The sequence below is a fragment of the Loxodonta africana genome, chromosome 7, assembly GCF_030014295.1.
Source record: "Loxodonta africana isolate mLoxAfr1 chromosome 7, mLoxAfr1.hap2, whole genome shotgun sequence".
Lineage (NCBI taxonomy): Eukaryota > Metazoa > Chordata > Mammalia > Proboscidea > Elephantidae > Loxodonta > Loxodonta africana.
The window spans coordinates 108,629,468-108,773,646 of NC_087348.1; the positions used below are offsets into that span (position 1 = coordinate 108,629,468).

At 40.1% G+C, this 144,179-nt stretch overlaps 4 protein-coding genes and 3 pseudogenes across 4 annotated transcripts; 4 read left to right on the forward strand and 3 right to left on the reverse strand.

The window, feature by feature from the left end:
* Positions 1-6,247: 6,247 nt before the first annotated feature.
* On the reverse strand, positions 6,248-14,530 carry LOC135232196 (tripartite motif-containing protein 43-like). The gene is made up of 5 exons (XM_064289532.1): positions 14,132-14,530; positions 12,155-12,385; positions 11,280-11,302; positions 8,215-8,312; positions 6,248-6,921 (listed from the first exon to the last, which is right to left on the reverse strand). The coding sequence occupies exons 1-5, from the start codon at positions 14,528-14,530 to the stop codon at positions 6,410-6,412; spliced, it is 1,263 nt and encodes a 420-aa protein (XP_064145602.1). The 3' UTR covers positions 6,248-6,409.
* An 8,555-nt stretch (positions 14,531-23,085) lies between these two features.
* On the forward strand, positions 23,086-27,332 carry LOC135231748 (upstream-binding factor 1-like protein 1; annotated as a pseudogene).
* A 6,154-nt stretch (positions 27,333-33,486) lies between these two features.
* On the reverse strand, positions 33,487-61,681 carry LOC104847295 (G-patch domain and KOW motifs-containing protein-like; annotated as a pseudogene).
* Positions 38,048-45,925, forward strand: LOC135231770 (tripartite motif-containing protein 43B-like). The gene is made up of 5 exons (XM_064288927.1): positions 38,048-38,296; positions 38,955-39,050; positions 41,321-41,343; positions 41,893-41,990; positions 44,387-45,925. The coding sequence occupies exons 1-5, from the start codon at positions 38,048-38,050 to the stop codon at positions 44,887-44,889; spliced, it is 969 nt and encodes a 322-aa protein (XP_064144997.1). The 3' UTR covers positions 44,890-45,925.
* Positions 61,682-93,762: 32,081 nt separating the features above from the next.
* LOC100668425 (tripartite motif-containing protein 43-like) lies at positions 93,763-102,560 on the reverse strand. Its single transcript, XM_064289533.1, has 5 exons — positions 102,162-102,560; positions 97,486-97,716; positions 96,550-96,572; positions 95,917-96,014; positions 93,763-94,576 (listed from the first exon to the last, which is right to left on the reverse strand). The coding sequence occupies exons 1-5, from the start codon at positions 102,558-102,560 to the stop codon at positions 94,083-94,085; spliced, it is 1,245 nt and encodes a 414-aa protein (XP_064145603.1). The 3' UTR covers positions 93,763-94,082.
* A 20,566-nt stretch (positions 102,561-123,126) lies between these two features.
* LOC135232197 (E3 ubiquitin-protein ligase TRIM48-like) lies at positions 123,127-130,452 on the forward strand. The gene is made up of 5 exons (XM_064289534.1): positions 123,127-123,534; positions 124,196-124,291; positions 126,691-126,713; positions 127,263-127,360; positions 129,769-130,452. The coding sequence occupies exons 1-5, from the start codon at positions 123,127-123,129 to the stop codon at positions 130,260-130,262; spliced, it is 1,119 nt and encodes a 372-aa protein (XP_064145604.1). The 3' UTR covers positions 130,263-130,452.
* A 12,230-nt stretch (positions 130,453-142,682) lies between these two features.
* Positions 142,683-144,179, forward strand: part of LOC100669306 (nucleolar transcription factor 1-like) — a 5,473-nt pseudogene continuing 3,976 nt past the window's right edge.

Sequence of the window (144,179 nt, forward strand, 5' to 3'; positions counted from 1 at the left end):
CCACAGAGTCAAATGCCTTTGTATAGTCAATAAAACACAGTTAAACATCTTTCTGGTGTTCTACCTTTGGTTTATTTAATGTTCTCATTTCTCATCTGCATTTCTATAATGGGAGGCTAAATGGCCTTTCTTACCTTCAGAACAGACTCTTTCCAATATGATTTCTAGTTGAATATGTTTGAAATACAAAGCTGAACATTATTACCCAGTTACTGTGACTTTTCTCCATCACCGTAGAAATAAAACTCAAATTATTCAATGTGACGTAGAAGTCCCTTTAAGGAGGCATTGATTCTCATTCTAAATGGTGTTCAGTACACTCATTCCCTGTGATCCACTATTACCCAATTGCTTGTAGTTTACCACTTCATGTTTTCTCCGGCCTCATTATTGTACTTGTGAGCCTCTGTCTGGTAAGTCTACCCCTTCTGGGATAAATGTAGGTGTGCTTTAAAGCTGAGGAACAGCACTATCTCCACTGGGGCCCAAGGACGTGTCAACAGCCCTTTCTATCTTGGTTTCCTAGTCCCTGTGAGTTAGCTTTGGATGACTTTATTACAGTGTGAACTAGATGCTCCCTTAAATGGCTGTTATTGATACTACAGCAGTCATTTCAAAGAACCTATCTTGGTTATCTGTTGTCACTAGGTGTGCCTATCCAGGCTTGGAAATGACAAGCGCAGAGCTCTAGATGACAGTGATACCCAAACTTGTCTACACTTTGCAATCATATGGAGAATTTCAAAATGTGCAGATGTCTATGCCCCATTCCTAGGGATCGTACATTAATTGATTTAAGGCGTGGCACTGGCTCTGTAGTGTTTAAAACATTTCAGGGTAATTGCAACATGCAGACGTGGTTCCTGGAATCCTGGGCATTTGCTAGGGAGCCATGATTTTTAAGCTAGTTCTGAAAAAGTTCATTTGACACATAGTCATGATACTAAACTGTGGCCCTCTTTTTAGTTGATGAGTGAAAAATAAGGGTCTGAGAGTTGCAGATAAGAAGTAGGGAATTTGTGAGAGAACATTCAGCAGCATGGAAAAACAGGCAGCTGAACATCCATAACCCAGGAGCATCCCTGAGTTGTTTAACTCTATCTGCATATGATAGAATGATTGTCATCCTTCATGTAACAGAGCAGAGAGGCTTCCCCAGGATCACCTGTCTTACCATTTCTCCTTGTCTGGACTTACTAACAAACTACAACAACCCAATGCCAACAGTCTCACGTATGCTCTTCCCATGATGTCTGCTACTGCAGTTAAGACCTGAGCTCCCCAGCAATATAATCACAGAATCCCGGGGAACTGATATGACACATGGTTTTATGGCTCTTATAAACCTCGTATTTCTCAAAACCTCAGGTAATATTATGTAAATAAAGCCTCACTATTCACAGATTTGGTGTTGTGAATTCGCTTACTTGCTAAAATTTTCTTTTAACCCCCAAACTCACTGCTCCTTCTAGGTCATTCCCGGACAAGCTGTAAGAGCAAATACAAATTAGAAGTAGGAAAGAGAGAGAGGCTTAACTCACCCTGTTGAGAAAGGGAAAAGACTCCCCCCTCCCTTTTCTTAGAGCATTTACTTTAGAGAGCTTGTAATCAATCAGGATTTTTTTATTTGGAAACTCTGTGGGGCAGTTCTACTCTGTCCTATTGGGTCGCTACGAGTCAGAATCGACTAGACTGCACTGGGTTTGGCTTTGGTTTATTTGAAAAATAGGTAAAATCTTTTAAAGTCTAAGTAAGCCTCTTGCCAGTTTTACAATCCATGAAGTTCCTAGAGGATCTGGCAGCCATCTCTTGACTCTAGATGTAAAAGAACTTTTCCATATATTTCCAAAATCCATAGGAAAAAAAGTGTTAGCTCAGTCCAGACTGGAAATCTTGGTTCTCTAGGACCCCAAGCGTTGCCATCACTTTAAAAACAAATGAAATCTGTAGCTTTCAAAACTCTGAGGCAGTAGCAGCCACTTTACACTTCAGCTGCCACCATTAGATGTTCCTTTCCTGTCTGTGATGGACAGTGAGTCTCAGGGATCGTGGTCCTGTGTGTGTCTGGGAGGAGATGCTGTATTTGGAGCCCCTAAACCAGGACAGGAAGAGCTTTTTTTTTTAATAGGAAATGAGAAGGTGAAAAGTGGGAAGCTAATTCCTCCCGTCTCCCCACCACAGGTTCAGAGGTGGTGGTTAAGCGGCAGTAGAGCTGCCAGGAGCCAGAGCCCAAGTGCTGCTGGGCTACAGCACCCTTATATTGACTCAGCTCAAACTCCCAGCCTCCACTTCTGCTCAGCCAAGGAGGGAGACCGCTCTCCTCATGTCAACAGAGCCCAGGAGCAGAGAGGGAATATCAGAGTGCCTGGGCCTCTGCTACGGGTCTGTTTGGTTTATTATGGTTATATTCATTTACAATGTTGCTGAACATTATTAAATCATTAACATATAAAAAAATCTATGGGATGTGTAAATATGTAAACAGTGACAACTGTTCTGAAGTTTTTGTATCACACTATTGCTTACCTTTTAAATTTACCACCTATGTTTATAACCCTCAATAATACACAGTTTTGTAGATTTTGAGCTTTTTAGAAATAACTATTGTGTGTATTCTGCAATTTTCTTTTTTACCTTAGCATTGTGTTCCTGAGATGTATCCAGATTGTTCCATGTAGCTGTAGTTTACACATTTTCAGTATACTTGATACTCTTTCAGAGACCTTGGGTGCTGAGGAGGGTTAAGTACTCAAATACTAGCCGAAAGGTTGTCACTTCAAACCCACACGGAGGTGCCTTGGAAGACAAACTTGGGGATCTGCTTCTAAAATGTCACAGCCTTGAAAACCCTACGGAGTAGTTACACTCTGCACACATGTGGCCACCATGCGTGGAAATCAACTTCATAGCAGCTAACAATGACACGTACTCTTTCATAGCAATATACTTGAATATATTTATCTGTTCCACTACTTATGGAGTTGAGATTGATTTCAGGTGTTTCTTTATCATAATTATTTTCGTGATTGTAAACGGGGGGTTAAAGCCACTTTCGAACCTGACACACACAAGACTTGCTTTAATCTAGACTATTTACCCAGGAATTGCACACAACTTCAGCTTTACTAGAGATTGGTTTCCAAGAGTTGTACCACTTTATACTCCCGCAGCACGAGATAATACTTGAGGTTGCTCTATATCATCACCGAAACTTCATATTTTTTAAAAGTATCCATCTGATGGTAGTGATTATAACTTTCATTTTTATTTCTCTAATTACTAAATATTTTTTACATGTGTTTTTGTTCTTCTCTCCTATGAAGCAATTGTCCTGACTTTTCGTTCTTTGGATGGGTGGGAGGTTCAACAAATTTTTCTTGTATATTTGAAAACATTTGTTATATATTCTGGATGCTTATTCTTTGGTGGTTATATGTGTTACAGCATTTTACTCCCAGCTTTTCACTTCCATTATTTTGTCTTTTGCTGACTGAAATCCTTAATTTTTGTAATTAAATTGATCATTATTTCACGTATTTTTGCTTCTTGTTTCCTCTTTAAGAAATCACACCCTAACATATGTCTAAAAGTATTCATATATTCAACTTCTTTTAAACGATGAATTTGCCTGTCACATGGAATTTAAACCTTAATGTACTTGAAACTGATTTTTTTTAATATGAGGGAAATATCCCAGCATATGCATAGGGAAGTATATCTCTTTTACATCCATTTGAAATGCCTTTCTGCTCAGTCATAAAGCAGGTATCCACACAGCAAGTGAGTCTTAGAATTTCTCTTTGAATTTTGTGGTTTTATTCTCCATCCCTGCACCACTGGCTCATAGCTTAATGGCTACACTGTCTCTAGACCATTGGCTCTTCCACTAATATCTGGAATGTATATTTGATATTTTGACCCACAAAGGAAGCTCTATGGAGCAGTTCTACTCTGTCCTATAGGGTCGCTATGAGTCGGAATCGACTCGATGGCAGTGGGTTTGGTTTTGGTATTTGGGTGCTCTAATATTGCTTACATTACATTCCTATCGAGTAGAAAAATTTATATGTATAAAGCCACACCGTGGGATCTTGTCCTCATAGGATGGTATTCCCAGAGTTTTAAATACATCCAACAATAATATATCTGCAAAACTGATAGCAGTGTCCTTTCCTACTAATTCTCAAGAAAGCATGCTCATTAATTATTTGAGCTATGTACCTGTGGAAAGTTGTCTTGACTATTGTCTGTTCCCTGTATTTTGCAAGCTAAAGAAAAGATTTTTCTCTCTTGATGTAATTGAATGATTCCAGATTTATGAGTTGATGTAGCTTTCATAACAATAACCTATACTACAAAATTTTCTATTTGTTTTCTGAGTCCCTAATAGTCTGCTTAAGATCTTACTTTCCCTGTTATTTTTTGTTCACTAAAAGCAACATACTTAAACAACCATATTGAACAAATTGTTTCTAGCTCTTGTTTGGTTCCGAGATGTAGGAAATTTACTGAGCCTTTGTATCTATAAATCAGATTAATTCCATGTTTCTTATTTACAGCTTTCATCAGAATTGTTAATGCACAGATTACAGGCCCTTCCCCATTGCATAATTTCCTTTATGAGTAGGAATGGATTCGATGGCAATAAGTTTGGTAAGTTTTGGTTCTGACCCAAGAACTTGCCTTGCTAACAATGTTCAGCGATACTAATGTTGCTGGAAACTGCACCAGATAGAATCACTGGTCTGTGTCACTGTTTTATGCCATGTTGATCTCGGCGCTCCCTATCCCATTGGTTTAACCTATATTTTATGTTTTTTTTAATGGTCTATGGCATTTACTTTCATGAATACTCTCAATTATTAATCAGAAAACTTTGAAACCGTGTGTCGTAGAACAACCTTTCTATCAGAAATGAAATTCGGTGAAAATACTGCACAGTGTGAATCACCAGAGGAAAGATAGGGAGCAGCACCCACTGTCAACCCTATTGCAGACAAGGCAAGTATCTCATTCACTTATTGTTCATTCAGACATTTGTTAAGAGCCTGTTATGTCTTAGGCATTGTGTTACCTGTAGGAAATAGCAGTGAATACAAGAGACACTTCCTTTATCTCATAATTCATATGGTTAAAAGGGAAAGGACAAAATAAAGGACTTATTTATAAAGACAGGTCTGTCCTGGTCCTGAGGATCCAGGAATATTTCCCTGTAAAGAGTTTTTCCCTAAGGATGAATTGAGAAGGATTTTAAGAGATCAAGATGAGGGAGAAGAATATTCCAGACTGACACATATATTGTAGATAACTGGGTTTCTTTATGATACAAACACTCTGTGTTCCTCTATTACACCATTAAGATGGAATCACACTCATACAGTAAAATCTGTGAAAGCTGGAACCTGTATAAAGTGTAAAACCTGTCAGGAGGAAAAATCAAATATTTTTGCTGTGTGATTAATTATTTTTGTGTATGGCCTTTCTAGCCATGATCTGGGAACTCACACTCAGTTGATTGTGTGATAGGCTAATTGTGGCCTACCAACGGGATTGGTCAGTTATGCCTTAAGAGGGAGCCAGAGCAGAGAGGAACCCACCACCACCAAAGAAGGAGAGACAAACAGGGGAGACCCAGCAGCAGAGACCTAGCAGCAGGAGAGGGTACAGTAGCTTCCCAATCCACAGAAGACAAAGTTGAGTGCCTTTGGGCAGAGACTGAGGGCCAAGGAGAATCAAACTTGTGAGCATGGCTGGGAAGAGTCTATCCTGATGGAAGACTCTTATCTTGAATGTTCCAGGCCTGAATTGTAATTGTTACTTCCCTTATAAGAAACCCTATAATCCTGAGTATAGCCTGAGTTCTGTGTGGCCATTGCAAAGAATTATTGCATCCAGCAGAGAAGTAGAGAGTGCTGTGTGAGGGGTGGTTGGTTTCAGAATTAGTAAAGATGGTAGAGAGAAGAGACTTGTCTGGCCTCTGCCTCCTGGGAATCAACTTTGCGCTGTTGATCTTGGTTCCCCTATCCTCTTGTGGGGCTGGAGGAGGTCAGACACCACCCCCAAGAAGTTTTTAACAATTTTCCACTTAACAAAGATCAAAATACAAGGCAGTCCCCTCAAGTTCCAGCTTTCAAAGTTTTTGTTATATATGCTTCTAACTCTAGCAAGCTCATAAAACACTTGAATAATCACAGTATATATGCAATGTAATCTGCCAAAAGAGATGATTTTAACTAAAAAAAATTGAACTAGCGAAAGTTTTCATTTCCAACTTTTTTTCATAGTTAATAACAACAAAATGTTACTTTAAAGAAGAACAAAATAAAAGACAATAAAATATTATTGATCAGCTTCAACTGAGAAGGACTCCCTCAGATATGGAGTTTCCAGGTTCCTGAATTCACCACTATCATGTGTGGCCAGTACAAAAGAAAGGCCTGAGAGGGTAATTGAAGGAGCAGGCTGGGTATCTCCATATGAGGGAACTTTTGGCAACATTAACAAAACTCATACTTCTACTGTCAAAATCTATATACACACCAACTCGCCCCAGAGGTTTCTCTATATACTGAGGAAACACTGGGGAAGTGGTCAAGAGATTGTAACGATTAACATCCTTCACACATAAAAGAAGAAATACGTTCTCAGATTCAACCAGTGAGCCATTCTTCCTTAACCAGGTATCCTTACAGACTCCTACAGCCCAGTCCCAAGAGTCGTCCACATCTATCTCCCAGTAGTGTTTTCCAGAGGTGAAGGCCTGGTCCCCCCATGCAGCAAAGTACTGAGATCTTCTAGAAGGAAAAGGCACCTCTTGAAGGTCACGTCTTAGCCTCAGACTTCTCACGTCATCAAACACCATGATATTCTGACTGCTTATTTCATAACGGAAGGAAATTTCCACTGTGGAAAAAGAGAATATTTCAGTTCAAATCAGTTTTTCAATTTCTATGGGATGAGGGGGTCACTGGGTCTAGAGTATCACTGGAAAGACAGGCCACCACTACAAGGGAAGTTATGGATAGAAAATATCAGATTGAGGGCTATCAGCGGATGTGCAGAAGAAACGGATACCTAAATACACTGGAAAAAAACTCCTCAAATCCCAGGGAATGTAGAGGAGGGAAGTCATGTAAACTTCTGGTTCATTGCTTTTCACAGCACATTAAAAATCAGAAACCTGCACTGATACCAAGTCCACAGCAACATGACTTATCTCCATTGTCTCTTCTCAGGGCAAAAAATCCCAACCTGAATAAATGGTGATCACATTGCCAAGTATAAGATAAGCAAGTAGGCTTAAATTCAAGAATAAAATCCAGGTATGCCTTCTTAGAAGAGGACCTGGTGGGGCAGTGGTTAAAGCACTCAGCTGCTAACTTAAAGGTCAGTGGTGGGAAACCACCAGCTGCTCCTAGGGAGAAAGATGTGGCAGTCTGCTTCCATAAAGATTGAAAGCCTTGGAAACCCTATGAGGCCGTTCTACTCTGTCCTATAGGATAGCTGTGAGTTGAAATCCACTTGGCGGTAATGTCTTCAGTTTTGGGGCTTGACTTATATCTTCTTAGAAGGGGTCTCCTACTCAGAATGTCCTGGCTTTTAAACCTGGTTCCATCTCAGGCTTAGTCATTCTCTGCCTGCCAGGCTAACCCCGCTTGATTAGGTCGACCATGGAGCTCTGCGTACTGCCTCAACCACCCACTTGTTTTATTGTTGCTCATAAATTCTGCTTTTCTGTATATCACTTTTTTATGTTTATTTATGTATTTCTCAGAACGTATTAATTAAAATGCACATTATTACAAATTCAATTACTATGAGACTTTAAATGAAAAATATTTAAAAATAAAATACCAGGGACCCTACCACCATAAGCAACTGCACTTAATTTGAAATTGAAATGTTCTGAAATAATATGTCCTTCTGTATGACTCACTGAATGACTGACATTGTATCTGGGAATGGTTCTAGGTCTCAAGGAGCCATTTTCAGATCATTTTCTTTTTCTCATTAACTATTTAATACTGGCCAGAATAACATATCTCTTTTCCCACCATTTATGTAGATGTTTTTCATATTATCATAGGTCAAATATGACTATTCACAGGCTGCTCTCCTCCCAAAATCAAGAATCAATAAAGAGGGAATGATTGCCCATAGAAAACCATTATTGGAAGACATTGTATGCGGTCCCACCACTGGGCTGACACTCACCTCGGAACTGGCGGAACCTGTCTATCAGGCCAGTGATGGGCCTAGCACTGAGCGCTGGGTTCACAGGCTGGGGCATGTCCAGCTGCACGGACTCACTCCTGCAAGTCGGAGAATCAGTTAATCTTTCAGGTGCCAGAGGGGCCATCACAGTATGTAAAAAAGACGGCAACCAACTCATCAGACATGGAAGGGACTGGACAATGGGTTGGAGAGAGATGTTGACGAAGAGTGAGCTACTTGTATCAGGGGGACACTTGAGACTGTGTTGGCATCTCTGGTCTGGAGGGGAGGTAGGAGGGTAGAGAGGGTTAGAAACTGGCAAAATTGTCATGAAAGGAGAGACTGAAAGGAGGGAGGGGGTGACTCATTAGGGAGAGAGTAAGTGGGAGTATGGAGTAAGGTGTATACAAGCTTATATGTGACAGAGTAACTTGATTTGTAAACTTTCACTTAAAGCACAATAAAAATTATTAAAAAAAAAAAGAAGTCAGCATTAACTGAAAATGTTTCATCAGAACCCGTTACCAATATTGTGGTATATCTCCAGTATCCTGGGATGGAATTATGCAACTCTTAGGGAATCATTCTTTCTTCTCTGCCTGCTTCCTTCTCCTGCCCCTCAGAGGTACATGCCTCTCTCACCTACCACCTGGCACAAACGAGGCCATTCACTTCACTAAGTTTACGTGTTTGAAACCTAAACTCAAAGATAGCTGTCTTCTAGACACTTATGCACTGAGCCCTGCAAAACATACCTCCCTGATTCACAAGAAAGAAACAACGCTAATTTGTGAGTTGTGGAATGACATCAAGGACATCATACGTGAAGAAAGCAAGAGGTCATTAAAAGACAGGAGAGAAAGTAAACACCTAAATGGGTGTCAGAAGAGACTCTGAAACTTGCTCTTGAATGTTGAGTAGCTAAAGCAAAAGGAAAAAATGATGAAGTAAAAAAGAAGAACAGAAGATTTCAAAGGGTAGAAGACAAAGTAAAGTATTATGATGACATGTGCAAAGGCCAGCAGATAGAAAACAAAAAGGGAAGAACACTCTCAGCATTTCATAAGCTGAAAGAACTGAAGAAAAAAATTCAAGCCTTGAGTTGCAGTACTGAAGGATTCTATGGGGAAAATACTAAGCAACGCAGGAAGCATCAAAAGAAGATGGAAGGAATACACAGAGTCATTGTACCAAGAACTGGTTGATCTTCAGCCATTTCAGGAGGTAGAATATGATTAGGAACTCATGGTATTGAAGGAAGAGTTCTAGGCTGCGCTGAAGGCATTAGTGAAAAACAAGGCCACAGGAATTGATGGAATATCAATTGAGATGTTTCAACAATCGGAAGCAGCACTAGAATTGCTCACTCTTATGCCAAGAAATCTGGAAGACAGCTTCCTGTCTACCTGAGTGGAAGAGATCCATATTTATGCCTACTACCAAGAAAGGTGATCCAAGTGAATGCAGAACTTATCCAACAATATCCTTAATATCACGTGCAAGTAAAATTTTGCTGAAGATCATTCAAAAGCAGCTGTAGCAGTACATTGACAGGGGCCTGCCAGAAAGTCTGTCCAGGTTCAGAAGAAGATGTGGAACCAGGGATATTATAGCAGATGTCAAATGGATCCTGGCTGAAAGCAGAGAATACCAGAAAGATGTTTACCTGTGTTTTCATTCACTATACTAAGGCATTCGACTGTGTGGGTCACAACAAATTATGGACAGCACTGCAAAGAATGGGAATTCTGAAACACTTAATTGTGCTCATGAGGAACCTGTACATAGATCAAGAGACAGTCATTTGAACAGAACAAGGGGATACTGCATAGTTTAAAATCAGGAAAAGTGTGCATAAAGATTTTATCTTTTCACCATACCTATTGGATCTGTATGCTGAGCAAATAATCCGAGAAGCTGGACTATATGAACAAGAATGGGGCAACAGCATTGGAGGAAGACTCACTAACAATCTGTGTTATGCAGATGACACAACCTTGCTTGCTGAAAGTGAAGAGGACTTGAAGCACTTACTAATGAAGACCAAAGACCACAGCCTTCAGTATGGATTGCATCTTAACATAAAGAAAACAAAAATCCTCACAACTGGAAGACTCATTAACACCATGCATTCTGCAGCTGACACAACCTTGCTGGCTGAAAGTGCAGAGAACTTGAAGCATTTACTGATGAAGATCAAAGCCCACAGCCTTCAGTATGGATTATAATATACCTCAACATAAAAACCTCAGCATAAAGAAAGCAAAAATCCTCACAACTGGGCCAATAAGCAACATCACGACAAACGGAAAAAAGATTGAATTTGTCAAGGATTTCATTTGACTTGCATCCACAATCAACACCCATGGAAGCAGCAGTCAAGAAATCAAAGGATGCACTGGGCTGGGCAAAAAAACAAAGCTGTCACCTTGAGAACTAAGGTGAGCCTGACCCAAGCCATGGTGTTTTTAATCACCTCATATGCATGTGAAAGCTGGAGGATGAATAGGGAAGACCAAAGAAGAATTTACATCTTTTGAATTGTGGTGCTCACGAAGAATATCGAATGAACTGCCAAAAGAATGAGCAAATCTGTCTTGGAAAAAGTACAACCAGAATGCTGCTCAGAAGCAAAGATGGTGAGACTACGCCTCACATACTTTGGACATGTTATCTGCAGGAACCAGTCCCTGGACAAGGACATCATACTTGGTAAAGTAGAGGTTCAGTGAAAAAGAGGAAAACCCTCAATGAGATGGAGTGACACAGTGGCTTTGACAATGACCTCAAGCGTAGCAACAATTGTGAGGATGGCACAGGACCGGGCAGTGTTTTGTTTTGATGTGCATAGGGTCGCTGTGAGTCGGAACTGACTTGACAGCACCTAACAACAACAAAATTTGTGATAGAGGGAACAGGAAAACATATTCAGCAAAACATACACAGCATGCATACACAGAAAATATCTAGTATCTCCATAAGTTACGTTCGCACTTTGTTAGAAACACTGTGGTCTCTTTCACAGGCCGCATGGCGCTCCACTTTGCAGGGAAGGCCAAACTTACCTGGTCAATATGTCTCCCAAATCCTGTGAAGAGAGGAAAAAGTTTAGAATTCCAACGAATTGGTGAGTCTGCCCATTCAATCTTTAGGTTTGGGCATATTCGGAAAAGTACCAACCAACCAGCACCACACTTTTCTGGTAAATTCATTTTTTTTTTTTTAAGTAGGATCCCACTACAACATGTGAATAGAACCTGAATTCTCGATGAATTCAGAAACCTGAGGGTGAATGAATAAAGAGAAGGATGTGAGTATAGATGGTAGCCATGCAACCGTCAGCTGTCTGCAATGTGGTCTTTCCCATGGCTTGTCTCCGAAGGGTAGTGTGCCCCAGAACAGAGGCAACTCAAATCAGGGACTTTAAAACAGAAGGAGGAAGTAAAAGTTATCTCTTCCCAAATTTCTCCATATTGCCTGCCTGGAGACAAAAGTGGAATGCTCATGGGTAAGACGTTTCTTTCTTGATTTTAGAGAAGCAAGGTAGAGAAGAAGACTTTTAGAAGGGAGTACTGTATTTTCCGCAAATAATTTGTGCCTTCTATGTTGGTTTGCCATGTTGCTGTAAAAAAAATTAACTTTGCACATTTATGAAAATATCTGGGATGGGGGGAGGGCAGGACATGGTTGGCAAACAAAAGTAGAAGGCATTCATTTGTCAAAAAATACAGTATTCCCTGGGAAATCTACTCTCATATTTACATAAAGCTTTGTTGTTCATGGCTGAGATAGGAGTCACAGTTTATGTCTATTATTCTCAGTTAGGAAATGACCACCAAAGGAAAAAAGTTTGTGCCTTTGGTACCAAATATCTAATGGAGGTCCAGGATGTGAACTTTAGCTAATACAAATGATTTCCAGGCGCGTCCTCGGTTCTTACCTGGAGCAACTCCACATCTGATTTATGGCACATATTCCTCAGCTCCTCATACATTTCTCTCAGGTGCCTCCCCTTTTGAACCATTGTGGCTTCACTTTTCTTCAGTTGCTGAAATATCTTCTTGCCTTCATTTTTCAGTCCCTCTAAATGTTGTTTTTCTTCCTCAAGGAGATTCGGATGCAATTTCTGATACTCAGACCTGATAATCTCTGACAGTAGAAACACATAATACTGCAAAGACACGGATTTCTTAGATCATATATGCAATGCAAGTTAACCCCTTCCCCTTAAACCTCATCTGTTTCTCTCCGACTCACATCCTCTACCAATCAACTACACTCGACCTAAATCCACTTCTTCCTACTTGTCAGGAACCACAGAATGACCCTTCAGTTTCATTCCTTCATTTGTTTTCCATTCAAAAGTCAAACCCGTGCTCCCTTCAAAACACCTTCAATCACTTCAAAAGCTCCTGAAATGTCTGGAGAAGTAACACATGCTTATTTTCTGAGTTGCTGATATACCGGGGTTTACAAATCTGAACAAGTGTCATACAGCCTTACACTGAAAAGGCAGGTTATCTTTCCTTTTGATACACCACTCACAGAAGCTCACGGCCCACCATGATTTCAGCTCAAATTCTTCATGGACAAATCTCCAGCAAGTCTGTCACAAGCTGGTTCCAAAGAAAACAGCCTCATACTTACTACCCACAGCTTGATAATTAGGCTCTCCTCATTCAGATTTCTCCAATGTTTTGAATATTTTCCCATAAAGATCTCATTTGCTTTAGGAGCTTCTCCTACAAAGGAATCATGAATATGAGTACCAGAGAAACAAATCCTAGGCATTTCATACCAGAATAAATGGATATAGTCAAGAGACACTAGATCGATGTACTTTAGGGAGAGTGGAAGGATGATAATATTCCCTTGTTAACCTTCCATAATTACCAGTTCTGGGAAATTTCAGGCAGTAGAAACACAAAATTTAGTGTAATCTTTTGCCTAAAGAAACTGAGGAATGAGGATTTTATGTAACATTGCTAATTTTCAGATAAACAACTTGTTCCAGAATTCGGATGTATTGATACTGTTGTTATTGAGTTGATTTCAACTCATAGGCGCCCTACAAGACAGGGTCGGACTGCCCATAGGGTTTCCTAGGCTGTAATCTTAGCCGAGCAGATTGCCAGGTCTTGTCTCCTGTGGAGCCACTGGAGTGCTTGAACCACCTACCTTTTCCTTAGCAGTCTGGAGGTTAATCTTTAAGTTACCACGGCTCCGTTACTGATGTTAGGCCCTGCTATTTTCCAGCATGCTTGAAACTCTGGTGGCATAGTGGTTAAGAGTTCGGCTGCTAAGCAAAAGTTTGGCAGTTGAAATCCACCAGGCCTCCTAGGATACCATATTAAAAAAAAAAAAAAAAAAAAAAAAAACGCAAACCCATTGCCATCTAGTCAATCCGACTCGTAGTGACCCTGTAGGACAGAGTAAAGTTGCTCCATACCGTTTTCAAGGAGCATCTGGTGGATTTAAACTGCCAACCTTTTGCTTAGCAGCTGAACTCTTAACCACTATGCTATAAGTCGGAATCTACTCAGCAGCAACAGGCTTGGTTTTTGGTTATTTGACCTGTATTACTAAACATGCTTCCAATAGGAGAACCTCTTTGCTCATATGTTTTTGCTATCTGAAAATGAGGACTTCACAGCACCTTGAGCATTATATTGCATATTCAAAAGAATAATCCTTAACTTAATCATATCTCATCTCCTTGCTGGAATACAAACTGTGAAGGCAGATATGTTTATGTATTTTATTCACACTGTTCTCCTTCCTGCCTAGGACACAAGCTAGCACATACTAGAATCTCAGCGATGAGTGGATTACTCATCATCATGGTGCTCAACTTCCTTGTACTCTCTCAGCTCTACTATCCTGCAGCTTTCAAAGTGCTTTCAGATGTATCACTCACCCGGTATTCCTCAACAGCGCATTCTATGGAACAGTGTCTGTGAGCTTCGTGCTCCTGAGAGTTAGAGCAGAGCAAACAGAGCAGGTTCTTGCCCTCTTCACAGAACATCTTCTTTGTCTCTTTGTGAGTCCCACACATCTGTTCCTCAGAGCTCAGGAATTGCCAGAGCCTGGCTTGTCTGGCAAGGGACACCAGATTCTTCACAAGAATATTGGTTTTGAATGCTGTCTGCTCTGTTGTTTGCCTGCACAGTGGGCAACAGGCAGGCGTTTCAGCTTTTTCCCAGGAAAGGCAGAGACAGGGCCTACAGAAGTTGTGCCCACAGCCTATGGTGACAGGGTCTGTAAGGTAGTTCAAGCAGATGAAGCAGGTGAGTTCTTTCTGGAAGGCTGGATCCATTTTCCTGAAGGAAGAAAATCAGAAAAGTTTATTATTCTGCCCTGGACAGACAAAGCCCTAAGTAAAATTTTACCCTGATTGTGACCTAAAAATACACTCGTGTGAAATTCAAATTCCTAAAAAACGCAAGACTTACTAGACCAATAGAGACTAGAGAAACTCCCAAACTACTGCCCTAAGGTACCCTTGGAACTTGGAAATGAAGCCACTCTTGGAGGCCTTCTTTTAGCCCCATAATAGATTGACTTATAAAATAAACAATGTAACTCTTAATTAATGTAATCCCTTAAACAATCCACTATATGTGAGCAAAAGGTCAATATTTACCCAAAAGCAAAGATGAAAGGATGGGCAGGAAAGTTAGATCAATGTAAACAGAACAAACAGAATGGAAATAATGAGAATGCTGACACATTGTGAATATCGTAACCAATGTCTTGGAACAATTTGTATAAAAATTGTTCAATGGAAACTTAATGTGCTACGTAAGCTTTCACCTAAAACATAATAAAAAATTTTAAAAGCAACATAGAGAAGAATATTAATAATATAGAAAGATGTTTGATGTTCATTGTAAATATGGAGAATGTGAGAAAAAAAAAAAAAAAACCCGTTGCCATTGAGTTGATTTCAACTCATAGCGATCCTAAAGGACAGAGTAGAACTGCCCTATAGGGTTTCTAAGGAGTGCCTGGTGGATTTGAACCGCTGAAGTTTTGGCTAGCAGACGTAGCTCTTAACCACTATGCCTCACGTGAAGATGTTATCAGATGGCATGTACTTCGACCCCACTTTTTACCAAAAACAAAGACAGTATTTTACCAAAAAAAAAATGAGGTGTTTGAAAGCTTAGTGAGCAACTGATCAGTTTTGTCTTCCTAACCAAAAAAACCAAACCTGTTGCCGTAGAGTTGACTATGACTCATAGCAACTCTACAGGAAAAAGTAGAACTGCCCGATAGAGTTTCCAAGGAGTGCCTGGGAGATTCCAACTGCCAAACTTTTGGTTAGCAGACGTAACTCTTAACTTCTATACCACCAGGATTTCCCTTGTCTTCCTACTGGGCTTAAAATGAGCCATCCCAGAGGCAGAAGGCGGGGACCTCACTACCACCAAGAAAAAAGAGCTGGGAGGTGGAGCACGTCCCGTGGATCCAGGGTCCTCGTGCTGTTAACCTCCTAGACCAGGAGACAGACAGAGAGAGAGAGAGCTGTAACAGAGAAAAAATCAGCAGAACCAGGAGACCGATACAAGATGGTGCAGTGGGATTCACAGCCTGTGAAGCAACACAGCTACAGTTGGTTTGGTACAGTGGGTGTGCCACCCACAGTGCAAGAGAAATGAGAGCCTTGAGGCAGGAGGCTTCTCAAGGGACTGGGTTGCCACCAGGCCCTTGTCAAAGAAGCTAAGCTTGTGAACCATGGAGCAAGAGAGCTGAGGACCTTCAGGCCGAGGCTTCTGGTGGAGTGGGGTGCCTTTGGGCACTTACTTGAGGAGCTAAAGAACTTTGTGACACTTGCCTGAGCAGGGCAGAGGCTGCGTGGAGGGGCCAAGAGAGAGAGGCCTGCCTGCAGGACAGCCAAGAAGCTTTTGTGACTTAAGAACTATATCCTGAGTCGTTCCTGATCCTGAATTATAACCTATTACATCCCTAATAAACTCCATAATTGTAAGTAAGGTCTATGAGTTCTGTGTGGCGATTGCAATGAATTACTGAACACAGCAGAAAAGTAGAGAGTCCCATGGGAGGGATGGCTGGTGTCAGAATTGGCAAAACAATTTAAAAGAGGAGATATTTCTGACCACCACCTCACAGGCATCAGCTTTGGGCTGATGGTGATTCTCCCCTCTCGTGTAGTTAGATGAGAAGGTCAGACCGTGGAATGCTGCCACCTCATAAAAGGTTAATATAACAATATCTTTATAAGGGAGGTAATAAAGATTAAGAAAAATAAGTCATTGATTTAAGATGCAGAAATGTACAGAATGCCATCAGTCTGTACTTGTCTTCTATCCCTCACCCATGATCCAGAAAATGCCTCTCTGAACAGCCATGGATAAAAATGTATGAGAAACACTTACATACAAGATGTACCCACAAAACCAAATTTTCTATTTTATCTATTTTCTTTTATCTTAAACAAAATACACTACTCTAAAGAGCTTCTAGGAGCCCTCATGGCACAGTGTTTTAAGTGCTTGGTTGCTAATCAAAAGATTGGTGGTTTGAAACTACCGCAGAATCAAGATGTGACAGTCTTGGAAGCCCTATGGGGCAACTCTGCTCTGTCCTTGTCCTATAGGGTTGCTATGAGTAGGAATCGACTCGATGGCAATGTGTTCGGTTTTTGGTTAAAACAACTTCTAGATACATAAGGATTAACAAGGATTAATTTAATAATAAAATTGCATCAGACTTCATCCAGAATCTTCTTATGTGAATAAACTTGCTGCTGAATTTGCCCTATCTTTATAATTTATACCACGGTGTTCAAACAAGTTTAAAAGCAAAGATGTCACTTTGAGTACTAAAGTCAGCCTGGTCCAAGCCATGCTTTTTTCAGTTGCATCATATGCATGCGAAAGCTAGACAATGAGTAAGGAAGAACAAAGAATTGATGCCTTTGAATGATGGTTTTGGCAATGAATATTCAATATACCAGGGATTGCCCAAAGAACAAATATGTCTTGGAAGAAGTACAGCCAGAATGCTCCTTAGATGCAAGGATGACGAGACTTTGTACATGTTATCAGGAGGGACTAGTCCCTAGAGAAGGACATCATGCTTAGTCAATTAGAGGGCCAGCTAAAAAGAGGAAGATCCTCATGAGATGGATTGGCACAGTGGCTGCAAAAACGGGCTCAAAACGCAATTGTGAGGATGGTGCATCACCAAGCAATGTTTCATTCTGTTGTGCGTAGGGTCACTATGACTCAGAACCCACTCCAAGGCATCTAACCGCAACATTCAAACAAACAAGAAATAAAGAGAGGAGAATAGCAATATCTTCCAAATTCATTCACACTATTATAAAGTACCTCTTTACATTGTGAAAAAAATATAATTCTCATGCAAGAATGATCAGCACCAGAAAACAAATAATGCTTATAAAAATTGACTTTGCTAGCTCACAAGGTAATTATGAGCCCAAGAGACAGAAAGGGCTACATGAACTAGAGGCTACATCATCCTGAGACCAGATGAACTAGATGGTGCTGGGCCACAACCGATGACTGCCCTGACAGGGAACACAACAGAGAACCCCTGAGGGAGCAGGAGAACCATGGGATGCAGACCCCAAATTCTCATAAAAAGACCAGACTTAACGGTCTGACTGAGACTAGAAGGACCCCAGTGGTCAGGGTCCCCAAACCTTCTGTTCGCCCAGGACAGGAACCATTCCCAAAGCCAACTCATCAGACATGGATTGGGCTGGACAATGGGTTGGAGAGAGATGCTGATGAGGAGTGAACTACTTGGTTCAGTTGGACACTTGAGACACGGTCTGGAGGGGAGATGGGAGAGTAGAGGGGGTTAGAAACTGGCAAAATGGTCATGAAAGGAGAGACTGGAAGGAGGGAGCGGGCTAACTCGTTAGAGGGAGAGTAAATAGGAATATGTAGTAAGGTAAGTTTACATGTGAGAGGCTGACTTGATTGTAAACGTTCACTTAAAGAACAATAAAAACTATTTTAAAAAATTGACTTGGCTAAATAGTTCTCACTTCTGTACTCTCTGAGTGCAGATGACACTCTCATTTCTGTTATTTCGGCATGGTCATCAGTGTTACTTTTCTAGAGGCCCGATCATTTCTTGGCTTCTTTAAAATTTAAGTCAAAGTATTGTTATTTCTGAACAGACAACATTTACCACAGTCAAAAACAATATTTTCCCTAAATCATACAATGTATTACTTATATTTTATAGAACAATCTGTCTCTTATGTGTACATTTATATACCACTTGTAGAGTAATACACTTAGGCACGACATAAAAAAAATAACCAAACCCATTTTTGGCATCTACACCTGGGTTGGACACCAAGTACAAAATTACAAGATATCTGGCAGCTACATTCTGATTCCTTATAACACGTAAGAACCAAGAATCACTTAAATTAATAAAAATAACATTAATCATCAAATTAACCCCCAAAATATAAAGAAAAGATGATGTCAGTTTCCTAAGTAGGCAAACAATATAATTTCCAAGAAACCACCTCAGTTTGCCACTGAATCAAATAAAATTATGATTTTTTGTTTGTTTATGGTTTGGGGAAAGTAGCAGGAATTCCTCTTCTGTAAATTGTGTACTCACCTAAGAAATATGTGAAGGGTTTCCCCAATGCTTGCTGTACAAGTAGCGTTATGAAAGTTAGTTCAGGGATCAAGTCCCCACGGTGTGGTTACAGTAGCTTTCAGAAGACTCCGCAGGCAGGAGAGTTGCAAAGGCAGTCTCTCCAGAAGCCTCTTCTGGAGAAGAGGGAGTGAGCCTGGTTCGCTGGGTCCCTTTTATTGGACCACACCCATTTCTTCCCAGTGATTGCATTTCACAGGTCTTCAAATAGGAATGATTAGCCTATGTCAATGAGAAGATGGGGTTAAGTAACACCTTTGCTAATCTTCATAAACTAATCTCTGCAAACATCAACTCATCAAAATTGTTCTTGTGAAAATGAACCTACAAGGCTGACTTTCGCTGTAAATTAGTATTGAAGCAAGACTTTTATTTTTTAACTTATAAAAACTTAGAAAAGACAGGGAGCACAATAGAGAACCCCTGAGGGACTGGGAGATCAGTGGGATGCAGACCCCAAATTCTCATAAAAATACCGTACTTAATGGTCTGACTGTGACTAGAGGAATCCCGGCGGGCATGGTCCCCAAACCTTCTGTTGGCACAGGACAGGAACCATTCCCGAAGACAACTCATCAGACATGAAAGGGACTGGACAGTGGGTAGGAGAGAGATGCTGAAGAAGAGTGAGCTAATTATATCAGGTGGACACTTGAGACTGTGTTGGCATCTCCTGTCTGGAGGGGGATGGGAAGATAGAGAGAGTTGGAAGTGGGCAAAATTGTCACAAAAGGAGAGACTGGAAGGGCTGACTCATTAGGGGGAGAGCAAGTGGGAGTAAGGAGTAAGATGTATATAAACTTATATGTGAAAGACTGACTTGATTTGTAAACGTTCACCTGAAGCTCAATAAAAGTTAATTAAAAAAAAAAAAAACTTAGAAAAGAAAATGTCATTAGTTAATGATTTTAAGGTAGGTCTGGTGAGATTGGGCAGAAGGCCGGCTGGGACAAGAGGATAAGTGCGGATGTAGCATCTGAAAACTAAATGTAAATTTCAATTAAGAGGTTGGGCAAGTTTTTATTTATACTGTTAAGGTTAAACTAAATCACACAAGGAATATATTGCAAGTAAGATGTTTTTCTCATTCATTCCAGGAAGAGAGTAATTTTTCTTTTCTTTCTCTTCAGAATCATAGTATCACACACACTGTAGGACCTCAAGAAATAATTCACTCCCTGAATCTTGAGAGGGAAGAAGTTTGAGCTCCTGTTGAGGTTTCTGGACAGCTAGGGCCATAAATGTAGCCCAAAGACTTAAAAATGTCATTGCCTAAGGCCAAGACCACTGTGTAACCAGACTTCCAGGTTTGCTCAGCCAGGCTAGGAAGGCACACAGAGCAGATGAGAGCAAAAGAAGCAGCTTTATTTAGTTGGCCAAGTAAAGGAGTACATCAGGACCCCGGTTGCCAAGGTATCTCCCAGAACAATAGCCCAAGGAGTTTTTATGGGTAAAGTAAGTCGGGTCTGGGGTCCCCAGGAACACCCCAGGGTGGGGCAAGCTTACTGATTGATTTGACTGAGAGGGAGATCTTGGGGCGGTCCGGTCTTCAGCGCCCGTTTGTCTAGAGTTACGATTATTTCTTGATGAGATTATGTTTGTTGAGTCGCTTTGTGGAGATTACCACGGTGTTAAATCAATCATTTTTTTGAAGAAACCTAATCATTCTATTAACTCTAATCGGAAGCCACATGAAATATAATCAAAGGGAAAAATCAGGTGTGGTCTTCAGGGTTCAATAAAAGGCATCCAAGGAAACAAGCTCACTCTTCTCCAGAAGAGACAAGAGTGCCTGTGGAACTCTCCTGCCTGCGGAGTCTTCTGAAAACACTGGGAGGATCTGGATTCCCGAACTGACTCCGGTAACACTACTTCGAGGGCAAGCATTGGCGAAACGCTTCTCATATTCCTTAGGTGAGTTACGAGAGTACACAACTTACAGAAGAAGACTTCTTGCTACTTTCTGAAACCAAAACAAACTAAAAATAATTTTGGTTTATCAATCAGGAATTGGGATATTTTTCTACGAAATGATATCATTTGTTTATAAAAATTAGTCCTTTTCTGAACCTGTGTAGGAATTTGAAACCCTGGTGGCATAGTGGTTAAGAGCTGTAGCCGCTAACGAAAAGGTCGGCAGTTCCAAACCACCAGGCGCTCCTTGGAAACTCTTTGGGGCAGTTCTACTCCGGTCGTATATGAATTAATCTATTATGTCAATATTGCTATATATTGGAATTAATAGGGTGGTTAAATTTTGTCTTATTTTTATGTATGCCTTGGATTTTTTTTTTTTTTTGGATTGTTCATATGGATTATAAGGACTCAGAAAGTAGTTGCCAGATATCTTGTAATTTTGTACTTGGTATGGTTCCTAAAAAAATGAACAGAATTTTATGGTTCCTAAAAAATGAACAGAATTATCTTACTTTATACGAAGTTCATAAATGTACGACTCTAAAAGTAGTGCATGCTTGTATATGTAAGAGGAATATTCTACTATAAATATGTAATACAATGATTGGTTTTGGAGAAGAAAAAAGGTTTTAATCCTGGTAAATGTCTCCTTAAAAAATTCTGTTTACTGACTTTAAGAAGCCAGGAAATTCTTGGGCACAAAATTTTACTGCTGACCATGCAGGGATATTAGAAATGAGAAGGCTGTCTGTATTCATTTAATGGAAAAGTGAGGACCCAATTTTTTATCAAAATTCATTTTAAAAAGCACAGTTTATTGTTTGGTGCTGATTTTCACTGTTTCATGATACTTTCATCTTTCACAGTGTGCAAGGGTGCTTGCTAATAGAAAGGGCATGGAGAGTTTAGTCTCTAATTTTTGGTTTGTTTTAATGCCCAGTGTCAATAATAACATATTTTAAAAGCTTGTTGTTGGGAGCTGTTGAATTGATTCTGATTCATAGTAACTCAGCATAAGAGTGTAGAAGTGTCCCATTGGGTTTACTTGGCAAATTTCCTGGTCTTTCTCCTGAGGAGCGTCTGGGTGGATTGGAACCACCAACCTTTCTGTTACAGCTGGGTGCTTAACCCTTTTCACCACCGGGGCTCCTTCATATATGTTCATATATAAAAGTTCTGATTGAAATCTGATTCAGTTTTACAAAGCTTAGTTTAATTCTTATTAACACTTTTCTATTCAGACATTGAATTTTTTGTTGCATTCTGTCTGAATTAACAAAATTTCAAAAGGGAAAGTTTGGTATTGCGAATATGTTTTGCATGTACATATTTCTAATGCATTTTTTATGATAAGTTTCAAGAAGGACATTTTCTATATTATAGGAGAATGACAGAAGACAAATGTGCATAATTATTATTATACCAATTATTTTCCCTACGTAAATTGAAAATTATAGATGAGACAGGGGCTATACTGTGGTTATATTTCTTTTTCTTAGAATATCTTTGTTTTCCCTGCAGTTTATAAGTTTCAGTTCTCTGACTTTTTTTCGTCAGTTTGGCCAATGATTTATTGATTTTGTTGATCTTTTCTAGGAACCAGCTTTTGGTCTTGTTAAGTCTTTCAATTGTTTTTCTACTCTCTTTCATTTATTTTTGCTTGAATTTTTATTATTTCCTTTCTTCTGGTGCCCTTGGGCTTCTTTTGCTACCTGCTTTCTATTTGTTCGAGTTGTAGGGTTATTGTTTTGATTTTGGCCCTTTCTTCTTTTTGGATGTGTGCGTTTATTATTATAAATTGACCTTTGAACACTGTTTTTGCTGTGTCCCAAAAGTTCTGGTAGGATATGTTTCCAGTCTCTCTCTTTTTTTTTTTTTAATTTTTTATTGTGCATTAAGTAAAAGTTTACAAATCAAGTCAGGTTCTCATACAAAAATTTATATACACCTTGCTATGTACTTCTAGTTACTCTCCCCCTCGTGAGACAACACACTTCACTCTCTATTTTCCCGTCAATTGGGCCAGCTTCTGACCCCCTCTGCCCTCTCATCTCCCCTCCAGACAGGAGCTACCCACATAGCCTTATGTGTCTACTTGATCAAAGAAGCTCACTCTTCACCAGTATCATTTTCTATCCCATAGTCCAGTCCAATCCCTGTCTGAGGAGTTGGCTTTGGGAATGGTTACTGTCTTGGGCTAATCCATTCTCTTTTGATTCTGTGATTTTTTTATTCCATCCTTAATTTCTTCTACAACAGAGTAGTTTTTGAGCACAGTGTTGTTCAGTTTCCATGTATTCGATTTTTTCCCCTTGCTTTTTCTATTATTGATTTCTACTTCTATGGCTTTATGGTCAGAAAAGAGGCGTTGTAATAGTTCAATGTTTTGGATTCTTTTAAGGTTTGCTTTGTGGCCTAATATTTGGTCTATTCTGAAGAATGTTCCATGTGTGTTGGAAAAGAAAATGTACTTGGCTGCTGTTGGGTGGAGTGTTCTGTGTACATCTGTGAGATCAAGTTGGTTGATTGTAGCATTTAGATTTGTTCCTTTATTGAGCTTTCTGGATGTTCTGTCATTCAGAGAAAGTGGTGTGTTGAAGTTTCCTACTACTATTGTGGAGCTGTCTATTTCTCTTTTCAATCCTGTTACAGTTTGTTTTACATATTTTGGAGTCCTGTCATTGGGTGCATAAATATTTATTATGGTTATGTCCTCCTGGTGTACTGATACTTTTATCATTATATAGTGTCCTCCCTTTTCCCTTGTGGTAGATTTTGCTTTAAAGTCTATTTTGTCAGAGATTCATGTTGCCGCTCCTACTCTTTTTTGATTGTTGTTTGCTTGATATATTTTTTCCATCCTTTGAGTTTTAGTTTGTGTCTTTGAGTCTAACATGTGACTCTTGTAGGCAGCCTATAGACAGCTCTTGTTTTTTAATCCCTTCTGCCACCCTGTATCTCTTTATTGCTGCATTTAGTTCATTAACATTCAGCGTAATTATGGATAGGTATGAGTTTAGTGCTGTCATTTTGATGTATTTTTTTTTTTTTGTATGTGTTGTTGACAGTTTCTTTGTCCCACTTAATTTTCTGTGCTGAGTCATATTTCTTTATGTATTTTCTTTCATCTTTTTTCATTGTTGATGATTTGTATTTGCTAAGTCCTTATGTTTTTCTTGTTTTTTATCTTGATGTGTACGACAGTTAGTTTGCTTTGTGGTTACCTTAATATTTGCCACTATTTTTCTAAGTTTAAACCAATCTTTTATTTCTTGATACCACCTTGACTTCTTCTCCATATGAAAGTTCTATGAGTCCATTATTTAGTCCCTCTTTTTTGTTTTAATGTTGTCAGCATTTATATTTTAACGTCTCTGTTTCTCTATTTTCAGTGTTTAGCTTTGATTTCTTTTTGTGACTTCCCTATCTGGGTTGATATCTGGTTGTTCTGACCTGTGTTCCAGTCTTGAGTTGTTATCTGATGTTATTGATTTTCTAACACTAGGACCCCCTTTAGTATTTCTTATAATTTTGATTTGGTTTTACAAATTGCCTAAACTTCTATTTATCTGGAAATGCACTAATTTTGCCCTCGTATTTTATATGAGAGACAATTTTGCTGAAAATATAATTTTCAGCAGGCAATTTTTTTCCTTCAAGGCTTTATATATGACATCCCATTTCCTTATTGCCTGCATGGTTTCTGCTGAGTAGTCAGAGTTTAGTCTTATTGACTTTCCTTCATAGATCATTTTTCACTTTTCCCTAGCTGCTCTTAAAATTCTCTTTATTTTTGGTTTTGGCAAGTTTGATTATAGTATGGCTTGGTGACTTTCTTTTGGCATCTACCCTGTGTGCGGTTTCATGACCTTCTTGGATCTTATCATCTTTTACAATATCAGGGAAGTTTTCTGCCAACAAATCTTCAACAATTCTCTCTGTATTTTGTTATCCTCCCTGTTCTGGCACTCCAGTCACTCGTAGGCTCCTCCTCTTGATAGAGTCCCACATAATTCTTTGGGTTCTTTCATTTTTTTTTTTAATTCTTTTATCTGATTTTTCCTCAAATAAGTTCGTGTCAAGTGCTTTCTCTTCAATCTCAGTGATTCTGAGTAGTTCTCTGCCTTTCATTAAACCCTCACAAACTCATTCTCAAGCTCTGACCTGAAAGCCTTTTCTCGGGATTTAAAAGCACACTGGCTAATCCCTCAATTTCACCTGGAGTTGTTTTGCCACCTTCAGGTTTAAGGGTGGCATAGCTTCCTACTATTGCTAGATTTTGGAGGCTTCATCCCCTTATTGGTTCCCTTCACCTTTCATGCAACATTGTGAGGAGCCCCTTCATGAAATCCCCTGAAACCCTCTGTATTAGAGTGTGTTTCCTACTTTCCTGACTGATAACATCTACCTTTACAACCTTTTAATTGTTTTTCTACTATGTCAATTTTATTGTGGTAATTGGTTGGATGGATTGAAATGAGGAAAAATCAGATCTGATGTTTGTTTACTTTCCAGTAAGTGTCAGGTATTTTGAAGGGATTTTCTAAAGGTTGTAAAACTTTGAGGCTTCAAGATGAGTAACAACCAAATATTTTTAATGTTATATAATTCTCATTGAATCCTTTCTGTTTGAAAGAAAAATCAGTATGGTTCATCAGAAAGCATTCATTCTCAAGCAAGTGTGCAAAGAAACCCACAGATTAGTCATTTAATTCATGTTCAAGTTTTGATATGGAACTCTTGTAAAAAATTCCACAAGTATGCATTTTTTGTGAGAAGACGGAGGGCTACCTGACTCCATGGAGAAAGTGGCCACTCTCAGGCACTATGGAGTGAAAGTCATTTCTGTTTTAGTCATTTCTCTTTTTATTTTAACCCTTTTCCCTGGAACTTTCCCTCATCCCAAGCCTCTTGAGTTAGTGGCCGATCATTCTCCTTGACTTCTATTTAATCTAGGTCTGGTGAGAATGGGCGGAAGAGAAGCTGGGGCAAGAGAATATGTGCAAATGTATCATCTGAAAACGTAAGTGTCATTTAAACTCAGAGTTTGATGGAGTTTTTGTTTATATTATTAAATCACGGAAGGAATATATCTCAAGTATTGTATGTTTTTCTGATTCATTCCAGGAAGAGAGTAATTTTTCTTCTCCTTCTCTTTAGATCCGTCGTGTCACAAACACTACAGGATCTCAAGAAATACCTTATTTGCTGAATCTTGAGAGTGAAAAACTTTGAGCTCCTGTTGAAGTTTCTGGACAGCTAGGGCCATAAAAGTGGCTCAAAGACCTAAAAATGTCATTGCCTAAAGCTCAAGACCACTGGTCTGAAGAGGACATACTGATGTTACTGGAAAGCATGGAGAATAACCTCTCACCCAATGACAAGCGAAAGTTCAAAACAACCCCCAGTCACGTATGACCTGGGAAAAGGTAGCTTTTAGAGGTTTTACTGGAGAAATGTGCAAAAACAAATGGTTAGAGATTTCTTATACTTTGAGGAAATCTCGCACTTTGAAAGAATTAGTCCTGGAAGCTCAGGAACGTGTTAAAAAACTCTCCAAAAACAAAAAATTCAAGACACATCCAGACTTCCCCAAGAAGCCCTTGACTACTTATTTCCACGTCTTCAAGGAGAAGTGTTCCCAGTACTCCCAAATGCACCCTGAGCTGAGCAACCAGGAGCTGACCAAGGTTCTATCCAAGAAATATAAAGAGCTCCCAGAGAAGATGAAACTAAAATATATTCATGATTTCCAGAAGGAGAGACAGGAATTTGAAGAAAAACTAGCTCAATTCAAGAAAGACCACCCTGATCTCATCCAGAGCAGCAAGAGATCTGTTGTCCCCAAGAGGCACCGAACTGAAACCCAAAAGAGTTCTCTGGGAAATAGGAACAAAATGGGGTCTTCTCTGGAGAATGGTGACTTTTCCAAGCAGATGAAATTCCATGGAGAGCCCGAGAAGCCCCCCATGAATGGATACCACAAGTTCCACCAGGATATGTGGTTAAGTAGCGAGCTGCAATATGTGCCCATGAGAGAATGCAGGGTGGAGATTAGCAGACGCTGGCAGCACATCCCACAGAGCCTGAAGGACCATTATAAGAACCTGACTGAGGAGCTGCAGAAACAGTACAAGGTGGACCTGGATCTCTGGCTCAGGAGCCTGTCTCCTGAAGAATATGCAGCATGCAGAAATGCAACCTATTCTATGGGCAAGAATATGAGCAAACTCAGAGAGATGTCTCTGCAGTGCCCATTAGTGAAGTGTTTGCAAGAAGGGCCTAGAGAGGAGTGGGAGCTACAGGTTCCAGGCACAGATTCACCAGAAACTATTCAAGTCAGTCATCATCCTCCATGGGGGTCAGCACAAAATAAGAAGGAAGATGGGCAAGTGGTGGAAGGCAGTGACTCCTCAGACTCTAACAGTGAGGATGAGGATAGAGATGAGGGGTCTGAAGACAGCGACTCCAGCTCATCTTCCTCAGAAGATTCAGACTCCAACTGAGCCAGACCCTAATGAAAATGAATCTCTCATATTTCCCTCCTATTTTTCTTTCCTTTCCCTTCTTCCACCTCAGTACAAAGTAGGAAAAGTTGGCAGAAAGGGAACTTGAAGTTGGGGGTCGGGGGTATCCTTTTGGGAAAATGACTATAAGACTTAGCCAGTATTAGGCTCCATACATCTCGATATCATCCCTCTCCCAAGAAATTCCATGTCATTGGGGCTCTTGGAATACACAATGAGATGGCTAGGGAGTGGGCACTCTCTAGATTAGACAGTATTTCTGAAATGTGAAACTTTGTTCTCATCTTCTGCCTGCTAGAGTTGGTAAGAGGACACTCATAAATCTGTGCCCTCTACCTTCCCTGTTGATCTCTGAATTCCTGCACTGGAATTGGGTTGAGAAATATTTGATGGGAGGTAGGATAGGTGCCTTTAAGAAAATTGTCAAACTCCTGAGATCTCTCTCATCCACTGCCTGCGGGAAGGAGTTGGGCATTTCCAATACTACAGTTGGCAGAGTAATGTGGGCAGTAGTGATTATGTCTATATATTTAACTGGTAGCTGTCAATGTATTTTTATTTCTGAATTAAAAAAATAACATTAAAAATAAGAACTTAACTGTTTCATTTGAATGAGCGTCTCCATACAATCAGTGCCCTTTAATTTTTGGCACTAGTTTCCAGGAAACGTCTGTGTTTACCCTGGGCAGAAATCACATGTTTTCTGCTGCTACAGGTAGAAGTGAATCTCAACGTTAGCATTACATATATATATATATATATGAATTTCCCCTGCTAGTCTCCTATCAGGCTCCTGGTTCTGCTGCCTCTACTGCTAACATTTCCCTGCTGCTGCTTGCCATCTTGCCGCCTTCAGGGTTAGAGCTCTCTCTCTGTCTCCTGAGTCTGGGAGGTTCTCAGCACAGGGATCCCAGTTCCAAAGGACTTGCTCAATCCTGGCTATTCTTTCTTGGTTGTTTTGAGATCTATCTTCCACCTCTGGGATGGCTCACTTTAAGCCTAGCCGGATATCAAAATTGACCAATCCCCTTGGTGGACGCAGTTACCTTATTTACACAGTCCAACCCAATTACCTAGGTGGCAGTTACAGGACCATGGCAAGAAAGGCCATACAAAAGCAATCCATTGCACAGCAAACAACAACAACAAATAAATTGAGATTGACTAATTCTTGACAGTGAGTCTCAGAGAGGTATGGTAGGGTAGGATCAAGCCTCCTTGGCCCCCACAGCCTGAGGCTTAAGTTGCTCCAGTGGATATTTTGAAGAAAGGAGTCCTGACCTGGTGAAAACCCTTTAATATAAAAGAAAATAAGATAAATAATGTGGACATTGATAATGTTTAAAATAAGAAAAATACTGTCTTAATAAAGTTGTCAGAAATTGGGTGGATCCCCATCATAAAAGAACCATAAACAAGTTTTCTGTATTTTATAAGAATTTGAAAAAGTCTAAAGATAAGCACCCTCAATGAGACACTTGGCACAGCAGCTACAACAGTGGGTGCAAACATATCAATGATTGTGAGGATGGTGCAGACACTGTGTTGTTCAGTTGTGTATCATGTCGCTGTGAGTTGGAATCAACTCTATGGCACCTAACAGCAACAACAAAAGATACGGATCACAATGAGACATACCTGGTCACCCAAGAGCTCTGATAGAGATGTACAGGGAGATTAATACTGTTTTCATGCCTGCTAATACAACATCCATTCTTCAGTCCATGGATCAAGGTGTAATTTCAATTTTCAAGTCTCATTAAGAAACACATTTTGTAAGGTTGTAGCTGCCATAGATGGTGATTCTTCTGATGAATCTGGGCAAAGTAATTTGAAAACATTCTGAAAATGATTCACCATTCTAGATGCCATTATGAACATTTGTGATTTCTAGGGGGAGGTCAAAATATCAACATTAACAGGAGTTTGGAAGAAGTTGATTCCAGCTCTCATGGATGACTTGGAGGGGTCCAGAGTTTTAGTGGAGAAGGTAACTGCAGTTGTGGAAATAGCACGACAGTTAGAATCAGAAGCGGGGCCTGAAGATGCGCCTGGATTGCTGCAATCTCATGACAAAGTTTGAACGGACAAGGAGTTGTTTCTTATGGATGAGCAAAGAAAGTGGCTTTTTGAGATGGAGTCTGCTCCTGGTGAAGATGCTGTGAACACTGTTGAAAGAGCAACAAAGGATTTAGAATATTACGTAAACTTATTTGATAAAGCAGCTACAGGTTCGAGAGGATTGGCTCCAATTTTGAAAGAAGTTCTCCTGTGGGTAAAATGCTATTAAACAGCATCTCATGCTACAGAGAAATCTTTTGTGAAAGGAGGAGTCAACCGCTGCAGCAAACTTCCGTGTTGTTGTACCTTAAGAAATTGCCACAGACACCCAAACCTTCAGCAGCCACCACTTGGATCAATCAGCAGCCGTCAACATAGAGGCAAGACCCTCCACCAGCAAGAAGATTAAGACTCGCTGAAGGCTCAGATGATGGTTAACATTTGTTAGCAATAAACTATTTTTTAGTTAAGGTATGTACTTTTTTTTTAGACATAATGCTATTGCATACTTAATAGACTATAGTATAGGGTAGGCACAACTTTTATATGCACTGGGAAACAAAAATTCGTGTGCCTCTATTGTGATATTCACTTCATGGCAATGGTCTGGAACTGAAACCTCAGTATCTCTGAGGTAGGCCTGTGTATTCCTGGTGGAAATGTCTACACATACTCAGTAAAAGTCACGCAAAATGTTATCTTTTCATCACTCCTCAGAATAGCCCCAAATTGGAAACCAGTTTCAATCAACAGTAGTATGCTTGAGCCGTGCAACAATGGGCTCAAACAGCAACAATTGGGAGGATGGCACAGGATGGGGCAGTGTTTCATTCTGTTGTGAATGGAGTCACTATGAGTCACAACAATTCAAAAGCACCTAACAACAACAACACTTAAAAGCAGTTTCTGTTGGGAGACCAGAAAAAGTATGGAAGGAAGACTTAAGTGGGGAGCAGTCATTGAGCAAAACCTGGCTGGAGAACCATCCAACCCTAGAAGAATATAAAACATTTGGTGCACCTGAAGTGACTATCCCAAACCTATTGCCTATAGATTCCGACTCATAGTGACCCTATAGGACATAATAGGACTGGCCCATAGGGTTTCCAAGGCTGTAAATCGTTATGGAAGCAGACTGCCACATCTTTCTCGAGGGTTTGAACTGTCCAACTTTCGGTCATCAGCTGAGTGCTTTAACCACTGCACCAACAGGGATCCTTGAAAGTAACTAGAGGATCAACAAATCCATAAACAAACTCATTCCTGGCTAGATTAAGTCATACCCCTCCCATTCCACCTACACAAGGCCTACTGTAAGGGAAAACAAGCCTGCTTTCAGGCATAAAACACCATCTCAATCTCTCATGTTTTACCCAAGATTACTGGCCTTCTGAAAAAGTTACAAGATGCTCAAAAAACAAAAATAAGAAAGAAAGAATCTGTTAACAGACAAAGCATTCAACAGATTTCTGTGACCCTTTGTCTTCATACATCCCTCTCTCCACAACTCAGCTCTACCAGTTCTGGTCACTTAGGCTTTTCTGAGCTCTGAGCTGTGTATCCTTGCCTCAGCAAGGTGGCCAGTATGAGGATCAGCCATTCCCTTTTCCTTCAAACAAAGGGTACACCCAATACATTTACATTTTATATTCTGCATGCATAAGTATCACATGCTACTCACCAACATTTTATAAAATACAGAAAAAAATGAAATCAATTTAATCTTATCATTCCTAGAGAATATCAACATTTTGGAATACAATATATTTTATTAATAATTTTGTAATTAGTATATATACAGAAATGATTATATAACAACAATAAATATTAATGTATATAATTATACATTAATATTTATTGTTATTATGTAATGGTGAGTAGCATGTATATAATTATACATTAATATTTATTGTTATTATATAATCATTTCTGTAGGTTTGTCCAGTTGTTGAAAATGTCTAACTCTTGTTAACAAACTGTCAATAAATATCCTTCCATTCTGAGAAATATTATGTACCTTTATAATGACATGGAAGGCTGAGCTGGAATTTAGACCTTGGTCTGGAGTGCTGTTGGCATGGTCTGGCCTGCGGAAAACAGATCTGAGAGAAAGCCAGTATAGCCCTTGATTTAGGCAGGAAATTCTGGGGTATGGATACCAGGAAGGACTATAAAACCAAAAACCCCGTTGCCATTGAGTCAGTTTAGTAGAACTGCTCCACAGAGTTTCCAGGGAGCAGCTGGTGGATTCAAACTGCCAACCGTTTACTTAGCAACCATAGCTCAATGTAACTCTTAACCACTGTGTCACCAGGACTCCAATAAAGCAGGAAATCCAGCAGACCTCTCTCTGCCTGTGGTGTTGGGCTGGGAGCCACCAGAGGAGGACAGAGAGATGAGTTCTACTGCCTTGGCCTCAGAGCAAGGGCAACCTCCCCTCTTGCTGGAGCAATTGCTTGTTCCTGGAACAAAGAGGCAAGTTTCTTCCAAACAGCAGTCTTGAGAAAATAGCCTCCCCCCTCCCCATGTTATTTTTAATCTGTCATTTCCCTCCATCCAGACTTCCCTCAGATCAACCCTCCCCCATCTGGCTGGCTCCATCCACTGGTGCTGGAGAATCAGGAGATCACTGGGGTTGCTAGTTGTTATGGATTGAATTGTGTCCCCCCCAAAATGTGTGCAATATGCCTAAGCCATGGTTCCCAGTATTGTGTGATTGTCCATCCTTTTGTCATCCGATGAGATTTTCCTATGTGTTGTACATCCTACGTCTATGATATTAATCAGGCAGGATTAGAGGCAGTTATGTTAATGAGGAATGACTCACTCTACACGATTAGGTTTTGTCTTAAGTCAATCACTTTTGAGACACAAAGGAAATAAGCCAGCAGAGAGACAGGGGGACCACATGCCACCAAGAAAGTTGTGACCCAGGTTCCTGTGAGAGAAGCTCCTAGAACAGGGCAATATTGATGACAAGGACCTTCCTCCACAGCAGACAGAGGGAGAAAGTCTGCCCCTTGAGCCGGCACCCTGAAATTGGACTTCTAGGCTCCCAGACTGTGAGAGAACAAACTTGTTTGTAAGAGCCATCTACTTTTATTTCTGTTGTAGCAGCTCTAGACAACTAAGACACAGGACCCAACATGTCACTCCCCTCTCTACTCCCTCTACCCCCTATGCAGCCAGACATGTGCTTAGCTGGTCCCCTTAATGCAGATACACTGTCGCTGCTGAACCTCTGGTCTCTTTTCCCAGATTTGGACCTCACCTCTTGCCCTATCCCTGGAAAGCTCAATTCAGGGAAAACCCAAGATTTCAGAAGGTTCAAGCAAAGCTTTGGTGGCCTTTTGGGTGCTCACTGAGCTTCCTGCACACACAATGGGGGCATCCTGGAAACTGGAGCTTCCACGTTCCCTTTCTCTTCCTGACAGTGACCCCTGCTCCTCAGAGCCTTTCTCCATGTCTCAGCTGGCTCAGGCTGTTGTGTCCCCCAGGATCTCTGTGCCCACAAGGAGGTGCTTTAAACACTCTTGTGCAGAGATCTGAGCTGCTTCTCCAGATCCACAGCTTGGCTTTCGCAGACCCCAGGAAGGATATCTGGTGACAATTATAATAGAAGGAGGGTTTCTCAAGGGTCAAAGGTAGCATCTCAATTTATCCCATCAGTAGTGGGCTAAATGAATTGGGGACATAAACCTGTCATTAATACTTTCTCAAGTAGAAATAAAATCCAATTTACCTGAACCCAATTCCTCTTTCTCATCCCTGTTCATGGGTCCCTGAGCTGGGGCTTCCTAGCCATTCTTTCCTGTTTTCCCTGAGTTGGGATGGGAAGTGCCAGACAGAGAATCCTGGTCCTCCTGCTGTTCTTGAGCCTTTAGAGGCTTGATCTGGAGTGTGCAGGGTGGGGGAAACCTCCATTCTGGAGTGGAGGCCAAAGCTGGCCTTACATTAAATCCTTGCATTAAAATACCAAAATAAATCAGTAAATAAAATACAAACTATTCCTACCAGAAGGCTATAATTAAAGCAACCTCAGGCAAACCATTTCCAAATTTTCCAAAACATTTGCTAAAATCATAAACTGATGACATCCTCTTTCCTACTTTTTTATACAATTAAAATTAAAAGTTAAGAAAAATTATATATAAATTTAGGATGTGGGGTTTCATAGCTGAAAAAATATTTCATTTTTATTTGAAATGATTTTTTTTTATACACTAAATTCTGGTGAATATTGGGTTTGTCTCTAGCATCGCTTCCGGTGGATTCATCTTTGTCCTTGTTCCTGTACCAGTACTGCACTTGCAAGTGTGGATGCAAAAAATTATATTCCAATCTTACTAAAAGTAAGTTTTTTACACTGTACAGAACTGGGAAGAGTCTAGGGGACTGGAGTGGGTCACATGGGTCAGTCTCCATCTGAATCACTGGGGCCCATGTACCAGCAGACAGCATCAGAGTGAAGCTCCACCAACTGATTTCTCTGTCCACGGCTGTTACTAAAGCCCGGCTCTGCTATGTGTCCTGGCCGAGCAGACATCCCACCCTTCCAGCCTATGGTCCCAGCACCACCATCACACAGTTTCCCTTGACCTTGGAAATCAGGGTCTGACACACACAAGTATCTGGGCTCAGGACGTCTTCAATTGTCATCTTGGTGTTGTAATATTTGCTCCCCTTGTGCAGCTTGTCCACAACCCACACACCCAGGTCTCTGCGAAAACAGTATGGCTCCCGGGGGCTGCTTTCTCCTTCTTGTCAGTCCAGAGGGTGTTTCTGCTTTCTTTCGGAGTCCTCCTGCTGAACATGTAGGTCTTTATCCCTGAAGGCCTTCCATAACAAGGCAGTTCCTTTCAGTTGTTCTGAAGAAGCTTTGCTCACTTGGCTGAGATCCAAGAAGTTCTTGTCAAATCTATGCAAGGAGACAGGCCACAGGCAGTACTAACAAGCAGTCACCACTTGGCTCTCCACTGCCAGAACCATGGCCCAAACATTGTCAGGATTGAGGCATTTCACCTTCCAATAGAAGCCTCAGTGGAGGCCAAACAGGACCACTACAGTTCCTCAAGGCACCGGTTCCGTGAGGTTGTTCTTCCTTCTCCTTCTCTTGTACCTCATCTGGCTTTGGCAGTCGGGGGGGCTGGTGGGGGCCTTGGCATGGGTCGGGCTGGCACCTACCCCTAACCCCTTGGGCCTCTGTGAATTGACATGGGGCTTCACTGCTTGACTGAAAGTTCGGCTGATGTTCTTGCCAGGTTTCCAGCCCATGACCTGCAGTATGGACAGCTCATAGGCCTCCACAGGGATGGCCTCATAATCTGCCTCCCCTGGCACTAAGCCTGGTGTTCGGTGTCTGCCCCTTCGCCTTTGGGGATGCGTTCTTTCTGGATCATGGGGATAGCGATCCTGGAATCGACACCCACATTGTCTCTGTGTTCCAGCGACTACTTGAATACCTCAATGAGCTCCTTCACAGCCTAGCATATCAGCACCCCATCCACCAAGGCCTCAGCATCTCTGGATGTTCAGGGGCCTGGGTCAGTAGCTGCCTGCAGTATTCATTCCAGATCAAAGGGATGACAAACTCCTTGGGAGTTTCTGAGGGCTTCACACTTTTCAGCTCTCTCCCTTCCACACTTTTTAAGAAATCCTTCTCCTTCAGGGCAGCCCTCACACTGCCTCACAGGTCCACCACCTGCCTCTGGGTGGACATGCAAATGAAGGGGAAAAAAACTGGGGTGCTAGACACTGCTGCACGCCGGGAACATTTTCTTCAGTGTCAGCATCCGCCATCTTGTCCCTCTTTGCAGGCCTGTGCTGTGTTTGCCAAAAGTTAGTACATATTTCTTGATGAGATGATGTTTGTGGAGGTTTGTTTACTTATGGAGGGTATTAAGTTGTTAAATCAATCATTTCTTTTGTTTTGAAGAAACCTAATCATTCTCAGTAACACCTATTAGAAGACCCACGAAATACAATCACTGGGAAGAGCTGGGCGTGGTCTTCTGGGCTCAATAAAAGGCACCCAAGGAACCACACTCACTCTTCTCCAGAAGAGACAGAGTGCCCTTGGATCTCTCCTGCCTGCGGAGTCTTCTGAAAGTTCCTGTGACCACATCGGAAGGAGTTGAACCCAGAACTGACTTCCATAACACTACTTCTACAGCAAGCGTTGGTGAAATCCTTCACATATTCCTTAGGCGACTTAGGTGAGTGTACAATATACAGAAGTGGAGTTCCCGCTACTTTCCCAAACCAAAAATAATTTCAGTTTATCAATCGGGAAATTGAGGTGTTTTTCTATGAAATGATTTCATTTGTCTACTTTGCAAAAATTAGTCCTTTCCTTAACCTACATATGAATTAATCCGTTTTGTCAATATTATTATGTATTAGATTTAATAGGGTGATTGCATTTTGTCTTATTTTTATGTATGCCTTGAATGTTTATATGGATTATAAGGACTAAGAAAGTAGTAGCCACGTATCTTGTAATTTTGTACTTTGTGTGGTTCCTGAAAAGGGAATAAAAAACCAAACCCACTGCCGAGGAGTCAATTCTGATTCATAGCAACCCTATAGGACAGAGTAGAACTGTCCCGTAGGATTTCCAAGGAGCGCCTGGTGGATTTGGACTGCTTACCTTTTGGTTAGCAGCCAAACTCTTAACCACTACACCACCAGGGTTTCAGAAAAAGGAATAGAAGTACTTTATTCTCTAAGAAGTTGATAAATGTAGTAGTCTAAATGTAGTGCATAAGTCAATGTATAAGAAAACTATTCTACTATAAGTGTATAATGCAATGAATGGTTTGGACCAAAAAAAAAAAAAACTTTTTGATACTGGTGTCTCTTTAGAAAATTCTATTTACTGATGTAAATTTTTAAGAAGCCAGGAAATGTTTGGGCACAAAATTGTTACTGGTTACCATGCAGGAATATCAGAAATGTGACTCCCGTCTATATTCATTGAGTGTAAAGATGAGAACCCAATGTTTTAGCTAAATCAATTTTAAAAAGCACAGTTTGTTATTTTGTGCTGATTTTCACTATTACATGATACTTTCATCTTTTCACAGTGTGAAGGGGTGCTTGCTAATAGTTTGAAAGGGTTCGGAAGATATTGCTAGTCTCTTTAATTTTTGATTTCTTTAGATGCCTAGTGTAGATAAAAAGATGTTTTTAAAAGCTTGTTGTTAGGAGCTGATGAGTAGATTCTCTCTTGTAGTAACTCCACGTGACTCAGTAGAACTGCCCCGTAGCATTTTCCTGGCAGATTACTGGGTCTTTCTCCTAAGGAGCCCCTGGATGCATTGGAACCACCAACATGGCTTAACCCTTTGCACCACCAGGGCTTCTTCATACATATTCATATATAAAGATTCTGACTGAAATCTGATCCAATTTTACGACCAAAGAAAACAAAACAAAAGGCCTGTTGCCGTTGAGTTGATTTCGACTCATAGCGAACCTACATGACAGGGGAGAACTGCCCAACAGAGTTTCCAAGGAGTGTCTGGTGGACTTGAACTGTGGACCTTTTGGTTAGCAGCGAAAGCTATTACCCACTATACCAGCAGAGTTTCCCAATTTTACAAAGCTTTGTTAAATTCTTATTAACACTTTTGTATTCCGAAATTGAATTTTTATTACATTCTGTTTGAATTAAGAGTTTCAAAGAAGAAATTTTGATTTTGTGACTATGTGTCTCATGTACATATTTCTAATGCATTTTTTACAGTGAGTTTCAAGAAAGACACTTTTGTATTATAGGTGAGGGGCAGGAGACAAATGTGCATTCTGCCCATTACTGTGTTTTATTATTTTCAACTTTTATTCTCTCTTTAAGGATTTTGTATTAGAATTATAACCCTACTTCACAGACAGTCTTGGCGAGGAAAAATACCAGAACTGTTTGCTTAAATTAAAATAGTTGATAAGAACCTGGCTGGTTGATTCTGTCTGTATGGTATCTTGGAGAGTAACGGTTAGCAGATTTTAATTTTAGTCAAAGGTATGAGTTTTGGCTCCAACATTAACTGTCGGTATGATTTTGGATTAGTCATCCTTATAGGATGGTTTTGTCAATTAAATGAAATAGTAAAGGTAAAAAGTTTAGTCGCATGAGCTTTGCTAAGCCAATCAGTCACTAGGAAGGTTATGATTGGCTTTTACACCAATCAGAATACTAGAGATTGAGTCAAACTATTGAAGCACAAGCCCAAGAACGAAAGGACACAAACAGGTTCTTTTATGGAGGAGAAATGGAGTTGATGGTGTAGATCATGTTAATCAGGAAGCCAACCAAGTTTACAACAGAGCTCTAGAGCTGTCTTTGTGTCAGTTTCCAGTTTTTGTCATTAGTAAAAGAAACTATATCAGGCCTAGACGTAAGTATAGTATTGAATCACAACTGGAGTAGAAGTTTGCTTAGTCTTTTGTCTCTCTGGGGCAAATGACAAACTCTCCTGATTTTCTTCCCTCAGGAAAATGGACTCCAACATCTCCCAAGCCTTCCGAAAGGAACTCACCTGCTGTATCTGCTTGAACTACCTTACAGACCCTGTCACCATAGGCTGTGGGCACAGCTTCTGTAGGCCCTGTCTATACATTTCCTGGGAAGAAGCCAAAACTACCCGTTGTCCTCTATGTGGGGAAACATCAAGAAGACAGACATCAAATCCGATATTCTTGTGAAGAATCTGGTGTCCCTTGCTAGACAAGCCAGTCTCTGCCAGTTCCTGAGCTCTGAGCATCAGATGTGTGGGACACACAAGGAGATAAAGAAGATGTTCTGTGAAGAGAGCAAGAACCTACTCTGTTTGCTCTGTTCTTCCTCTCAGGAGCACGAGGCTCACAGACACTGTTCCATTGAATACGCTGTTGAGAAGTACCGAGTAAGTGATGCTTCTGAAAGCCTTTGAAAGCTGGAGAATAATAGAGCTAAGAGAGTATAAGGAAGATGAGTACCGTGATTATGATTAATTCACTCATCACTGGGAGTCTTATATGTGCTGGCTACTGTTCTAGGTGGGAAGGGTAAAGCTGTGAATAAAATAGGTAAGGAAATCTGCTTTCACAGAGGCTGTATTCGAGTGGCAGGGCGATTCGCTTAATGATTATTAATTTGATTATGCAAAGTGAAGCACAGGACACCATAACACTCACATTTTTAGAAATAGCTCCTGGCCACAAAAATTACATGTTTAACAAGTGCTTTTTTTTTTTTTTTTACTGGAAGCACATTTAGTAATACTGGACAAACATGTAGGATAATAGTATAGAGAATTAGCAAGATCTTTATAGGAAATTTAATTACATTACATAAAGCCTTTATTTGTCGGTTTTCTCAGGAAAATTGTTTCATTACTTTATGTGGCTCTATAGCCTGAAACTCCCAGAAGTGATGACTATCGGGTAGCCAGTGAAACATGACCCTTCCACTTTCCTGAAAGTATGTTCATCTAACATCCCTGGTCTTTAGCTGTCAGTAACGGTCTGAAATCTATAATATTTGTTCTGTTGGTGCTTAATTCAGTATTCTTGTTTTTACAGGAGAAGCTTTTAAAACAAATGAGGTCTTTATGGGAAAAGATCCAAGAAAATCAGAGAAATCTAAACGAGGAGTGCAGAATAATCAACCTGTGGATGGTAAGCATGAGACCACGTTTTCCTCATAACCAGCTTGGTACAGACATGCTGGGACCTTACCTGTTGAGAACTTGAGCTTTAATCAAGGGAGAAAAAGGCCATCAGAACAAAGTGCAAAAAGTGCTGAAATGGAGGCACATGCAGGGATTTGGAGAAGTTCAAAAACCGTTGGTCAGGAGTTGAGAAAAAGTTTCGGAGAGAGGTTCACAATCGATTTGAGTTTTAAAGGACAAGTGTAAAAAATCCATGGACATTTCAAGCAGAGATTTCTGACTGAGGTGAAATCGAGAAATTAAACAGTACATAATGGGGAACTACAGGGATGTCATACGGATTAGTATAAAGACGGCCATGGGGAGAAAAAGGTTTAAATAGCAACTTAGGAAGTGTACCTGTGATAGTGAAAAGCGATAATGTAGTAGCTAGAGAATGATATAGGATCCACTGGGAGAAATTTTAACATGTTGAAAAACTGGGGGAAAAGAGAAAGGAAAGGACTTGGTGAGGAGAGAATGAATACATGGGTATTGGCAGGGGTCATGCAATGGGGTAAGGGTTAATGTTCCTATAATGTTAGGACAAAATGAGACCCTGAAGCCTTAAGTACTCATTACCAGGAAGGCATCCCATCCATGGCAACAAGGGATAGTGATGGGAGAAATCAGATTGAGGGTATGGGATTAGGAATTTTAGGGAGGTTTTGTCTGATGATTTCTAATCCTCAGACTAGTAGGCAACATTTCGGCTAAGAGTGAATGATCAGGCTAGGATTGAGGAAATTTGAGAGGAGAGGCTAAATTAGTAACAGATCAGAATATTAAATAATCAAGCATAAATTTATCTTTTTACATGTAATCTTTCATATTTTAGAGAACATATATTGGTAAAGCAGAGGGTCAGGAAAAAGAAGAAGACCCTCAATGAGATGGACTTACACAGTGACTGCAACAATAAGTTTAAACATAAAAAAGATTGTTAGGGTAGGATGGCTTGGGACCAGGCAGTTTTTCATTCTGTTGTACATAGTGTCCTTGTGATTTGGAACCGACTCAGTAGCATCTAACAACAACAACGTATTTTAAAAATTAACTCTGAAAAAAATTTCTACAGGAATTTCGGGAACTTAAGAAGTGAATTATAGTGTCTGAGGAAAGGATGGGTTTCTGTAGTTAACAAAGAATGAAAAATAAAGTAAGGAAAGAGGGATGAGCATGGTTTCTGGTGAGTGGAAAGACATGAATTTAACATGTATGTAGGTTGGTGGATTACATGATCATGAATCAAAGAGAAATGAGTGAGGTTTAAGTGGTGAAGGGTAAAGGCAGCCTGGGTGTGTGATCTAGGAAATCCATGTCCCTGCAGGATTATATATGCCTACGGAGAGACATGATCAGAGATCACTATCGGAAGTTGCATCCAGTTCTCCACAGGGAAGAAAAACAACATTTAGAGGGACTGAAAAGTGAACGCAAAAGGATTTTACAGCAACTCAAGAAAAGTCAAACCACAATGGTTCGAAAACAAAAACACCTAAGAGAAATGTTTGAGGAGCTGCTGAATTTGTGCCGTAAACCAGACGTGGAGCTGCTCCAGGTAAGAAATGAGGATATTAGTTCAAGTTCACATCTTTGACTTCCAGTACATATTTCAAACCAAAATCTTATTTCTGCATCTTCTGCTCCTGTCAAGACTATTATTGTCCAAGTGAATATGATATAAACTTCAACTCTTATCCTAACCAGGAACAACAAAACTTTGGGGAATTGTGAGAGTAGTTTCCCTTCTCAGTTCTCTTTATTTAATTCACTTTTCTATCCAACAGAAAGAAACAACTTCTTTGTAGACATTTTTGTCTCCAGGTGGGCAATATGACGAAGACGAAAAGCGAGCATTCATGTCCTCCTTCTGTTTGGAAGTCCTAGGCTTGAGTTGTGCTCGTTTTGAGGCACATTACCCTTTGGAAACAAGCCCTGTGAAAAGACCACCTTGTAGACACCTGATGGTTGTAGGAATGCAGTCCCTACTCATGTCCTGCTCTGTCTTTGCTCACCCTCAGAGCCCTTAGCCATCGAGAATTTATTTTCTGTCAATGTGTGGTACTGTGATTTTCTTTTAAAGAGGAAAAGTAAAAGACATTTATAAAATCCGGGGTGGGGGGGAGGAAAGGAGGGTTTGATATTTTTTTGAAATTTCCCAAATCCAAAGATTAGGCATAACAAAAAAAGAATTTCTGAAGAATTCTGAGTTTTTCCTTTTATTTCTCTTTACAGAATTTGGAAGACACATTGACAAGGTAAGTTTGGCCTTCAATGCAAACTGGAGCACCATGAAAGCTAGTAAAGAGATCAAAGTGTTTCTACCAAAATGAAGTTACTGAGATAGTAAATCTTCGTTTGCATGTGTGTTTATGTGAGCGCATGTATTTGTGTGTGTTTTACTGAATATAATTTTCTATCCCACTCTATCAGAAGTTAGTTTTGTTTTGTCTTTCTGTGCTCATGGAGGTATACATTGTAGGGTTCAACACAGAAGTCACTAGAAAACAGGTATGCATGATTTTAGTTTTCAAAATCATAAACATATTAAAGTGCATGGACTAGCTTTTCCAGGCATTAGAGGAGAGGCAGGCATCTATGATAAGAAGGGGGTGGAGGCAGGGACAGAAGAAAAGAAAGAATCCCTAAGAATTGCACAGTCTTATCCCAGGATCATGGAGGTACACTACAATATCAGAAAGGAGTTCCGATGAAACATATTATTCTGTTGAATGCTGACATCTTTTGCACATACTGTGATGACCCCTTTGGCACCTGAAAGATTACCTGAATCTTTCCCCTTGTAGGAGTGAGTCCGTGCAACTGCACATGCCCCAGCCTGTGAACCCAGCGCTCAGTGCCAGGCCCATCACTGGACTGATAGACAGGTTCAACCAATTCCAAGGTGAGTGGCAACCCAATGATGGAACCCCATACATTGTCCTTCAATAATGGTTTTCTTTGGATAATATGGAGCCCTGGTGCCAGAGCAATTAAGAGCTTGGCTGCTAACAAAAAGGTCTGCAGTTGGAATCCACCAGCTGCTCCTTGGAAACCCTATGGGACAGTTCTATTCTGTCCTGTAGGGTCACTATGAGTTGGAATCCACTTGACACTAATGGGTTTGGTTTTTTATGCCCAATGTTTCCCCTTTTTATTAACCCTTGATTTAGGAGAGAACAGCCTCCTAAGAGACATTTATAGTCATAGTTGCCCTGGGATAACATGAAAAAATCTAAATGAAAGCTGGTGAAAGGATAAATGTGATTCATGCCTGTAATAAATTAGACAATGAGAAACAGGAAACAATCAAAAAGGGCTCCTAGTGCTGTGGGGACCATGGTCTCAGGAAATATCTAGCTCAATTGGCATAACACAGTTCGTAGAGACTATGCTCTGCTTTCTACTTTATTAAGTAGCATCTGGGGTCTTAACGGCCTGTGAGTGGCCATCTAAGATACTCCACTGGTCCCTCCCCTTCGGGAGCAAGGCAGAATGAAGAAAACTAAAGACACAAGGGAAAGATTAGTCCAAAGGCCTAATGGACCACAACTAACATGGCCTCCACCAGACTGAGTCCAGTACAACTGGACGGTACCTGACTACCACCGACTGCTCTGACAGGGATCACAATAGAGAGTCTTGGACAGAGCTGGAGAAAAATGTAGAACAAAGTTCTAACTCACAATAAAAGACCAAACTCACTGGTCTGAGAGAGACTGGAGAAAACCCTGAGAGTATGGCCCCTGGATACACTTTTAGCTTTGTAATGAAGTCATTCCTGAAGTTTCACCTTTCATCCAAAGGTTAGACAGGCTCATAAAACAAAACGACACTAAAGGGGCATAGGAGCCCAAGGGCAAGGACTAGAAGGCAGGAGGGGACAGGAAGGCTGGTAATGGGGAACCCAAGGTCAAGAAGGGATAATGTTGACATGTTGTGGGGTTGTTAACCAATTTCATAGAACAATATGTGTACTAACTGTTTAATGAGAAGCTAGCTTGTTCTGTAAACCTTCAGGCAAAGTACAATAAAAAAATGTTCAGTAGAAAAAAATGAAATATATATTTAAACTCTGAAAAAAAAAGGGGGGGCTCCTAGAACCATTCTGAGATAAAATACCAGTTATTCATTCATTTAGTCATATAGAACTGCATATTTAGTTAGGGAATTCAAGTTTTAACTAAAGTACAGTTAGTTATGGTGATAGGATTGATGTTTTAATTACCTAGTGCTGCTATGACAGAAATACCACAGATGAGTGGCTTCAACAAACACAAATTTATTTTGTCACAGTTTAGGAGGCTAGAAGTTGGAATTCAGGGTGCCGGATCTAAGGGAAGGCTTACCCTCTGTTTGCCCTGGGGAAGTTCTTATTCCTTTGCTCCTTGGTGAACTTCATTTGGCATGGTGTCTTTCCTCTCCCACCTCTGCTTGCTGGCTTGCTTTTTAATCTCTTTTATATCTCAAAAAGATTGACTCAAGACATCCTACAGTAATTCTGCCTCATTAGCACGACAAAGATAATCCGTTCCCAAGTGGGATTATAAACACGGACATAGAAGTTAGGATTTACGACACAAATTTTGGTGAGGCACAATTCAACCCGTAACAGTTGGCAAATTTTCATTTTTTAAATATTTTTGCTGTAAAGCTTCTTAGTAATTGAATTTGTAATAATGCACATTGTAGTTGATATAGCTAGAATATTTTGTCCATAAACATAAAATAATGAAAGGCATAAAATAAGAATTTGTGAAGAACAACAGTAAGACAAGTTGGTGGTTGATGAGACAGTATACAGAATTCCATAGTAGATCTAAACCAGGGAGGTTAGACTGGCATGCAGATGAAGACCAAGCCTGAGGTGAAACCAGGAGTAAAATCCAGAAAATTCTTAGGAGAAAACTTCTTCTAAGAAGATGTATTTAGATCTTTTTATTCTTAATTGGAATTTGTTTCCTTAACTGGAATACCATAGTATGCCTGGCAAAGTGATCACCAATTATTTATCTCTAAGGATCTTCTTTCCCCTGAAGAGGGGCACTGAAGTTAATTTCATAGCAATGACTAGGCCTTATGGGAAGGTCTTCTGTTTCTAATGGGAAGTGAAATGTAAAAAATCTTTGTGATTTTTTTCCATTGAGATTAGGTATTTGTTAATTCTGCAGATATACTGGTAGCCCCTGAATCTAATGACATTTTCCAACCAAGCTGCCCTTAAAGTCTTGGTCGGTTTTCCAATGACACTCTAGATCTCGTAAGACTTTAAAAACGGATTTTGACTGGAATATTCTTTTCTTTCCGCAGTGAACATTTCCTTGAATTATGAAGCAAGCAGTCACGATATCATGCTGTCTGATGACGTGAGAAGTTTGATATTTAGGCATGACCTTCAAGAGGTGCCTTTTCCATCTGGAAGATCCAACTACTTTGCTACATGGGGAGCCCAGGCCTTCAGCTCTGGAAAACACTACTGGGAGATGCATGTGGACAGCTCTTGGGACTGGGCTATAGGGGTCTGTAAGGATACTTGGCTAAGGAAGAACTGCTCAGTGATTGAATCTGGGGACACATTTCTTCTTTTATGTGTGAAGGGGGATAATGGTTACCATCTCTTCACCACCTCCCCAGTGCTTTCTCAGTACATAGAGAAACCTCTGGGGAAGGTTGGTGTGTTTGTTGATTTTAACAGTGGAAGTGTGAGTTTTGTTAATGTTGCCAAAAATTCCCTCATATGGGAATACCCCGCTTACTCCTTCAATTACTCGCTCCGGCCTTTTTTTTGCACTGGCCACACATGATCATGGAGAAGTGATGAACTTGGGAACTCCATATTTGAAGGAGCCCACACATGATCATGGAGAAGTGAGGAACTTGGGAACTCCATATCTGAAGGAGCCCGTCTCAGTTGAAGCTGATCAATCATACTTTACTCTCCCTTAGGTTGTTCCATTTTAATGTAACTTTGTTTTATCATTGGTAAATATAAAGCTGGTGTGGCAATGCAAAATTGGTTGGCTTAATTTTCTTTCAATTAAAATCAAGTCCTGTGGTCCTTTTCCTGAAACACATACTGTTTTTATTCACCTACTTTGTGAGTTGGCTAGAATTACAAGAGTATATGACTGGGATTCCATCTTAACAGTTTAATGCAGGAACACAGAGTGTTTGCATCATAAAGAAACTTGGTTATCTACAGTGCAAATGTCAGTCTGAAATATTCTACTCCCTCATCATGATCTAGTAAAATCATACTCAACAATTCACCCTTGTTGGTGTTAGGTGCCAGGAAGTCGACTCTGACTCATAGCAACCCTGTGTACAACAGAAGGAAGCATTGCCCAGTCGTGTGCCACTTCACAGTCTTTGCTGTGCTTGAGCCCATTGTTGCAGCCACAGTGTCAATCCATCTCCTTGAGGGTCATACTTTTTTTCATTGACCTTTCACTTTACCAAGCACGATGTCCCTCTCTAGAGGCTGATCCCTCCTGATAACTTGTCCAAACTGCTTGAGACAAAGCCTCACCATCCTTGCTTCTAGGGAGCATTCTTGTACTTCTTTCAAGACAGATTTGTTCTTTCTTCTGGCAGTCAATGATATGTTCAATATTTTTCTCCAACGACATAATTCAAAGTCGCCAATTCTTATTTGGTATTCCTTACTCATTGTCCAGGTTTCACATGCATATGAGGCACCTGAAAATACTGTGGCTTGTGTCAGGAGCACCTTAATCCTCAAGGTGACATCCTAGTTTTTCATCACTTTCAAGAGGCCTTTTGCCACAGATTTGCCCAACGCAATATGTCATCTGAGTTCTTGACTGCTGATTCCTTGGGTATTGATTGTGAACCCAAGTAAATTGTAATCCTTGACAACTTCAATCCTTTCTCCATTTATCATGTTGTGGCTTAATGGTTCAGTTGTGAGGATTTTTGTTTTCTTAATCTGAGATGCAGTCCATACAGAAGGCTATAGTATTTGATCAGTAAGTGCTTCAAGCAGTCTGCACTTTCAGCAGTCAAGGTTGTGTCATCTATACATGGCAGGTTGTTAATGAGCCTTCCTCCAATCCTGATACCAGGTTCTGGGATTATTTGCTCAGCACACAAATTGAATAAATATGCTGCACGAATACGACCCTGACCCACACCTTTCCTGACTCTAAACCACACAGTAATCCCTCGTTCTGTTCTGTCCAAACAAATGTCTGTTGGTTTATGTACAGATTCTCATGAGCATGGTTAAGTGTTCTGGAATTCCACTTCTTCACAGTGTTATCCATAATTTGTTATGATCCACACAGTCAAATGCCTTTGCATAGTCAATAAAACAAAAGTAAGCATGTTTCTTGTATTCTCTGCTTTCAGCCAAGGTTCATGTGACATCAGCAATGACACCCCTCTTTCCATGTCCTTTTCTGAATCCAGCTTGAATTTCTGGTAGTTCCTGGTGGATGTATTGCTGGAACGGCTTTTGAAGGATCTTCAGCAAAATTTTACTTGTGTGTTGGATCACCTTTCTTTGGAATTGGCACAAATATGGATCTCTTTCATTTGATTGGCCAGAAAACTATTCCAAATTTCACAACATAGAGGAGTGAACGCTTCCAGCACTGCATCCATTTGTTGAAACATCTCAATTGGTATTTTGTCAGTTCCTAGAGCCTTGTTTTTTGCCATTTCCTTCAGTGCACCTTGGACTTCTTCCTTCAGTACTATCATCTCTTGATCATAGGCTACCTCCTGAAATAGTTGACTGTAGACCAATTCCTTCAGGTACACTGACTCAGTGTATTCCTCCCATTTTCTTGTAATGCTACCTGAGTGGTTCAATATTTCTCCCATAGAATCCTTCAGTATCACACCTAGAGATTTGAATTCTATCTTCAGTTCTTTCAGCTTGAGAAATGCTGAACATGTTCTTCCTTTTTGATTTTCTAACTTCAGGTCTTTGCATATTTCAATATAATTCTTTACTTTGTCTTCTCAAGACATCCTTTGAAATCTTCTTTTTTATTTTATTTCTGTCTGTCTTTTTAATGCCCTTTTGCTTTTCTCATGTATAATGTACCTGATGTCATCCCATAACTTCTCTGGTTTTAGTCATTAGTGTTCAAAGCACCAAATGTATTCTTGAGATGGTCTCTAAATTCAGGTGGGATTCTGACCATCTTACTTTGCCTCTCATGGACTTGTTTAATTTCTTTCAACTTCACCTTGAGCTTGCACATGTACAGTTCATGGCCTGTTCAGTGGTCTGCCACTGGCCTTGTTCTAAGTGATGATATTGAGCTTCTCCATAGTCTCTCCACAAATGTAGTAGATTTAATTCTGATGTATTCCATCCAGCAAGGCCCATGCATATAGTGATGGTTTATGTTGTAAAAAGTTATTTGTAAGAAAAAAGCAATGGATGGATTAAAAAAAAAAAAAACAGGATCCATCAGTATGCTCTCTATAAGAGACACACCTTAGAAACAAAGATGTAAATTTATTAAAAATCAAATATATCAAGCAAATAACTACCAAAAAAGAGCAGGAGTGGCAATACTAATTTCAGATAAGATAAACTTGAAAACAAAATCCACCATAAAAGACAAAGAATATAATTACTAAAGGGATGATGCATCATGAAGACTTAACCATAATAAACATCTACATACCCAATGATAGGGGTCCAAAATCCATACGACAAACTCTAACAGCACTAAAAACAGAAATTGACAGTGCCACAATAATAGTAGGAGACTTCAACACACCACTGTCAGTAAAGGACAGAACATCTAGTAAGAAAATCAACAAAAATTCAGAAGAGCTGAAGAGCACAATCAGCCAACTTCATCTCAGAGACATATATAGAACACTCCACCCAACAGCTGCAAAGTACACATTCTTTTCCAACACACATGGAACATTCTCCAGAACAGGCCACATCTTAGGCCACACAGCAACCTTCAACAAATTCCAAAACATTGAGATAATACAAAGTATCTTCTCTGACCACAATGCCATCAAAATATAAATTAACAACAGGAGAAGTAAGGGGAAAAAATCAATTATATGTAAAGTGGATAACACCCTGCTGAAAAACCACTGGGTAATAGAAGAAATCAAAGATGGAATCACGAAGTTCTTGGAATCAAAAGAGAATGAAAACATATCATACCAAAACTTTTGGGACACAGTAAAGGCAGTCCTTAGGTGTCAATTTATAGCACTAGATGCACACATCAAAAAGAAGAAAAGGACAAAATCAAAACATTAGTTACACAACTTGAACAAATAAAAAAAGAACAGCAAAAGCAATGCACAGCCACCAGAAGAAAGGAAATAATAAAGACCAGAGCAGAAATAAATAAAAAAGAGAATAGAAAAATAATAGCATCAACAAAACAAAAGTTGGTTCCTTGAAAGGATCAACAAAGTTGGCAGACCACTGGCCAAACTAAAAAAAAAAAAAAAAAAAGCAGGAGAGAATGCAAATAACCCAATTAAGAGAGGAAATGGAGGCATTACAACAGGCACAACTGAAATAAAATGGATTATAACAGAGTATTATGAAAAACTATACTCTGACAAATTTGAAAACCTAGAGGAAATGGACAAATTTCTAGAGACATACTACCTACCCAAACTGAAACAAAATGTTGAAAATCTGAACATACCTATAACTAGAGAAGAGATTGGAAAAGTAATTTAAAAAAACTCCTAACCAAAAAAATTCCTGGCCCAGATGGCTTCACTGGAGACTTCTACCAAACATTCAGAGAAGAGCTTACACCAGTTTAACTCAAACTATTACAGATCATAGAGAAGGAAGCGATACTTCCAAATTCATTCTATGAAGCCAGCATAACTCTGATACCAAAACCAAGGAAAGACAACACAAAAAAAGAAAATTATACACCAATATTTCTCATGAATATAGATGCAAAAAATTCCCCGCAAAATTCTAGCCAATAGAATTCAGCATCATATCAAAAAAAAAAAAAAAATGACTAAATAGGATTCATACCAGTTATGCAAAAATGGTTCAACATTAGAAAGTCAATCAATGTAATCCACTACATAAATAAAAGGAAAGAAAAGGATCACATGATCATCTCAATCGACGCACAAAAGGCATTTGACAGTCCAACACCCATTCCTGATAGAAAAAAACTCTCAATAAAATAGGCATAGAAGGGAAGTTTCTCAACATAATAAAGGGCATCTATGCAAAACCAACAGCCAACATCATTCTCAATGGACAGAGGTTGAAAACATTCTCTTTGAGAACGGGAACAAGACAAGGATGCCCTTGATCACCACTCCTATTTAAAATTGTGTTGGAAGTTCTAACGAGAGCAATAAGGCAAGAAACAGAAATAAAGTGCATCCAGATTGGTAATGAGGAAGTTAAACTGTCCCTATTCGCAGATGATATGACACTATACTTAGGAAATCCAAAAGACTCCATGAAAAAACCACTGGAACTAATAGAAAGATTCAGCAGAGTAGCAGGATAGAAGATCAACACACAAAAATCAGGTGGATTCCTATACAGCAATAAAAACAATGATGAAAAGGAAATCAGGAAAGCAATAGCAATTATCATAAAAAAAAAAAAATCATACCCCTAAAAACTAAAATACTTGGGAATAAATCTAACCAGGATGTAAGAGACCTATACAAAGAAAACTACAAAACACTACCACAAGAAACCAAAAGAGATCTACATAAATGGAAAAAACATGCTCAGGGGTAGGTAGACTCAACACTGTGAAACTGACAAGTCTACCCAAAGTGGTTTTCAAATACAATGCAATATTGACCCAAATACCAACAACATTCTTTAAAGAGATGGAAACATTTATCATTAACTTTATGTGGAAAGGGAAGAGGCCGCAAAGAAGTAAAGCACTATTGAAGAAGAAGAATAAAGTAGGAGGGCTCACACTACCAGACCTCAGAACCTGCTCAAAACAGCCTTGTACTGGTACAATCACAGATAGATTGACCAATGGAACAAAATTAAGAACCCGGATGTAAATCCATCCACCTATGGTCACCTGATCTTTGACAAGGGCCCAAAGTCCACCAAATAGGGAAAAGACAAATGGTGCTGGCAAAACTGGATGTCCCATCTGAAAAAAAGTGAGACAGGACTCATAACCCACAACATATACAAAAATTAACTCAAGATGGATCAAAGACCCAAATATAAAGCCAAAAACTGTGAAGTTCATAGAAGAAAAAACAGGATCAAGACTAGAGGCCCTAATACACGGCATTACCAGGATACAAATCACAATCAACAACACACAAGCTACAGAGGATAAGTCAATAACTGGGATCTTCTAAAAATTAAACAGTCATGCTCATCAAAAGACTTCACCAAAAGAGTGAAAAGAGAACCTACAGACTGGGAAAAAAAAATTGGCTATTACAAACCGGACAAAGATCTAGTCTCTAAGATCCACAAGAAAATCCAATGCCTCTACAACAAAAAGACAAAAAACCCAACCAAAAAAGTGGGCAAAGGAAATGAACAGACACTTCAGCAAAGACATTTAAGCTGTCAACAGACACATGAGGAAATGCTCACCATCTCTAGCCATCAGAGAAATGCAAATCAAAACCACAATGAGATACCATCTCACCCCAGCATTACTGGCACAAATGAATAAGACAGAAAATAACAAATGTTGGAGAGGCTGCAGGGATATTGGAACTCTCATGCACTGCTGGTGGGAATGCAAAATGATACAACCATTTTGGAAAATGATATGGCACTTCCTTAGAAAGCTAGAAATAAAAATACTATATGATCCAGCAATCCTACTCCTAGGAATACATCCTAGAGAAATTAAGATTTGTCACACGAATAGACATATGCACACCCATGTTCATTGCAGCATTGTTCACAATAGCAAAAAGATGGAAACAACCTGGATGCTCATTGACAGATGAATGGATAAACAAACTGAGGTACATACACACAGTGGAGTATTATGCAACACTAAAGAACAACGATGAATCCGTGAAGCATCTCATAACATGGATGCACCTGGAGGACACTATGCTGAGTGAAATAAGTCAATCATGAAAGGACAAATATTGTATGAGACCCCTACTGTAAAAACTCATGAAAAGGTTTATACATAAAAAGAATAATTTTTGATGGAGACAAGGGAGGGGAGAGGTAGGGATGGAAAAATGCTTAATAGACGATAGACAAGCAGCAACTTTGGTGAACTTGTGAACAAGACAGTACACAATACTGGGGAAGCCAACACAACCTGTACAAGGCAAGCCCATGGTAGCTCCATAGACACATCCAAACTCCCTGAGTGACTGAATTGCTGTGCTGAGGGCTGTGGGGACCATAGTCTCAGGGAACATCTAGCTCAATTAGCATAACGGAGTTTATGAAGAAAATGTTCTACATTCTACTTTGGTGAGTAGCATCTGGGGTCTTAATAGCCTGTGAGGGGCCATCTAGGATACTCCACTGGTCTCACCCCTTCGGGAGCAAGGAAGAATGAAGAAAACTAAAGATACAAGGGAAAAATTACTTCAAAGGACTAATGGACCACATCTACCACGGCATCCACCGGACTGAGTCTAGTACAACTAGATGGTGCCTACTGGCTGCTCTGATTGGGATCACAATAGAGGGTCCCGGACAGAGCTGGAGAAAAATGTAGAACAAAATTCCAACTGAAAAAGACAGACCAGACTTGCTGGCCTGACAGAGACTGGAGAAACCCTGAGAGTACGGCCCCCAGACACCTCTTCAGCTCAGTATTGAGGCCACTCCTGAGGTTCACCCTTTAGCCAAAAATTAAACAGATCCATGGAAAAAAACAAGGCTAAAGGGGTGCACCAACCCTGAGGCAGGAACTGGGAGGTAGGAGGGAACAGGAAAGCTGGTAATAGGGAACCCAGGGTTGAGAAGGGAGAGTGTTGACATGTCATGGGGTTGTTAACCAATGTCATACAACAATGTATGTCCTGTTTGATGAGAAACTAGGTTGTTCTGTAAACCTTCATCTAAAGTTCGATTAAAAAAAAAAAGAATAACAACAACAAAAAAAGCCGGTGGTCTTTCAAAATTCTATCATGTCATCTCTGGCATCGTTTCTATTACCAAGGCCATATTTTCCAACTACTGATCCTTCTTCTTTGCTTCCAACTTTCCATTTTCAATCAGCAGTAATTATCAATGCATCTTGATAATTTTGATCAATTTCAGACCACAGAAGTTGGTAAAAATATTCAATTTCCTCATCTTTGCCATTAGTGGTTAACGCATTTCGGGAGAGCTTTTAGACTGAGACAGACTAAGAAGAACCTGGGGGTCTACCTTTGAAAAAACTGGCCAGTGAAAACCTTACGAAGAACAGGAAAACATTGTCTGATATAGTCCCGGAAAATGAGCACCACAGTTTGGAATGCACTCAAAATACGACTGGGGAAGAACTGCATCCTCAAAGTAGAGTCTGCCTTAACGACACGGATGGAGTCAAGCTTCAGGACCTTTATTTACTGATGTGGCAGGACTCAAAATGGGAAGAAACAACTGCAAACATCCAATAATAATCAGAACATGGAATGTGCAAAATATGAATCTAGGAAAATTGGAAATCATCAAAACTAAAATGGAACTCAGAAAGCCGGATATCCTCGGCATTAGTGAGCTGAAATGGACTGGTATTGGACATTTTGAATCAGGCAATCATATGGTTTACTATGCCAGAAATGACAAATTGAAGAGGAATGGCATCACATTTATTGTCAAAAAGAACATTTCAAGATCTATCCTGAAGTACAACTCTGTCAGTGATAATATCCATAAGCATACAAGGAAGTCTAGTTAATAGGACTACTTACACGCCAACCACTAAGGCCAAAGATAAATTGAATATTTTTTAACAACTTCTGCAGTCTGAAATTGATTAAACATGCAATCAAGATGCATTGATAATTACTGGTGATTGAAATGCAAAAGTTGGAAGCAAAGAAGGATTGGTACTTGGAAAATATGGCCTTGGTGATAGCAATGATGCTGGAGATCACATGATCAAATTCTGGTAGCCCAATGACTTCTTTATTGTAAATACCTTTTTCAACAACAGAAATGGTGAGTAAACATGTGGACCTCACAGGAATCAAATCAACTACATTTGTGGAAAGAGACAATGGAAAAGTTCAATATTATCAGTCCGAACAAGACAGAGGTCCACTGAGGAATGGAACATCAATTGCTCATATTCAAGTTCAAGCTGGATAACAGTGCCAAGAATGGGAATCCCTGAAGACTTAATTATGCCCTTGGGGAAACTGTACTTAGACCAAGAGGCAGGTGTTCCAACAGAACAAGGGGATACTGCACGGTTTAGAGTTAGTGAAGGTGTGCATCAGGGCTGTAGCATTTGACCATACTTATTCAATGTGCATGCTGAGCAATTAATCTGAAAAACTGGATTATGAAGAAGAACAGGGCATCAGGATTGGTGGAAGCCTCATTAACAACCTGACATATGTAGATGACACAACCTTGCTTGTTGAAAATGAAGAGGATTTGAAACACTTATTGAAGAAGATAAAAGACCACACCCTTCAGTATGGATTACGCCTCAACATAAAGCAAAAATCCTCACAACTGGATCAATAAGCAACATCAAGATAAATGGAGAAAAGATTGAACTTCTCAAGAATTTATTTGGCTTGGATCTATAATCAACAGCCACAAAAGCAGCAGTCAAGAAATCAGACGACGCATTGCATTGGACAAATCTGCTGTAAGAGATCTCTTTAAAGTTTTAAAAAGTAAAGATTTCACTTTAAGGAATAAGTGAGCCTGACCCAAGCCGTGGTGTTTTCAGTTGCCTCATATGCATGTGAAAGCTGGGCAGTGAATAAAGAGGACCAAAGAAGAATAGATGCTTTTGAATTATGGTGTTCAGAAAGAATATCCGATATACCATAGACTGCCAGAAGAACGAACAAATCTGTCTTGGAAGAAGTAGAGCCAGAGTGCTCATCAGAAGCAAAGATGACTAGACTTCCTGTCACATAGTTAGGACTTGTTATCAGGAGGGACCAGTCCTAGGAGAAGGACATCATGCTTGGTAAAGTGGAAGGTCAGCAAAAAAGAGGAAGAGCCTCCTTGAAAGGGATTAATACAGTGGCTACAACAATGGGCTCAAACATCGCAATGATTGTGAGTATGGCTCAGAAACTGGGAGTGTTTCCTTCTGTTGTATATAGGGTCACTATGAGTCAGAATAGACTAAATGGCACCACCAACAACAACAAAGATAGGAGCAATGTAAATACACAAAACCCAATTAGTTCTCCATAAAAAGGATACCACTACTTATGTATTACTAATATTCATAAGAATAAAAAATAGGCAGACAGGAAGTTTCCAAAATTAAAAAAAAAAACAAAAAACGAGAGGGCACTAGATTTGGACAGATTCTCAAACATACCAGTAAACTAAAATAATTAGAGCAGTATGGTACTGGTACATGAATTCACAAACACACAAACAGATTCAGATTCAGATATACCCATCCATTGCCATCAAGACGATTCTGACTCATAATGACCCTGTAGATATAGATATATACAAATTTACTCTATTCTAACATGAGATCCACTTGCACCTGGAGCAGTAGGAAAGAGCTGAGACTTGTGCCCAGAATAAGTGAAGACATTGCTTAGAAAGCCAGTGCCTAAGATCAGCGGAGACTGACTGTAAGGAACAGTTCATTCAAATAATACATGTGAATTAAAAAAAAAAAAAATGAATTTCTAGGTTTTAGACTCAGTAAGAAAAATCTCACTGGCAGCTTAAAGTTTAAATATAGAAATGGAAACACAGGTGAAGCATGAATCTACCAAATTTCAAGTTTGGGAATGGCCAACTCCTTCCCTCAGGGAGTAGAAAAGAGTCCTCAGAAGTGTAGCTCCCCCCCCGCCCGCCCCCAAGGTGCCTACCTTCCCTCCCACCCCAGTTCAGCACAGGGGTAGAGAGGACAGTTCCCTCTAGAAGGAAGGGGCCATAGTTTCACACATGTCTTCCTGCCAACTCTGGCAGGAAGATGGAACAAAACTGCTCACATCAGAAATATTCAGTCGAAAGTGGTGTATACCCCCTTGCTCAATCATCTCATTCTTTATTCCAAGAGCCTTACTTGCACGGAGTTCCTCAGGGGGGTGGTATTGTGCTGTAGGAAATCCCCTACAGGCTCTTTCTAGAATTCTACCCCCAGCATAGTCCCCCAGGGACTGAAATTAAAATATTCACTGGGAGAGTCAAGAACTTGATAACAATTATTTTAATGCCAGATTTAAAAAAAAAATGTGCCAGAAAATAAAAGACGACTTTGTATTGCAGCCTTAAGATGGAATTGCACTCATATATTCTTGTAATTCCAGCAAGCTCATAATATAGGTGAATAACCATATTTATTCCAGGTAATGGGCCACTAGACACGTTTTCATTTAAAAATATTAAATCATCGCAGTTTTGCATTTCAGGCTACATTCCTAATTAATAACATCCAAATGTTACATTAAGTAGAACAACCTAAGAGACAATGAAGTGTTGATTAGCTTTGATGGAGAAAGGCTCCTTCAGATATGGCATTCCCAGGTTCCTGACTTCTCCCTGATCATATGAGGTCAGTGTAAAAGAAAGGCCTGAGCGGGTAATTGAAGGGGATAATACAACTCTCTATGAGGGAACTTTTGGCAACATTAACAAAACTCATACTTCCATTGTCAAAATCAACAAACACACCAATCCGCCCCATGGTTTCTCTACATCCTGAGAGAGCATTAGGGACGTGGTGAAGAGATGGTAACGATTATCCTCCTTCACGCATGAAAGTACTACGTCCTCAGACTCGATCACTGAGCAGTTCTTCCTTATCCAAGAATCCTTATTACAAACTCCAACAGCCCAGTCCTAAGAGTCATCCACATCTGTCTCCCAGTAGAGTTTTCCAGAGGTGAAAGCCTGGGATCCCCATGCAGCAGAGCAGTTAGATCTTCCAGAAGGAAAAGGTACCTCTTGAAGCTCATGACTAAGCCACTAACTTCTCACTTCATCAAACAGCATGATATTCGGACTGCTTATTTCATAATTGAAAGAAATTTCCACTGTGGAAAAAAGAGCATCTCCCAGTCAAGATCAGTTTTTAAATTCCTATGGAATGAGAAGGTCACTGTATCTAGAGTGTCAATGGAAAAATAGGCCAAGACTATAAGGGAAGTTCTAGCCTGAAAATATCAGACTGAGGAGTATCAGTGGATGTGCAGAAGACAAAAACACCTAACAATGTCAATAGGCCAAAAAAAAAAAAAAAAGTCCTAAAATATCAGCGCATGTACAAGGGAGGGAGGTCATGCCATCTTCTGGATGGTTGCTTTTCATGACACTTTAAAATCCAGAACTGTCCATTGATGGCAGTCCATAGACTATAATTTACCTCCACCATCCCTTTTCTCAGATATAAATAAATGGTGATTACTTTCCAGGCATGTTATAATGTTTGTTTAGCAAACAAATTTAATCTTAAGAATAGTATTTGAGAATGCGTTTTAGAATGGGTCTCCTACTAAGCATTTTCTGGCTTTTAACCCTGGTTGCATCTCAGGCCTAGTCTTTCTCTGCCTGCTAGGCTAAAGCCCTGGTTTGGGTCTACCATGGAGCTCTGCATGCTGCCTCATCAAGCACCAACTTTATTGTTGTTCATAGATTCTGGTTTTCTGCCTACTGCTTTTTTATGTTTATTCGTGTATTTTTATGATCATATTAATTAAAATACATTATTACAAATTCAATTACTAAGAAACATTAATGGAAAAATTTTTTTCAAATACCTGCATTTAACCTGAAATTTGAAATTTCTAAAGTAATATTCAGGTCTGTATGACACACCCAGTAATTGATGTTGTGTCTGAGAATGGTTCTAGCTCTCAAGGAGCCCTTTTTCTAATCGTTTCCTCTCAATTTTAAGTAATTTCTTACAGATCTGACTCACATTTAGCCTTTCCCTAACTTTCATTTAGATATTTTCCATATTATCATGTGGCAAATACAACTATAAATGTCTTTTCACAGGCTGTTCTCTCCTAAATCAAGAATCAATAAAGAAGGAAAGAATGCCCATAGAAAACCAAAACTGAAGGACACTGTATGAGATCCCACTACTGGGCTGACACTCACCTCGGAACTGGCTGAACCTGTCTACCAGGCCAGTGATGGGTCTGGCACTGAGCGCTGGGTTCTCAGGCTGGGGCATGTGCAGCTGCATGGACTCACCACCCCTGCAAGGGGGAGAATCAGTTAATCTTTCAGGTGCCAAATGCGTCACCACAGTATGTAAAAGAAGATGCCAGCATTAACTGAAAATGTTTCAGCAGAACCCATTGCTTATATTGTGCTGTGTCTCCACAAGCCTGTGATGGGCTTGTACCATTCTTAGAGAATCATTCTTTCTTCTCTGCCTGCTTCCTTCTCCTGCCCCTCAGAGGTACTTGCCTCTCTCACCCACAACCTGGCATAAACTAGTCCATTCACTTCAATAACTTTATGTGTTTGAAACCTAAAACCGTAGGTAGTTGTCTTCTAGCCACTTATGAACCGAGCCTTGCAACACATACTTCCCTGAGTCTCAGGGAAGAAACAATGCTAATTTGTGACAGATGGAGCAGTAAAACATACACAACGTGCCTGCACAGAAAATATCTAATCCTTCTATAAATTAGGTTCTCACATTGTTAGAAACACCATGGTCTCTTTCACAGCCCTCATGGAGCTCTGATTTGTAGTGAAGGCCACAATTTACCCTGTCAATATATCTCCCAAATCCTGTGAAGAGAATAAAAAGAAAAGTTTAGAATTATTTGCAAATTGGTGGTTCTGCCAACCTAGTCTTCAGGTTTGAGCAAGTTCAGAAGGTACCACCCACCCACCACCATGGTTTTTTGGTAAATTGAGTTTTCCAGGCAATGTCTGCATTTATTCTGGGCAGAAATCCCATGTACTTTCTGCTGCACCAGATGCAACTGAATCTCACCTTCAGCATAGTTATAGTGTATATACTCTACATATAGTATATATAGATATATATACACACATAGGTACATATATATGTGTGTATATATATACTACATGTAGAGTATATTTTTTATACATATACTAGCATTTCCTAGTATATATCATATGTATACGTATATCATATTATATGTTTCTGAATTTCTCCTGCAGATCTCCTGCCAGTCTCTTGGTTCTGCTGCCTGTACTGCCGATATTTTTCTGCTGCTGCTTCTCACTGTCTTGCCGTTTCACTGCAAAAGCATTCTCTGTGTCTCCTGGATCTGGGAGGGTCTCAGCACAGGGGTTCCTGGTCCAAAGGACTTGCCCCACTCCTGGCTGTCCTTTCACGGTAGTTCTGAGATCCTCATTTGCACAGTCCCCCCGGATCACTTAGCGGGAGGTACAAAGCCAGGACAAGAAAGGGCACACAAAATCAATCCGTGGCACAGCAAACAACAACAAACAAATCGAGACTCACTGATTCTTCTTGACTATGAGCTGCAGAGAGGGATGACTGGGCAGGATCAAGCTTCCTTGGTCTCCAGCCTCTGAGGCTTATGGTGCTTCCCGCCCGATTTGGGAAAATCCCTTCAGTACAAAAGAAAGTGCGATAAATAATGTGAACTTTGATAAGGTTTAAAATAAGAAAATGATGTCTTAATAAAGTTATCAGAAATCAGATGAATCCCCATCATTAAAGAACCATAAACAAGTTTTCTCCATTGTACAGGAATTTGAGAAAGCCTAAAGGTGCGGGCCATCAACAAAATGGGCTGACACAGCAGCTGCAACAATGCGCTCACATATAGCAAAAATGATGAGGACAGTACATTATTGGGCAGGGTTTTGTTCTGTTGTGCATAGGGTCCCTGTGAGTAGGAGCTTACTCAAGGGCACCTAAAAACAGCGACAGGAAGGTATTTCAAAGGAGAGTACAGGGAGCTGGTGCCTCAGAGCAAGGGGAACCTCATCTTACTGGTGGAGCCATTGCTTGTTTCTGGAGCAAAGAGAGTTTCTTCTGTCTAGCGGTCTCGAGAGGTAGCCCCCTTTTCCCTGTGATTTTCAGTCACGCATTTCCCTCCTCCCAGACTTCCCTCAGATCATCCCTCCCCCATCTGACTGGTTCTATCCACTGGTGCTGGAGGATCCGGAGATCCCTGGGGCTTGCAGGTCCCAAAACATCACTTCCCACCCTCCTACCCCCACCCCCTATGCAGCCAGACATGTGCCTAGCTGGTCCCCTTAATGCAGATACACTCTCCCTGCTGAGTTTCTGCCCTCTGTCCCCAGAGCTGGACCTCGCTTTTTGTCCTATTCCCGGAAGGCTCAATTCAGGGAAAATCCAAGATTTCAGAGGACTAAAGCAAAGGGTTGGTGGCCTTCTGGGTGCTCACAGAGCTTCCTGAACATATGAAAGGGGCATCGGGGAAACTGGGGCTCCGTCCTTCCCTCTCTCTTCCTGACAGTAACTTCTGCTCCTCAGAGCCTCTCTCCATCTCTCATCTGGCTCAGGCTGTTGTGGGCCCAGAATCTCTGTGTCCACGAGGAGATGCTTTAAGCACTCTTGTGCAGAGCTCTGAGCTGCTTCTCCATATCCACAGCTTGGCTTTCCCGAAACCACAAAGGTTATCTGGGTTCAATAGTAAAAGAAGGAGGGTTTCTCAAGGGTCCAAGGTTGTATCTCAATTCACCCCATCGATAGTGGACTAAATGGATTGGAGACATAAACCTGTCATTATCACCTTCTCAAGTAGAAATAAAATCCAATTTACCTGAATGCAACTCTTTCTCTTCCCTGTTCAGGAGGTCCCCCTGAGTTGGGGCTTCTCAGCCTTTCGTTCCTCTTTCTCCTGAGTTGGGATGGGGAGTGCCAGACAGAGAATCCGGGCCCTGCTCTAGTTCTTGAGGCCTTGGAGGCTTGATCTGGAGTCTGCAGGGCAAAAGAAATCTCCATTCTGTAGTGGTGGTCAAAGCTGGCCTTACATAAAATTCTTGCATTGAAATGAAAAAATAAAATCAATAACTAAAATACAACTGTTCCTAAAGCCAACCTCAGGCAAACCATTTCCAAATTTTCCAAGACATTTGCTAGAATCATAAACTAGTGACTCATCTTTTCTACCTTTTTAAACTGTTAAAAATAAAAGTCCTTAGTTAAAAAAAAAAAAAATTTATAAAGCTGGTATGTGGGGGTTCATTTGCTGAAAAGTTAATTTTTTTTTTAATTTGAAATGATTTTCTTGAATTTGGGTTTGTTTCTAGCATAGTTTCTGGCCCATTTATCTTTGTCCTTGTTCCTATATCAATACTGCACTTGCAAGAGGTAGATTCAAAAATAATATTCCAATCTTACTGAAAACAAGTTTTTTATAGTGTACAAAACTGGGAACAGACTGGGAGATTGGAATGGGTCACAGAGGTCAGTCTCCATCTGAGTCATCCAGCCTAGTGCCTTGGGCCTCTCTGAGTTGACACAAGGCTTCACCACTTGCTTAAAAGGATGGCCGATGGCCTCACTAGGTTTCCGGTCCATGCCCCGCAGCATGGCTAGCCCGTAGGCCTCCACAGGCACTGTCTCGTAATCTGCCTCCTCACTGTCTGCCCCTTCTCTTTGAGGATGCATTCTTTCTGGATCATGGAGACAGTGAGCCTGGAGTTGACACCCTCATTCTCTGTCTCCTCCAGACTTTTCTCAGATTCCTCAATGAGCTTCTTCATGGCCTGGGACATTACCACCCCAACCACCAAGGCCTCAGCATCTCTGGATGCTCCAGGTGGCTGGGTCAGTAGCTGCCTGCAATGTCCATTCTGGATCTAGATGATGACAAATTCCCTGGGGGCTTCTGAGGGCTTCATACTCTTCAGCTTCCTCCTTTTCACAGTCTTGAAGAAAAATTTCTCCTCCAGGGTGGCCCTCACACTGTCTCTAAGGTCCACCACCCACCTCTGGGTGGAGATGTGACTGAAGGGGAAAGAAATTGGGGCAGTAGAGTCTGCTACTGGCTTCAAAACCTTCTCTTCAGCGACATTGTCCAACATCTTGCTCCGATTCCCCTGCAGGTGCCCTGTTTGCGTGGTTCCTTGGCCTCTCCCACCTCGGGCCTCACTCTCACATCTGCCCTACTGGGGCAAGTGTACAAAAACACTGTAGCTGCACTGATAAGTGCCTGGAGGCACCCCACTCTGCCAGTAAACTTCAGCCAGAAGGCACTCAACTCTCATGCTCTGTGGGTTGGCAAGCCTAGCTCCACCAATCAGTGCCCAGAGGCACCCCACTTTGCCAGGAAGTCTGCTCTACAAAGGCTCTCAGCTCTCTCATTCTGTGGGTTGGCTCCAGAACTGTCTGGCATTGGTCTCCTGGTTCTGCTGCTGGCCAGTTCTTCGGTGCTGCTTCTCACCATCTGCCCTGTCTCCAGTGTAAACCGTTTTCCTCACTTTCTTCTGAGCCCTCTAACCATTCAGTTTCAAAACCGCTTCCACATTTTAGATATCTGTTAGAGCAACACCCCACTCCCAGTGCCACAACAATATACCTATGATGATGGGAGGATGATGCATTGTTCACCCTCATGCAAGCATTCAACTGCCAATTTGTATAAATTTTCTGAAGAAATATCAAGAAAAGAATGGATGTAGATTCAGAGAGTTGAAGTCCATATTTTGGGGTTCATTTATTTAAAAAATAACAAACTCATGACTTTCATAGGTTGACTCAAGGCATGACTTCCTACTAGACATTGAGTGTGGCACTTTGTTTAAGCAGATTGAAAAGTAGTTAATTCAATCATTGGCATCAGAGTGTTTCTCTATTATGCAAAGCAAAATCTAATCATCTACACCAATCCCTTTCTGAAAGCTTGATAAACGCAATCAGTTTGAGAAAATGGGTGTGGCCTTCAGAGGGTCTATAAAACATCATCCAAGGAGGCAAACTCATTCTTCTTCAGATCCACTGTGATTTGAGTTGCCTCGGCCGTGGAGACTTCTGAAATGGACTGCTACCATAGATGACCACCTAATCCCTGAAGTGAATTTAGCTGGACTTTTGAACTTGACGGCACCTAACAGCAACAATTCATTGAACGATAATGGGAAAACCCATGACCAGTACACACAGGTGAGTAAACAGTTTCCACAAATTCAACTTCTCCTATTTTCTCTTAAAAAATAGGAATTTTAATTCATCTGCCTGTCTGCCAATCTAAGAATTTAGTAGCTAGAAATGATTTCATTACTTTAAACTTACCAACTGTCATCAAGTCAATTCCTACCCATGGTGATCTCATGTGTGTCAGAGTGGAATTGTGCCCCGTAGGGTTTTCAATGGCTGAAACTTTTGGGAAGCAGATTTCCAAGCCTTTCTTCTGAGGGATGCTTGGATGAACTTGAACTTCCAACCTTTCAGTTAGCGGTTTAACAGTGGAACAAGTTAACCATTTGTACCACCCAAAGACATGCAGTCTCTTCTTCCTATATATTTTATCAATGAATCAGATAAATTATTTTTGCTCTATTAGTTTATATATTACTTGATTGTCTGCGTATATTGTGAGTGTGACTAGATAATTATCTCCAGGTAGCTTGCAATGTTTTAGCTGCTGAAATCCTTGTGTTGTTGATGTTGTTTGGTGCTGTGGAGTCAATTTTGACTCATATCAACCCTAGAGGACAGAGTAGAACTGCCCTGTAGGATTTTCCTGTCTGTAATTGTTATGGGAGCAGATCACCAGGCTTTTCTCCCAAGGTGCCACTGGGAGGGATCAAATGTCCAATCTTTCAGTTAGCAGCTGAGCACCAACAGGGCCCTTTGTGTATTTGTTTGTATAACAGGACTATATATATTGTTGGCCTATGTGATGTGTTGAATTAAGAAATACTCATTGTAAGATTGTTGTTGTTGTGAGGTGCCTTTGAGTTGGGGCCGCCTCATAGTAACCCTGTGTAGAGCAGAATGAAACACTGCACACTCTTGTACCATTCTCATATTCCTTGCTATGTGTGAGCCTATGGCTGCAGCCACTGTGTCAGTCCACCTCACTGAGGCTCTTCTACTTTTTTTTTTTTAATTAACTTTTATTGAGCTTCAAGTGAAGGTTTACAAATCAAGTCAGACTGTCACATATAAGTTTATATACATCTTACTCCCTACTTCCACTTGCTTTCCCCCTAATGAGTCAGCCCTTCCAGTCTCTCCTTTCGTGACAATTTTGCCCGCTTCCAACTCTCTCTATCCTCCATCCCCCCTCCAGACAGGAGATGCCAACACAGTCTCAAGTGTCCACCTGATACAATTAGCTCACTCTTCATCAGCATCTCTCTCCTACCCACTGTCCAGTCCCTTTCATGTCTGATGAGTTGTCTTCGGGGATGGTTCCTGTCCTGTGTCAACAGAAGGTTTGGGGACCATGACCGCCAGGATTCCTCTAGTCTCAGTCACACCATTAAGTATGGTCTTCTTATGAGAATTTGGGGTCTGCATCCCACTGATCTCCTGCTCCCTCAGGGGTCCTCTGTTGTGCTCCCTGTCAGGGCAGTCATCGATTGTGGCCGGGCACCAACTAGTTCTTCTGGTCTCAGGATGATGTAGGTCTCTGGTTCATGTGGCCCTTTCTGTCTCTTGGGCTCTTAGTTATCGTGTGACCTTGGTGTCCTTCATTCTCCTTTGATCCAGGTGGATTGAGACCAATTGATGCATCTTAGATGGCCGCTTGTTAGCATTTAAGACCCCAGACTCCACATTTCAAAGTGGGATGAAGAATGTTTTCATAATAGAATTATTTTGCCAATTGACTTAGAAGTCCCCTTAAACCATGGTCCCCAAACCCCCGCCATTGCTCCGTTGACCTTTGAAGCATTCATTTTATCCCGGAATCTTCTTTGCTTTTGGTCCAGTCCATTTGAGCTGACCTTCCATGTATTGAGTATTGTCCTTCCCTTCACCTAAAGCAGTTCTTATCTACTAATTAATCAGTAAAAAACCCTCTCCCACCCTCCCTCCCTCCTCCTCTCGTAACCACAAAAGTATGTGTTCTTCTAAGTTGGTAAGATTTCTCAAGATATTATAATAGTGGTCTTATACAATATTTGTCCTTTTGCCTCTGACTAATTTCGCTCAGCATAATGCCTTCCAGGTTCCTCCATGTTATGAAATGTTTCACAGATTCATGACTGTTCTTTATCGTGCGTAGTATTCCATTGTGTGAATATACCACAATTTTTTTACCCATTCATCTGTTGATGGACACCTTGTTTGCTTCCAGCTTTTTGCTATTGTAAACAGAGCTGCAATAAACATGGGTGTGCATATATCTGTTTGTGTGAAGGCTCTTATTTCTCTAGGGTATATTCCGAGGAGTGGGATTTCTGGGTTGTATGGTAGTTCTATTTCTAACTGTTTAAGATAACACCAGATAGATTTCCAAAGTGGTTGTGCCATTTTACATTCCCACCAGCAGTGTATAAGAGTTCCAATCTCTCCGCAGCCTCTCCAACATTTATTATTTTGTGTTTTTTGGATTAATGCCAGCCTTGTTGGAGTGAGATGGAATCTCATGGTGGTTTTAATTTGCATTTCTCTAATGGCTAATGATCGAGAGCATTTTCTCATGTATCTCTTAGCTGCCTGAATATCTGCTTTAGTGAAGTGTGTGTTCATATCCTTTGCCCACTTCTTGATTGGGTTGTTTGTCTTTTTGTGGTTGAGTTTTGACAGAATCATATAGATTTTAGAGATCAGGCGCTGGTCGGAGATGTCATAGCTGAAAATTCTTTCCCAGTTTGTAGGTGGTCTTTTTACTCTTTTGGTGAAGTCTTTAGATGAGCATAGGTGTTTGATTTTTAGGAGCTCCCAGTTATCTGGTTTCTCTTCGTCATTTTTGGTAATGTTTTGTATTCTATTTATGCCTTGTATTAGGGCTTCTAAGGTTGTCCCTATTTTTTATTCCATGATCTTTAATGTTTTAGTCTTCATGTTTCGGTCTTTGAGCCACTTGGAGTTAGTTTTTGTGCTTGGTGTGAGGTATGGGTCCTGTTTCACATTTTTTTGCAAATGGATATCCAGTTATGCCAGCACCATTTGTTAAAAAGACTATCTTTTCCTCAATTAACTGACACTGGGCCTTTGTCAAATATCAGCTGCTCGTATGTGATGGATTTATATCTGGGTTCTCAATTCTGTCCCACTGGTCTATGTGCCTGTTGTACCAATACCAGGCTGTTTTGACTACTGTGGCTGTATAATAGGTTCTGAAATCAGATAGAGTGAGGCCTCCCACTTCCTTCTTCTTTTTCAGTAATGCTTTACTTATCCGAGGCTTCTTTCCCTTCCATATGAAGTTGGTGATTTGTTTATCAACTTAAAAAATGACATTGGAATTTGGATCGGAAGTGCATTGTATGTATAGATGGCTTTTGGTAGAATAGACATTTTTACTATGTTAAGTCTTCCTATCCATGAGCAAGGTATGTTTTTCCACTTAAGTATGTCCTTTTGAATTTCTCATAGTAGAGCTTTGTAGTTTTCTTTGTATAGGACTTTTACATCCTTGGTAAGATTTATTCCTAAGTATTTTATCTTCTTGGGGGCTACTGTGAATGGTATTGATTTGGTTATTTCCTCTTCGATGTTCTTTTTGTTGATGTAGAAGAATCCAAGTGATTTTTGTATGTTTCTCTTCTAACCTGAGACTCTGCCAAACTCTTCTATTAGTTTCAGTAGTTTTCTGGAGGATTCCTCAGGGTTCGCTGTGTATAAGATCATGTCATCTGCAAATAGAGATAATTTTACTTCCTCCTTGCCAATCCCGATGCCCTTTATTTCTTTGTCTAGCCTAATTGCTCTGGCTAGGACTTCTAGCACAATGTTGAATAAGAGCGGTGATAAAGGGCATCCTTGTCTCGTTCCGGTTCTCAAGGGAAATGCTTTCAGGTTCTCTCCATTTAGACTGATGTTGGCTGTTGGCTTTGCATAGGTGCCCTTTATTATGTTGAGGAATTTTCCTTCAATTCCTATTTTGGTGAGAGTTTTTATCATAAATGGGTGTTGGACATTGTCAAATGCCTTTTCTGCATCAATTGATAAGATGATGTGGTTTTTGTCTTTTGTTTTATTTATGTGGTGGATTACATTAATGGTTTTTCTAATATTAAACCAACCCTGCAAACCCTGCATACCTGGTATAAATCCCACATGGTCGTTGTGGATTATTTTTTTGATATGTTGTTGAATTCTATTGGCTAGAATTTTGTTGAGGATTTTTGCATGTATGTTCATGAGGGATATAGGTCTGTAATTTTCTATTTTTGTAATGTCTTTACCTGGTTTTGGTATCAGGGAGATGGTGGCTTCATAGAATGAGTTAGGTAGTATTCCATCATTTTCTATGCTTTGAAATACCTTTAGTAGTAGTGGTGTTAACTCTTCTCTGAAAGTTTGGTAGAGCTCTGCAGTGAAGCCGTCCGGGCCAGGGCTTTTTTTGTTGGGAGTTTTTTGATTACCGTTTCAATCTCTTTTTTTGTTATGGGTCTATTTAGTTGTTCTACTTCTGAATGTGTTAGTTTAGGTAGGTAGTGTTTTTCCAGGAATTCATCCATTTCTTCTAGGTTTGCAAATTTGTTAGAGTACAATTTTTCTTAATAATCTGATATGATTCTTTTAATATCTGTTGGGTCTGTTGTGATGTGGCCCTTCTCATTTCTTATTCAGGTTATTTGTTTCCTTTCTTGTATTTCTTTAGTCAGTCTAGCCAATGGTTTATCAATTTTGTCAATTTTTTCAAAGAACCAGCTTTTGGCTTTGTTAATTCTTTCAATTGTTTTTCTGTTCTCTAATTCATTTAGTTCAGCTCTAATTTTTAGTATTTGTTTTCTTCTGATGGATTCTTTTGTTGCTCACTTTCTATTTGTTCAAGTTGTAGGGACAGTTCTCTGATTTTGGCTCTTTCTTCTTTTTGTATGTGTGCATTTATCAATATAAATTGACCTCTGAGCACTGCTTTTGCTGTGTCCCAGAGGTTTTGATAGGAAGTATTTTCATTCTCGTTGCATTCTATGAATTTCCTTATTCCCTCCTTGACGTCTTCTATAACCCAGTCTTTTTTCAGGAGGGTATTGTTCAGTTTCCAAGTATTTGATTTCTTTTCCCTAGTTTTTCTGTTATTGATTTCTAGTTTTATTCCCTTGTGGTCTGAGAAGATGCTTTGGAATATTTTGATGTTTTGGATTCTGCAAAGGTTTGTTTTATGACCTAATATGTGGTCTATTCTAGAGAATGTTCCATGTGCGCTAGAGAAAAAAGTATACTTTGCAGCAGTTGGGTGGAGAGCTCTGTATAAGTCAATGAGGTCAAGTTGGTTGATTGCTGTAATTAGGTCTTCTGTGTGTCTATTGAGCTTCTTACTGGATGTCCTGTCCTTCTCCGAAAGTGGTGTGTTGAAGTCTCCTACTATAATTGTGGAGGTGTCTATCTCACTTCAGTTCTGTTAAAATTTGATTTATGTATCTTGCAGTCCTGTCATTGGGTGTGTAAATATTTAATATGGTTATGTCTTCCTGATCAATTGTCCCTTTTATCATTATATAGTGTCCTTCTTTATCCTTTGTGGTGGATTTAAGTCTAAAGTCTATTTTGTCAGAAATTAATATTGCTACTCCTCTTCTTTTTTGCTTATTGTTTGCTTGATATATTTTTTTCCATCCTTTGAGTTTTAGTTTGTTTGTGTCTCTAAGTCTAAGGTGTGTCTCTTGTAGGCAGCATATAGACGGGTCGTGTTTCTTTATCAAATCTGAGACTCTCTGTCTCTTTATTGGTGCATTTAGTCCATTTACATTCAGCGTAATTATAGATAAATAAGTGTTTAGTGTTGTCATTTTGATGCCTTTTTATGTGTGTTGTTGACAATTTCATTTTTCCACTTACTTTTTTGTGCTGAGACGTTTTTCTTTGTAAATTTTGTGTTCCTCATTTTCATAGTATTTGACTTTATGTTTGCTGAGTCGTAATGTTTTTCTTGGTTTTTATTTTGAGTTATGGAGTTGTTATACCTCTTTGTGGTTACCTTAATATTTACCGCTATTTTTCTAACTAAAAACCTAACTTGTATTGTCCTATATTGCCTTGTAACCCTCTCCATATGGCAGTTCTATGCCACCTTTATTTAGTCCCTGTTTTTGATTATTGTCATCTTTTACATATTGACTTCAATGATTCCCTGTTATGAGCATATTTTCTTAATTAATCTTAATGTGTTTTTGTGATTTCCCTATTTGAGTTGATATCAGGATGTTCTGTTTTGTGACCTTGTGTTGTGCTGGTATCTGATGTTATTGGTTTTCTGACCAAACAATTTCCTTTAGTATTTCTTGTAGCTTTGGTTTGGTTTTTGCAAATTCTCTAAGCTTGTATTTATCTGTAAATCTCTTAATTTCACCTTCATATTTCAGAGAGAGTTTTGCCAGATATATGATCCTTGGCTGGCAGTTTTTCTCCTTCGGTGCTCTGTATATGTCATCCCATCGCCTTCTTGCCTGCATGGTTTCTACTGAGTAGTCTGAACTTATTCTTATTGATTCTCCCTTGAAGGAGACCTTTCTTTTATCCCTGGCTGTTTTTAAAATTTTCTGTTTATCTTTGGTTTTGGCAAGTTTGATGATAATATGTCTTGGTGTTTTTCTTTTTGGATCAATCTTAAATGGGGTTCGATGGGCATCTTGGATAGATATCCTTTCTTCTTTCATGATGTCAGGAAAGTTTTCTGTCAGCAGATCTTCAACTATTTTCTCTGTGTTTTCTGTCCTCCCTCCCTGTTCTGGGACTCCAATCACTCGCAAGTTATCCTTCTTGATAGAGTCCCACATGATTCTTAGGGTTTCTTCATTTTTTTAAATTCTTTTATCTGATTTTTTTTTCAGCTATGTTGGTGTTAATTCCCTGGTCCTCCAGATGTCCCAGTCTGCATTCTAATTGCTTGAGTCTGCTCCTCTGACTTCCTATTGTGTTGTATAATTCTGTAATTTTATTGTTACTCTTTTGGATTTCTACATGCTGTCTCTCTATGGATTTTTGCAACTTATTAATTTTTCCACTATGTTCTTGAATAATCTTTTTGAGTTCTTCAACTGTTTTATCAGTGTGTTCCTTGGCTTTTTCTGCAGTTTGCCTTATTTCGTTTCTGAGGTCATCCCTGATGTCTTGAAGCATTCTGTAAATTACTTTTTTATATTCTGTATCTGATAATTCCAGGATTGTATCTTCATTTGGGAAAGATTTTGATTCTTTTGTTTGGGGGGTTGGAGAAGCTGTCATGGTCTGCTTCTTTATGTGGTTTGATATCGACTGCTGTCTCCAAGCCATCACTAAAAAAAAAAAAAAAAAAAGATATAGAAGTGGTTTATTCTATAATTGCTCACTGAGTCTTATCTTGTTTTGTTTTCTTTCAATATACGTGGATGGGCTACTAGATTGTGCTGTCTTGATTGTTGTAGCCCTTGACTTACTTATGACCTATTACCAGCTGGTTTGGGCTGTTGCCAGATATATATGCCTGAGTCTATTCACTATTCTTGAGTAGAATCTGATTTTGGGTCATCAAGTGTGTGCTGCACCCTAACACCTATCCACCTCGAGAATTAGGGGTGATAGTTGTTTGCACCAGATTCTATTAGCAGCTGGAGTTCACCCTCCGGGGGGGCAGGATGCTGACAGGCTTCCCCCAAGTGTCAGTGAGGTAGGTGTGTCTCTATTCCTATAGCACCTTGGTGGGAGGGCACTGCAGCTGAGCCTTAGGGTCCCAATGCAAGTACCTCTACTAATTGGTAGGTGTCACCCTCCTTAGACCCCTAAGGCAAGAGGCTAGGTGGTCTGGGGGGAGCTTCAGCCCTCAGTTCCCTGTTGTGGGTTAGTTAGGGCTCTGTTGAATAAGCAGAGATATCAGACCTGGGAAACTTGTTTTTCCAGAAAATCCGCTAAAAATAAAATGCAGTCAGATCCCTTTCAGAACTGCCTTTGGATTATAACCACCACCTTGTTCCCTGTAAGGATGAAAGTCCAAGATTTGGATCATATATGCTTGGCTGGAGCTGGTTCTGTGTTTTTAGTCCAGTTAGGGATGGATGTTTGGTCCCTGGGTTTTTTGTGGTTCCTTCTCTCAGGCCGGAAGAATGGGTTAGGAAAAGACCAAAAAAAAAAAAAAAGGGAAAAGCAAAGCTGCCGCGGAGCCGGAGCCATTCTCCCTCTGGCTCAGGAAATTCCAATGTTAATGAAGCCTCCTGGGCAGGGTGGGGGAGGGTTCAGAGAAATAGGAGAGTAGCACCTCGGGACATAGCCAAAGTTGCTTATCTTGCTTGGAATGACTATTTTATCTGAGATTCCTGAGGGGCGTGTCGCCTATGTGTGCTGGCTGTGTGGAGATTGCCCCCGAGGGTCTGTCCCGCTAAAGCCGCGGTCAGATCCTCCGCTGCCAATCCAAAGCCCAGCATCAAGGTTCCCCTGCTGGGACGCTGCACTCCCGGCTCCAAAATCAGTCGCTGCCTCCCGGGGACTTCCCGTCCCACCAGCCGCTTCGCCGCGCCGCCTCCGCGGACTGGCTGGGCCCCCTCCCGGGTTAGTTCAGGGGAGTAGGGCTGCGCCCCGTACATGCTTGCGCCATGACAGCGCCCAGTCAAAGGTCCGGGGCCAAGTTTCCCCAGCTGGGACGCTGCACTCCCGGCTCCAAAACCAGTCACTGCCTCCAGGGGACTTCTCCCACTAGCGGCGTTGCCACGCCGCCTGCGCGGACCGGCTGGGCCCCCTCCAGGGGTAAACTCAGGGGGGTAGGGCTGTGCCCCTTGTTTGCGCCGTCACAAGATTTTAAGTTCATGTCCCCTGGGCCCAGACCTGAGCCCGACGCCAAGGTAACCTGACTGGGACGCCAGCTGCAGGCTCCGAAAACAGTTGCTGCTTCCCCATATTTGTTCATTCTCTGTCTCTAAATCTGTGTTTGTTGTTCAGGGTTCGTAGATTGTTATGTATGTGATCGATTCACTTGTTTTTCCAAGACTTTGTTGCAAGAGGGATCCGAGGTAGCGTCTACCTAGTCTGCCATCTTGGCCCCGCCTCCTCTTCTGCTTTTTTGATGACCCTCTACTTTACCAAGCATGACATCCTTCTCCATTAACAATTCTCTACTGATAACATGTCCAAAGTATGTCAGACAAAGTCTCTACATCCTTCCTTCCAAGAAGAATTCTGACTGTACTTCTCCCAAAACAGATTTGTTTGTTCTTCTGGCAGTCCATGGTATATTCAACATTCTTTGCCAACACCACAATTCAAATGCATCAATTCTTCGGTCTGTCTTATTCAATGTTCAGTTTTAGCATGCATATGAGGTGAGTGAAAATACCGTAGCTTGGGTGAGGCGCACCTTAGTCCTCAAGATGACATCTTCTTTGCTCTTTATACTTTAAAGAGGTCTTTGCAGCAGATTTGCCCAATGCAATACATCGTTTGAATTCTTGACCACTGCTTCAGTGGGTGTTGTTTGTGGATCCAAGGAAAACGAAATCTTTGAAAACTTCAAGAATGTTTAAAATGATGTCTCTTCAGTTTTCAGATATGAATTTTTGTTTTCAGACATGGATTATGAAGTGTTTGGAAACTATCGAGGACTGCAGAAAACTAACAATGTTGAATGTAAACAAGTGATAGATATGTGAGGGCTCTCTGAATTCACCCAACAATTCCTTTTTATTTTTTTTTACTTATTTTTTATCACCCACGAATCTGTGAGCCACTGAGTACCAGAATATTGTCTTATTTACCATTGTATCTGCACAAGAGATTACTGTCTATAAAATGTAGATATCAGTAAATGTTGACTGATTTAATGTTAATATTGGACACTACAATTTGAATTTTTTTTTTTGCTTTCAATAAGACCTACATTTGAATACTGAATCAGTAATTTAATTTGATGTATGATGTTAGACAAGTAATTCATTCACACTGTGTCAAGATTTCTCATTATAAAGTGTTGGTAAGGATAGAAAATGAATGAATAGTATCATTGGGAGGATTAGAATAGGTAACCCAGATTAAAGGGATCAGAGAAACTCCTATAAGTAGTAAACAATAAATATCGGCTTCTACTATCTGTTTAAAGTTATCATCATTAATGTTGTCAATATAGATAATACCACATTAATAATGACTTCTTGGCCAGTGCCTTATCTATTCCACAGAGAGCTAGTTTAAACTTTTCCCATGTCCCTCAAACCTTCTTTCACATTTCAGGCATCCTAGCTTTATGTAAATGGCTTTATATCTGATATCACTTAAGATTTTATGGTTCTAAATGCATAAGTTCATAAATTATCTCACAAATGTTAATTTCTAAATATACCTACAGTTATGGTTACCACATTGCTACCCATTTTTTAAAGTGGTATATTAAATCTGGGTTTATGATTATTCAGTAAAGCAATTGTTTACTTCAAGGACCAAACAATAAGTGTTCAGCCCTGGAAATATGCTGCTCTTCCCATTCCATTTCTCAGATGACGATAGCCCAGCAATTAAAGCAAAACTTTTAATCATAAATTATTTTAACAGAAAGCACGAATTTCTTTATTTAAAAAAATGAATTCAATATATTACTTGATGGTGCTTAAAAGCAAGGTACTTATTAACAAGGAGTTGTTGAAGGTAATACTTTTTCACCCAATGATTTTCACAGCAACCGATGATTCTTGCCCCAATAAATGATTATTATGGTGGTTGTAAAATAATTTTCTATTTCCATAAGTCATCTTACATTTACTGTCATCTCCTAAGATGGTTTATTTAGTGCCTCCAGGACATTGTCAAAGACCCAGGTTCTTTCAATTCTCTGTTATCATCAGGGTGTTTGCTTTTGACTCTAGGCTGGTGAACATTGTGTCACAAAATGTCAGTTCCAGGTATCATATACAAACACCATCCAGAGGCAGTTGTCTCTGGACAGAGTTTCTTTTTAGAAGCAAGGAAACCTCTTGTAGAATTCTCCTAATAGTCATCCTTCCATATCGTACTGCGGAAAACAGACTCAAATGACCCTTATAACCAAACACTGACAGAAGGACCGTTAAGATTATGTTACATAAAATAGGACCCACTCTCTGTTGGGGGGAACTGGAAGTGAATTACCGATTCCCATGTCCATTTAGAGTAGATGACATAAATAAACAAAAATGGAATTTTACCAGGGATCTGGAACCATGGTGGTAAAGACCATGGTTGAAAAATTAGCTTTAGCTGAAGATCATGAAGAATCTCTGTTCCCCAGCATCTGTTTTCTGCCTTATATAATATATTAATACTAATCTCATGCTCAGGAGTATTGTTGAGAATTTTGACAATGCATTTCTTTAAAAAACCATTAGAAAATAATTTTCTGTCTTTTCTTTTCTTTTCTCTCCTCAGAAACAAGTATTCCAACTTCCTCCAGAATGAATTCTTCTGCTCCATCTGCATGAGGTATTTCATAGATCCAGTCACCATAGGCTGTGGGCCCAGCTTTTGCAGGCCTTGTCTCTGTATCCGCTGGGAGGAAGCTCCAAATCCTCCTTGCTGCCCTGTGTGCATGGAATCATCATATGAAATGAACTTTAAAACCAACATAATTTTGAAGACAGAAGTGTTCCTCGCCAGAAGAGCAAGACTCTCCTACTTACCAAGTTCTGCACAACAGATGTGTGGGATACACATGAAAACAAAGAACTTCTTCTGTGAAGTTGTCAAAGACATACTCTGCTTGCTCTGCTGTAAGTCTAAGGAGCACAAGGCTCACAGACACTGTTCCATTGATTGGACTGCTGAGGAATACCAGGTAAGCAATGGATGTCAAAGGAGGTTGAACCTGGGGCATCCCATACCTGAGAGATTAGGAAGAAGAAAGTGAACATAATTATTAGTCATTCATGTAACATACATATTTACTGAGTTTTATATGCTAGTCACCAACCCTGGTGACATGGTGGTTAAGAGCTATGGCTGCTAACCAAAAGGTGGGCAGTTGGAATTCACCAAGCACTCCTTAGAAACACTATGGGGCAGTTCCACTCCGTCTTATCGGGTCACTATGAGTTGGAATCGACTCGGTGGCAATGGGTTTGGTTTGGGTTTATATGCTAGTCACTAGGGATAAATCAGGAAAGAAAAATTGTCACCAATCTTATATAGCTTACATTCTTACCATTTAACATCTTACAACTAGTGTTAATAATGATGATGATGTTGGTGGTGGTTGGAATTATGATAATCCATTGTAAGACTGAGGTGAACAAATCCTTAAATTCCATTTATCGTTATTAGTAACTATAACCATGATTGCCAACAGCCTAATCTAATGAAATCCATTTAGAAACACTGCTTTATAGCTAAAAACTACAAGAGAAGGAAGCAAGAACTAGCATCAGACAACTAAATCTGATAGAAGATTCAGTTAGGAGAATTGGTCAGGGGACATAAAATTTGAGGGCCAGATATCTCAGTGGTAGAAGACCCTTAACACAATAAGGTCTTTATTCTACTGTTAGAAAAAAGGTTCCAAGATTTGAGAATTAAACAGTGAAAATGCAGGAGCTCCTCTGAGCTCTTCACTGCTCATTTACTTCACATTTCTGCCCCTCTCCATCAGTGGATCCAACATCTTCAATATTAGCTTCTTTAATGCCCACCTTCATGGTTTTTTTTGCAGCAAAAGCTCCTCAAACAAATGAGGGCTGTATGGGAAAAGACACAAGAAAATCAGAGAAATCTTAACAGAGAAACCAGCAAAATCAGAACTTGGGAGGTAAGTAAGGGACTCTTTCCCTCAGAACCATCTTGGGACACATTGTAATTATACAGTAAGAAATTGAGCTAAAATCATAATATCTGTTGGCTTCTAAGAGGTTAGAAACAGAGACAGGTACCTATGTGGTAGAGAGAATGAAATTGAACATGTCTCAAACTAAATGTATTTTCCTACCCCAAACTCGCCTTTCCTTCTCTATTGTAAAGGCCCTGAGTTCTGATGTGAAATTTGAGTGTGACTTTTTTATGAGAAATATACTAACATAAGCATGCCAGATGAATGGAATTGCACGTGGAATGAACCAGACTCAAGGAGACAGAAAAAAAGGAGACAGACTGCTTGCTTATTGGGGAGCCATAAGTTTAATATGACAGGAGTGTATAAAGAGAGAGGATCAATCGAGTCCCAGATTAAGAGACAAAGATAAGTTCATGCCATATACTGCAAGTTCACCTAGCATATACTAATAAGTTCATGTATATTCCGAGTACAAATAAAAGCCTCTGAAGGATTTTAAATAAACAAATACAATCATGATTATTTTTTGTAAAGTTCATTCAGTCTGCAGTTTAGAGAGACAGGATTGGAAAATTTCAAAATGTAAGCCAAGAAAGCAAGTAGAAGTAGTTGCAAGAATCCTTATAGAAAAGATCAGAAATAAATTGATCACCAACAATGGGAAGTGAAAGGATTCAAGAGAGATTCTTGATAGAGAATACCAGAAAATAGTGATTTGTTTGAGGCACAATGTTAAAAGGGTAAAATCAAGAATGAGTGACATATTTGGCTTTGAAACTGAGGCAACCTGAGGTTAGTAATGGAGGAGGTGAAGCTGGGTTGGATTTGGTGGGATAATAAATTTAGGTTGAGACATGTTAGCTTTTAAGATTTTGTGAGCTATCCAAGTTGAAATACGTAGTAAGCAATTGGATGAGAATGATTGAGTCTGGACCGGGATACTTCACTATCATCAGCATATTCTAGGTTTTGGAGTAGATGATACCACACGATGAGAATTTTTAGAGAGAAAAAAGTTTTCAGGTGGAAGAAAAAAAATAACTTGAGGACTCCCTGTGCTGATGTGTCCGGCTAGGAAAGGGGAACTGGTAAAAGTGGACTGATAGAGGAAAACCACCAAAGGATTTGTATGAAGACTAGTTACATGGGTTTTATACAAGGAAGGGTTGGTAAACTGTAAGGAAAGCATTAGTAATATGGAAATAAATGTTTGGATTCAACAAAGGAGGATCTTGATGAGATGAAAAGTCTGGTTTCAGTAAAGTGTTGGGAATGGAAGAGAGATTTCATTGAACTGATGAAAGATCGAGAGTTTCACAAATGAGTACAGTAAATATACACATGTGGTCAATATTAGATGTTTTGATTTGTTTCAAGACAATCGGCGTAAATAAAGCATATTTGAAAAGTTGAGAGGAAAGTAAGGAAACAAACTGAACATAAGATGGAGGGAATTAATACTGAAAGGGGGTTGTCTGTTGAACAATGCCTCTAAGGGCCCTATGAAAGTTGGCTAAGTGGCATGTGTGATGACCTTCGATAAAAAGAGCAAATTGAACACATAGAGATAGACAAGGTTCTGGGTAGTATGTAATTTGTGGACCTGGTGGTAAAATTTTTAGAAAGGTCACATCTTATCCTATGATGTAATATTGGCTATTCTTGAAAGTGAAGAGTTACTCTACAGAGTATGTGAGGATAAAGGAGACTAAAAACTCTTAGTAGTAAGTAGGTTTTAGTATGTTACATGTATAGGAGCCCTGGTGACACAATGGTTAAACTCTGACCTGCTAACCAAAAGGATGAAGGTTTGCACTCACCAGCTGCTCCACTGGAAAAAGATGTGGCAATTTGCTTCTGTAAAGAGCACAGCCTTGAAAGTACTATGGGCAGTTCTACTCTGCCTTGTAGGGTCTCAATGAGTCAGAATAGACTCAATGGCACACGGTAACAGCAGTATATTATATAAGACAATTAAGTATAAAACCACAAATTCCTTTTTTAAAAGAAAATGTGGACATTTGAGGGAAGTGGTTGGAGATATTACTATTGTTGAAATTAAAAAAATAATTAAGTGGAAGAAAAGAAAAAAAGCAAAAGAAACCCCCAAATTTTTGGTTTAAGAAACGTAGCAAATTGACAGAAGACAAAACAGTAGCTTAGAAGACATGGACGAAGACAACCTAGGAAATATTCCATGTATTCACTACCAATTCAGGGTTATGTGAATCTACGCAGGAAGATGATCCATGCTGAATATCGAAAGGTGCATCTATTGTTCTATGAAAAAGAGGAGCAAAAATATTTAGAGAGGCTAGAAAAGGAAAGCAAAGAGATTTTTCAACAACTCCAGGAAAGTGAAAACACTATGGCCCTGAAGGGGAAACTCCTACGGGGAATGTATGAGGAGCTGAAGGAAATGTGCCATAAACCAGACATGGAACTGCTCCAGGTAAGGACAAAGGAAGGGGAGTCAAGGCACTGCTTGGAAATGATGTCCGCGTTCTCTTTGTCTTCCATCATTGGCTTGGAATGTGCTCTCTGATGACACGATAAGCATACTGTCTATCCAGGTAATACTGCAGATCAAGGGTCAATCTTGCCTCATTCAGAAGCAGTGAAGCTTTGTAAAAAAAGTAGGCATTACCACCCCAGAGAAAGGGCTCTTCTAAAAATTCTTCTAATATGCATTCAGTGACTGAAAAACTACAACGGAGAGCCTTATTTTAATATATTTACATTTGTATCTTGATTTGACAATATAAACAAATTTGGGAATCTATACAATATATTTTCTCATTCTGTTTCCATGTCTTTGATAAACACTGCCATCATGTTTGGGTTACCCTATCCTTTGGAATAGGGTTTTATGTAAGAACACTATGCATCTTGTTAAATAAATACTAAAACTTTCTTTATTCTTTTGCAACATTTCACAGACCTGATGAAAAGGTAAGCTTGCACCTATATTTTAGTTGTAAGAATTGTGACAGTGATTATACTGAGTGGGAGCATAATTTATTTATTCTAATAATATAATCTCAGAGTCTACTTATCTTTCTCAAAAGGTAGAGAAGGCTTGGTTGTCTAGCCTAAGAAGAAGCGGGGTGGTGGTGTTAATTGCAGGTGTCTACAAAGAAGTTGTATGATGACAATTCCATTGCTGCTTATGATTTTCACAAGTATAAACACATGTCAGGGGTGACTGGTGTGGATTAAAAACCACAGCATTCTTGTGCAGTATGTCCTCCTGGTCATCAGGTCATTTTTCACACCCAACCCCTGTAGTTGGGAGGAAGTAACCAGAAACAGTCATGACTGAGATGTAATTGTATACCAGGACTGAATGGCAGATTCGATTTTAGTGGGATTAGATCTTATTTTCATAAAATAAATTGCCATTTGCAGCATCTCCCCCATTCAGGGAACATAATTTTGAGGATCCTGAGGGAGCATCTTTAGTGGAACACTGACATAATCACTGGGATGAAAACTCTGGGCCCAGTAACAGTAACTAAGTCTTCTTCTTTGCAGGAGTGAGCTGGTGCAGCTGCACGTGCCCCAGCCAGTGAACCCAGAGATCAGTTCGAGGCCCATCACTGGATTGATAAACAGGCTCACTCGTTTCCAAGGTAACAGACAGCCCTTTGGTGCAATAGCACCTCCGGGTCCTTTTTCTCCATTACTGCATCTATGCTTTCATTTCAGGAAACTTTTAGAATCAAAATTTCCATTTTAGAAAAAGCTAAATAAAATCTGAGGAAAAGCCAAATATGATACGTTCTAATAAGGTGGAAACACTTGTGGTGTAGTGGTTAAGTGCTACAGCTGCTAATCAAAGGGTCAGCAGTTCAAATCTGCCAGGCGCTCCTTGGAAACTCTGTGGGGGAGTTCTATTCTGTCCTATAGGGTCGCTGTAAGTCGGAATCGATTCCACAGCACTGTGTTACTGGGGTATCTACACAGTAATCAATCATAATCATCCAAATGAAATATGCCACTAAAAGTAAGACACTATGTAAAGTCCCTGTCCTTCAGGACTTGGTAACTGTTTTTTTTGTTTTTCTTTCTGCAGTGTATATTTCGTTGGACCATGAAAGAGTCACTTGCCATGTTCCCGTGTTTGAAGATCTGAGACGTGTGCTCTTTAGTGGTGATCATCTCGATGTGGACCACAATTCAACAAGATCTAAGAGTTTTCTTGCCTGGGGAGCGCAGACCTTTATATCTGGCAAATATTACTGGGAGGTGGATGTGGGGCACTGTTGGAACTGGGTTATTGGACTTTGTAATGATTCTTGGACAATGAGGAATGACATGCTGGTTAGATCCGAGGGAATTTTTCTACTTTTTTGTGTCAAAGAGAACAATCAGTACAGTCTCTTTACCTCATCCCCACTCTTACCTCAGTATGTAGAAAGACCTCTAGGACACGTAGGGGTGTTTCTGGATTATGAACTCGGTGTAGTGAGCTTTGTTAATGTGAATAATGGTACCCTCATTTGTAGTTTGCTTTCATGTTCCTTCTCTTCCCCTCTCAGGCCTTTCCTTTGCTGTGGACCCCAAGGATCAGGGACAGTTTAGAAACTTGCCCATGTCTGAGAATGCTAATACCTGAGACCCTTTCCTGGTGCCGACTTGCTTATCTTTAACCTCATTTACATTTATTATTAGACTACTGGTTGTATTATTCTTAAAAGTGTGATAATGTTAAGTGCATGAATTTGATTTGATTTTCTTTAAATAAAAACAACTCTCCTGGAATACTGTGCAATCTTTATGCTGTGTCTATCATTTGATTTCTAAGCCAGCTGAACATAAGAGAATACCTGGCTGTTTGATCCATTTTTTTAATGGGTTAATGCAAGAGCACAGAGCTTTCTTAGTACTGACATTGTCACAGTTATCTTAAACCACATAATTACTAGAATAAACAGTAAAACTTACACTTTGCTTTGAAAAATACAGAATATTCAACAGCCAAGGTCCACTTTAATTAGGTGCAAAAATCCCAACCCAATTGCAGTTTTGACTCTTTCTCATCCTATAAAAAAGTGACTACCTGACACCCTCTCTCCCCCGACTTCTCTCAATGAGAAAGCTTCATTTGCTACAGGTAGGAATCCCTCTTTTCATTCTAGGGCCTCTCATAGCTGCCTCCAAGTCAGTGCTAACTCACTAAACTGAAATGTTTTGGTCTCTTTGGCCTTCAGTAAACTGTAAGCCCCTCCAGGCCAGATATAATATTCTCTACTATTTATCTTTGAATCTCCAGCCTCCTTTGCCCTGCTGCCCATGAGACAATAGTTTATAAAATGGTGTATTGGTTGATTAAGTATAAAATATTTGTCACCTGAAGTATACTGTGAACACTGGTATGTAATGAATTTGGCAATATGGAAATATATTATTGTAAAGCAGACCCATAGATTAACAACTTCGTAAAGCCAGTGTCTATCCCCAGCACTGAGAAACACCAGGAGAAACTCCAGTGCCACAACTTCCACCCAAAGGGATTCTCATTCCCACCTTTCCTGGCCCCGCTGCTCTTTCATCTAAGAGCGGGCAGCCCAGGCTTGGGTCCCTGGGAATGCTAGCACTGGAGCTGAAGGGTGCAGACTCAGAGTCTCAGGGTGAAGGGGAGCAGTTTGGGGCCACGCCGCCGCCCCTTTGCCTTCAGCACTCATGAAGCAACACCCACCGTGTGGGCCTGGTCTCCCTCCGCGCCTTCCCCGCGGGAGGCGCTGGGTGAAGCAGCCCGCCTGAGCCTCAGGGTCCTAGGAGCGAGCTCTGGAGGTGGGCACGGGGGACTGTTAAGGTTTAGGCTCCAGGGCAGCCACGGGCCTGAGCAGGGAGCGCCTGGATCTCGGCCACGAAACTCCGCCGGGTCCCCGTCTGACCCAGGGTCTCCGCAGGTTTCCCGCATCTGAGTCCAGGAACAGACGCCGCCGGCAGGTCACGTACCTTTGCGAACACCCGGACCACCACCTTCCAGCACCACCATCTCCTTCAAGAGCCTCCAGGACCCCTTGGCACCACCAGTCGCTCCGGACAGGACTGTAAATTCCTAGAGAACCGCTCATTTCACGCCCTAAAGTCTCCCCGGGAAACCTTCCTGGCTGAGGTACGCGAAGGCCTTTCCTTGGACCCTCCTGAGATCAAGTCCTTGAGAGTGAGGAGCCCGCAGCGAACCCCACGTTCCTGAGAGCCTGAGTCTGAAGCATTGCCGTCCTGGAGAACCCCTTCATTGTCCCTGGGCTTGGAGCACAAATAATGCCTTCCCACTGCTGCCCTGCTGCCTGGATGAAAACGCGCGATTTCTCCAGAGGCGGAGCTTGCTCCAAGCTGGAGAGAAGGTCTTCTGTACTTACCGAGCCTGGGAGCTGGGTTTGTTGGTGCCAGAGCCATCTAGGGTAGCTGGGTGCTGGGGCATATCCACACATCCAAAAAATCCATAATTCAGTCATATTTATGTACTGTTTTGTAAAGCTAACACTTTAAGAGTTTTATTAATTTAGGCTTTTCCTAATAATATACTATTTTTAGATACATTCAGATAACTACAAGTTGGAAACTCATTTTGAAATAAAATTTTTAGATGGAAGGGGAAATCAATTCTGAAAGGTAAGTATGAAGCCTGATATTGTCGGATATTATTTGTCCAAATAAGTCATCAATTCAATCAAGGTATACTTAGGACCAATTTGAATTTGGTCAAATTGTTTTTAACCGTATCTCCTGGGTATTTTTGGTTTTCTATCCCATCTCTCTGAACCCCAGACTTAAATCATCTAGGATGCCAGACATGTATGCCTCTACTTCTCCTTTTCCCAAACCATTCACAATAATCATTCACGTTTTAATCCCAAATGACACATTCAGCTCTAAAAATTATCAGGACTGAGGGATTTAAACAGCCATCTGGAAGTGAAATTATATCAGATCGTAGACCACAGCAAAGAAAAGGCTAAAAAAAACTATTAGAAACACTAAACAAAGAACAAACACATCCAAATTAGCAGGTAGAAATTTTAGGTTTGAAATATATAATATTTAAAATAAGGAAAACAATATGTGGGAAGAATGTAAAACAGATGCAGGTACAGAAGGAATTAGCGCATTGAAAAACCTGAATGAAAATTTTCCTTAGGCAATCAGGAAAGAATGTAGATGTTTTTTAACTTACACAAGAAAAAGGTTAAAAGATGTGGAAGATAGTGTGAAGAGTGCCAACATCTAAAAAGTAGTACTAGGACCAAAAAAGAGTAGGTAGTTGAGAGGAAATACGGGCAGATATGTGTAGAAGTATGGGCAAAAAAAATCCCAGAGTGAAAGATGAAAGACTTCAGATGAAATGGCCTATAAGGTACAAAATGGAAGAAAAAAGGAAAAACTTACATCTAAACTCCATATCTAAACATCTTGTGGTGAAATTTAACAATATTAAAGACAACAAGAATGTACACAAACTCTCAGAGAAAAAGAGAAGATTGCCTCAAAGGAACAACAATTAGACTAGCCTAAGATCTTGTTAAAGTAATGCTGGATACAAGAGAAAACTGGAATAATGTTTAAATTACTAAAAGAAAATAAATTTAAGCATGAAATTCTGTACACAAATTATCATTTAAATATGAGGGCATAATAAAGCTTTTATCAATTACGCCCCCCCCCAAAAAAAAACCCCGCTACAGTTGAGTTGATTCCCACTCTTAGCAACCCTCGAGGACAGAGTAGAACAGCCCCATAGGGTTTCCAAAGGCTGCAATCTTTATGAATGTAGACGGCCACATCTTTCTCCTTCAGAGTGGCTGGTGGGTTAAATTTGCCAGCCTTTCAGTTAGCAGCTAAGCACTTAACCACTGTGCGCTACCAGGACTCCTGTTTATCAAGCATACTAGATAAAAAAGTTTTGCCAGGCAAAGATATATTTCAATAACAATTTTAAGGTTCTCAAATATCAGTTCTGAAATAACACAAAATCCATAGGATTCTACAAAAATATGAGAAACAGGGATGACCAATGCCTTCACAAAGTTCATTGTCATAAAAAAAAAAAAAAGCTAAGATCAAAGCAAAGAAAAAGAATATATGTATGTGTATATATATATATGTATATACATGGTGGAAACCCTGGTGGCATAGTGGTTAAGTGCTACGGCTGCTAACCAAGAGGTCAGCAGTTCGAATCCACCAGGTCCTCCTCGGGAACTCTATGGGGCAGTTCTGCTCTGTTCTATAGGGTCGCTATGAGTCAGAATCGACTCAACAGCAGTGGGTTTGGCTTGGTTTGGGTTTTTTATATACATATATATATACATATACATACATTTGTATACACATATGCGTGTATATACAAATGTATGTATATACTCAGAATTTACATTTTTGACGATATTAACACAACAAAGTTGTAGAAAGGGGAAACACAATTGAAAGCTTGCTTGTCTTGCTTGGGGGATGATATCACCATCACTTTAAAAAAATGGATGTAAAGATTAACTTTCAAAATTAAGATAGTAAAATGAGACCATACACATATGTCAACAATTGGAATTAATATAAACTCATTCAATTTACCAGGTTTTTTTTTTCATATTTGACTAAAGAAGAATAAACAGCAATCTATTTTTATAAGAGACACTAGTTTGTTATGTGTGGATCATAACAAATTATGGATAACATTGCGAAGAATGGCAATTCCAGATCACTTAATTGTGCTCATGAGGAATCTGTACATAGATCAAGAGGCAGTTGTTGGAACAGAACATGGGGATGCCATGAGATTTAAAGTCAGGAAAGATGTGCATCAGGGTTGTATCCTTTCACCATACTTATTCAATTTGTATGCTGGGCAAATAATCCAAGAAGCTGGACTCTATGAAGAAGAATGGGAAATTAGGATTGGAGGAACACTCCTTAACAACCTGCATTAAAAAGATGACACAGCCTTGCTTGCTGAAAGTGAAAAGGACTTGAAGCACTTACTAATGAGGCTCAAAGACCACAGTTTTCAGTATCGGTTACACCTCAACATAAAAACAAAAATCCTCACAACTGGGCCAATAAATGGAGAAAAAGATTAAAGTTATCAAGGATTTCATTTTACTTGGATGTACAATCAACACCCATGAAAGCAGCAGTCAAGAAAAGAAACTACACATTGCACTTGGCAAATCTGCTACAAAAGACCTCTTTAAAGTGTTAAAAACCAAAGACATCACTTTAAAGGCTAAGGTGTGCCTGACTCCAGCCCTGGTGTTTTCAACTGACTCATTTGCACTCAAAAGCTGGGCAATGAATAAGGAAGACCAAAGAAGAATCGACACTTTGAATTAGGGTGTTGGTGAGGAATATTGAATATACCATGGACTGTGAAAGGAATGAACAAATCTTTCTTGGAAGAAGTACAGCCAGAATGCTCCTTAGAAGCAAGGATAGTGAGACTTCATCTCACATACTTCGGATATGTTTTCAGGAGGGACTAGTCCCCGTAGAAGGACATCATTCTTGGTAAAATAAAGGGTCAGTGAAAAAAAGGAAGACCCTCAATGAGATGGATTGACACAGTGCCTGAAACAATGGGCTCAAGCATAACAAAAATCAGGAGGGTGGCACAGGACTGGGTTATGTTTCATTCAGTTGTCGCTATGAGTCAAAACCGACCTGACGGCACCTAACAACAACCAGGTTTTTTTTGTTTTTTGTTTTTATCTGGATGAACATATAAGGCAGTAAAAGATAAGATCATCAGTAGAAGACTTGCTTATAAGAACATAAGTATTCCAGCAAATAAGTGATACTATAAAAGAAAAATGTATCAAATTGGTTTGTTATATAGTCAAGTCACCTTTTTTTCGGAAAGGATACCATTTTCAATATCTGCAGAACAACAGATAAGTGGTGCAGTGGTTAAGTGCTGGTCAGCTAACTGAAAGGTCAAATGTTAGAGCCCAGCAGCCACTCCTCCAGAGAAAGATGTGGCAGTCTGCTCCCATAAAGATATACAGCCTTGGAAACCCTATGGGGCAGTTCTACTCTGTCCTACAGGGTCATTATGAGTTGGAATCAAGGGCAATAGGTTTTGTTTTGTTTTGTTTTCTGATTTAAGGATAGGATGCTGTAGGAAAAAATAGCCTCCACACTCTGTTCTTTTCTGGTGTTTGAAGAATGTTACCACAAATCTGTTGAGAAGTGACATCAAATTAGTGGCGTTTTTGCTGAGGTCCTGCTTCACTCCATACGGGAAACTTCCCTACAGCTATGTAGAAATTGTGTTGATCTTCCAGGGGCAAGGCTAGTAAAATCACACAAATTTCTTATAAGCATCTTTTTTGTTTTTGACTCTTGCAGGCTGCTCCCTTTCAATTAATGTGATTTATCTTCCAAACAGCATTATGGTAATACAGTGTTGGTTGTGGCTGTTCCCTAAACTCTTCGGAGATGGACTACTTACAAATGAGGGGGAATCGTCCAAATTGACTCAAAGGCAAACTGACTGGGCTCTTTTGGGGAGTGGGGAGGACGGCATAAAGAAACACATGAGTGTATGGATGATCTTTGCCCCGATTAGGTTGTAGGAAACAATTGCTACTCAACTTTCCAATAGCAATTACATTTCCCTTCTTTTCCAGTTTTCTGTATATTTCTGCCCTTCTTTTCACGAAGTTCTCTCCTTTCTGATTTTCTCAGGTGAGTAAACTAAGAATTTAAGATCCCGTTTTCCAACATGCTGACACACTTTTCTTCTTGGGTGAGTCTCATGGAATAGGTTGGAACCCTGGACGAGTTCGGGGTTCTGGGCTACCGACGGCCCACTTACTCCTGGGCTCTCCCTTGAGCCGCCCTCCTGGGGCCCGTGTGTCGGCTTCTGCACTGCCAGGTGTCTGACCGCGATGCCTCCTCCTGCCTCCAGTGCCCAAGGGCGGCGGGGCGCGGGCTTCATGGTACCTCTAACCCGCGTGCCCCCTGCTGCAGGCACCCAGGGTGGCCGCGACTTTAAAGTGAGCTTGCCCCGTTCCTCCTCGAGGCTCCGTGCCCCTCGTCAGGCGTCCTCCCCGCAGGGTTTTTAGAAAAGCCTGGTGGAGTAGTGGTTAAGGGCTCCCCCGCCTATCCAAAAGGTCGGCGGTTCGAATCCACCAGGCGCTGCTTGGAAACTCGATGGAAGAGTTCTACCCTGTCCTATGGGGTCGCTATGAGTCAGAATCTGCTCCACCGCAATGGGTTTTTGTTTTTGTTTTGTTTCTTTCCAACATGGGCAATTCGGTAGATTTCAGAGCCCCCTTAACTTTGAAATGTTCAGGAGTCTCAAAGACGATTATGCACTAGGCGACTACAGTCTTCGTTAAGGAAGCCTCACATGAATATCAAAGACAGGAAATTAATTCTCATGAAATTATAGAACTGAGAGGCACAAGATGTTAAAGAATCGGCAGTGGGTGGGTTTATATCCAAACATAAAATAAGCAATCAAAGAGATACGAGGAAATTTGCCCAATCGCACACATCAGGGGTTGAGTTGGAGACAGAAATACTATTTTCTGACTTGAAAGCAGTGCAGTGTCCATTATCTAATAACAGCATATTATTTCATGTAATCCTGAATCCTTGGCCACTAGGAATGACTCCCAGTCTAGGCCCCACCTTGGCTGTAGTTACAGCATTTTTTAAGCAAATAATGCAACTTCTTCATTTGTTTGCCACTGGCTCTCCCCCTTCCTGCCCCCAAGGTGTTATCATTAGTGGAGCTATGCCAGAAAAAAAATTTTTTCATGAAGACAAAGGATATAATGCTGGTAAAAGTGAGGACAGTTGGCATCATTCCTTTTTTTATTTTGCCACACATACTATTCTTTCTACTTCATTTTTTGACTCATTTGAGTTCCATTTGTGATCTCATTTTCCTTAGTTTGTCTTTTAATGTATGGCTTTTCCAGAATTCTATCGTTGACCGCATGCTCTTCTTTCTCAATTATGCATTCTTCCTTTTACGCTTCCATCAATGAAGTTTTAACTACACAGATACTGATGAGTTATCATTTGATTTCTCTTTCTTCCATTTGACTGTTAGCAACCTCAGCTTGGATGATACATAAGCCAAAATCAAACCAAACCCATTGCCATTGAGTTGATTCGGACTGGTAGAGACCCTATAGGACAGAGTAGAACTGCCCCATAGGGTTTCCAAGGAGCACCTGAACTGCTGACCTTTTGATTAAGAGCCAAATGCTTAACCACTGTGCCACATAGTCACTTCAAATTTTGAATGACCCATGTGATGTCATTGTTCACTCCACACATCAAAACTTCAGGACATCGTCATCTCCCCATAATTGAAGTCATAGTATAAAGAGTCACTTTGATACCTGGTGGCACAGTGGTTAGGAGCTTGGCTGCTAGCCAAAGTTTGAATCCACCAGCAGCTCTTTGGAAACCCTATGGGGCAGTTCTACTCTGTCCTACAGGGTCACCAGGAATCCAAATTGACTCAACTGCAACTTTTTTTTTTTAAGCAATTTCTTTTTCTGTGAGTCTGTATGGAAATAGCTCCTAAATTAATGTTACTCCTGCTTCACATATATTTCAGAAATGTGTTTTTTGTATCTTGGTTTATTTTCATTTTCTCATTTCTCACCTATATTTCTACAACAGGAGGCTAAACGGCCTTTTTTACTTCAGAATAGACTCTTCCCAATATGCCTTTTAGATGAATATGTTTGAAACACAAAGCTGGACATTATCATTTGGTTACTGTGACTTTTCTCAATCATTTTAGGAATAAAATCAAACTTATTTGATGTGACATAGGAGGCCCTTTAGGAAGGCATTAATTGATTCTCATTCCAAACTGTCTTCAGTCTCATCTCGTTGCTCACTCAATCTCTGTGATCCAATATTACCTAATTCCTTATAATTTCTCCCCAGACTTCACCATTCTATCCTACCTCATTCATTGCACTTGTGAGCCTCTGTCTGGAAAGCCTACCCGTCCTGGGATAAATGTAGGTGTGCTTTAAAGCTCACAGACAGCACTACCTCCACTGGGGCCAACACTGTGTCATCAGCCCATCTTCTGGGTTTCCCTAGTCCCTGTGATCCTTTGGATTACATCATTGCAGTGTGAACTAGATGCTCCCTCAAGTGGCTATTATTGACACTACAGCAGTCATTTCAAAGAACGTATCTTTGTTATTGGAAACTCTAGTGGCGTAAAGGTTAAGAGCTATAGCTGTAACCAAAAGGTTGGCAGTTCAGATCCACCAGGTGCTCCTTGGAAACTCTATGGGGCAGTTCTAATCTGTCCTATAGAGTCTCTACGAGTAGGAATTGACTTGATGGCAGTGGGTTTGGTTTAGGTTTTGGTTTGGATCTTTGTTATCTGTTGTCACTAGGTATGCCTACCCAGTTGGGGAAATGACAAGTACAGAACTCCAGAGGACAGTGGTAACCAAACTTGTCAGCACATTGTAATCATTTGTAGAATTTCAAAATGTACAGATGCCTATGCTCCATTCCTGGGGATTGTGCAATAATTGGTTTGGAGTGTGGTCGTGGTTTGGGATGTTTAAAAGATCTCCAGGTGATTGCAACGTGCAGATGAGTTGCCTGCAAATTCTGGGCATTTGCTAGGGAACCATGATTTTTAGGCTAGTTCTGAAAAAGTTCATTTGACACATAGTCAAGATACTAAAATGTGGCCCTCTTTTTAGCTTATGAGTGAAAAATAAGGGTCTGAGAGTTGCAGATAAGAAGTAGGGAATTTGTGAGAGAACATTCAACAGCATGGAAAAACAGGCAGCTGAACATCCATAACCCAGAAGCATCCCTAAGTTGTTTAGCTCTATTTGCGTGTGATAGAATGATTGTCATCCTTCATGTAACAGAGCAGAGAGGCTTCCCCAGGATCACCTGTCTTACCATTTCTCCTTGTCTGGACTTACTAACAAACTGCAACGACCCAATGGCAACAGTCTCACGTATGCTCTTCCCATAATGTCTGCTGTTGCAGGTAAGACCTGAGCTCCCCAGCAATGTAATCGCTGAATCCCTGGGAATTGATACGACACAGGGTTTTATGGCTCTTATACACCTCATATTTCTCAAGATCTCATTATTCACAGATCCTGTGTTGTGACTTTGCCTACTCACTAAAATTTTCATGTAACCCCAAAACTCACTGCTCATTTGAGGTGATTTTGCAGACTTTCTATAAGGGCAAATAGAAGTTAGAAGTTAGAAAGAGATGCTTAATTCTCCTTGTTGAAAAGGGAAGAGACTCCCCCTCCCATTTCTTAGAGCATTTACTTTAGACAGCTTGTAATTTTAAGGGTTTTTTGGGTTTTTTTTTTGCCTATATGAAATGTGTGTGAACTTTTTTAAATGCCGAATAAGCCTCTGAGCATTTTGACAGCCCAGGACTGTTCCTCAAGGACCTGGCAGCCATCTCTTGACTCTAGGTGCAAAAATACCTTTTCCATATATTTCCAAAATCTATGGGAAAAAGAAAGTGTCTGTACAGGCTAAGGGTCTAGGTTCTGTAGGACCTCAAATGACCAAGGGCAGGTGCCCTGTGTTGCCATCACTTTTGAAAGAAAAGAAATCTGTAGCTTCCAAAACTCGGATGCAGTAGCAGTTTTGTCCTGTGTGTGTCAGGGAGGAAATGCTGTCTTTGGAGCCCCTAAACCAGACAGGAAGAGGATTTTTTTTTTTAATAGAAAATGAGAAGGTGGGAGGTGGGAAGCTAATTCCTCCAGTCTCCCCACCACAGGTTCAGAGTTGGTGGCAAGGGGCAGTAGAGCTGCCAAGAGCCAGAGCCCAAGTCCTGCTGGACTACAGCGCCCTTGTATTGTGTGGTCGTATGGTTCTCAGTGGCTAATGCAGAGGGATGAGGAACATCACTGGATCTCCAGGCTCCTGTACAACTGGGGCTCTGTCATCCTCTCTCTCTCAGACCTGGCACTCACACTCTGCCTTGGGAAGAACTTGAGGAAAGCATCTGTCCAGTACAAGTAAGCCCTATTGACCCAACTCTAACCCCCAGCCCCCATTTCTGCACAACTGAGCAGGAAGATCGCCTTCCTCATGTCAGCAGAGCCCAGGAGCAGAGAAGGACCCCCAGAGGGCCTGGGTCTCTGCTATGATCTGTTTGGTTTACTATGGTTATATTGATTTACAGTGTTGCTGAGTATTATTAAATCATTAATATTTACAGAAATTGTGGTGTTGGAGAAGAATTTTGAATATACCATGGACTGCCAAAAAAAATGAACAAATCTGTCTTGGAAAAAATACAACCAGAATGCTCCTTAGCAGCAAGGATGGCAAGGCTACGTCTCATGTACTTTGGACGTGTCAGGAGGAATCAGTCCCTAGAGAAGGACATCATCCTTGGTAAAGTAGAGGCTCATCGAAAAAGAGGAAGACCCTCAAGGAGATGAATTGACACAGTGGCTGCAACTATGGGCTTAAGCATGACAACGACTGTTGTGATGGGGCACATCCAACAATTGTGAGGATGGTGCAGGACCAGGCAGTGTCTCATTCTGTTGCACATAGGGTTGGTATGAGTCGGAACCGCCTCAATGGCACCAAACAACATACAACAATAGCTATGGAATGTGTAAATATATAAACAATGACAACTGTTCTGAAGTTTTTGTATCGCACTATTACCTTTTTAGTTTACCATCTATGTTTATAACCCTCAATAATATACAGTTTTGTAGATTTTGAACTGTATGCGAATATTATGTGTACTCTTCTGTAGTTTTCTTTTTACCTTAACATTGTTTCTTAGATGTATCTAAATTGTTCCATGCAGCTGCAGTTTATACATTTTCACTACACTTTATACTTCAGAGACCCTGGATGGTACAAAATGTTAAGCACTCAAATACTAGCTGAAAGATTGTCAGTTCAAAGCCACCCAGAGGTACTTTGGAAGACAAGCCTGGGGATCTGCTTATAAAAGGTCACAGCCTTGAAAACCTATGGAGCAGTTATACTCTGTATACATGGGGTCATTGTGAGTCAAAATCACCTCCACGGCAACTGACAACAACATACACTCTTCCATAGGAATATGTTTGAATGTATTTATCCGTTCAGCTACAGACGGAGTTGGGATTGATTTCAGGTGTTCCTTTATCATAATTATTTCTGTAATTTTAAATACCAAAAAACAAAAGCCCATTGGCCCTGAGTTGAACTGCCCCATGGGGTTTCCCAGGAGAGGCCGGTGAAATCAAATTGCCCACTTTGGTTAGCAGCTGTAGCTTACCGTAGCTCTTAACCACTGCGCCACCACACACAAGATTGGCTTTAGATTATCCTTCTAGGAATTGCGCACGACTTCAGTTTTACCAGAGACTGGTTTCTAAAAGAGTTGTGCCGCTTTACACTCCCACAGTGTGGGATAATATTTCAAGTTGTTCCACATCATCACAAAACTTAATAGTTTTCTAATATCCATCTGATGACAGTGATTATAACTTTCATTTTTATTTCTCTGATTATTAAATACTGCTTACATGCATTTCTGCCTGTCTCTTCTACAAAGCAATTGTTCTGAGCTTTTGTTCTTTGAGGGGCTGGGAGGTTGAATATATTTTTCTTATACATTTGAAGGCATTCTTTATGTATTCTGGACACTTATTCTTTGGTGATTACATGTGTTACGGCATTTAACTCCCAACTTTTCGCTTCCATTATTGATGATGGAAATCCATAATTTTTGTAGTTAAATTGATCGTTATTTCTCTTATTTGTGCTTTTTGTTTCTTTATCAAGAAATCACTTTCTAACATAGGATCTAAAGGTATTCACATGGTCACTTTTTCTAATGATGAATTTGCTTGTCACGTTGAATTTGAACTCTTAATGTACCTGAAATTGATTTTTCTGAATATGAGGGAGATATCCCAGCATATGCACAGGGAAGTCTATCTCTTTTACATCCATTTGAAATGCCTTTCTACTCAGTCATAAATCAGGTATCCATACAGCAAGTGAGTCTTAGACTTTCTTTTTGAATTCTATGGTCTTATTCTCTACCCCTGCACCAATGGCTTATGATTTCGTAATTAGGGTCTTTGACCATTGTCTCTGACACCAATATCTGGGAAGAAATATTTGATATTTCACCTATGAAAGCACACTGCTATAATATTGCTGACATTCTTATCTAGTACAAAAATTACATGTATAGTTAAATACTGTGGGATCTTTTCATCATAGAATGGTATTCCCAGAGTTTTAGATACATCCATTGATAACATACCTGCAAAGGTGATGGCAATGTCCTTTCTGACTAATTCTCAAGAAAGTAAAGTAAGCTCATTAATTGAGCTATGTACCTGTGGCATACTTTCTTGACTGCTGTTTGTTCCCTGTATTTTGCAAGCTAAAGAAAAAGTTTTTCTCTGTGGATGTAATTAAATGGCTCAAGATTAAAGAGTTGATGTATCTTTCATGACAATAATCTCTAGTACAATTTTTAAACTTATTTTCTGAATCCCCCATATTCTGTTTAATATCTTACCCATTGTACTATTTTTATTAAAAACAATATACTTAAACAACCACATTGGATCAAATAGTTCCCAGCTCTTGTTTGGTTCTGAGATGTAGGAAATACACTGAGCCTTGGATCCATAAATCAGATTAATTCCATGTTTCTTTATAGCTTTCATCAGGGTGGCTAATCCGCAGATTGCAGGCCCTCCCCCACTGCAGAATGTTCACTATGAGTAGGAACCTATGTGATGGCAATGAGTTTGTTAAGTTTTGGTTCCGACCCAAGAACTTGCATTTCTAACAATGTTCATTGATTCTAATGTGCTGGAACCAGGACCGGACTTCAGAATCACTGGTCTATGTCACTGTTTTACTCCATGTTGTCCTCAGTACTCCCTATCCCGTTGGTTTAACCTATATTTTCTAAGTCTTTTTAATAGTCTGTGGCATTTCCGAACACCAACAAAATACAACCGCGATGCTATTCCATTATTCCCGGCGGCTCGGGCCTGCTTTGAACACTTTAATTTTTTCAAAGTAAAAGGTGGTTTAGTGGTTAAGTGATACGGCTGCTAACCAAAAGGTTGGCAGTTCAAATCCACCAGGCACTCCTTCGAAGCTCTCTGGGGCAGTTCCGCTCTGTCCTATAGGGTTGCTATGAGTAGGAATCGACTCAACGACAATTTTTTTTTTTTTTATGGCATTTACTTTTATGAATGTTCTCAATGATTAACCAGAAATCTTTTTTTTTTTTTTTTTGGAACCATGTGTTGCAGAACTACCTCTCTGAATGAAATTCAGTGAAAATACTGCATATTGGAAATCACCACAGCAAAGATATGGAGCAGAACCCACTGTCAGCCCTGTTGCAAAAAAGATAAATATCTCATTCACTTATTATTCACTCAGATATTTGTTAAGTGCCTGCTATGTCTTAGACATCGTATTACCTCTTGGGAAATGGCAGTGAATATAAGAGACACTTCCTCTGTCTCATAATTCATTCAGTAAAAGAGGAAAAGGACCACATAATGTGTTCATCCAACCACAGACCTGTCCAGGTCCTGATGATTCAGGGATATTTCTCTGTAAAGAGATTTTCCCTAAGGATGAATTGAGGAGTTTACGAGATGAAGATGATGGAGAAGAATATTCCAGACTGACATAATGCTATGGCTGTTAACCAAAGGGTCGGCAGTTCGAATCTGCCAGGCGCTCCTTGGAAACTCTATGGGGCAGTTCTACTCTGTACTATAGGGTCACTATGAGTCAGAATCAACTCAATGGCAGTGGGTTTTTTGGGTACTATATATGCTTCTAATGCCACAAAGCTCATAAAACACATGAATAACCACAGCATATATTTCATATAATGTGCTGCAAGAGATTATTTTAACGTAAAGAAAATTGAACTAACAAAAGTTTTCAATTCAGACTACCAACATAATCAATAGCAAAATGTTCCATTAAAGGAGAACAACGTAAAAGACAGTAAAATATTATTTATCAGCTTCAGTTGGGAAGGGGTCCCTCAGATATGACTTGACCATGATCATGTGTGGCCAGTGTAAAAGAAAGGCCTGAGGGGATAATTGAAGGAGCAAGCTGGGTATGCCCATATGAGGGAACTTTTGGCAACATTAACAAAACTCACACTTCTACTGTCAAAATCTACATACACACCTACCTGTCCCAGAGGTTTCTCTATGTACTGAGAAAGCACTGGGGAGGTGGTCAAGAGATTGTAACGATTATCCTCCTTCACACATAAAAAAAGAAAAGTGTCCTCAGACGGGACCCTTGAGCTGTCCTTCCTTAACCAAGTATCCTTACAGACTCCTACAGCCCAGTCCCAAGAGCTATCCACTTCTATCTCCCAGTAGTATTTTCCAGAGGTGAAGGCCTGGTCTCCCCATGCAGCAAAGTAGTGAGATCTTCCAGAAGGAAAAGGTGCCTCTTGAAGGTCACGTCTAAGCCTCAGACTTCTCACGTCATCAAACAGCATGATATTCTGACTGCTTATTTCATAACTGAAGGAAATTTCCACTGTGGAAAAAAGAGAATATTTCAGGCAAAATCTGTTTTTATACTCCTATGGGATGAGAGACTCACTGGATCTAGAGTGTCACTGGAAAAACAGGCCAACACTACAAGGGAAGTTTACTAGCCAGAAAATATCAGATTGAAGGGTATCGGTGGATGTGCAGAAGACACAAACACCTAGTGACACAATGGAAAAAAATTCCTAAAATCTCAGAGAATGTACAGAGGAGGGAGGTCATGCAAACTTCTGGCTCATTGCTTTTCACAGCGCATTAAAAATCAGAAACATGTGCACTGACACCAAGTCCACAGTAATTCGACTTATTTCTACTGCACTGGGTTTGGTTTTTTTTTTCTCAGGGCAAAAAACAAAAAATCTTAGACCTAAATAAATGGTGAACACTTTGCCAGGTATATTATGTTAGTTAAGCAAGCAGATTTAAATTTAAGATTAAAATCAAACCATGCCTTCTTAGAAGGAGCCTTCGTGGCGCAGTAGTTAAAGCACTTGGCTGCTCACCAAAAGGTCAGTGGTACAAACCCCCCAGGTGCTCCAAGGGAGAAAGATGCAGCTGTTTGCTTTCATAAAGATTTATACCCTTGGAAACTATATGAGGCTGTTCTCTGTCCTACAGAGTCAGTAGGAGCTGAAAATAACTGGGCAACACTGGGTTTGTTTTTGGGATTTGGCTTATGCCTTCTTAGAAGGAGTCTCCTACTCAGCATGATCTGGGTTTTAAACCTGGTTCCATTTCAGGCCTACTCGTTCTCTGCCTGCTGGGCTAACCTCACTGGATTAGTGAGCTCTGCGTACTGCCTCAACCACCTACTTGTTTTACTGTTGCTCATAAATTCTGGTTTTCTGTTTATCACTTTTTCATGTTTATTCACGTGTTTCTCAGATCATATTTATTAAAATTGACATTATTCCAAATTCAGTTACTAAGAAACTTTAATATTTTAAAATATTTAAAAGTAAAGCACCAAGGAACTTATCACCATAATCAACTGCACTTAATTTGAAATTGAAATGTTCTGAGATAATGTCTTTCTGTATGACTCTTTGAATGACTGACATTGCATCTATGAATGGTTTTAGGTCTCAAGGAGCCGTTTTTTGGATCATTTCCTTTTTCTCATTAACTATTTAATACAGGCCAGAATAACATTTCTCTTTTCCTACCATTTATGTAGATATTTTTCATATTATCATAGGGGAAATATGACTATTCACAGGCTGCTCTCCTCCCAAAATCAAGAATTAATAAAGAGGGAATGATTGCCCATAGGAAACCATTATTGGAGGACATTGTATCCGGTCCCACCACTGGGCTGACACTCACCTTGGAATTGGCGGAACCTGTCTATCAGGCCAGTGATGGGCCTGGCACTGAGCACTGGGTTCACAGGCTGGGGCATGTTCAGCTGCATGGACTTGCTCCTGCAAGGGGGAAGATTCAGTTAACCTTTCAGGTGCCTAAGGGGCCATCACAGTATGTAAAAAGGACATCAGCATTAACTGAAAATGTTTTTCTGCAGAACCCATTGCTGATATTTCTGTGTACCTTTACAATCCTGGAATGAGGTTGTACTGTTCTTTGAGAATCTTTCTTTATTCTCTGCCTGCTTCCTTCTCCTGCCCCTCAGAGGAACATGCCTCTCTCACCTACCACCTGACACAAACTAGTCCATTCACATCAATAAGTTTATGCGTTTGAAACCTAAAATCATAGGTAGCATCTTCTAGCCACTTATGCACTGAGCCCTGCAACCTATACCATCCTGAGTCACAGGAAAGAAACAAGGCTGATTTGTGATACAGGGAACGGGAAAACATATTCAGTATGACATACACAACATGCATACACAGAAAATATCTAATATCTCTCTAAATTGTGTTCTCGCTGTGTTGGAAACACCATGATCTCTTTCACAGCCCTCATGGAGCTCTAGTCTGCAGTGAAGGCCAAACTTACCTTGTCAAAATGTCTCCCAAATCCTGTGAAGAGAATACAAAGAAAAGTTTAGAATTCTTCACAAATTGGCAATTCTGTTCTTTCAGTCTTTAAGTTTGGGCAAGTTCTCAAAGGTACCAACCACCCACTAGCACATTTTTTTAGTAAATCCATTTTTCCTTTCCTCTCTAATCCCAGTACACCACTTGGATAGAATCTGATTTCTCAATGAATTCAGAAACCTGAAGGTGAATGAATAAAGAGAATATGAGTACAGATTGTACTGGTGCGACTGCCAGCTGTCGGCAAAGTGGTCTTTCCAAGCGCTTGTCTCCAAAGGATAATGTGTTCCAGAGCAAGGGCAATTCAAATCTGGGACTTGAAAAAAAGGAGGAAGTAAATGTTAGTGCTTCACATATGTCTCCATATTGCCAAACTGGAGACAAAAAGGGAATGCCCACGAGGAAGTTGTTCCTTTCGGGGTTTTTAAAGAAGCAAGGTAGAGAAGAAGACTTTTAGAAGGGAGTACAGTATTTTTACGCAAATAACTGGTGCCTTCTACATTTGTTTGCCGACCAGGCTCCTCTCCCTCTCCCCCACCCTCCTGAGAGGTATTTTCATAAGGGCTGCTGTGCAACATTTTTTACTCCTTGCTGGAAAAAAAAAAATTGGTTTTGCTCACTTACGAAAATACCGGGGGTGGGAACCAAAGTAGAAGGCACTCATTATTGGTGAAAAAATACAGTATTCCCTGGGGAATCTACTATCATATTTCCATGAAACTTTGTTGTTCATGGCTAGGATAGGAGTTACAGTTTATGTCTGTTATAGTCAGGTGGAAAACGACTTCCATCACAGGAAAAAAAATTATGTCTTTGGTACCAAATATCTCATGGAGGTCGAGGATGTGAACTTCAGCTACTATAGGTGATTTCCAGGTACGTCCTCAGTTCTTACCTGGAGCAACTCCACATCTGATTTATGGCACATATTCATCAGCTCCTCATACATTTCTCTCAGGTGCCTCCCCTTTTGAACCATTGTGGCTTCACTTTTCTTCAGTTGCTGTAATATCTTCTTGCCTTCATTTTTCAGTCCCTCTAAATGTTGTTTTTCTTCCTCAAGGAGAATCGGATGCAATTTCTGATACTCAGAGCTGATAATCTCTGACAGTAGACACACATGATACTGCAAAGACATGGATATCTTAAATCATATATGCCATGCAAGTTAACCCCCTTCCCCTTAAACCTCACCTGTTTCTCTCTGACTCACATCCTCTACCAATCAACTACACTCGACCTAAATCCATGTCCTCCTATTTATCAGAAACCATAAAATCATCTTTCAGTTTCATTCCTTCATTTGTTTTCCATTCAAGAGCCAAACCCACCCTCCCGTCGAAAACCAAAAACCAAACCTGCTGCCATGGAGTAGGTTCTGACTCATAGCGACCCTATAGGACAGAGTAGAACTGGCCCATAGGGTTTCCAAGGAGCAGCTAGCTGGTAGATTAGAACTGCAGACCTTTTGTTTAGCAGCTGAGCTCTTAAGCATTGTGCCACTAGGGCTCCATCCTCCCTTCAAAACCTCTCCATTTACTTCAAAACTTCCTGAAACATCTGAAGAAATGCCTCATAGTCGATTTCTTTAATTTTGTAAAACATCCTCTTTTCTGAGTTGCTGATACATTAGAGTTTACAAATCTGAACTGTCATGCTGCCTTACATTGAAGAGGTGGATTACTTTTCCTGTTGGTAGATCACTCACAGAATCTGTCACACCATGATTTCAGCTCAAGTTCATCATGAACAAATCTCCAGGAAGTATGTCACAAGCTCGTTCTGGGGAAAACAGTCTCATACTTACTCTCCACAGGTTGGTTATTTTGCTCTCCTCATTCAGATTTCTCTGATTTTTTTGAATATTTTTCCATAAAGATCTCATTTCCTTTATGAGCTTCTCCTGCAAAAGAACCACGAATAAGTGCCAGAAAACCAAATGTTAGGGATTTCATACCATAATGAACGGAAAGAGACAGGGGATGTTCAATCGATGTACTTAAGGGAGAATGGAAGGATCATGTTTCCCTGTTTACCCCTCATAATTACCAATTCTGGGAAATTTCAGGCTGTAGAAAGACAAAATATAGTGTCTTTGTCTTCCAAAGGAAACTGACAAATAAGAATTTTATGAAACATGGCTAATTTTCAGATAGACAACTTGCTATAGAATTTGGATCTACTGATTCTGTTGTTGTAGTGACCCTACAGTACAAAATAGAACTGACCCATAGGATTTCTTAGGACCTTCTTTGGCTGATGTGGCACGACTCAAAATGAGAAGAAACAGCTGCAAACATCCATTCATAATTGGAATCTGGAATGTACAAAGCATGAATCTGGAATGTACGAAGCATGAATCTGGGAAAACTGGGAATCAAGAGTGAAATGGAATGCATAAACATTGATATCCTAGCATTAGTAAGCTGAAATGGACTGGTATTGGCCATTTTGAATTGGACAATCATACGGTCCACTATGCCAGGAATGACAATTTACAGAGGAATAGTGTTGCATTCATCATCAGAAAGAAAATTTCAAGATCTGTCCTGAAGTACAACACTGTCAGTGATGATAACATACAGAACCCTACAAGGAAGACCAGTTAATACAACTATTATTCAAATTTACGCACCAACCACTAAGGCCAAAGATAAAAAAATTGAAGATTTTCACCAACTTCCGCAGTCTGAAATTGATCAAACATGCAATCAGGATGCATTGATAATTACTGGTGATTGAATGTGAAAGCTGAAACAAAGAAGGATCCATAGTTGCAAAATATGGCCTTGGTGATAGAAACAATGCCAGAGAACACATGATAGAATTTTGCAAGACCAATGACTTCTTCATTGCAAATACCTTTTTTCACTACCATAAATGGCGACTATGCATGTGGACTTCGCCAGATGGAATACATAGGAATCAAATCGATTACATCTCTGGAAAGAGACGATGGAAAAGCTCAATATCATCACTCAGGACAAGGCTAGGGGTCAGAACAGACCATCAGTTGCTTATATGTAAGTTCAAGTTGAAACTGAAGAAAATTAGAACAAGTCAGCAAGACCCAAAATACAACCCTTGGTTATATTCCACCTGAATTTAGAGACCATCTCGAGAATAGATTTGATGTGTTGAACACTAATGCTCGAAGACCAGACAAGTTGTGGAATGACATCAAAGATATACATGAAGAAAGCAAAAGGTCATTAAAAAGATAGGAAAGAAAAGACCAAAATGGATGTCAGAAAAGACTCTGAAACTTGTTCTTGAATATCAAGTAACTAAAGCAAAAGGAAGAAATGATTGACTTGAACAGAAAATTTCAAAGGGCAGCTCATGAAGACAAAGTATTCTAATGACAAGTGCAAAGAACTGGAGATAGAAAACCAAAAGGGAAGAACACACTCACCATTTCTCAAGCTGAAAGAACTGAATTAAAAATTCAGGCCTCGAGTTGCAATAGTGAAGAATTCTGCAGGGAAAGTATAAATGAAGCAGGAACCATCAAAGGAAGATAGAAGGAATACACAGTCACGCAAAAAGAACTGGTCAATTTTCAACCATTTCAGGAGGTAGCATATGATCAGGAACTGATGGTACTGAAGGAAGAAGTCCAAGCTTCACTGAAGGCACTGGCTAAAAACAAAGACTCCAGGAATTGATGGAGTATCAGTTGAGATGTTTCAACAAATGGATGCAGTTCTGTAAGTGCTCACTCATCTATGGCAAGAAATTGGGATACCTGGCCAAGTGACTGGAAGAGATCCATATTTATGCCTATTCCCAAAAAAGGTGATCCAACCGAATGCGTGAATTCTCAAACAATATCATTACTACCACATGCAAGTAAAATTTTGCTGAAGATCATTCTAAAGCAGCTGCAGCAGGACATTGACAGGGAACTGCCAGAAATTCCAACAGGATTCAGAAGAGGTGGTGGAACCAGGGATATCATTGCTGCTGTCAAATGGATCCTGGCTGAAAGCAGAGAATACCAGAAGGATTTTACCTGTGTTTTATTGACTACGCAAAGGCATTCCACTCTGTGTATCATAACAAACTATGGATAACATTGTGAAGAATGGGAATTCCAGAACACTTAATAGTGCTCATGAGGAACCTGTATATAGCTCAAGAGGCAATGGTTCAAACAGAACAAGGTGACACTTCATGGTTTAAAGTCAGGAAAGGTGTGCATAAGGGCTGTATCCTTTTACCATACCTACTCCATCTATATGCTGAGCAATTAATCCTAGAAGCTGGACTCTGTGAAGAGGAATGGAATATCAAGATTGGAGGGAAATGGATTAACCAGGGATATGTAGATGACACAACCTTGCTTGGTGAAAGTGAAGAGGACTTGAAACACTTACTAATAAGGTCAAAGAACACAGCTTTCAGTATGGATTACATCTCAACAAAGAAAACAAAAATCCTCACAACTGGACCGACAAGCAATATCATGATAAATGGAGAAAAGATTGAAGTTGTCAAGGCTTTCATTTTACTCAGATCTGCAATCAACACCCATAGAAGCAGGGTTAAGAAATCTAAAGACTCATTGCATTGGGCAAATGTGCTGCAAAAAAAGTAAAGATGTCACCTTGAAGACTAAGGTGAGTCTGACTCAAGCCATGGTGTTTTCAATCCCCTCATATGCACGCAAAAGCTGAACAATGAATAAGGAAGACCAAAGAAGAATTGACACCTTTGAATTGTGGTGTTGGAGAAGAATATTGAGTATACCACGGACTTCTAAAAGAACAAACAAATCTGTCTTGGAAGAAGTACAAACAGAATACTCCATAGAAGCAAGGATGGCAAGACTACATCTCACATACTTTGGACATGTTACCAGGAGGGATCAGTCCCTGGAGAAGGACATCATGCTTGGTAAGGTAGAGGGTCAGAGAAAAAGAGGAAGATCCTCAAAGAGATGGATTGACCCAGTGGTTGCAACAACGGGCTCAAGCATAAGAACAATTGTGAGTATGGTGCAGGACAGGGCAGTGTTTCGTTCTGCTGTACCTAGGGTTGGAACCAACTCAATGACACTGAAGAACAACAACAAACAATCTTTAGGGGATCAGAATGCCAGGTCTTTTTTCCTGTGGAGCTGCAGGTAGGTTGGAAATGCCTACCTTTTGGTTACCAGTCAAGAACTTAATGATTACCCCACGGGGGCTCCTCAAGTGATGCTAGGTCTTTAATATTTTCCAGCATACTATTTGATCTGTATTACTAAATATACTTTGAATATAAAAACCTTTTTGATCCTATATTCTGCTATCTTAAAATGAGAACTTCAGACTGCCCTGAGCGTTATACTACATATTCAAAATAATAATCATTATCTTAATCACAGCCCCTTCCTGGAAAACAAACTCTATGAAAGCAAGCATGCTTATGTAATTATTTGCAGCTTTATCTGTGGTGTCTAGAACAGTGCCTGACATGATTCTCAGTAATGAGTGGACTAATCATCATTATGGTTTCCAGCTTCCTTATACTCTTTTAGCTCTACTATCCTGCAGCTTTCAAAGTGCTTTCAGAGACATTGCTTACCCGGTATTCCTCAACAGCGCATTCTATGGAACAGTGACTGTGAGCTTCGTGCTCTTGAGAGTTAGAGCAGAGCAAACAGAGCAGGTTCTTGCTCTCTTCGCAGAACATCTTCTTTGTCTCCTTGTGTGTCCCACACATCTGTTCCTCAGAGCTCAGGAACTGGCAGAGACTGGCTTGTCTGGCAGGGGACACCAGATTCTTCAGTAGAATATTGGTTCTGAACTCTGTTTGCTCTGATGTGTTCCTGCATATGGGGCAACGGGCAGGAATTTTGGCTCCTTCCCAGGAAAGGCAGACACAGGCCTGACAGAAGCTGTGTCCACAGCCTATGGTGACAGGATCTGTAAGGTACTTCAAGCTGATGAAGCAGGTGAGTTCCTTCTGGAAGGCTGAATCCATTTTCCTAGGGAAGAAAATCAGAAGAGTTTATTATTATTCTGCCCTGGAGAGACAAAAGCCTAAGCAAAATTTTACTCTGATTATAACCCAAAAAGACACTTGTGTGAAATCCAAATTCCTAAAAAACCCCAGACTTCCTGGACTGATAGAGACAAGGGGAACCCCAGAAACTATCACCCTGATACCCTTTGAACTTGGAAATGAAGCCAGTCCTGGAGGTCGCCTTTCAGCCAGATAGTGGATTGCCTTATAAAGTAAACAATATCACCTGTGAATAATATAATTCCTTACACAATCAAGTATATGTGACCAAATAATCAACATTTATCCAAATGCAAAGGTGAGAAGGCAAGGAATCTAGATCAATGGAAACAGAACAAAGAGAATGGAAATAATAAGACTGCTGAGACCTTGTGAAAATTGTAACCAATGTCACGGAACAATTTGCATGCAAATTGTTAAATGGGAACTTAATTTGCTATATAAACTTTCATCTAAAACACAATAAAATATTTAAAAAATAACAGAAAAATGTTTAATATTCATTGTTAACGTGCGGAATGTGAAGATGTTATCAAATGGTACTTATTGTATGGTCCCACTTTTTACAAAAAAAAAAACTTTTTTTTACTAAAAAAATATCCAATGGGAAAAAAATACTCTTCAGTGTAGAGCAGGATAGAGTGTTTTTGTTTTGTTTTTTGCATATGACAGAAATGGAAAACTGAGGCACAAAGGCAACTCTCAACTTCTATAGCAAACTTGTTGGTCGCCAATCAACATGCATCTACTGCCATCAATCCTTTTGTTCCTACATAAAAGAACTTCACTTTTGTTGATGTGTCACTTCCCTACATGGGCTTGTGAATCACCATGACTCATTCTATAGCTCCAGGGGAGTGGATCCTGATTGGTCTGAAAACCAATCATAACACAACTTTCTGGTGACTGGCTTAGCAAAGGTGTTGACTAAGCTCTTTTACATTCATTATTTAATTCAATTGTCACAACTATCCTATCATGACTAAAATCACACTGCTTGAAAGTGGAGTTAGAACTCATACCTTTTACCAAAATTAAAACCTACTCTTGAAGAGGCAAGTAGCAAGCTGCCCCTCTTGATATCTAAGCAAAGAGCCAAGAGTAGAGCACATCCTTTCAAGACCCAGGAGACAGAGAGAAAGAGCTGTAAGAGTGGAGCAGCAGAGAAACCTCAGCAGCAGAACCAGAAGACTGGCATGAGACCCCACAGTCAGCTTCCCAGCCAAAGCAGCAAGGCAACAACAGTGGGTGTCCCAACCCATGGAGCAAGAGGACTGAAAGTCTTCTGGCAGAAAGCTTCCTGGCAGAGTGGTTGCTTCCAGGCATTTGATGGAGCTAGGCTTGTTGACTCACGGAGTGTGAGACCTGAGTGCCTTCAGGCAGAGGCTTCTGGTGGAGCGGGGTGTCTCTTGGCATTTACAGGGACAACTAAACAGCTTTGAACACTGGCCTGAGCAGGGCAGAGGCTGGGCCTAGGAGCAGAGAGAGAAAGTCCTGCCTGCAGGCACAGCTGAAAAGCTCTCCTGATCAAAGAACTACATTCTAAGTTGCTTCTGATCCTGAATTATAACCTCTTAACTTCCCTAACATACCCCATAACTGTCAGTATGGTCTGTGAGTTCTGTGTGGCCATTGCAATGAATTATCAAATCCAGCAGAGAAGTACAGAGTGCCATAGGATGGGTAGTTGGTGTCAGAATTGGTAAAATGCTTGGAGAGAGGAAGTATGTCTGACCACCATCTCATAGGGATCAGCTTTGAGCTGATGGTGATTTTTTCCCCCTCGTGAAGTTAGACAAGGAGGTCCAATGAGGCTGGACTGCCATTTTTACAAAAGATTAATATAATAACATCTTTAAAAGGTAGATAATCAAGGTTAAGGAAAATAGATCAATTGATAAGATGGAGGAATTTATAAAATGCCATCAATCTGTACTTGTCTTCTATCCCTTACCCAGGATCCAGAAAATGCCACTCCTGTAATCCACAGATAAAAATGCATGAGAAACTCTTATATGCAAGATATAACCACAAAATCAAATTTTCTATTCTCATGTCTTTTATCTTAAAGTACACTGCCCTAAAACAACACAGGGTGCAGTGGTTTAAATGTTCAGTTGTTAACCAAAAGGTTGGCAGTTTGAACCTATCAGCTGCTCATCAGGATGAAACCACTATGTGTCAGAATTGGCTCGAAGGCAATGGCTTTGATTTTTGGTTAAAACAACTTCTGAATACATAATAGTTAGTAATGAATAAACTGAAAAATAAAACTGGATCAGACTTCATTCAGAATCTTCTCATATGAATATACTTGCTGCTGAATTTGCCCTATTTTTGTAATTTATACCACTGTATTCAAACAACCAAAAAATAAAGGGAATAGCAATATCTCACAAATGCTTTCATACTATTATAGATTACCCCTTCACATTGTGAAAAGATGTAACTACCATGCAACAATGATCAGCATCAAAAAATAAATTCTGCTTACAAAAATTGATTTTACTAAATAGTTCTAACTTCAACACCAGATGAATACAGATGACACTCTCGTTTCTGATATTTCATCATGTCACTTTTCTAGAAAACCCCATTGCTGTCAATTCCGACTCATAGTGACCCTATAGGACAGAGCAGAACTCCCTCTGTAGGATTTCCAAGGAGCAGCTGGTAGATTCAAACTGCCGATTTTTGGTTAGCACCGAAGCTCCCAATCATTTCCTGGCTTCTTTAAAATTTAAGTCAAAATACTGTCATTTCTGAACTGACAACAGTTACCACACTCAAAAAGAATATTCTCACCAAATTATCCAATGCAGTTTCTAATTATATTTTACAGACTATTCTGTCTCTTACGTATAGTAATGTACCACTTGTAGAGTAGAATGTAACACATTCAGACACTACATGTAGAATAAAACATTCAAACCTATTTTAGCATCTATACCAAGCACAAAATTATAAGATATATGCCAACTACATTCTGAGTCCTTATAACACTATGAAGAACCATGAAGCACTTAAAATAGTAGAAATAATGTTGATCATCAAATTAACTCTAAAAATCAGTGGCATCTCGGGTCTTAAATGCTAGCAAGTGGCCATCTAAGATGCATCAATTGGTCTCAACCCACTTGGAGCAAAGGAGAATGAAGAACACCAAGGACACAAGGTAATTATGAGCCCAAGAGACAGAAAGGACCACATAAACCAGAGACTACCTCAGCCTGAGACCAGAAGAACTAGATGGTGCCAGGCTAAAACCGATGACTGCCCTGACAGGGAACACATCAAAGAACCCTGAGGTAGAAGGAGAGCAGTAGGATACAGACCCCAAATTCTTGTAAAAAGGCCAGACTTAATGGTCTGATTGAGACCAGAAGGACCCCCGTGGTCATGGCCCCCAGACCTTCTGTTAGCCCAAGACAGGAACCATTCCCAAAGCTAACTCTTCAGACAGGGATTGGACTGGACTATAAGATAGAAAAGGATACTGGTGAAGAATGAGCTTCTTGGATCAAGGAGACACTTGAGACAATGTTGGCATCTCCTATCTGTAGGGGAGATGAGAGGGCAGAGGGGGTCAGAAGCTGGGGGAATGGACACGAAAAGAGAGAGTGGAAGGAAGGAACGGGCTGTCTCATTAGGACAAGAGCAATTAGGAGTATATAGCAAGGTGTATAAAAATTTTTGTATGAGAGACTGACCTGATTTGTAAACTTTCAATTAAGCACAACAATTTTTTTTTAAATTAACTCCAAAAACATAAAGAAAAGATAGTAAAAATAGAATAGTTTAATTCATAAATAAGTTAAAGGAATGGAAATTTCTTTACTAAGTAGGCAAACAATATCATTTCAAAGAAACAACCTCAGTTTGCTGATGGATCAATAAAATTATGACCTATTTTTGTGGCTTTGGATTGGGAAAGAAGCAGGAACTCCTGTTCTGTAAATTGCGTACTCACCTAAGTCACCTAAAGAATATACCAAAGGTTTCCCCAATGCTTGCAGTAGCAGTAGTGTGATGGAAGTTAGTTCAGAGATCAAGTCCTCCCTGTGTGCTAGCAGCTGCTTGCAGAAGACTCTGTAGGTAGGAGAATTCCAAAGGCACTCTCTCTTCTGGAGAAGAGCGTGCTTCCTTGGATGCCTTTTATTCAACCCTGAAGACCACGCCCAATTTTCCCCAGTGATTGTATTTCATGTGTCTTCCAATAGGAGTTAATAGAATGATTAGGTTTCTTCCAAACAAAGGAAATGATTGATTTAACACCTTGATGGTCTTCATAAGCCCACCTCTACAAACATCATCTCAGAAGTAATACTAACTTTTCAGCAAATGAACCATCGTATGCCAACTTCATATATAAATTTTTTTTCAACTGAGGACATTTATTTTTAACTGTTTAAAAAGGTAGAAAGGAGGATGCCATCAGTTTATGATTTTAGCAAATGTCTTGGAAAAGTTGGAAATGGTTTGCCTGAGGTTGACTGTAATGATGCTTATCATGTAGGAACAGTGGTTTTATGTTTGATTTATTTTTGTATTTTGAAGGAAGAACTTAATGTAAGGACCACTTTGGCCCCCACTCCATGGGAATGATTAGATTTTACCAAGGAAAAGAGGGGATTATGTAACACCTTTGCTAATTTCCATAAACTAATCCCCGCAAACGTCATCTCATCAAAAGAAACTGATTTTTTTTTTTTTAAATGAACCTCCAATGCTGACTTTCTATGAAAATTAGTTTTGGAACAAGACTTTTTACTTACATTTTGTAAAAAGGTAGAAAATAGGATGTTATTAGTTAATGATCTTAGCAAATGTCTTGGAATATTTGGAAATGTTTTACCCAAGGTTGTTGTTGTTAGGTGCTGTCGAGTCAGAATCATAGCGACCCTATGCACAACAGAATGAAACACTGCCTGGTCCTGTGCCATGCTTACAATCGTTGTTATGCTTGAGCTCATTGCTGCAGCCACTGCGTCAATCCACCTTGTTGAGGGTCTTCCTCTTTTCCACTGATCCTGTACTCTGCCAAGCATGATGTCCTTCTCCAGGGACTCATCCTTCCTGACAACATATCCAATGTAAGACGCAACCTTGCCATCCTTGCCTCTAGGGAGCATTCTGGCTGCACTTCTTCCAAGACAGATGTGTTTGTTCTTCTGGCAGTCCGTGGTATATTCAATATTCTTCACCAACACTGCAATTCAGAGGCGACAACTCTTCTTCGGTCTTCCTTATTCATTGTCCAGCTTTCACATGCTGATGTGATTGAAAATACCGTGGTTTGGGTCAGGCGCACCTTAGTCTTCAGGGTGACATCTTTGCTCTTCAACACTTTGAAGAGGTCCTTTGCAGCAGATTTGCCCAAGCAACGCATCTTTTGATTTCTTGACTGCTGCTTCCATGGCTATTGATTGTGGATCCAAGTAAAATGAACTCCTTAACAACTACAATTTTTTCTCTGTTTCTCATGATGTTCCTCATTGGTCCAGTTGTGAGGATTTTTGTTTTCTTTATGTTGAGGTGTAATCCATACTGAAGGCTGTGGGCTCTGATATTCATTAGTAAGTGCTTCAAGTCCTCTTCACTTTCAGCAAGCAAGGTTGTGTCATCTGCATAACGCAGGTTTTTGATGAGTCTTCCTCCAATCCTGTTGCCCCATTCTTCTTCATATAGTCCAGCTTCTTGGATTATTTGTTCAGCACACAGATTAAATAGATATGGTGAAAGAATACAACCTTGACGCACACCTTTCCTGACTTTAAACCAATCAGTATCCCTTTGTTCTATATGAACAACCACCTCTTGATCTATGTAAAGGTTCCTCATGAGCACAATTAAGTGTTCTGGAATTCCCATTATTCACAGTGTTATCCATAGTTTCTTATGATCCACACAGTCAAATGCCTTTGCAGAGTCAATAAAACACAGGTAAACATCCTTCTGGTATTCTCTGCTTTCAGCCAGGATCCATCTGACATCAGCAATGATATCCCTGGGTCCACGTCCTCTTCTGAAACTGGCCTGAATTTCTGGCAGTTCCTTGTCGATATACTGCTGTAGCCACTTTTGAATGATCTTCAGCAAAATTTTGCTTGTATGTGATATTAATGGTATTGTTCTATAATTTCCATATTCGGTTGGATCACCTTTCTTGGGAATAGGCATAAATATGGATCTCTTCCAATCAGTTGGCCAGGGAGCTGTCTTCCATAATTCTTGGCATAGATGAGTGAGCACTTCCAGCGCTGCATCTGTTTGTTGAAACATCTCAACTGATATTCCATCAATTCCTGGAGCCTTGTTTTTCGCCAATGCCTTCAGAGCAGCTTGGACTTCTTCCTTCAGTACCATCGGTTCCTGATCATACGTCACCTCTTGAAATGGTTGAAAATTGACTAATTCTTTTTGATATAATGACTCTGTGTATTCCTTCCATCTTCTTTTGATGCTTCCTGCATCGTTTAATATTTTCCCCATGGAATCCTTCACAATTGCAACTCGAGGCTTGAACTTTTTCTTCAGTTCTTTCAGCTTGAGAAACACCGAGCGTGTTCTTCCCTTTTGGTTTTCCATCTCCAGCTCTTTGCACATGTCATTATATAATACTTCACTTTGTCTTCTCGAGATGCCCTTTGAAATCTTCTGTTCAGTTCTTTTCCTTCATCAATTCTTTCTTTTGCTTTAGCTGCTCGACGCTCAAGAGCAAGTTTCAGAGTCTCCTCTGACATCCATCTTGGTCTTTTCTTTCTTTCCTGTCTTTTCAGTGACCTCTTGCTTTCTTCATGGATAATGTCCTTGATGTCATTCCACAACTCGTCTGGTCTTCAGTCACTAGTGTTCAATGTGTCATATCTATTCTTGAGATGGTCTCTAAATTCAGGTGGGATATACTCAAGGTCCTTTTTGGCTCTCATGGACTTGCTCTGATTTTCTTCAGTTTCAGCTTGAACTTACATAGGAGCAATTGATGGTCTGTTCCACAGTCGGCCCCTGGCCTTGTTCTGACTGATGATATTGAGCTTTTCCATTGTCTGTTTCCACAGATGTAGTCAATTTGATTTCTGTGTGTTTCATCTGGCGAGGTCCATGTGTTTGGTCGCCGTTTATGTTGGTGAAAGAAGGTATTTGCAGTGAAGAAGTTGTTGGTCTTGCGAATTCTATCATTTGATCTCTGGCATTGTTTCTATCACCGAGGCCATATTTTCCAACTACTGATCCTTCTTCTTTGTTTCCAACTTTCACATTCCAATTGCCAGTAATTATCAATGCATCTTGATTGCATGTTCGATCAATTTCAGACTGCAGCAGCTGAAAAAAATCTTCTATTTCTTCATCTTTGGCCCTAGCAGTTGGTGTGTAAATTTGAATAATAGTTGTATTAACTGGCCTTCCTTGTAGGCGTATGGATATTATCCTATCACTGACAGCGTTGTACTTCAGGATAGATCTTGAAACGTTCTTTTTGATGATGAATGTGACACCATTCCTCTTCGAGTTGTCATTCCCAGCATGGTTGACTATATGATTGTCTGATTCAAAATGGCCAGTACCAGTCCATTTCAGCTCACTAATGCCTAGGATATCGAAGTTTATGCGTTCCATTTCATTTTGATGATTTCCAATTTTCCTAGATTCATACTTCATACATTCCAGGTTCCAATTATTAATGGATGTTTGCAGCTGTTTCTTCTCGTTTTGAGTCACGCCACATCAGCAAATGAAGGTACCAAAAACTTTACTCCATCCATGCCATTGAGGTCGACTCGACTTTGAGGAGGCATCTCTTCCCCAGTCATCTTTTGAGTGCCTTCCAACCAGGGGGGCTCATCTTCCAGCACTATATCAGATAATGTTCTGCTGCTATTCATAAACTGACAGACACGTGGGGGTTACCCAAGGTAAACCAAAAACCAAAGGCTTCCATTATATTCTGTCATGTATAAAGTGTTGCATTTTATTGATTGATTTTTGAATTTTACTGTAAGAACATCTCTGGCAACCACAACAGAAAGGAGACTTCCCTTGCCCTTCACACACCAAATTAAGCCTAGCACAGCCTCCCAGCAACAGCAAGATATAGGATTCTCTGTTTGCCACTCTTCAATCCACCTAGGAGGGTACAGGGGGAAAAGGTGGAAAGTCCCAATTCGGGAAAATCTGAGTGAAGTTTGGGTTATATCCCAACACATTTAGTCCTCTACTTATGAAATGAGGGTGGATGTTACCTTGGACCCTTAAGAAACATCTTCTAGTTTTGATTGGTCCCAGATATCCTTCATGCAGCCTGGGAAGCCAAGCTATAGATTCTGGAGAAGCAGCTCAGAGCCCCTCACTAGTGTCATCATCACCTTGTGTGCAGAGATCCTAGGGCCCAGTATCAGTCTGAGCAGGGTAAGAGATAGAGGGAGGCTCTGAGGAGCAGGAAGAACCGCCATGAACAAGGAGTTCCAGTTTCCAGAATGCCTCCTTTGTGCCTGAAAATAGCTGGGTGGGCACCCAGTAGGCCACCATCTCTTTGCCTGACTCCTCTGATATCTTGCCGTTTCTCTGGTTTGAGCCTTCCAGGGATAGGACAGGAGGTGAGGTCTGGCTCTGGAGTCAGATGGCAGAGACTTAGCAAGGAGAGTCCTTATGGGAAGGGGATCCACCTGAACCTGTGCTGGGGTGCATGGGGAACAGATAGATGAGGAAGGTAGAGTTGGGAGTAGTCTTTTGGGAACTGTAAGCTTCAGAGATCTCCAGAACCTCTACCATCATTGCAAAGTGAGAGAGAAGTTGCAGGCCGGTGGGAGGCTTTTCCTGTTGTGACCATTGAACACAATATCCTCCCCTGTTAGCTTCAGAAACAAGCAATGGTTGCACAGGAAAGGGTTCCCATGCTCTGGAAGAAAGGTGGTAGAGCTGTTCTCTCTGTTCCTCTGTGGTGGAACCCAGCCCAACCACACAGGCAGAGAAGACTGCAGGGCTTGCTGCCTCCTAGATACCTCCTGGTATCCCAGACTCCAGAATTCCCTCCCTAAATCAGCCGCCACCAGAATTTTCTCCCTGGTTTATCTTTCCAAGGGCTGATCATGCCAGTGCCACGCAACACCGAGATCCCACAATTCAAAATTCCAACCTATCTAAAACATCCTTTATGAAGGTTTACAATATTTGTCAAAGTGGAGTATAACAGATGATTTTTAAAATTTTGTTAAAAACAAAATTTTGTCAGATCGGATTATACGTTTTAAAGACTTGGACATATGATGTGGGGTCCCCAATTTGCACTTATGCACTCTCCTCACCAATATACCTGGCTCCTGTAAAAACTCTCGCTGAAAGGTCGAGTCTAAATAATCAGGACGTAGGACCTTGTGGCTGTCAGTAAGTGAAGCCTTCCCTTGATAACCAGCTCTTGCCAGCCCAGTGCCTGTTGCCAGGCCAGCATTTTTAAAAATGGCTTTCGTCTCTTTTTAAGATTTAGTCTACAATTTCATTGCAACAAAACAGAAACAGTGGAAAAATGACAAAGAGAATATTTTTAAAATCAATAACTCACATCTCGACTCTGCTAAAATTCCATGTTTAAATCTAGATGCCTTTTCTTGTGAGGTATGTCCATCTAAGCAATTCAGCTCTGAGGAAATGGAGATTTTATATGGAGTGGAACTTACTTGTCTTCTAAACCTTCCATGATATATGTACATATATTTCAAGTAAATGATGCTAGCAAGGCTTTACACTTGTGTTTTTAAAACGGATCTTAGATTCCAAAACACAACTAATTACTCTCTCATAGGGGGCCTGCAATTTTTAAGAACACCCAGAAGGATTTTTTTTTTAATTTCTTAATCCATTTTCCTAGTACCATCCTTTCTGCTCTGAAGTACAGAAATAGATATTTACTAATAACATACTGTATATCTTTCCAAAATATTTGTACAGATTCTTCAGGAATTATGGGATTGAAATGAGTTCATTTTATTCTTTTGCTTTTCTGTATTTTACAAACTGTTGGTGAGGAGCATGTCATACTCCAAAACCAGTTGCCATCGAGTCGGTTCTGACTCATAGCTACCCTATAGGACAGGGTAGAACTGCGCCAGTGTTTCCAAGGAGCTCTTGGTGGATTTGAGCTGCTGACCTTTCGGTTAGCAGCCGTAGCTCTTAACCACTACACCAGGTTTCCATGTAATACTCATGTAAGCTAAAACTAAAATTTAAATGTGTTCCTGTGTACCATTTGTTTGGATAAATAAGGGAAGGTTGATCCTCATATAGTTCAAAGCCCTTTGGGCAAACTTCTAGAGCTATATAGACAAAAACCGTCACCTTTACTGAGAAAAATTCACAGAAGAACCTTGAAAGGTGGCTCTGGAGGAAAAAAATCAAGATGTGAGAAAGGTTCACTTTTGAATTTCACCTTCCTTTTAACATTTTGTGGCAAAATACTGCCACCAGGGAGCTGAAAATAAGGTGGGGAGCGGTGGTCAACAATATTTCTGTCAGACCATGATCTGGAATCATTTCCCCTAAATCTGGGAACTTGAGACCCTGAAGCCAAGCTCTGGTAAAAGTTCTGGGAAAACTAGGTGGCAGAACATAGGAGTTGGGAAAGAAAGTTAAAAAAAAAAGAGTACAGCATCATAATAATGTGGTTTCTACATTTCAGTTTTTCCTCACCTCAAGGTTGTGCTTTTCTGCAAGAAACTCAGGGTCCTAATTTCTTAGCCACTCCTTCAGGAATACCTTCAGAACCAGTCACACAGGAGCTGGCTAAGCAGATGCCTCCCTCACCACCATGTGAGACAAGCAGAGAAAAAGGGGCTGTCTCTGCAGCCTCCATAAGGCTCCTTTCTGAGTTGTTTGGCCTATCTGAGAATGTCCTTTTTCACAGATTAATATCCCAGGAGACTTTGTCCAGTAGTTACACAAGATGATTTTAGGGTATATAAAGACCTTTAAATTTTTTTAAATACCTAATTGGAGCGTGAGATATGGAAGCACTAAACCTTCCATTTTCTCAAGTCCCCTGTGCTGGAGGAAGGAAGCGCTGGGAAGAGCAGCTCCCTATATCCTCCCTGGCACGCAAGCCCTCAGGAGGACTGGGAGGCACAGAGGCTTCCCCAGGAGAGCAAAGTAAGGGCAGCAACACAAGGGCAAACCTGGGAAAATAATTCTTAAATCAGAGGGCTAGGGGCTTCAATCCTGTCGAGCTGGGCTGGGCAACAAGAGTGTCCCTCTGTGGGTACAGCACAGCCACAGGGATTTCTGGGCAGGAACAAGAACTAGGATGACACAGGCAGCATGCAGACATTTCATGTAGGAGTTTTGAGACAGTGTTAGTGTGGCTAGGAGGGTAGCCGTGGATATGTGTTCCACCCAATGACTATACAACCATCCCCCACTTCCTGCTGGTATGTAGGAAGTGGGAGAAAGGTATCAGGGCAAACTTCCCAGAGAGCAGACCCTGGACTCTAGGGCTCTGTGAAGTCAAGGACTGGTGTCCCCTAATGGCGAGGCTCTAGCTGGGGAGAGCAGAAAGACCTAGAGCATCCAGACCCCCCTACGGAGGGGCCTTGGTTAGTCCTCATACCTCCTGCCAACAGGACAAACCTCTGGGAAAGACTTCCACCTTTCTCCTTAAACCACAGGATTTTGCCTTATTCGCTCAATAATTTGTTCACATACACTTACATTTTTAAATAAATACATTTACTTTTAAAATAAAATTTTGTTTCACTACTATTTAGGTGTTAAAAACTTTTGAGGCTTGACCAGAGTAAAATGGTGAAACTAAAGACAGGCCTCAACTCCTGTCTGACAATTTAACCTTCAACATGGAATCCAGATTATAGGATCAGAAATGTTTTTGTTTGCAGTCCGGCTAGGGAGGGAAAGGAGATGTTCCTGTAAAGGTCCTGATGCCAGCTGGCTTAAGTACAGAACAAAGGATTTCCCGGGCAACAGTCAAACCCTTGGACAGACTTAAGTATGTAACAAAAGAAATGTTTTTAATGTTCTTAAGGGATGATCTTGACACAAGATACTTATCTCAAGTCCCCTCAGCAGCCCTCAGGAAAGCTTTAAGATAATTACCTTGTAATAGCCTGTAGAACCCCTTTAGACACATAGTCAAATTGACCAATCCAAATATCCCACATTGGTGTTTCCAACCAATCTCAGTAAAGTCACTGCCTCCAGTTGTTCAGCCTTGCAACTTCCAACCAGAATGTTGTAACCTAACTCCTGGTTTCCGCCCTGTATCTGTCCCTGGGAAGCAGCTGCTCTTTGGATTCGTCGGTTTTCACTCTGTGTAGGCTACTATTAGGTCAAATAGCTTTATTCTATATACTGCAGTGTGTTAAAAAAGGCTCATTTTATCCTTGACTAAGTTTTAAAGCCTGTTGCCATGGAGTTGATTTCTAATCCTAGTGACCCTATAGGAGAGAGTAGAACTCCCCCTGCAGGATTTGCAATAAGCAGCTGGTGAATTCAAATAGCCAACCTTTTGGTTAGCAACCCAGTTCTTAACCACTGCACCACCTGACCAAGCAAACCCATTAACCAAACCCATTGCCCTCCAGCTGAAATTTGTTTAATGTCATAAAATGGAATTGATGCACTACTCCCACCTTGCGGAAATAACCTTATTACCGGCTGTTATAAAGACCAATGAGGTGTGAGCTGCTGGTGGTTTTGAACAGGGACCTTTTGGTTAGCAGGTCATCGTCTTAACCACTTGGCCACCAGGGCTTCTTGTTTAATCCTTGCAAGAGCTACTTTTGCTTTTAATGTTTCCTAAATATGATACAACTTCAAAGAGGCATTTTTCTTTTATTAAAAGATTATAGATACTTTTCTTAAGGTACTGCTTTGTGATAATATATTTTAACACAAGGTTTAATTTGATAAACGAATTTGTCTCAGATAACAAATCTGAGTAAAATTGGAATTACAACCAAGAAAGGCTTTCTTTTTTTTTTCTGTAGAAACAAAGTTGATTTTAAAATACATATAAAAATTTAAATTGTTAAAATGTTCAAGTTATTCTTGAAGAACAAACTAGAACAATTGTACTCAAGATATCAACTTGTTTTAAGAATTTGAGCCCTCAGTGCAGTTTCTGTGTTTTCTAGACCAGTGCTTCTCCAATTTAAACTACATTCAGATCACCTGAGTATCTTGTTGTCATGGTCTGAATTGTATCCCTCCAAAATATGTGTCGACTTGGTTGGGCCACGATTCCCAGTATTGTGTGATTTTCCTCCATTTTGTGATCTGATATAATTATCCTCCATTTTATGATGTGTTGTAAATCCTGATCTCTATGTGTTAATGGGAGTCCTGGTGGCACAGTGGTTAAGAGCTTCCCTGCTAAGCAAAACTTCAGCTGTTCAAATCTACCAGCTGCTCCTTGAAAACGCTTTGAAGCAGTTCTACTATGTCCTATAGGGTTGCCATGAGTCAGAATCAACTCAATGGCAATTGGGTTTGTTTTTTTTTTTTGGTTTTATGTGTTAATGAGGCAGGATTAGGTTACGTTAATGAGGACTAGGTTGTTTGTTATGTTAATGAGGCAGGATTAGTATAGGATGCAACACTATTACTCAGATCATAGCCCTGATATAAGAGGAGTTTCCCTGAGTTGTGACCTGTATCACCTTTTATCTTGTGGTTGATGTTGTCAGATGTCATGGAGTCAGGTCCAACTCATAGCAGCACTGTGCACAACAGAACAAAACACTGCCTGGTCCTCTGCCATCCTCACAATTGTTGCTATGCTGGAGCCATCTGTGGCAGCCACTGTGTCAGTCCATCTCACTGAGGGCCTTTTGTTCACTAACCCTCTACTTTACCAAGCATGATGTCTTTCTCCAGGAACTAGTCCCTCCCGATAACATGTCTGAAGTATGTGAGATGAAGTCTCGCCGTTCTCCCTTCCTAGGAGCATTCTGGCTGTACTTGTACCAAGACAAATTTGCTCATTCCTTTGGCAGTCCATAGCATATTCACTACTCTTCTCCAACATCATAATTCAAATACGTCAATTCTTCTTCAGTTTTCCTTATTCACTTCCAGCTGACGCATACATCTGAGGTGATTGAAAATACCATGGCGTGGGTCAGGCTTACCTTAGCCCTCAAAGTGATATCTTTCCTTTTTAATACTTTAAAGAGGTCTTTTGCAGCAGATTTGCCCAATGCAATATGTTCTTTGATTTCTTGACTGATGCTTCCATGGGTGTTGATTACGGATCCAAGTAAAATGAAACCTCTGACAACTTCAATATTTTCTCCATTTATCATGTGGTTGCTTATTGTTCTAATTGTGAGGATTTTTGTTTTCTTTATGTTGAGGTGTGATCCATACTGAAGGCTGCAGTCTTTGATCTTCATCAGTAAGTGCTTCAAGTCCTATTAAAGCAAGCAGAAAGAGAATGATCTCCTACCACCAAGAAAGAAGAGCCAGGAGTGGAACACATTCTTTGAATCAGGGGACCTCCTTGCACCAGGGGAAGATTGATGCCAAGACACGTGGAGATCTCCAAGTAATGTCAGACCCACACATGCTGAAAAGAGACAAGAACCTTTCCCCTAAACTGTGATCCAACAGAGAGAGAAAGCCTTCCCCTGGAGCTGGCACCCTGAATTCACACTTCTAGCCTTCCAAACTGTGAGAGAATAAATTTCTGTTTGTTAAAGCTGTCCACTTGTGGTATAACTGTAATAGTAGCACTAGATAACTAAGACATTTATCAAAATACCACCTCTTTACTAGTAAGAGACTCCTCCCAGGTGATGCTGATGCTGCTTGTCTTAGGCCACATTATGGGTAACAAGGTTCTAGGCCAGTGGTTTGCAGTCCTAGCTATACATTCACCTGGGATGCTGTTCAAAATACCAGTAGCCAGGGATCAGAGCAATGAAAGCTGAATCTCTGGAATTGGGTCTCAAGCGTTGGCATTTTTAAAGTTTACAGGTGATTCTAACATGGATCACTGTGTTCTAAACCTAAAAGCCAATTTGTAGGGGGCAGCAGACATCTGAAAGTTACGATCTACAAGAAAAACCTCATTCGTTCATTGGGAAATCTTGGATGGATGCAAAAGTGGGGACAGAGGTAGAAACCATACCAAAAGATGATGAAAATACGCTACACTAGAGAAGACTTGTAGACATTTGTACACAGACAGATCCATATATTTAGATCAGTTTTCTCAGGCAATTATTAAGAATAAAGTCACCCTTTTTAGGAAAGCATTTAGGTTTCACAGCCAGTCTGGGATGGGCCTGCAAACACCATGCACAGAGACACTCTGATTGATAAAGTGGCTCTTGTGCATATGGCAGAAAGTAATTTTTCTGGAAACCTTATACTGACTGGGAATCAAGGTCTCTGAGTAAAGAAGGGGGAAAAATCACTCTTTAGGAGAAAAAAATGTTTCCACATTTTTCTGCTTGGGTTCAGTGAACTCAAAGCTATAATCTAGCCTTTACAATATAACAACCAAAAAAACCTATTGCTGTCGAGTCAATTCTGACTCATAGTGACCCTATAGATCTGTCCCATAGGGCTTCCAAGGAGTGGCTGATGGATTTGAACTGCCAACATTTTGGTTAGCAGCTGACCTCTTAAACACTGTGCCACCAGGGTTCCACCTATAGTGGTGAGTCATAATCTTGCCAACATATGAAAATAAGAAGATGATGCTTTGTCTATGAAACAAGTAGAGAAACCCAGCTTTGTACATAAGCCTTGACTTCCAATTAACTCTTCAGAATGCTCACCCCAAAATCCATTCCTTTAAAAATGGTATGTATATACTAATTGAGATATAGCTACTAATGCCCAAAGAGGAAGAAGAAGGATCTTGATTGAGTCCATTGTTCCTGGTTCCAGTGACTGGGCCTGAAGGTTAGGAAAGCAACTACCTCCTTTCCTTTTTGTTCTTGTTGGTTTGTTTTATACAGCTTTGTTTTGGTATAATTGACATAAAATATACTGCATATTTAAACTGTACAATTTGAGAAGTTCTGACATATGCACACACCTGTGAAAACCACCACCGCCAAAAGTTTCCTCCTGACCATCCCTGCTACCCTTCTCCAAGCAATTGCTGATCTGCTTTCTGTGCCAACAGATTAGTCTGCATTTCCCAGAACTATATAAATGGAACCCTTTTTTTAAGGGGGGCTGGCTTCTTTCATTCAGCATAATTATTTTGAGATTCAGCCAAGTTTTTATGCGCTTCAATAGTTCACTCCTTTCTATTGTAGAATAAAATTCCATTTTATGAATATATCACAGTTTGTTTCACCATTTGGCATATGTAAAACCAGACTGTTTCCAGTTTTTTACTTTAACAAATAAAACTGCTCTGAACACTTGTGTCCAAGTCTTTATATGAACATCTATTTCTATTTTTATTGGATAAATAACTAGGGATGAAATGTCTAGACCAAATGCTCCTACTTCGGAAAGCATCCAATCTAGAGCAAATCCCACTTCCTTAGGCCTTCTCTCAAATCACCCAGTCAAAGTTCAAATCATTCTAATACCTTATTACTGAAACACCCCGTAGTTCCCCACGATATGTGTTCTCCCTCACTGGAAAGAGTAATAAATCCAACTTGATTAAGTACAGCTGTATTCCTACTGGTCTTTGGCTGATATTCCTTTCCAGGATTTTTTTCTATTTCATCTAAGTTGTCAAATTTATTAGCATAGAATTGTTCATCACATTTTCTTACTATCCTTTTTATACCTGTAGAATCTGTACTGATGTCACCTGTCTCATTACCGATATCGGAAATTTATGTCTTTTTTGCTGATTGGTCTGGCTAGAGGTTTATCAAGCTTATTGATTTTCTCAAAGAACCAGGTTTTGATTTTATTAATTTTCCATTTGTTTTGTTTGTTTTCTGCAACATTGATCTTCATTGGTTAACGTTTCTGTTCTGCTTATTTTGCGTTTATTTCATACTCTTTTTCTGGTATCTAGGGTAGAATCTGAAATCACTGACTTGAGACTTTTCTTCTTTTCTAACATAGGCCTGTTGTTGTTATTAGGTGCTGTCGAGTCAGTTCCAACTCATAGCGACCCTATGCATAACAGAACTAAAAACTGACTGACCTGTGCTGTGCCATCCTCACAATTGTTGCCATGCTTGAGCCCACTGTTGCAGCCACTGTGTCAATCCATCTCGTTGAGGGTCTTCCTCTTTTTTGCTGACCCTCTACTTTACCAAGCATGACGTCCTCCTCCAGGGGTTGATCCCTCCTGATAACATGTCCAAAGTATGTGACATGTCCTGCAGTATGGACAGCTCATAGGCCTCCGCAGGGATGGCCTCATAATCTGCCTCCCCTGGCAAAAAGCCTGGAGTTCAGTGCCTGCCCCTTCGCCTTTGGGGATGCATTCTTTTTGGATCATGGGGATAGCGATCCTGGAATCGACACCCTCATTGTCTCTGTGTTCCAGAGACTACTTGAATTCCTCAATGAGCTCCTTCACAGCCTAATATATCAGCACCCCATCCACCAAGGCCTCAGCTTCTCTGGATGTCCAGGGGCCTGGGTCAGTAGCTGCCTGCAGTATTCATTCCAGATCAAAGGGATGACAAACTCCTTGGGAGTTTCTGAGGGCTTCACACTTTTCAGCTCTCTCCCTTCCACAGTTTTTAAGAAATCCTTCTCCTTCAGGGCAGCCCTCGCACTGTCTCACAGGTCCACCACCTGCCTCTGGGTGGACATGCAACTGAAAGGGAAAAAAACTGGGGTGGTAGACACTGCTGCACGCCGGGAACATTTTCTTCAGTGTCAGCATCCGCCATCTTGTCCTTCTTTGCAGGCGTGTGCTGTGTTTGCCAAAAGTTAATACATATTTCTTGATGAGATGATGTTTGTGGAAGTTTGTTTACTTATGCAGGGTATTAAGGTGTTAAATCAATCATTTCTTTTGTTTTGAAGAAACCTAATCATTCTCAGTAACACCTATTAGAAGAACCGCGAAATACAATCACTGGGAAGAGCTGGGCGTGGTCTTCTGGGCTCAATAAAAGGCACCCAAGAAACCATGCTCACTCTTCTCCAGAAGAGACAGAGTGCCTTTGGATCTCTCCTGCCTGCAGAGTCTTCTGAAAGCTCCTGTGACCACATCGAAAGAAGTTGAACCCAGAACTGACTTCCATAACACTACTTCTACAGCAAGCGTTGGTGAAATCCTTCACATATTCCTTAGGCGACTTAGGTGAGTGTACAATATACAGAAGTGGAGTTCCCGCTACTTTCCCAAACCAAAACAAACCCAAAATAATCTTAGTTTATCAATCAGGAAATTGAGGTGTTTTTCTATGAAATGATTTCATTTGTCTGCAAAAATTAGTCCTTTCCTTAACCTACATATGAATTAATGCATTTTGTCAATATTATTATTAGATTTAATAGGGTGATTGCATTTTGTCTTATTTTTATGTATGCCTTGAATGTTCATATGGCTTATAAGCACTAAGAAAGTAGTTGCCAGATATCTTGTAATTTTGTACTTTGTGTGGCTCCTGAAAAAGGAATAAAAAACCAAACCCACTGCTGATGAGTCAATTCTGATTCATAGCAACCCTATAGGACAGAGTAGAACTGCCCCATAGGGTTTCCAAGGAGGGCCTGGTGGATTTGGACTGCTTACCTTTTGGTTAGCAGCCAAACTCTTAACCACTACACCACCAGGATTTCAGAAAAAGGAATAGAAGTACTTTATTCTATAAGAAGTTGATAAATGTAGTAGTCTAAAAGTAGTGCATAAGTCAATGCATAGGAAGACTATTCTACTATAAGTGTATAATGCAATGAATGGTTTGGACAAAAAAAAAAACTTTTTGATACTGGTGTCTCTTTAGAAAATTCTGTTTACTGACGTAAATTTTTAAGAAGCCAGGAAATGTTTGGGCATAAAATTGTTACTGGTTACCATGCAGGAATATCAGAAATGTGACTCCCATCTGTATTCATTGAGTGTAAAGATGAGAACCCAATGTTTTAACTAAATCAATTGTAAAAAGCACAGTTTGTTATTTTGTGCTGATTTTCACTATTACATGATACTTTCATCTTTTCACAGTGTGAAGGGGTGCTTGCTAATAGTTTGAAAGAGTGCGGAAGATATTGCTAGTCTCTTTAATTTTTGATTTCTTTAGATGCCTAGTGTAGATAAAAAGATGTTTTTAAAAGCTTGTTGTTAGGAGCTGATGAGTAGACTCTCCCTTGTAGTAACTTCACGTGACTTAGTAGAACTGCCCCATAGGATTTTCCTGACAGATTACTGGGTCTTTCTCCTAAGGAGCCACTGGATGCATTAGAACCACCAACATGGCTTAACCGTTTGCACCACCAGGGCTTCTTCATACATATTCATATATAAAGATTCTGACTGAAATCTGATCCAATTTTATGACCAAAGAAAACAAAAAAAAAGGCCTATTGCCACTGAGTTGATTTCGACTCATAGCGAACCTACAGGACAGGGGAGAACTGCCCAACTGAGTTTCAAAGGAGTGTCTGGTGGACTTGAACTGGCGTCCTTTTGGTTAGCAGCCAAAGCTACTAACCACTATACCAGCAGAGTTTCCCAATTTTACAAAGCTTTGTTAAATTCTTATTAACACTTTTGTATTCCGAAATTTTTATTGCATTCTGTTTGAATTAAGAGTTTCAGAGAAGAAATTTTGATTTTGTGACTATGTGTCTCATGTACATATTTCTAATGCATTTTTTACAGTGAGTTTCAAGAAAGACACTTTCTGTATTATAGGTGAGGGGCAGGAGACAAATGTGCATTCTGCCCATTACTGTGTTTTATTATTTTCAACTTTTATTCTCTCTTTAAGGATTTTGTATTAGAATTATAACCCTACTTCATAGACAGTCTTGGCGAGGAAAAATACCAGGACTGTTTGCTTAAATTAAAATAGTTGATAAGAACCTGGCTGCTTGATTCTGTCTGTATGGTGTCTTGGAGAGTAACGGTTAGCAGATTTTAATTTTAGTCAAAGGTATGAGTTTTGGCTCCAACATTAACTGTCGGTATGATTTTGGATTAGTCATCCTTATAGGATGGTTTTGTCAATTAAATGAAATAGTAAAGGTAAAAAGTTTAGTCGCATGAGCTTTGCTAAACCAATCAGTCACTAGGAACATTATGATTGGCTTTTACACCAATCAGAATACTATAGATTGAGTCAAACTATTGAAGCACAAGCCCAAGAAGGAAAGGACACAAACAGGTTCTTTTATGGAGGAGAAATGGAGTTGATGGTGTAGATCATGTTAATCAGGAAGCCAACCAAGTTTTCAACAGAGCTCTAGAGCTGTCTTTGTGTCAGTTTCCAGTTTTTGTCATTAGCAAAAGAAACTATATCAGGCCTAGACGTAAGTATATTATTGAATCACAATTGGAGTAAAAGTTTGCTTAGTCTTTTGTCTCTCTGGGGCAAATGACAAACTCTCCTGATTTTCTTCCCTCAGGAAAATGGACTCCAACATCTCCCAAGCCTTCCGAAAGGAACTCACCTGCTGCATCTGCTTGAACTACCTTATAGACCCTGTCACCATAGGCTGTGGGCACAGCTTCTGTAGGCCCTGTCTATACATTTCCTGGGAAGAAGCCAAAACTACCCGTTGTCCTCTATGTGGGGAAACATCAAAGAAGACAGACATCAAATCCAATATTCTTGTGAAGAATCTGGTGTCCCTTGCTAGACAAGCCAGTCTCTGCCAGTTCCTGAGCTCTGAGGATCAGATGTGTGGGACACACAAGGAGACAAAGAAGATGTTCTGTGAAGAGAGCAAGAACCTACTCTGTTTGCTCTGTTCTTCCTCTCAGGAGCACGAGGCTCACAGACACTGTTCCATTGAATACGCTGTTGAGAAGTACCGGGTAAGTGATGCTTCTGGAAGCCTTTGAAAGCTGGAGAATAATAGAGCTAAGAGAGTATAAGGAAGATGAGTACCGTGATTATGATTAATTCACTCATCACTGGGAGTCGTATATGTGCTGTCTACTGTTCTAGGTGGGAAGGATAAAGCTGTGAATAAAATAGGTAAGGAAATCTGCTTTCGCAGAGGCTGTATTCGAGTGGCAGGGCAATTCGCTTAATGATTATTATTAATTTGATTATGCAAAGTGAAGCACAGGACACCATAACACTCACATTTTTAGAAATAGCTCCAGGCTACAAAAATTACATGTTTAACAAGTGCTTTTTTTTTTTTTATTACTGGAAGCTTATTTAGTAATCCTGGACAAACATGTAGGATAATAGTATAGAGAATTAGCAAGATATTTATAGGAAATTTAGTTACATTACATAAAGCCTTTATTTGACAGTTTTCTCAGGAAAATTGTTTCATTACTTTATGTGGCTCTATAGCCTGAAACTCCCAGAAGTGATGACTATCGGGTAGCCAGGGAAACATGACCCTTCCACTTTCCTGAAAGTACGTTCATCTAACATCCCTGGTCTTAAGCCGTCAGTAAGGGTCTGAAATCTCTAATATTTGTTCTCTTGGTGCTTAATTCAGTATTTTTGTTTTTACAGGAGAAGCTCTTAAAACAAATGAGGTCTTTATGGGAAAAGATCCAAGAAAATCAGAGAAATCTAAACGAGGAGTGCAGAATAATCAACCTGTGGATGGTAAGCCTGAGACCACGTTTTCCTCATAACCAGCTTGGTACAGACCTGCTGGGACCTTACCTACTAAGAACTTGAGCTTTAATCATCATTGCCAGGAGATTCTGTGAGTGAGCTCATCAGTAGGAAAAAGGATCTGCTGTTTTTATGTAGGAGACTATGACACTTAGGATATCTAGAATTCAGTATACCAGGGACTAGGGAGAAAAAGGCCATCAGAACAAAGTGCAAAAAGTGCTGAAATGGAGGCACATGCAGGGATTTGGAGAAGTTCAAAAACCATTGGTCAGGCATTGAGAAAAAGTTTTGGAGAGAGGTTCACAATCAATTTGAGTTTTAAAGGACAAGCGTAAAAAATCCATGGACATATCAAGCAGAGATTTCTGACTGAGGTGAAATCGAGAAATTAAACAGTACATAATGGGGAACTACAGGTATGTTCATACGGATTAGTAAAAAGACGGCCATGGGGAGAAAAAGGTTTAAATAGCAATTTAGGAAGTGTACCTGTGATAGTGGAAAGCGATAATGTAGTAGCTAGAGAATGATATAGGATCAACTGGGAGAAATTTCAACATGTTGAAAAACTGGGGGAAAAGAGAAAGAAAAGGACTTGGTGAGGAGAGAATGAATACATGGGTATTGGCAGGGGTCATGCAATGGGGTAAGGGTTAATGTTCCTATAATGTTAGGACAAAATGAGACCCTGAAGCCTTATGTGCTCATTACCAGGTAGGAATCCCATCCATGGCAACAAGGGATAGTGATGGGAGAAATCAGATTGAGGGTATGGGATTAGGAATTTTAGGGAGGTTTTGTCTGATGATTTCTAATCCTCAGACTAGTAGGCAACATTTCTGCTAAGAATGAATGATCAGGCTAGGATTGAGGAGATTTGAGATGAGAGGCTAAATTAGTAACAGATCAGAATATTAAATAATCAAGCATAAATTTATCTTTTTACATGTAATCTTTCATATTTTAGAGAACATATATTGGTAAAGCAGAGGGTCAGGAAAAAGAAGACGACCCTCTTCTTGAGATGGACTTACACAGTGACTGCAACAATAAGTTTAAACATAAAAAAGATCGTTAGGGTAGGATGGCTCGGGACCAGGCGGTTTTTCATTCTGTTGTACATAGTGTCCTTGTGAGTTGGAACCGACTCAGTAGCACCTAGCAACAACAACGTATTTTAAAAATTAACTCTGAAAACAATTTCTACAGGAATTTCGGGAACTTAAGAAGTGAATTATAGTGTTTTGAGGAAAGGACGGGTTTCTGTAGTTAACAAAGAATGAAAAATAAAGTAAGGAAAGAGGGATGAGCATGGTTTCTGGTGAGTGGAAAGACATGAATTTAACATGTATGTAGGTTGGTGGATTACATGATCATGAATCAAAGAAAAATGAGTGAGGTTTAAGTGGTGAAGGATAAAGGCAGCCTGGGTGTGTGATCTAGGAAATCCATGTCCCTGCAGGATTATATATGCCTACGGAGAGACATGATCAGAGATCAGTATCGGAAGTTGCATCCAGTTCTCCACAGGGAAGAAAAACAACATTTAGAGGGACTGAAAAGTGAACGCAAAAGGATTTTACAGCAACTCAAGAAAAGTCAAACCACAATGGTTCAAAAACAAAACCACCTAAGAGAAATGTTTGAGGAGCTGCTGAATTTGTGCCATAAACCAGACGTGGAGCTGCTCCAGGTAAGAAATGAGGATATTAGTTCAAGTTCACATCTTTGACTTCCATTACATATTTCAAACCAAAATCCTATTTCTGCATCTTCTGCTCCTGTCCAGACTATTATTGTCCAAGTGAATATGATATAAACTTCAACTCTTATCCTAACCAGGAACAACAAAACTTTGGGGAATTGTGAGAGTAGTTTCCCTTCTCAATTCTCTTGATTTAATTCACTTTTCTATCCAACAGAAAGGAACAACTTCTTTGTAGACCTTTTTGTCTGCAGGTGGGCAATATGAGGAAGAGGAAAAGCTAACATTCATGTCCTCCTTCTGTTTGGAAGTCCTAGGCTTGAGTTGTGCTTGTCTTGAGGCACATTACCCTTCGGAAACAAGCCCTGAGAAAAGACCACCTTGTAGACAACTGATGGTTGTAGCAATGCGGTCCCTACTCATGTCCTGCTCTGTCTTTGTTTACCCTCAGAGCCCTTAGCCATCGTGAGTTTATTTTCTGTCAGTGTGTGGTACTGTGATTTTCCTTTAAAGAGGAAAAGTAAAAGAAATTTGTAAAATCCTGTCGGGGGGGAGGAAAGGAGGGTTTGATATATTTTTGAAATTTCCCAAATCCAAAGACTGATTAGACATAAAAAAAAAAAAGAATTTATGAAGAATTCTGAGTTTTTCTTTTTTTTTTTTTTTTCTCTCTTTACAGAATTTGGAAGACACATTGACAAGGTAAGTTTGGCCTTCAATGCAAACTAGAGCACCATGAGAGCTAGTAAAGAGATCAAAGTGTTTCTACCAAAATGGAGTTATTGAGGTAGTAAATCTTCGTGTGCATGTGTGTTTATGTGAGCGCATGTATTTGTGTGTGTTTTACTGAATATAATTTTCTATCCCACTCTATCAGAAGTTAGTTTTGTTTTGTCTTTCTGTGCTCATGGAGGTATACATTGTAGGGTTCAACACAGAAGTCACTAGAAAACAGCTATGCATAATTTTAGTTTTCAAAATCATAAACATATTAAAGTGCATGGACTAGCTTTTCCAGGTGTTAGAGGAGAGGCAGGCATCTATGATAAGAAGGGGGTGGAGGCAGGGACAGAAGAAAAGAAAGAATCCCTAAGAATTGCACAGTCTTATCCCAGGATCATGGCGGTACACTACAATATCAGAAAGGAGTTCTGATGAAACATATTATTCTGTTGAATGCTGACATCTTTTGTACATACTGTGATGACCCCTTTGGCACCTGAAAGATTACCTGAATCTTTCCCCATGTAGGAGTGAGTCCGTGCAACTGCACATGCCCCAGCCTGTGAACCCAGCGCTCAGTGCCAGGCCCATCACTGGACTGATAGACAGATTCAACCAATTCCAAGGTGAGTGGTAGCCCAATGATGGGACCCCATGCATTGTCCTTCAATAATGGTTTTCTTTGAATAATATGGAGCCCTGGTGCCAGAGCAATTAAGAGCTTGGCTGCTAACAAAAAGGTCTGCAGTTGGAATCCACCAGCTGCTCCTTGGAAACCCTATGGGACAGTTCTATTCTGTCCTGTAGGGTCACTATGAGTTGGAATCCACTTGACAGTAATGGGTTTGGTTTTTTATGCTCAATGTTTCCCCTTTTTATTAAGCCTTGATTTAGGAGAGAACAGCCTCCTAAGAGACATTTATAGTCATAGTTGCCCTGGGATAACATGAAAAAATCTAAATGAAAGCTGGTGAAAGGATAAATGTGATTCATGCCTGTAATAAATTCGACAATGAGAGACAGGAAACAATCAAAAAGGGCTCCTAGTGCTGTGGGGACCATGGTCTCAGGAAAAAATCTAGCTCAACTGGCATAACACAGTTCGTAGAGAATATGCTCTGCTTTCTACTTTAATGAGTAGCACCTGGGGTCTTAACAGCCTGTGAGTGGCCATCTAAGATACTCCACTGGTCCCTCCCCTTCAGGAGCAAGGCAGAATGAAGAAAACTAAAGACACAAGGGAAAGATTAGTCCAAAGGCCTAATGGACCACAACTAACATGGCCTCCACCAGACTGAGTCCAGTACAACTGGATGGTACCTGACGACCACCACTGACTGCTCTGACAGGGATCACAATAGAGAGTCTTGGATAGAGCTGGAGAAAAATGTAGAACAAAGTTCTAACTCACAATAAAAGACCAAACTTACTGGTCTGAGAGAGACTGGAGAAAAACCCTGAGAGTATGGCCCCTGGATACACTTTCAGCTCTGTAATGAAGTCATTCCTGAAGTTTCACCTTTCATCGAAAGCTTAGACAGGCTCATAAAACAAAATGACACTAAAGGGGCATAGCAGCCCAGGGGCAAGGACTAGAAGGCAGGAGGGGACAGGAAGGCTGGTAATGGGGAACCCAAGGTCGAGAAGGGAGAATGTTGACATGTCGTGAGCTTGTTAACCAATTTCATAGAACAATATGTGTACTAACTGTGTAATGAGAAGCTAGCTTGTTCTGTAAACCTTCAGGCAAAGTACAATAAAAAAATGTTCAGTAGAAAAAAAATTAAATATATATTTAAACCCTGAAAAGAAAAGGGGGGCACCTAGAACCTTTCTGAGATAAAATACCAGTTATTCATTCATTTAGTGGTATAGAACTCCATATTTAGTTAGGGCATTCAAGTTTTAACTAAAGTACAGTTAGTTATGGTGATAGGATTGATGTTTTAGTTACCTAGTGCTGCTATGACAGAAATACCACCAATGAGTGGCTTCAACAAATACAAATTTATTTCGTCACAGTTTAGGAGGCTAGAAGTTGGAATTCAGGGTGCTGGATCTAAGGGCAGGCTTACCCTCTGTTTGCTCTGGGGAAGTTCTTATTCCTTTGCTCCTTGGTGATCTTCATTTGGCATGGTGTCTTTCCTCTCCCACCTCTGCTTGCTGGCTTGCTTTTTAATCTCTTTTATATCTCAAAAAAGATTGACTCAAGACATCCTACAGTAATTCTGCCTCTTTACCACAACAAAGATAATCCGTTCCCAAGTGGGATTATAAACACGGACATAGAAGTTAGGATTTGCGACACATATTTTGGTGAGGCACAATTGAACCCATAACAGTTGGCAAATTGTAATTTTTTAAATATTTTTGCTGTAAAGCTTCTTAGTAATTGAATTTGTAATAATGCACATTGTAGTTGATATAGCTAGAAAATTTTGTCCGTAAACATAAAATAATGAAAGGCATAAAATAAGAATTTGTGAAGAACAACAGTGAAACAAGTTGGTGGTTGATGAGACAGTATACAGAATTCCATAGTAGACCTAAACCAGGGAGGTTAGACTGGCATGCAGATGAAGACCAAGCCTGAGGTGAAACCAGGAGTAAAATCCAGAAAATTCTTAGTAGAAAACTTCTTCCAAGAAGATGTATTTAGATCTTTTTATTCTTAATTGGAATTTGTTTCCTTAACTGGAGTATCATAGTATACCTGGCAAAGTGATCACCAATTATTTATTTCTAAGGATCTTTCCCCTGAAGAGGGGCACTGCAGTTAATTTCATAGCAATGACTAGGCCTTATGGGAAGGTCTTCTGTTTCTAATGGGAAGTGAAATGTAAAAAATCTTTGTGATTTTTTTCCGTTGAGATTAGGTATTTGTTAATTCTGCAGATATACTGCTAGCCCCTGAATCTAATGACATTTTCCAACCAAGCTGCCCTTAAATTCTTGGTCGGTTTTCCAGTGACACTCTAGATTTCATAAGACTTTAAAAACTGATTTTGACTGGAATATTCTCTTCTTTCCGCAGTGAACATTTCCTTGAATTATGAAACAAGCAGTCACGATATCATGCTGTCTGATGACGTGAGAAGTTTGATATTTAGGCATGACCTTCAAGAGGTGCCTTTTCCATCTGGAAGATCCAACTACTTTGCTACATGGGGAGCCCAGGCCTTCAGCTCTGGAAAACACTACTGGGAGATGCATGTGGACAGCTCTTGGGACTGGGCTATAGGGGTCTGTAAGGATACTTGGCTAAGGAAGAACTGCTCAGTGATTGAATCTGGGGACACATTTCTTCTTTTATGTGTGAAGGGGGATAATGGTTACCATCTTTTCACCACCTCCCCAGTGCTTTCTCAGTACATAGAGAAACCTCTGGGGAAGGTTGGTGTGTTTGTTGATTTTAACAGTGGAAGTGTGAGTTTTGTTAATGTTGCCAAAAATTCCCTCATATGGGAATACCCCGCTTACTCCTTCAATTACTCGCTCCGGCCTTTTTTTTGCACTGGCCACACATGATCATGGAGAAGTGATGAACTTGGGAACTCCATATCTGAAGGAGCCCACACATGATCATGGAGAAGTGAGGAACTTGGGAACTCCATATCTGAAGGAGCCCGTCTCAGTTGAAGCTGATCAGTCATACTTTACTCTCCCTTAGGTTGTTCCATTTTAATGTAACTTTGTTTTATCATTGGTGAATATAAAGCTGGTGTGGCAATGCAAAATTGGTTGGCTTAATTTTCTTTCAATTAAAATCAAGTCCCGTGGTCCTTTTCCTGAAACACATACTGTTTTTATTCACCTACTTTGTGAGTTGGCTAGAGTTACAAGAGTATATGACTGGGATTCTATCTGAACAGTTTAATGCAGGAACACAGAGTGTTTCCATCATAAGGAAACTTGGTTATCCACAGTGCAAATGTCAGTCTGAAATATTCTACTCCCTCATCATGATCTAGTAAAATCATACTCAACAATTCACCCTTGTTGGTGTTAGGTGCCAGGAAGTCGACTCTGACTCATAGCAACCCTGTGTACAACAGAAGGAAGCATTGCCCAGTCGTGTGCCACTTCACAGTCTTTGCTGTGCTTGAGCCCATTGTTGCAGCCACAGTGTCAATCCATCTCCTTGAGGGTCATACTTTTTTTCATTGACCTTTCACTTTACCAAGCACGATGTCCCTCCCTAGAGGCTGATCCCTCCTGATAACTTGTCCAAACTGCTTGAGACAAAGCCTCACCATCCTTGCTTCTAGGGAGCATTCTTGTACTTCTTTCAAGACAGATTTGTTCTTTCTTCTGGCAGTCAATGATATGTTCAATATTTTTCTCCAACGACATAATTCAAAGTCACCAATTCTTATTTGGTATTCCTTACTCATTGTCCAGGTTTCACATGCATATGAGGCAACTGAGAATACTGTGGCTTGTGTCAGGAGCACCTTAATCCTCAAGGTGACATCCTAGTTTTTCATCACTTTCAAGAGGCCTTTTGCCACAGATTTGCCCAACGCAATATGTCATCTGATTTCTTGACTGCTGATTCCTTGGGTATTGATTGTGAATCCAAGTAAACTGAAATCCTTGACAACTTCAATCCTTTCTCCATTTATCTATCATGTTCTTGCTTAATGGTTCAGTTGTGAGGATTTTTGTTTTCTTAATCTGAGATGCAGTCCATACAGAAGGCTACAGTATTTGATCAGTAAGTGCTTCAAGCAGTCTGCACTTTCAGCAGTCAAGGTTGTGTCATCTACACATGGCAGGTTGTTAATGAGCCTTCCTCCAATCCTGATGCCAGGTTCTGGGATTATTTGCTCAGCACACAAATTGAATAAATATGCTGCAAGGATACGACCCTGACCCACACCTTTCCTGACTCTAAACCACACAGGAATCCCTTGTTCTGTTCTGTCCGAACAAATGTCTGTTGGTTTATGTACAGATTCCTCATAAGCATGGTTAAGTGTTCTGGAATTCCACTTCTTCACAGTGTTATCCATAATTTGTTATGATCCACACAGTCAAATGCCTTTGCATAGTCAATAAAACAAAAGTAAACATCTTTCTTGTGTTCTCTGCTTTCAGCCAAGGTTCATATGACAGCAGCAATGATACCCCTCTTTCCATGTTCTTTTCTGAATCCAGCTTGAATTTCTGGCAGTTCCCGGTGGATGTATTGCTGGAACTGCTTTTGAAGGATCTTCAGCAAAATTTTACTTGTGTGTTGGATCACCTTTCTTTGGAATTGGCACAAATATGGATCTCTTTCATTTGGTTGGCCAGGAAACTATTCCAAATTTCACAACATAGACGAGTGAACACTTCCAGCACTGCATCCGTTTGTTGAAACATCTCAGTTGGTATTTTGTCAGTTCCTAGAGCCTTGTTTTTTGCCATTTCCTTCAGTGCCACTTGGACTTTTTCCTTCGGTACTATCGTCTCTTGAACATAGGCTACCTCGTGAAATAGTCGACTGTAGACCAATTCTTTCAGGTACAGTGACTCTGTGTATTCCTCCCATTTTCTTGTAATGCTACCTGAGTGGTTCAGTATTTCTCCCACAGAATCCTTCAGTATCACACCTAGAGATTTGAATTCAATATTCAGTTCTTTCAGCTTGAGAAATGCTGAGCATGTTCTTCCTTTTTGGTTTTCTAACTCCTGGTCTTTGCATATTTCATTATAATTCTTTACTTTGTCTTCTCAAGACATCCTTTGAAATCTTCTTTTCGTATTTTATTTCTGTCTGTCTTTTTAATGCCCTTTTGCTTTTTTCATGTATAATGTACTTGATGTCATCCCATAACTTCTCTGGTTTTAGTCATTAGTGTTCAATGCACCAAATGTATTCTTGAGATGGTCTCTAAATTCAGGTGGGATTCTGACTGTCTTACTTTGCCTCTCATGGACTTGTTTAATTTCCTTCAGCTTCACCTTGAGCTTGCACATGTACAATTCATGGCCTGTTCAGTGGTCTGCCACTGGCCTTGTTCTAAGTGATGATATTGAGCTTCTCCATAGTCTCTCCACAAATGTAGTAGATTTAATTCCTATGTATTTCATCCAGCAAGGTCCATGCATATAGTGATGGTTTATGTTGTAAAAAGTTATTTGTAATAAAAAAGCCGTTGGTCTTCCACAGAGTGACGGATGGATTAAAAAAAAAAAAAAAGATCTATTAATATGCTATCCACAAGAGACACACCTTAGAAACAAAGATGTAAATTTATTAAAAATCAAAGGAAAGAAAAAAATATATCAAGCAAATAACTACCAAAAAAAGAGCAGGAGTGGCAATACTAATTTCAGATAAGATAAACTTGAAAACAAAATCCACCATAAAAGACAAAGAAGATAAATATTAAAGGGTTGATCCACCATGAAGACTTAACCATAATAAACATCTACATACCCAATGATAGGGGTCCAAAATACATAAAACAAACTCTAACAGCACTAAAAACAGAAATTGTCAGTGCCACAATAATAGTAGGAGACTTGAACACACCACTCTCAGTAAAGGACAGAACATCTAGTAAGAAAATCAATAAAAATTCAGAAGAGCTGAAGAGCACAATCAGCCAACTTGATCTCAGAGACATATATAGAACACTCCACCCAACAGCTGCAAAGTACACATTCTTTTCCAACACACATGGATCATTCTCCAGAACAGGCCACATCTTAGGCCACAGAGCAACCCTCGACAAAATCCAAAACATTGAGATAATACAAAGTATCTTCTCTGACCACAATGCCATCAAAATATAAATTAACAACAGGAGAAGTAAGGGGAAAAAATCAATTATATGTAAACTGGATAACACCCTGCTTAAAAACCAATGGGTAATAGAAGAAATCAAAGATGGAGTCACGAAGTTCTTGGAATCAAATGAGAATGAAAACATATCATACCAAAACTTTTGGGACACAGTAAAGGCAGTCCTTAGGTGTCAATTTATAGCACTAGATGCACACATCAAAAAGAAGAAAAGGACAAAATCAAAACATTAGTTACACAACTTGAACAAACAGAAAAAGAACAGCAAAAGCAATGCACAGCCACCAGAAAAAGGAAATAATAAAGATCAGAGCAGAAATAAATGAAACGGAGAATAGAAAAACAATAGAATCAACAAAAGTTGGTTCCTTGGAAGGATCAACAAAATCGGCAGACAACTGGCCAAACTGAAAAAAAAAAAACAGGAGAGAATGCAAATAACCCAAATAAGAAAGGAAATGGGGGCATTACAACAGGCACAACTGAAATAAAATGGATCACAACAGAGTATTATGAAAAACTATACTCTGACAAATTTGAAAACCTAGAGGAAATGGACAAATTTCTAGAGACATACTACCTACCCAAACTAAAACAAAATGTTGAAAATCTGAACATACCCATAACTAGAGAAGCAATTGGAAAAGTAATTAAAAAAAACTCCTAACCAAAAAAAAGTCCTGGCCCAGATGGTTTCACTGGAGAATTCTACCAAACATTCAGAGAAGAGCTTACACCAGTTTAACTCAAACTATTACAGATCATAGAGAAGGAAGCGATACTTCCAAATTCATTCTATGAAGCCAGCATAACTCTGATACCAAAACCAGGCAAAGACACCACAAAAAAAGAAAATTATACACCAATATTTCTCATGAATATAGATGCAAAAAATTCCCCCCAAAATTCTAGCCAATAGAATTCAGCATCATATAAAAAAAAAAAAAAATGACTAAATAAGATTCACACCAGTTATGCAAGAATGGTTCAACATTAGAAAGTCAATCAATGTAATCCACTACATAAATAAAAGGAAAGGATCACATGATCATCTCAATCGACGCAGAAAAGGCATTTGACAAAGTCCAACACGCCTTCCTCATAAAAAACTCTCAATAAAATAGGCATAGAAGGGAAGTTTCTCAACATAATAAAGGGCATCTATGCAAAACCAACAGCCAACATCATTCTCAATGGACAGAGGTTGAAAACATTCTCTCTCAGAACGGGAACAAGAAAAGGATGCCCTTTATCACCACTCCTATTTAACATTGTGTTGGAAGTTCTAACGAGAACAATAAGGCAAGAAACAGAAATAAAAAAAAAAAAAGGGCATCCAAATTGGTAATGAGGAAGTTAAACTGTCCCTATTCGCAGATGATATGACACTATACTTAGGAAATCCAAAAGACTCCATGAGAAAACCACGGGAACTGACAGAAAGATTCAGCAGAGTAGCAGGATAGAAGATCAACACACAAAAGTCAGTTGGATTCCTATACAGCAATAAAGAGAATGATGAAAAGGAAATCAGGAAAGCAATAGCAATTATCATAGCCCCTAAAAAATAAAATACTTGGGAATAAATCTAACCAGGGATGTAAGAGACCTATACAAAGAAAACTACAAAACACTACCACAAGAAACCAAAAGAGATCTACATAAATGGAAAAACATGCTCAGGGGTAGGTAGACTCAACACTGTGAAACTGACAATTCTACCCAAAGTGGTTTTCAAATACAATGCAATATCGACCCAAATACCAATAACATTCTTTAAAGAGATGGAAACATTTATCATTAACTTTATGTGGAAAGGGAAGAGGCCGCAAATAAATAAAGCACTATTGAAGAAGAAGAATAAAGTAGGAGGGCTCACACTACCAGACCCCAGAACCTGCTGAAAACAGCCTGGTACTGGTACAATGACAGATACATTGACCAATGGAACAAAATTGAGAACCCAGATGTAATTCCATCCACATATGGTCACCTGATCTCTGACAAGGGCCCAAAGTCTACCAAATAGGGAAAAGACAAATGGTGCTGGCAAAACTGGATGTCCCATCTGAAAAAAAGTGATACAGGACTCATACCCCACAACAGATACAAAAATTAACTCAAGATGGATCAAAGACCTAAATATAAAGCCAAAAACTGTGAAGTTCATAGAAGAAAAAATAGGATCAAGACTAGAGGCCCTAATACATGGCATTACCAGGATACAAATCACAACCAACAACGCACAAGCTACAGAGGATAACTCAATAACTGGGATCTTCTAAAAATTAAACAGTCATGCTCATCAAAAGACTTCACCAAAAGAGTAAAAACAGAACCTACAGACTGGGAAAAAAAAAAAATTGGCTATTACAAACCAGACAAAGATCTAGTCTCTAAGATCCACAAGAAAATCCAATGCCTCTACAACAAAAAGACAAAAAACCCAACCAAAAAATGGGCAAAGGAAATGAACAGACATTTCAGCGAAGACATTTAAGCTGTCAACAGACACATGAGGAAATGCTCAAGATCTCTAGCCATCATAGAAATGCAAATCAAAACCACAATGAGATACCATCTCACCCCAGCATTACTGGCACAAATGAATAAGACAGAAAATAACAAATGTTGGAGAGGCTGCGGGGATATTGGAACTCTCATGCACTGCTGGTGGGAATGTAAAATGATACAACCATTTTGGAAAATGATATGGCACTTCCTTAGAAAGCTAGAAATAAAAATACTATATGATCCAGCAATCCTACTCCTAGGAATACATCCTAGAGAAATTAAGATTTGTCACACGAATAGACATATGCACACCCATGTTTATTGCAGCATTGTTCACAATAGCAAAAAGACGGAAACAACCTGGATGCTCATTGACAGATGAATGGATAAACAAACTCAGGTACATACACACGGTGGAGTATTATGCAACACTAAAGAACAACGATGAATCCGTGAAGCATCTCATAACATGGATGCGCCTAGAGGACATTATGCTGAGTGAAATAAATCAATCACAAAAGGACAAATATTGTATGAGACCACTACTGTAAAAACTCATGAAAAGGTTTATACATAAAAACAATAATTTTTGATGGATACAAGGGAGGGGTGGGGTGGGGATGGAAAAATGCTTAACAGATGATAGACAAGCAGCAACTTTTGTGAACTTGTGAACAAGACAGTACACAATACTGGGGAAGCCAGCACAACCTGTACAAGGCAAGCCCATGGTAGCTCCATAAACACATCCAAAGTCCCTGAGTGACCGAATTGCTGTGCTGAGGGCTGTGGGGACCATAGTCTCAGGGAACATCTAGCTCAATTAGCATAATGGAGTTTATGAAGAAAATGTTCTACATTCTACTTTGGTGAGTAGCATCTGGGGTCTTAATAGCCTGTGAGGGGCCATCTAGGATACTCCACTGGTCTCACCCCTTCGGGAGCAAGGAAGAATGAAGAAAACTAAAGATACAAGGGAAAAATTATTTTAAAGGACTAATGGACCACATCTACCACGGCATCCACCACACTGAGTCTAGTACAACTAGATGGTGCCTACTGGCTGCTCTGATAGGGATCACTATAGAGGGTCCCGGACAGAGCTGGAGAAAAATGTAGAACAAAATTCCAATTGAAAAAGACAGACCAGACTTGCTGGCCTGACAGAGACTGGAGAAACCCTGAGAGTACAGCCCCCAGACACCCCTTCAGCTCAGTATTGAGGCCACTCCTGAGGTTCACCCTTTAGCCAAAGATTGAACAGGTCCATGGAACAAAACAAGGCTAGAGGGGTGCACCAACCCTGAGGCAGGAACTGGGAGGTAGGAGGGAACAGGAAAGCTAGTAATAGGGAACCTAGGGTTGAGAAGGGAGAGTGTTGACATGTCATGGGGTTGTTAACCAATGTCATACAACAGTGTGTGTACTGTTTGATGAGAAACTAGTTTGTTCTGTAAACCTTCATCTAAAATTCGATTAAAAAAAAAAAAGAATACCAACAACAAAAAAAGCCAGTGGTCTTTCAAAATTCTATCATGTCATCTCTGGCCTCATTTCTATTACCAAGGCCGTATTTTCCAGCTACTGATCCTTCTGCTTTGCTTCCAACTTTCCATTTTCAATCAGCAGTAATTATCAATGCATCTTGATAATTTTGATCAATTTCAGACCACAGAAGTTGGTAAAAATATTCAATTTCCTCATCTTTGCCATTAGTGGTTAGTGCATTTCGGGAGAGCTTTTAGACTGAGACAGACTAGGAAGAACCTGGGGGTCCACCTCTGAAAAAACTGGCCAGTGAAAACCTTATGAAGAACAGGAGAACATTGTCTGATATAGTCCCGGAAAATGAGCACCACAGTTTGGAATGCACTCAAAATATGACTGGGGAAGAATTGCGCCCTCAAAGTAGAGTCTGCCTTAATGACACGGATGGAGTCAAGCTTCAGGACCTTTATTTACTGATGTGGCAGGACTCAAAATGGGAAGAAACAACTGCAAACATGCAATAATAATCAGAACATGGGATGTGCAAAATATGAATCTAGGAAAATTGGAAATCATCAAAACTAAAACGGAACTCATAAAGGTGGATATCCTCAGCGTTAGTGAGCTGAAATGGACTGGTATTGGACATTTTGAATCAGGCAATCATATGGTCTACTATGCCAGAAATGACAAACTGAAGAGGAATGGCGTCACATATGTTGTCAAAAAGAACATTTCAAGATCTATCCTGAAGTACAACTCTGTCAGTGATAATATCCATAAGCATACAAGGAAGTCTAGTTAATAGGACTATTTACACACCAACCACTAAGGCCAAAGATAAATTGAATTTTTTTTACCAACTTCTGCAGTCTGAAATTGATTAAACATGCAATCAAGATGCATTGATAATTACCGGTGATTGAAATGCAAAAGTTGGAAGCAAAGAAGGATTGGTAGTTGGAAAATATGGCCTTGGTGATAGCAATGATGCTGGAGATCACATAATCAAATTTTGGTAGCCCAATGACTTCTTTATTGTAAATACCTTTTTCAACAACAGAAATGGTGACTAAACATGTGGACCTCACAGGAATCAAATCAACTACATTTGTGGAAAGTGACAATGGAAAAGTTCAATATTATCAGTCCAAACAAGACAGAGGTCCACTGAGGAATGGAACTTCAATTGCTCAAATTCAAGTTCAAGCTGGATAACACTGCCAAGAATGGGAATTCCTGAAGACTTAATTATGCCCTTGGGGAACTTGTACTTAGCCCAAGAAGCAGGTGTTCGAACAGAACAAGGGGATACTGCACGGTTTAGAGTTAGTGAAGGTGTGCATCAGGGCACCATACTTATTCAATGTGTATGCTGAGCAATTAATCTGAAAAACTGGGTTATGAAGAAGAACAGGGCATCAGGATTGGTGGAAGCCTCATTAACAACCTGACATATGTAGATGACACAACCTTGCTTGTTGAAAATGAAGAGGATTTGAAGCACTTATTGAAGAAGATAAAAGACCACACCCTTCAGTATGGATTACGCCTCAACATAAAGCAAAAATCCTCACAACTGGATCAATAAGCAACATCAAGATAAATGGAGAAAAGATTGAACTTCTCAAGCATTTATTTGGTTTGGATCTATAATCCACAGCCACAAAAGCAGCAGTCAAGAAATCAGATGACGCATTGCATTGGACAAATCTGCTGTAGGAGATCTCTTTAAAGTTTTAAAAAGCAAAGATTTCACTTTAAGGAATAAGTGAGCCTGACCCAAGCCGTGGTGTTTTCAGTTGCCTCATATGCATGTGAAAGCTGGGCAGTGAATAAAGAGGACCAAAGAAGAATAGATGCTTTTGAATTATGGTGTTCAGAAACAATATCCCATATACCATAGACTGCCAGAAGAACGAACAAATCTGTCTTGGAAGAAGTAGAGGCAGAATGCTCATCAGAAGCAAAGATGGCTAGACTTCCTGTCACATAGTTCAGACATGTTATCAGGAGGGACCAGTCCTAGGAGAAGGACATCATGCTTGGTAAAGTGGAAGGTCAGCAAAAAAGAGGAAGAGCCTCCTTGAAAGGGATTAATACAGTGGCTACAACAATGGGCTCAAACATCGCAATGATTGTGAGTATGGCTCAGGAACTGGGAGTGTTTCCTTCTGTTGTATATAGGGTCGCTATGAGTCAGAATAGACTAAATGGCACCTCCAACAACAACAAAGATAGGAGCAATGTAAATACACAAAACCCAATTATTTTTCCATAAAAAGGATACCACTACTTATGTATTACTAATATTCATAAGAATAAAAAATAGGCAGACAGGAAGTTTCCAATATTAAAAAAAAAAGAAAATAACAAGAGGGCACTAGATTTGGACAAATTTTCAAACATACCAGTAAACTAAAATAATTAGAGCAGTATGGTACTGGTACATGAATTCACAAACACACAAACAGATTCAGATATACCCATCCATTGCCATCAAGCCGATTCTGACTCATAATGACCCTGTAGATATAAAAATAGATATATACAAATTTACTGTATTCTAAGATGAGATCTGCTTGCACCTGGAACAGTAGGAAAGAGCTGAGACTTGTGCCCAGAATAAGTGAAGACATTGCTTAGAAAGCCAGTGCCTAAAGTCAGCGGAGACTGACTGTAAGGAACAGTTCATTCAAATAATACATGTGAATTAAAAAAAAAAAAATTAATTTCTAGGTTTTAGACTCAGTAAGAAAAATCTCACTGGCAGCTCAAAGTTAAATATAGAAATGGAAACACAGGTGAAGCATGAATCTGCCAAATTTCAGGTTTGGGAATGGCCAACTCCTTCCTTCAGGGAGTAGAAAAGAGTCATCAGAAGTGTAGCTCCCCCCCTCCGCCCCCAAGGTGCCTACCTTCCCTCCCACCCCAGTTCAGCACAGGCATCCAGAGGACAGTTCCCTCTAGAAGGAAGGGGCCATAGTTTCACACATGTCTTCCTGCCAACTCTGGCAGGAAGATGGAACAAAACTGCTCACATCAGAAATATTTAGTCTAAAGTGGTGTATACACCCTTGCTCAATCATCTCGTTCTTTATTCCAAGAGCCTTACTTGCACGGAGTTCCTCAAGGGGGTGGTATTGTGCTGTAGGAAATCCCCTACCGGCTCTTTCTAGAATTCTACCCCCAGCATAGTCCCCCAGGGACTGAAATTAAAATATTCACTGGGAGAGTCAAGAACTTGATAACAATTATTTTAATGCTAGATTTTAAAAAAGGAATGTGCCAGAAAATAAAAGACGACTTTGTATTGCAGCCTTAAGATGGAATTGCACTCATATATTCTTGTAATTCCAGCAAGCTCATAATACAGGTAAATAACCATATTTATTCCAGGTAATGGGCCACTAGAGATGTTTTTATTTAAAAATATTAAATCATCGCAGTTTTGCATTTCAGGCAACATTCCTAATTAATAACAACCAAATGTTACATTAAGTAGAACAACCTAAGAGACAATGAAGTGTTGATTAGCTTTGATGGAGAAAGGCTCCTTCAGATATGGCATTCCCAGGTTCCTGACTTCTCCCTGATCATATGAGGTCAGTGTAAAAGAAAGGCCTGAGCGGGTAGCTGAAGGGGATAATACAACTCTCTATGAGGAAACTTTTGGCAACATTAATAAAACTCATACTTCCATTGTCAAAATCAACAAACACACCAATCCGCCCCATGGTTTCTCTACATACTGAGAGAGCATTAGGGACGTGGTGAAGAGATGATAACGATTATCCTCCTTCACGCATGAAAGAACTATGTCCTCAGACTCGATCACTGAGCAGTTCTTCCTTATCCAAGAATCCTTATTACAAACTCCAACAGCCCAGTCCTAAGAGTCATCCACATCTGTCTCCCAGTAGAGTTTTCCAGAGGTGAAAGCCTGGGATCCCCATGCAGCAGAGCAGTTAGATCTTCCAGAAGGAAAAGGTGCCTCTTGAAGCTCATGACTAAGCCACTAACTTCTCACTTCATCAAACAGCATGCTATTCTGACTGCTTATTTCATAATTGAAAGAAATTTCCACTGTGGAAAGAAGCATCTCCCAGTCAAGATCAGTTTTTAAATTCCTATGGAATGAGAAGGTCACTGTATCTAGAGTGTCAATGGAAAAATAGGCCAAGACTATAAGGGAAGTTCTAGCCTGAAAATATCAGACTGAGGAGTATCAGTGGATGTGCAGAAGACAAAAACGCCTCACAATGTCAATAGACAAAAAAAAAAAAAGTCCAAAAACATCAGAGCATGTACAAGGGAGGGAGGTCATGCCATCTTCTGGATGGTTGCTTTTCATGACACATTAAAATCCAGAACTGTCCATTGATGGCAGTCCATAGACTATAATTTACCTCCACCATCCCTTTTCTCAGACATAAATAAATGGTGATTGCTCTCCAGGCATGTTATAATGTTTGTTTAGCAAACAAATTTAAACTGAAGAATAGTATCTGAGTATGCTTTTTAGAATGGGTCTCCTACTAAGAATCCTTCTTTCTTCTCTGCCTGCTTCCTTCTCCTGCCCCTCAGAGGTACTTGCCTCTCTCACCCACAACCTGGCATAAACTAGTCCATTCACTTCAATAACTTTGTGTGTTTGAAACCTAAAACCATAGGTAGTTGTCTTCTAGCCACTTATGAACTGAGCCTTGCAACACATACTTCCCTGAGTCTCAGGGAAGAAGCAATGCTAATTTGTGACAGATGGAGCAGTAAAACATACACAACGTGCTTGCACAGAAAATATCTAATCCTTCTATAAATTAGGTTCTCACATTGTTAGAAACACCATGGTCTCTTTCACAGCCCTCATGGAGCTCTGATTTGCAGTGAGGGCCACATTTACCTTGTCAATATATCTCCCAAATCCTGTGAAGAGAATAAAAAGAAAAGTTTAGAATTATTTGCAAATTGGTGGTTCTGCCAACCTAGTCTTCAGGTTTGAGCAAGTTCAGAAGGTACCACCCACCCACCACCATGGTTTTTTGGTAAATTGAGTTTTCCTTTCCTCTCTAAGGATAATCGCAGCACAACATGTGGATAGAATCTGAATTCATCAACAATTCTCAATGAGTTCAGAAACCTGAGGGTGAATGGATAAAGAGAAGGACGTGAGTACAGACTGTAGTGATACAACAGTCAGCTGTCTGCAAAGTGGTCTTTCCCAGGACTTATCTCCAAAGGGTAATGTGCCCCAGAACAAGGGCAATTCAAATCTAGAATTTTAAAATGGAAGGAAGAAGTAAAAGTTAGCTCTTCCTAAATTTCTCCATAATGCCCAGCTGGAGACGGAATGCTTGTGAGGAAGTTGTTCCTTTCTTTACACAAATGTTACATATTTCAGAATTAGAAGCTACGAGATGAGATCTTCCTAAAATTCCTAACCAGGCTTTCAAACTGGTATCTATCCTCTAACCCTAGTTTCTGCCTTTCTTGTCTCTCAATTTGATTTTCTCCTCCTATCTAATGCCACAGGCTTCCATTCTGCCCTCCCATTTTAAGGATATTAATTCTCATTCTTTTGCGTATCTTTTCCCATATTTATCTATTCATTCTCTCTTCCACCCACTTTCTTTCTTCTTTTCTTTAGCTTTTCATCATGTTCGATTTTGTTTTGTTTTGTTTTTGAGAAGTGGCTGATATATTAGGGTTTATTTTTCTTAGCTAAGATTCATGCTACCTCACATTACAAAGGCAGATTACCGTACTCTTCCATACTGATAAACCACTCACAGCATCTCAAGGAACACCACAATTTCAGCTCAAGTTCTTCAGGGACAAAAATCCAGCCAGTGTGTCACAGCTGGTTCTGCAGAAAACAGTCTCATACTTACATTCCACTCTCTGGCTATTTGTCTCTCCTTATTTAGATTTCTCTGATTTTCTTGGCTCTTTTGCCATAAAGACCTGGTTTGCTTTAACAGTTTCTCCTGCAAAAGAATCATGAATAGGAGTATCAGAGAAGTCAATTTTGTACATTTCATACCTTAACGAATGCATAGAGGCAAAGGTTGATGTACTTTAGGGCGAGTGGAAGGACCATAATGTTTCCCTGTTTACCCTCCGTAATTATCAAATCTGGGAAATTGCAAGCTGTAGAATCACAAAATTTGGTATCATTATTTGCCTAAGGAAACTGACAAATGAGAATTTTATGTAACATGGCTAATTTTGAGATAAACTTCTTTCCACAGAATTTGGGTCTTCTGATGCTGTTTTTGTTGTGTGCCATCAAGTGGATTGGGACTCATACCTATGCTATAGGACAGAGTAGAACTGTCTTTTAAGGTTTCCTAGTCTGTAATCATAGAAGGAGATTGCCAGGTCTTTTCTCCCTCGGAGCTGCTGGTGGGCCGAACTGTCAACATTTTGCCTAGCAGCCAAGAGCTTAACCACTGTGGCACCAGAGTTCCTCTACTGATGCTAGTTCCCTGCGATAGGTTCTGGAGAAGCAGCTCAGACTCCCTCCCAAGAGTTTCTAGATCAATGCCTTGTTTGCAGAGACACTAGGGCCTGGCATCAGCCTAAGCCAGGTAAAAGATGGAGGGAGGTTCTGAGAAGTAGGAGGAACTGCCAGGAGGAGGCAGCAT

What these genes read in the sequence shown, in the direction of transcription:
- LOC135232196 (XM_064289532.1), bottom strand. Translation starts at nt 14,530, where the DNA reads ATGGATCCAGCCTTCCAGAAAGAACTCACCTGCTTCATCTGCTTGAAC. An exon ending in TTGGGAGACATATTGACCAG is followed by an intron (nt 8,313 to 11,279) that starts GTAAGTTTGGCC and finishes TCCGACTTGCAG; the next exon opens with GAGTGAGTCCGTGCAGCTGG. An exon ending in CAGGTTCCGCCAGTTCCGAG is followed by an intron (nt 6,922 to 8,214) that starts GTGAGTGTCAGC and finishes TTTGAACTGAAA; the next exon opens with TATTCTCTTTTTCCACAGTG.
- LOC135231770 (XM_064288927.1), top strand. Translation starts at nt 38,048, where the DNA reads ATGTGGGGAAACATCAAGAAGACAGACATCAAATCCGATATTCTTGTG. An exon ending in ACGCTGTTGAGAAGTACCGA is followed by an intron (nt 38,297 to 38,954) that starts GTAAGTGATGCT and finishes TTGTTTTTACAG; the next exon opens with GAGAAGCTTTTAAAACAAAT. An exon ending in GAATAATCAACCTGTGGATG is followed by an intron (nt 39,051 to 41,320) that starts GTAAGCATGAGA and finishes TTCTCTTTACAG; the next exon opens with AATTTGGAAGACACATTGAC.
- LOC100668425 (XM_064289533.1), bottom strand. Translation starts at nt 102,560, where the DNA reads ATGGATTCAGCCTTCCAGAAGGAACTCACCTGCTTCATCAGCTTGAAG. An exon ending in GCGCTGTTGAGGAATACCGG is followed by an intron (nt 97,717 to 102,161) that starts GTAAGCAATGTC and finishes ATGTCTTTGCAG; the next exon opens with TATCATGTGTGTCTACTGTC. An exon ending in TTGGGAGACATTTTGACAAG is followed by an intron (nt 96,015 to 96,549) that starts GTAAGTTTGGCC and finishes TCCCCCTTGCAG; the next exon opens with GAGCAAGTCCATGCAGCTGA.
- LOC135232197 (XM_064289534.1), top strand. Translation starts at nt 123,127, where the DNA reads ATGGACTCCAACATCTCCCAAGCCTTCCGAAAGGAACTCACCTGCTGC. An exon ending in GAATAATCAACCTGTGGATG is followed by an intron (nt 124,292 to 126,690) that starts GTAAGCCTGAGA and finishes CTCTCTTTACAG; the next exon opens with AATTTGGAAGACACATTGAC. An exon ending in CAGATTCAACCAATTCCAAG is followed by an intron (nt 127,361 to 129,768) that starts GTGAGTGGTAGC and finishes TTCTTTCCGCAG; the next exon opens with TGAACATTTCCTTGAATTAT.